This window comes from Neopsephotus bourkii, unplaced genomic scaffold (genome assembly GCF_033783945.1).
Source record: "Neopsephotus bourkii isolate Nb327-2 ecotype Australia unplaced genomic scaffold, CSIRO-AGI_Nbou_v1 NB_891, whole genome shotgun sequence".
Lineage (NCBI taxonomy): Eukaryota > Metazoa > Chordata > Aves > Psittaciformes > Psittacidae > Neopsephotus > Neopsephotus bourkii.
Genome location: NW_026901385.1, coordinates 254,391 through 382,353, shown reverse-complemented (window position 1 = coordinate 382,353; position 127,963 = coordinate 254,391). Strand labels below are relative to the sequence as shown.

Sequence of the window (127,963 nt, the reverse complement as noted above, 5' to 3'; positions counted from 1 at the left end):
AGCAGCCAGACGTCTCTGGGAGGTATAAAAGGGAAATTGTGATTCTTGGTCTGGCAGAGGTAAACCACAATGATGACAATTTCATGCTGTTTGATCAGGGAAGGTGTGGCTGCAGTGAATAAGCAGTAGTCACTATTCCCCCAATAAAAACACTAAGGCAGGTGAAGCAGAGTATTCCTTGGCCCAAAGAAGAGTGGTTGAAGGGTGGAGCTCGTTGCTGGAGCACGTTGAGACCAAGCATTAGATGGATTCAAAAGATGACTGGACAAATCTGTAGAAAAAGAATCTCAACACAAAAATACCTCTTCCAGGTTGCCTGGGTCACGGATGCCTGGGGGCATGGGGTGATTAACAGCATCCCTACAGCACTTCTTTCAAACACTGCATTCTTGGGACTGACACATTTTCAATCTTTTGAAAGCCCAAACACTCTGTCAGTCATCAGTGGTTTTCCATCCTTCACTCTTTCTGACTTCTGTGGAGCCAGAGGGCTTCTCATGCCAGGGGAAATCACTTGCTCCCTCTTCCCAGTTCCTTGTGTGACACAAGCTGCAGCGTGTCATCAGTGCCTCAAACAACAGTAATGGCACTAAAAGGGAGGCTGTGTTGGTGGGCCCTCATGCTTGGATGTGGAAGATCTTTAGAAGCATCTTTGCCTCAAAGCTTCTTTTATGATTCAGAGGACCTTATGCTCAGAGGGGACTGCTGGTGTAAGGAGGGGTCCCTTCTTTCCTTCTTATGCTATGGTCTGGTTTCTGTTGAGACTGTCGCCCCTCTGTACTGGGGCAGCCAGTCACTCCTGGCTGCTTTGGTGTCTTAACTGTGAGTCCAAATGGACTGGTGAGAGCAGTCTCAAGGATGAAAATGCAGGAAAGGGGCCTGGGGCAAGCTTCTAAATTGGGCAAAGAGGTCTAGGTGCAATGGAGCGATTCAGGGCTGGTCTGAGTACATGCAGTGAAATCCCAGAGACGCCCCAGAGCAGGCAATGAGTGTTGGGGCTTCAGGACATGGTATTAAGTGTAATTGTGAGTGCTGGCCCAGCTCTGAAGCAGAATTTGTTCTTTATGTCCTGGGGGCAACTTGGATTCAATGACAAAAGCATTCTGTTGCTCAGGCTACCTAGATGGCATAAGTGCAAATCTACTTGCTATGGGCAGTGATTCACTTCCCTCTGCAGAGCAGCCCAGGAAAGGGGGTGAAGGGGCTGTCTGGAGCAGAAGGGATCCCTGGCTGTGTAGTCCTGCCCCCCCGCAGGTCCTTGTGAGATGTAGAAGACAAGGAAGGGTCATGGTGTTTGGTGTACTTGTGCTTCTTACTTGGGCATTACAAGGGTGATCACCACATTCTTCTATATGGTGGCCATGTAGACTCAAAGAAAGATACTGCAGCACAAGCAATTCAAAAGAACAGTCCAGTTAAAATATTTTCTTTTGCCAAAATACGTTTGGCAAAATCACTCTCAAGTGCTTGGAAGTAAGGAGGGCTGATGGTCTGCTGCTTCTGCCGCCTGCAACAGACTATAGGCATTGTAAGGCTCTTGAGTTGGAAATTCATAGTTTCCCTCCATTCTCCAGGTAGATACGATGCTGCACCAAAAGAGTCATAGCTCTGGTCTCCCTGCCATGTCTGCCATTGTTATCTACAATGACACTGTGCTTCAGCTCAACCCTGAATTATCATATGCTTGTGGCTTACTGAGCTGTTTATTTTGGATTTTTTTAATTATTTTTAATTTGATCTGAGAAGATTTTTAATTGGAATAGCTGAAAAGTGAAGAAAATTGGTCTAACGAAAAATGGGGTTTGGGAAGAGGAGCTACTGGACACATGAAGAGCCGTCCACTTACACATTTCCCAGTGGAGTCAAAGCCATATTGACTATTACTTTTTAGATTAAGATAGAATCGAGCACTTGGCCTGTGGTAAAAAAACCCTAAAAACAAATATAGAGGAAGTGTTTACTTCCTTTAAAGATCTATTTTCAGTGCATTAGAACTGTTCTGTATAAGAAACATGTGGGGTGCACACTTACTGTCAAATGTTGTCCTCAGGCTATACAATTTAGGAAATTTTCCCCTGCTGTGGTTACCTGTTTTCCCCCCTCTGTATATCATGATATCATTTGGTTTGGAAGGGGCCTTAAATTAAAGGCCATGTAGTTCCAAGCCCCTGCCACTGGCAGGAGAACCCATCGCTGGGTGGGCGTTAATCAGCAACCTTTCAGTGAACAGCCAAATGGGATGACTGATTGCGTGATGGAGACTCCCCCAAAAATCCTATTGCCAGTCATCATGATCTGTGGTTGGAACTACCCCAGTATCTGATCCTCTGACTTAATTCAAGCTTCTTAACTTGCATTTTAGCCGTTCCCTTTTGAATTAGCAAAGGTGTAGCATGTAAAGCCACAGGCAGTACGTCAGTTGGGTGATCTCCTCTCAAATCATGGGTTTTTAGTGCTTAATTTCCAGAAATGTTTGTTCCTTAATAGAATTAATAGATCTTTCCCACCATTATGTTGTACAAGATGTGGGAGGAAGGAAAAGTCCCGTCCCTTGATGATCCATTGGAACGCTATGCCCAGAGCTTTGTTATTAAGAACCCTCTGGGAAGGCTCAAGGAATCGGAACAGAGACACACAGCAGATGGGATGGTTTTCTTGGAATAAGGCTCAGTGCCACTTAAGCCATCGCTGTTACCTGGCGCAGAATGGCCAGCCAGCTCTCAGGTGAGACAACACTGCTGCTTGCTTGCCCTCTGCCCACCACTGAACCACTTGGGAGAGTCCACAGAGAGAACAGACCATGTCCCAGGGATAAAAAGGGTTCCTGTTGAGGCCATTTCACCTTTGCACGTCCCAGAGGTCAGACAAGACCCTTGGAAGCAGGCTGTCAGCAGCTTCATCAAGTGTTCAAAGGAAACTCTTGTCCAGGCTGCCTGGCAGGAAAGGGGCCAAGCTGCACAGTGGGATGGGGAGCTGTTTTTCCTGTGCAAGGTGAATCTCTGTTTCTTTCAACACAGCAGCATGGCTGGAAATCAGGCTCCAATTGCATAGGGAGATTTTGTACCCTAGTCCAGAGTGTTTTCATTTTTCTGGGATATAGAGTTGATGGTCAAAGTGGCACCATCCATCTTTGCTTTGAACAGATGCACAGGTGAACGTCATATGCTCAAGTATTTCATCTGGGCTATAGAAACAGCAATAAACTCTATGCAAGTTCTTTCTGCAGTCATGTATGACCATGCCCAGAGGTGTGCAGGCAGATATGTTGCACTATGATTCATTTCCTGTAGAGGAGCCTTTACTCTCTGTGGCATGCCTGACACAACATTGCTTTCCAGGCTTTGAACTCACAAGATGTAGTATTGGATTGCAAGATACTCAAGCGGTCTAACCCTGGTCTTTTTGAGAGAGGGCTGTGTGCCAGTTTGGGGCAGTTCTTCTTGCTTTGGAACAAAAAAAGTGATTGCTTACCCATCTTCTACATTGAAAAACTCCCAAGAATCATTAGGATTTATACCCCATGGCACTGTCTAGTCAGGACGCCGCACCACTGGAATGTCCATCTGTCTGATGGAGAGGATGTTTTACTGTTCCATCAGTATTGCAGACACTGACAGGTCTTTCCTTTGCTAGTGAATGTCCTGGGTTTAGCAGTAGCGGTCATTTTTTCTCTTTCTTGGTAGCGGGTGCAGGGCTGTGTTCTGACTTTTGGGCTGGGAACACCCTCCCCCTCAAACCTGGACACTGGCACTGTTTGGTGCTCTTGTTCATTCTCATTAACAGCAAGAGAGGTGTTCAGTGTGGCAGACTGAGAGCAACTTGCTGGAAAACAGCCTATAACTTACTGATGAAGGGATGTAACCTGAAAGTAGGACGTGTGGGTCAGGACTGGGGGGGGTTTGAACCAGGAATCTTGTGCAGCAGACAAGCACTTCAGCTGTGAAGCTGTTAGGGTGATATCCATGCCCTTCATGTTTGCCTTCTAAAGCCCCCTTTGTTTTGTTGGCTGTGTCATGTCTGAGGCCCCCCTACACCTCCATGGCTGGGTGCATTTACACGATGTTGCTTGGTGGATGACCAGGCAGCCTGGTGCCTGCAATATACCTCAACGTCACATTTCAGCAGGTGTCAGTCCTGAGCTGGAGCCGCTCTGGTTTGCTCTCAATCAGTGCAATGCACTTTGTGCCAGTGTTGCTGCCTGGAAGCCCTGTTCCTGATGTATACAGTGCCACTTCACATGCTGTTAGGTGCAGGAGCTTTCTCTGAACTGTGAGGCACTGTGGTTCACTCAGTCCCAGTTTCTGGCATCTCCCACCCACAGGCTTGTAAAACGGGATTGTTGGGACTTCATTTTGAGGAATTCAGTCCTGCAGTCGGAGTTCTGACCCAAAAACTGACACTGTCATTCTATCACCCAAGATCTTCCTGCCCAACAGCCCAGCCCTTTACAACCTTCTTTGCTCCCAGCTGCCACATTATAACTGACTTTTCACTTTGCTTCACCTGGAGGGATGTATGATATGAAATCAAGCCATAACACATTACTCGATGCATAGCATGAGGGCGTAAATTTAGAGGCAGCATGAAAAGCCTCGGTTGTAAATCCATCAGGTTTTGACCTTTTGTGTTGTACCTCAACAGCTCCCTGATTTTTCTCCCTGCTTAAACAAAATGACAGCAAAATGACAGCTTGCAAGGACTGTTATTTGCCATTGTTGGGACTCTTCTGCCATCTCCTGGGAGAGAGGTGCAAACACCCTCAAGAGGATGCCTTGATGAACCCCAAATTACAGAAGGGGCTCTGAACGTTCACTTCTGCCCTTTTCTTCAAAACCAGCCACCACCACCAAAGAAACAGGCAAAGTGCTCCTCAGTCTTTATTCACAGGGGTTCTAACACTGAAATGATCTGTTTGTGATTTTTGGGCTCAAAAAAAGTCTTAGACTATTAATGGTTAAGCTATGGTTGTAGTCAGACTTTTCATCCGTCCATGAATCATAGAATCATAGAATAGTTAGGGCTGGAAAGGACCTTAAGATCATCCAGTTCCAATCCCCCTGCTGTGGGCAGGGACACCTCACACTAAACCATCTCACCCAAGGCTCTGTCCAACCTGGCCTTGAGCACTGCCAGGGATGGAGCATTCACAACCTCGTTGTTAAACCCATTCCAGTGCCTCACCACTCTTACAGTAAAGAATTTCCTCCTTATCTCCAACCTGAACTTCCCCTGTTTCAGTCTGAACCCATCACCCCTTGTCCTGTCACTACAGTCCCTGATGAAGAGCCCCTCTCCAGCATCGTTGGAGCCCCCTTCAGACACTGGAAGCTGCTCTGAGGTCTCCACACAGCTTCCCTTTTCCAGGCTGAACAGCCCCAGTGTTCTCAGCCTGGCTCCATACAGGAGCTGCTCCAGCCCCTGAGCATCCCCGTGGCCTCCTCTGGACTTGCTCCAACAGCTCCATGTCCTTTATGTATTGAGGACACCAGAACTGTGCCCAATATTCCAAGTGGGGTCTCATGAGAGCAGAGCAGAGGGGCAGGACCAGTCCAAATACGGCACCCAAGCAGCAAGACAAGCAAAATATGCTGGAAATATTGAAAGTGGTGTATTTTCCTCTTTAACCCCAACCCTGTGATGTCAGCATGCCCATGATTGCACAGAATGACTACTATGATATTTTTAAGAAAATTCATTAATTTCTTCCAAATCATTTAAACCAGCCTGGACAGAAATACCACCAATTCTCGGGGTTTCCACCTCCTAGTTCTTAGCCTGGTCTGCTCTCATGAAAAGGAAGGTTTAAAACAATATTAAAAGACCCTAAGTCGAGTGCCTCTTCCTCTTGTTCTTGCTCAAGCAACCCTGACAGGCAGTTCCATACTTCATTGCTGAGGTGGACATCTGCACTTGTAACTCACAGTCTGTCCACCTGTGTTTTTGCAATGGAATGTGAGCATAAAGGCTTTTGTAGATCAAAATCTTAGGAACCTAGGAACAAAGGATAAGATTTGGAGAATCTTCAAACATTTTTTTTGTACATCAGTTACAAAATGGAACCTTCCTGACAAAAGATGCAAAATCCCTGTCCAGCTCAGAATAAGCAGAGGTGAAGCCATTAAAACCCAATGGAAAAGAAGCCTCTTCCTCTCCTTCCTGTCCCTGTATGGGAGCCCTTACTGAAATCTTTTCTTGCCTCTGCCTTTCTGGCCAATCTGTCAGTGTGCAAACCCCACCTGCAGAAGTCATGAACCTTGTTTGCTGGACCTGGATTATCTCTGTGGTACGCAAGAAGACTTTCCTGCAGGGTGAGATGCTCAGGACAGATGCTCTCCTTCCCACCCTCTGCTTTGGGCAAGGAAAGGTGATAAAAAGATGCCCGATCCAGCAAGCTAGAGGCAGGCCCTGCTAAACCAGTGCATTCCTCAGAGACACCACTGTCACTTACTTGGCTAGCTGTTCATTCACTGACACCTTTGCTGCTTTCAAGGCAGGCTGGCTTAAAGCAGAAGCAATCAATGGGCCAGGATCAGCAGAAGGTGACTGCCCTCCTTCCACCTTTGCATTTGAATGAGAAAAGACAGTTGTGCACTGCTGGGCAGTGTGACCTGCCAGCAGTTCACCTTGTGTGCAACACCCAAACTGCTCCATCTTCCAGCCAGAGTAGCATGAGAAGATGGGCAGCAGAGCGGCTGATCCACTATGAATGTGCTGCTGATCAGCTGCAGGGTGGCGAGTGCATGAGAGACACATCCTAATTCTCTCTGCAGTCCCTATCTAAAAATGTGATGATCATGGCAGGACAGTGCTTGCACCCTGAGGAACAGAGAGATTTTGGGGTACATGTTTCTGTGTTTGTAAAATACATAGAAGAGTGAATGCGCACAGGAGACAGCAAGGCTGATAGAAACTGAACTTGTTTAAGCTGAAGAGCCAGGATCAGAGATAGCCCAGGCTGTGAGTCTGTGAATTCAGGGGTTACTACAGCAAAGAAACCTCCCAAAAGAAAATTCCATCCCACCCAGTTCACAAACTCTAGCCAGTCTCATAGGCAAACAGAGATGCCAGTGTTCCTGAGATAGCAGGGACACTGACAGAGACCAAATGAACAGGATATTCCAAGCACAGGACTTCAGTGTTAATTTTTAACAGTTGTAAAGTGTATTTGCTTTATTAATTTGACTGGTGAATACATTGTCCATCTGTACTTGCATATCAGTCTGGAGCGACTGCGATCTGTGTGTGCACGGATTGCATCACATAGATATAAACATGCTTGGTCATGAGGTATCATTCCACAGAGATGGTTTCAGTCATGTGCAGGTTGCAATTTGAGTTCATTGCCTTGAGATTTTACAGCCCTGGTCAATGCACACCTTCCGAGCAGAGGCTACTTGTGGCCACCCCAATAGTACTTTCAATGATTTTCTTGAAGAGTCATGGAATTTAACATTTAACCCCCTTCCCATTAGACGTTGGAAGAGATGATTCCCACCTTCCTCTGTTTCCTTTGACTTTGTGCTATAAAATACCTGATGTGTGGAGAGGGAGTTAATTCACTGATTCACAGGCAATAAAGCAGCCCAGAGCTAATAGATAATAAAGCTAACAATACAATAAAGCTACAAATACAATAAAGCTAACCCCAGCAAGCCCAGAGCTCCTGAAAGTCTTCTGGAGCCCAGGATGTGAGCAGCAGGGCTGCAGGAGCACTGATGCCTCCAAAGTGATCTCTCTACATTGGCCCAGCATTCAGTATTGCATTGGCTACTCCAAGATCCTCAGGAAGGAATTCTCTGTAGCTAATTTGTCAAGGACTGTCAGGGATAATCTGTCCTGTAGAATGAGACATTATTCAATATGTGAAGCATTTGGGAAATAGTTCAAATAGAAATTTGGGAAAATGGGAACTAGATCCCCCAAAGCTCAAAGCACCGTCTGCAGCTGGAGGGAATGCTTTGAATGAGGTCACAGCACACCATTCTGGCTTGGCTGCAACACTGTCTGCGGTAGTGTTGTTAAAAATGGGCTAGAATGGCATTTCAGGGGTCATTTGTCATTCTTTTTTGTTGTGAGAGAAAATCTTTAACCTGGGCCCAGATAAGCAGTGTTTTTAATTGTTTATTAATGAATAAACACACTTTGGTGTCTTTTAACATGCTTGGTGTGAGGGTAAAACCAATAGAAGATTAATGTATCTCCCCACTCACAAAGGCATACCTGATAAGGAAACACTGCCAGGCTCAGGCAGGGACTCCCCTGCCTTGCTGCTGGGCCCTTCCCCATGCCCAGGGAGGGCACAGGGACCATCCTCAGAGGTCTTCCCCTGCAGTCCCAGACCAGCCAGGGTCTGCTGGACCCTTCCAGAAGGCAGCTACAGATGCAGCAGCACATGTGGAGGACACCTTTCATCCCAGAGCAGGAGGGACCACGTTTCCAGCTGAGCCTGCAAGCTTTCCACAGTGTGCCGTTTAGGGAATTTTTGGGCAAGGGGGATTGTTTCTATAGAATCATAGAATAGTCAGGGTTGGAAAGGACCTTAAGATCATCCAGTTCCAACTCCGCTGCCATGGGCAGGGACGCCTCACACTAAACCATGGCACCCAAGGCTCTGTCCAACCTGGCCTTGAACACTGCCAGGGATGGAGCAATCACAGCTTCCTTGGGCAGCCCATTCCAGTGCCTGAGCACCCTTACGGTAAAGAACTTCTTCCTCATATCCAATTTAAACTTCCCCTGTTTCAGTCTGAACCCATCACCCCTTGTCCTATCCCTACAGTCCCTGATGAAGAGTCCATCCCCAGCATCCCTGCACCCCCTTCAGACACTGGAAGCTGCTCTGAGGTCTCCATGCAGCTTCTCTTCTCCAGGCTGAACAGCCCCAACTTTCTCAGCCTATCTTCATACAGGAGCTGCTCCAGTCCCTCATCATCCTCGTGGCCTCCTCTGGACTTGTTCCAGCAGGTCTATGTCTTTTTTATGTCAAGGACACCAGAAGTGCACACAATACCCCAGGTGAGGTCTCCCAAGAGCAGAGTAGAGGGGCAGGATCCCCTCCTTCGACCTGCTGGTCACGCTCCTTTTATATTTACATCTCCAGAAGGACTTTTCTTGTGTGGTTTTCATTTTAAACCCACTCATCTTCAAAATGTCTTCATGATAGAACTGGTGAAAATACACACAGAAAGGTCAACTTCTCCAGTGGCACAGAGATTATGATACTCGTTTATTCATGCAAGGCTTTACTTCAGATCTAATGAAGTCTGGTTTTCATCTTCACGTTTGTCTGTTTAAACATGGTTCTTCCTGTGTGTGTGCAAGGAAGGACTGTGTTTCAGACTCTTGCAATGCAACAGTATACGACAAGCATATACACTGGTAGTGTTACAGTTGTTTGTGATTCCTGGATCTTAGTCTAGTAAATCCATACATCAGGTTACATGTACATTGCATACATTGAAAGCTTACCTTTGACGTGTGCACTAACAAAAATCCACAGAGGTGCCCATTGGCTTCACCAGCCAGCAAATAAAAGGTTATTTAGTCACAGTATTAAAATCAGTTGCAACGGTCTGCACCCCTGTACTATGAACCCTCACGAAAAGCTTCACCCTGTGAAGCAGAAGAAAATAATAGAAATTTTAATATTTATACATTAGAAAGGATGTGGAATGAGTCAAAGTAATGCAGAATATGTCAGACGGTCACAGGGCAGTATTTAGCACCACCGAGATACAGCTGATGAGGGGTTTTATACAGCACAAAACTAAGAAATAGCAATAATGACCGCAGGGTAAAATTATGTTTCATTTTTATTTAGCAAGATGTTACACTCTCAGCAAATGAATGCATCTGCTGCATGTAAGTGTAACCTGACAGTATGGAATGGCATCTCACACCAGCCACTGTAATAGATTCTAAAGAGACCATTGCCATGTTCTGCATAATCAGCCCGCTGAGACTCTTTAGAGAAGAGTCTCCTGGGAATGATAACGATGTCACAGAAGTAAAAACAGTGAGATGATGATAACTGTTTAACAATACTTTATCATGTGAATAAAGCTGAGCTATGCCACAAGAACCGAAAGTTCTGGCCTATGTCAGAGAACATGCTGCAAAGGGGACAGTATCATCCAGCTTACCAATAACACAAGTGTCCCCATGAAAAGAAGGGCTGGATGGAACGGGACCTTCTTCACAGGCAGCGTCAGAAGAGTTGCATTAATATTATTGTTAGTACTCACCATGCTCATGTGATTGTAGAGTGACATTGGAAGGGTTTGTATATGGTGGTGAAACACGGCACTGTGGTTGGGACTTGGTAACTGCTTTAGTTCCCCAGCATGCTCAGCAGAAAAGTCACAGGTGACTGAAAGATCTCAGCCATCTCTTTTTGGACTCTTGGTTGAGAGTTAGCAAATGGAGCTTGCTCAGCTAGAAATAAAACAAATGAATCCTAGTAAAGCTGCTGCAGTCTATGTGGCCCCTGACAGCCCTGCTGTAACACGTCATCTCTTTGCAGAAAAGACAGCCTGGCACACCAGGAGCGTCACCCACATTGATTGTGAGCTAACTTCAGTATACAGCTAATCAGCCTGATGGATCTTTTCATATTAATACAGTTTTCTTTCAAAACAAAGGAGAAAAAGACGATGTGTTGAACCTGCCAGCATGGTCCAATTCAAAGAACATCTCTGACACATCTCCTGCTTTCACAAAGGAGGATTGTGAAAACTCAGCCACATCTTGGATTGAAACAGAAGCTTTTCCTAAGATATTTAGACAAGGGATATTTCTTGGACACAAGTATTCTCTAACATGGACAGAGCACTTTGAGGCCCCAAGCCCATCACATACCTTTGCTCCTGAGGCTTCCTCACTGTCTTGTTTGCGCTAACAAGAGTCATAGCCTGATTCAAGATGGTTTTAGTAATAAGTAGCTTTTTGTTAGGAAATGGCACGAAATTATCAAAAAGAAACTACATATTTCCTTCAAGCTAGCCTTGGGCTCGCTTGTCTCACAGAAACCTTTCCTAGAGATGGAATTTTGCTCAGCTGGTGAATCGCGGTGTTATACAATAACCCTGAAAACCCAGCCTGAAGAAAAAGAGCTTTTCTTCTCCCAGTTAATGTCAGCGTCTCCTCTAATTCACATGAGAATTCTAGTCACTTTTAGGATTTAATTTAATTCTGTATTTTGTGACCAAAAGCCTGTTTGGCCGCACCTGAAACCTCGGCATTCCTTCTGCCTCTTCAGGCAGACATTCTGTTACTGATGCTTTTATTACAGATCAGATCTTTCCTTCTGTTTCCCTTCGTAATCCTGGAGAATTTCTTGTTATTGTTGTTCTGGCTTCTTTCCTGGTGAAGCTAAACCTCGGGTTAGGCTGACCAAGCTGAAAAGATGTCATTCCAGTGGCTGCAGGTCACATGGTCCGTATCCATGCTGGTAAATCCATACTTGTTTCCGAGCCTCTGGTCTTGCAGTCCCTCTTTCCCTCCCAGTCCTGCATAGAGATAGGGCCCAGAGAGTACATTATCATTCCTTATGCCTCAACTTCAGGAGGGAACCCAAATACCTGAGCTGGGAAGCCACCAGGATCCTTACCTGGACAAGCAGGGTCCAACCCAAGCTGTGCTGCCAAGCACATCCTTTCCTTATCCGATGGTAATCTTTTGTTACATCCTGTATCTGCAACCACCGATACTGGATCAGATTCTTTACCATAGGCTGCACTTCTCTTCTTGCACAGTTCATGCAGTTGGTTTTACTTACCCAGATGAGTTTGCTGAATGGTTTTGGCTCTATGTTCAAGGTATTTAGGGGGTGATTTTTTGCTTTCTCCTCACCTTGTACCAATTATTTTGAAGTAAAGGCTCCTCTACCGCTCTATGTTTGCATTAAGGCAGTCACTCTGTGGATTACGATTTCCCTCTCAGCAGTGCACCCAGGCAGTTGCATGTGCCTTCCCTGTGAGATCAACCATAAGCGCAGCTACAACTAAAGGAGTTTCTTGGCTGCAAATCAGTTGTCAAAATATTAAATTTGACTTTTGGGAAGGACTGTTGTTTAATCCCAGCCATGTTCATCAGTGTGGTTGCAATAGCAGATGATGGGCAGGAGTTGCTCTCCTTGAGCAGTTGGTCAGAGAAAGGTAATTCTAGCAGTTGAATGCACGCAAGTGGCACATGATGGAGCCACTGTTTGAATGCAGGACTGATGCTAAGAAGCGTGGATACAACAAAAACAGTCGGGTCCATTCTATTTAATGAACTGAATTAAGCCTCCATTTCCTACCCCTTTAGTGCCCACTGAAATCTAAGCAGGTTCACCCATTATTATTAGAAGTGGACATAGGTTCATGTGACTAGAGAAAAATATATCTCCAGTGTGCCAGACTGATGAAACAGAAATAAAACCCACATTAATTTAATTGTGTCTCCTGCAGAAACCAAGTGCCTCAGTTGCATAAGGAAAAGCATGTTTACAGGTGAATGTTCCATTCTCTCGCCTTTCTTTGTCAGTTACTAAAGCATATTTTCAAAGTCGGGTTTACAAGATCAGTTTCTTGGAAGATGGCTCATCCTTGGCTCTCATGGGTTTAGTTTATTCTCTGCAAAACTTCATTTTTGTTTTAATTCATGCTTATATCACTTACGGACCTAAAGCTTTTGTTTTCCTTTCAGTGTAATCATATAGATATACATATAGACACACACATATTTATCTCAGAGAATACCCTTGTAACTTCACTCGAACAAGGATAACTGCGCTTATGGCCAGAAAATCCTGCCCTTGGACCCTGGACAGTGGAGGGTGAGCTTATTTTATGATCTGCTTTTGTTATTTCATTCTGTTATCAGTCCCCATGCAATAACAAGGTAATGATTGCAGCAGGTGTCTCAGCTGATAGAAATACGGGTTTGTGAGTATCATGGGAACTGGTCTGCATTTCATTCACTGGCAGCTTCTCCACCGCTGGTGATTCTGCACTGCCGTTCATAAACACAAACCAATTCTTTTGCAGCAGAGGGAGCGGATTGCCAAAGAGATACCAGTACAATAAAATAACATCTTCATTTTCAAACCAAACCTTTCCCGCACGATCCTTCCAAACAGTGCCAGCACGATGCAGTCATCTGGGGAAAGATGGCGGTAAACAGGAGGTTGAAAAGCAGTGTGGAAGTCAGGATGGTTTTGATCAAGACATTTGGAATGCCAACCGATAGGCAAAGAAAAGAACAGGGCAAACGCAGTGTTGGTCCTGTAATAATTATTATAACAGAATGTGAGTTTTGCTCAAGAGCCCTCCCTGGACTGATCTTCCATGTGCGTTTTCATTCCTTTTTTAAACTCCCGTAAATACTTGCCACTGGTTGCTGCATGTGACAAGGAGGTCCACAGCTTGGCTTTCTGGGCTGAGAGCGCACGCTGCCGGCTCATGTTCAGTTTCTCATCAACCAGCACCCCCACGTCCTTCTCTGCAGGGCCGCTCTGAATCACTTTTCCACCCAGCCTGTAGCTGTGCCAGGGATTGCCCTAACCCAGGTGTAGGACCTTGCACTTGGCTTTGTTGAACGTCATAAACTTCACCGTCCATCTCTCAAGCATGTCAAGGCTCCTCTGGATCCCATCCCTTCCCTCCTGTGTACCAACCGAACCACAGAGGCTGGTGGAAGCAGAAAAGATGCTGATCTGGTCAAATGCTATCTGTCTCACCATAACTGGACTGAAAGCAGCAAAACCCGACCTGCATCACCAGTTCAAGTGTCTGGTAGTGAAAATATCCCAGACAGAGGTGCACACTGAATTTGAATTCCAGATGCCTGAAAAAACAAGATAAACCCCTAGAAAGATCTAAGCCTATATAGATTTCACTATTGTTTATCAGAACCCATGCCAGTCACACAAAATATTTAATGTAAATACTCTGCATGCAATTAGTTTTATAGCTCTTTTATTGCTTATAAACCGAATTACGTCATTACTGGTACTTTCTTTGACCGTTATTGTAGTTAAAATATTACTCAAAGACAATCACACCTTTGTGTGTTTAGTGTTTCCTGAGAACCTTTGCTGCATCCTTGCATTTCTGTGATAAGTAGGAATGAGAGCATAACCAGAGATGAGACCAACACCATCTAAACTGCTTGCACACAGTTTGCATTTTTCCTAGCGTGTTTCAATGTCATAAGCATAATGGCATTGAAATTTTATTTCCTCAGCAAAACTTCATTTTAAGTCAGTAAAAACTCTTCTTTAGTGACGCGGGCAGCAAAGCGTGATTTATGGTTAAATCATGGGTCCTTCTGATTCACCAACCTTCATCATGATAATGACTAAACTCTGCCAACTCTTCCCCCGGCAGCACTGACAGACAGGGAATCTTGTTAGGCTTTAAGGAGTTTAGCACCATGGGGAAGATGCCAGTGACCCTGGCAGACTGGGAGACAGACAGCATGAAGCAGCATGGAAATCTCATACAGATTCTTTGTAGGATCTGTTCACAGCACTCCTACAAGATTTCTTGCCTTATTCTGCCCTTTGCTGTCTCGATACCTGTTGTGCGTGCTCTTACTACATACAGCAATATAGGAATATGGCACATGTATTCCTCAAGGCTAGGGAGGCACAAAGAACATTAACTTAATCACAAGCATTACAGCCACAAACTTAACTACAGTCATTATTTTAAGACCACAGCTTCAAGATCACATCTGTCTTTCACTCATGGGCTCGTGGTATGAGGAATTACTAGGGAAGTATTTACTCAGAAAAGCTTCCATGTTTCCCAGGGGCCAGCACCAATGGGCAATGTTATACTGGACCCCTTTACCATCCCTTTAGTAGTTTCTTGCAGATTTTCACCATTTGCAGTACATGTTGCCCATGACACAAAACCCCTCTATCAAATCCTTCCACATAAAATGAGCAAAGAATAAAATACAAGCATGGACAGTTAGAATATTTCTCACACTGATTGATTGTTCTACTCTCGTCTGAGTTTACGTATGAGGAAGTCTTTTTATGACTGCTTTATTGCTGCTTGCTCATCATAGGAATTTACTTGATGTGTTTATCTAGCAACAGTTTCATAGCTTTGCTTGCATCTTCCTGGAAAAATACTATGATACAGTGAAAAGAAGTAGAGCGGAGTGACAGTGAAGGAGGGAAGTATTCCTTTGTCTCTGTTCACAAATATGAAGGACTTTTAGCTCAAGGCACAGCCTGCAGTCCAAATTTCCAACGGTTAAAATGGCAGGTTAGCCAGGGAAAAGTTTTTGGCTGAAGAAGCAAGAGTGGCTGCTTTTCTTTGGCAATGTGCATTCAGAGTAGGTATCAGCTTGTTCTGATTTCAGCCGGTGTGGACTTACTTTTCTTCCTAGGAGCTGGCATAGTGCTGTATTTTGGCTTTAGTCTGAGAATAATGTTAATAATACGCTGATGTGTCAGTTGTTGGTCAGTAGCAATTACCCTGATCTAGGACTTTTCAGCCTCTCGTGCTCTGCCAGTGAGGAGGAGCACAAGAAGCTGGGAGGATGCAGAGACAGGAGACCTGGCCCAAACCAGCCAAAGGGGTATTTCATACCACAGCACGGCACCCTGGGACAGAAACCGGGGGGAGCTTATGTTGAACAACAGATTAGGGTGATCTTCTGGAATACTTGCTCAGCACTCGTTACTTTTGCCAGGTTTCAGGCCAAGCAGTCCTGCTGAAATCCAGTCTGTTACGCTGATCTACAAAGTTCCCAGCCAGGGCTCTCAGCCATCTTTAAGCTTCCACCTAGGTAGGGATATGCAGTACTTCTCATGCCCAGACTCTTCTACCACAAAGGTTGTTAATGAGTGTCTCCTATGGCTCAGGACACAGAGTGGAGCTGTCTAGGGAAGCAGGATGTTTGCACAGGTACCTGCTCACTGGGTATTGGCAGTGCTTTGTACACATACATCAGCAAACAGCCAAAGTTTGCTTGCCCTCAAACTCACTGAGGTGAGGCCATGGGAGGAAAAATAGGCTAAAAAACTTGCTAATCTTACCTGAGGATGCCAGAGGAAACCTTCTTGCATTCTACAGCTGAAAAGTGGTAACAAGAAATAGGACAAGAAGAAATGAGCAGGGGAGGTTTAAATTGCATACTTCTTCACCAAGTGTTGTCAAACGCTTCAACAGGCTGCCCAGGGAAGTGGTGGAGTCACCATCCCTGGAGGTGTTTCAAAGACATATAGATGGGGCACTTGGGGACGTGGTTTAGTGGTGGACTTGGCAGTGCTGGTTTAATGGTTGGACTGCATGATTTTAAAGGTCTTTTCTAATCTAAATAATTCTATGATTTAGGATGGTTCTAGCCTCAAAAGGTCCTCACTTGGAGTATTGTGTGCAGTTCTGGTGTCCTCAACATAAAAAGGACATAGATCTGTTGGAACAAGTCCAGAGGAGGGCCACGAGAATGATCAGGGGACTGGAGCACCTCCCATATGAAGATAGAGAAAGTTGGGGCTGTTCAGCCTGGAGAAGAGAAAGATGCATGGAGACCTCATAGCAGCCTTCCAGTATCTGAAGGGGCCTATAGGGATGCTGAGGACGGACTCTTCATTAGGGGCTGCAGTGATAGGACAAGGGGTGATGGGTTAAAACTTAAACAGGGGAAGTTTAGATTGGATATAAGGAGGAAATTCTTTCCTGTTAGGGTTCTGAGGCACTGGAATGGGTTGCCCAGGGAGGTTGTGAATGCTCCATCCCTGGCAGTGTTCAAGGCCAGGTGGACGAGGCCTTGGGTGATATGGTTTAGAGCGAGGTGTCCCTGTCCATGGCAGGGGGGGGTTGGAACCTGATGATCTTAAGGTCCTTTCCAACCCTAACTGTTCTATGATTCTAATTAGGTGAAATAAATGAGTTGAGCCAGCAGCTTACTTCTTCTGGGCAAAAGGTTGTGACTAGCTGAAGACTTTGTCTTCTTTCTTGTCAACAAAGGCAATGAAAACCAGAGGATATTTCTTTCAGACCTACCTTGGTTTTCCTTCACTCACTCTCTCATGTGTGTGTTTAGTATACGGGCCAAGAAGGAGATGCTGATGAGTGCAGGGTCACGGAGGAGACAGCAGCTGTGTGGAGGAACACTTAACACTTGCCATGGGGGTTACTTCTTAGGGCATGGGGGTTACTTCTTAGGGCAAAGAAATCTTTTCCTAAAGCAAGAAAATCCTACTAGTCAATACACAACTCTATGGGCCAGTACGTGAGTTAGTACACAGTACTAATACTTGTACAGAGTCTTAGCAGTTCTGCAATTCAGCTTAGGGTTTCTGCACAAGCATGAAGCCTGCAGGATAGTTCTCAGATTGTGTGCAGGTGACAGTGGGTCAGCAGAGGAGCCGGTAACCCGGCCTGAGGAAGCATTTGCTCTGCTCCGAGCACGCCATGCCCACAGCTCCGGTTCCAGAGACTGCTGCCGAGCACCATTCTCAAAGTCTGCTTTCTCCAGTGGGCTTTTTACAGCCTACAACAAACATGAACTCCACTCCTGCCAAGTGTTTCCTGGCTTTCTTGGTTTGTTTATTTGATTGTGTGCACCCCTTCCCCTCCCCAGAGACATAACACTCATTCTGTATAATCCCCAATTGCTAAAATATCACATTGCTTTTCTGACAAATGAGACAGGAATTAATACACCTAAGATTGTTTTCAAACATCAGTTCCGGATACAGGCATCTAGCTGCTGAGAGAAGGGCTTAGCTTGATAGCACTGACAGTCTTCGCAGAAGCTGGTTGCTAAGTTCAAGGCAACATTTATATACGAGAGACAACAATTAAACAGATACAGTTTTTAATTGGAAATAATTTAAAAGCTATGATGTAGTTTTATATTACTATAACCCATACAAGGACCACAAATTGTTTTAAGTTCAGGACAATATTGACAACCTATCTTTTGTTCCAGTGAAGACCCACTTATCTTATTAGCTCTTTTCTAGAAGAGCAAGTAGGCAAGCACACTGTCCCTCACCCTAACGTAAAACACCACAAACCCCAGGACAAACATAATAAAAATACCACACAAATTATTACCAGCTTTATTTCATATTCAGCATATAAACACGGGAAGATTCCAGCAGAGCAGTCTGGAATTGCTGCCTGCTAAACAGAGCTGAGTGAACTTGACTGTCTGCCAAAAGAAGGGGCTTCCATGCTGCTATGTAGAAAGTGTTCCTGTCCTCCTGTACATCCATTTCCTAGATTTCCAACAATTGTAACAAGGAACAGACTGGGAACTTTCTGGCTATGGAAATGTTGCTAAACACCAATAACTTGTCCCCACATTACTTGCTTTCTTAGAAACATACACAATTGCAGCCCTACAGGTAGTGAGATAGTTATCCAACACACTTGACAGCATTGGCTGGAAAAGGTATCTTGATGCTGCTGGGTGTTATGTGTAGGGATGGCCAAATCACAGGCAGATTTAGCTATTAAAAGGCTGCAGGACACCACTCAGTTTCAGCCATCATGCGCCAATTCAGACAGAAGAGTGGAAAATGAAACTGTGCTAGGACATTTTTGTTCCAGTGTGACACAAGGCGCGCCGAACCGAAACCTCTCAGATGAGATTTACAGGCTCCTTGTTACCAGAACTGCACTGCTGGTGCCACTTGGTCTAACTACTTCAGGACTGCCATTGCTATGTCTACATGAGCTAGTAGCTCCAGTCTGACTGTAGTGGAGATGGAGACCAAATACTGATTTGTGTAAGTCCGTGATTTGCAGTAGGAATGCACAAACTTCCCAGCTTGACACATGCTCTTTGAACGGTTTCATCTTTGCTCAGAAGCAACCAGCGCAGGCAGCATTGGCGCAGATTTCACATAAATCAGGATCTTGGACAGCCAGGTCTGTTAGAGAGAAAAGAGGGGGTTTCAGTGAAATGGCAAGAGACTTTCTTGGTGAGCAGAGCCACACAGCACGGCATTTGAAGACTCTTCTCTGTAGGCTTAAACTATAGGTTTAACTAGCAAGAGTGTGCATAGCTTTAAAGTAAAATAGTAAAATATAGCAAACTGTTCTGACTTGCTGACATGCAGGGAGTAAGCAATGTCCCGCTTACGGGGGAAGGAACATCACAGGACTGAAAACAGCTAAGGAGGCAGTAAATAAGACCAAGGATGCTAACCTTCAAGACAGCAGAGACTGGAACAGAAGAAAGAATAAACCACTTTCTAACTAACTCAGCACTAGGGCCTTTCAGCACTAGGATCATTCAGTAAATACAGTGAGGTAGACAAACAGCAACCTCCAGAGACTCCCACTCAGCAAGAAAGCCCATGCGTAATTTGGATGCAAATATTATAAGTAACTTCTGGGACTCTCATGAATATGTAAATAGTTTCATAGAAAGCCTGTAAATATGCATGAGTATACTAAATACATAGCCACTGCTGGCAAGCAGTGCGGGCGCTCACCTTTGCAAAACTGTGTGCGCACCCAGTGCTGCAATAAAGAATGCCTGCTTTCTAAAACTCCACATCAAGTCTTAGGGAGTTTCTTTGACCGCCTTTTGCAGTAACTTTTCCATCAGTGTTTTATGAGTTTTAATTTTCTAGGAAGTTGTTACTGGTTGAAGTAAAATCAGTTCTTGCAAAAACCTGGCCTGAAGAATGAGCTCAAACCTGAATTCCTTGGGAAAACAATGGGAATGTGGAGGCAAGAATAATTGGGAGGGTGATTGGGATGTACATGACAGACGTTGCCAAAGAGTGATCCACCTCATTTGGATGTCACACCTCTTTTAGGCTACCTGGAAAAACACCTTCTACACTGATTAGAGAGAGCAATGAGACCCATTCGGAACTTGCAGTTTGCTAGAACTGAGTGATACAACCCTGATTTTCCTGTAAGCCAGAGGATAGAGCAGGCTCTCTCACTTGAGTCGTGCAAGTTAGCATGCAGCCACCTGGAGGAAGCTTTTGCCTGGTTACAGCAGCCTGATCTGTGCAGGCTACAGCTCAGCTCAGCACATCAGGAACTGTACTGCAGGGTGCTCACAGCCAGTGTTGGCCATCAGCCGTAGGAGGGATAGAAAGGCAGCACGGACTCTCTCCTCTGCTTCAGAAGTGACAGGGCAAGAATCAGGTTTCCTTCCCTGCTGCTACTCGAATGTTTAAAGTTGAAATCGTGACAAAAATGGCAGCTATGCAATATGAGGTACGTACTCAGCCTCTCAAAAATCATGGATGCGTCTTCTCTTTTGCACACAGACTGGAATTCCTCAGGGAGATCTTTTTCATCACATGGAGAGTAGCTAGCCATTGAAAGCACAAAGCGAGGGTTAATGTGTCTGTTCTCATCCATAAGCCCCTTCAGCTTCTTCACAGACTCAAGGGAGAATTTCAAGTCTCCATCCTATGTAGACAGAACCAGAAAAAAAAAGGCATCAGGAAGTCAGCCTTAGGCAAATCTAGACCATTTCAACAATGAGCTCTCCCGAAAACTAGCCTATAGGAAGACGACAGTGTTGAAACCAAGTCTGTATAAAATCAGTGTTAACTGAAAGCAAAATAATCAGCTCTTCAAGGCAAAGACCTTTCAGAGCAGCAGTGAGATCTGGCTGGCCAGTCAGGATCTGCATTACGTGGATGGTGGCAGACTTAGTGCGTTTCTTGCTCCCAAGAGAGACACCTTAAAACCTGGGATTGAAAGATACAGGCTGGTAATCTTCAGCTAGAAAAGATGGCTTGGCAATACATGGTAGAGACTTATGAATTCATGAGCTGAATGGAGGTAAATGGGAGTTTAATTTGTTCACTCTTTCTTCTAATACACCAGTGGAGAAATTCAAGCATTGGCTGGCATGTGGCAAGATCTCACCAAGCAAAAAGAGCTATTCCTTCCTATTGCACATTGTTAAGAGCTGAAATCACCCACCCCAAGGTACTGTGTCAAGTTTTCTTCGATTTAAAACCGCCCACATGATTAATGGAACACAAATTATTGGCAACATAAATATGACACTTCTGACTCAAAGCTCATACCAAAAGCTTCAGGAGGCTGGGACAGTATTCTGGGAAGTATTACTCCATGTTTTATATTGCTAGACCCTCTGCATCTCTTAATGATCATTCCCTCAGTTTCAAGGGGATCTCACTGCTGAGGTTACAAACTTAAACTGCAGGTGTTGCAACTGTGAAGCTTGGTGCTTAAAGTCTGTGTATTCCCGCAGGTGCCCCAGTTTGGCCCAGAAGAGAAATAAGCATTTTCAAATTTACCTTTAGCATGTGTTTTAAGCTGGTTTCATGAACAAGCAGTCAGTAGTCAGTAGGATGATAAGTAACACCTACTCATTCAAAGAAATAAAGTGAAATGGCTTTGATACAGCCTGAGGCCAAATATGGCCACTTGTTTCAGGCTCACGAGCCCAGTGTTGAACAGTGTGAGATTGATGGGCGTGGGTTTACTCAGGTTAATTTATGGGTCATGGTTGCCGACAAAATATTAGCTTTTTCTGTATAAATACAGTTCTAGATTCAGCCATTCGTCACAGACCTCGAAAGCATAAAACCGAGAACTATAAAAGGATGGATTTGCACAGGTTCACTTTCAGAGAAACCAGAAAGTAGAAATGAACCCTGAGACACGTATGTCCTGGTGACAAAAACATCCAACAAGTGAACAACAAAACCACTAAAACAATCCACCTCCTCAGGCAACAAAGATGCTGGGGAGGGACTCTTCATTAGGGACTGTAGGGATAGGACAAGGGGCAATGGGTTCAAACTGAAACAGGGGAAGTTTAGATTGGATATAAGGAGGAAATTCTTTCCTCTTAGGGTGGTGAGGCACTGGAATGGGTTGCCCAGGGAGGTTGTGAATGCTCCATCCCTGACAGCGTACAAGGCCAGGTTGGATGAGGCCTTGAGTGACATGGGTCAGAGTGAGGTGTCCGTGCCCACGGCAGGGGGATTGGAACTTGATGATCTTAAGGTCCTTTCCAACCCTAACTATTCTATGATTCTATGATTCAAGAAAGCTCAACAGGAGCAGCATCTTCCCTCCAAGGTGAACATGCACCCTGTGTTGCTGAACTAAGAGACTTTATCACAGAAATAGCACAGCCCAGAACAATCCACCTCTCTAGCTTTTACTTCATACCTAGTAAACCATCTTCCTCCGATTTCCACCATATCAATTCAAGATCTATGATGGAACATGTCAAGATAGTGAATCCCAGTCTTCAAAATCATTATATGAAGTCAAATGAAATTCTGCTTTGCAAAACATTTGGTTAGATGCACAGGAGCATAAGCCAACCTTGTTCACTAATTACTACTTGTCAGACCTTCTGCGACCACGATTAGTCTAAGTGAAAGGACACACACGCAGTGTACACTGCATACATCTGTGGGAAAAAATACAGATTTAATGATTAAGGAGACAAAAATCCAAACTACAAAGCGGATCTAAAACTACAGAGCTGCATTTTCTACACTTTTACCCAACAGCTATTATCATTTGGTTATTTTTTATGCTTCCAGTGGAAAACCAATTTTTTTCATTAAGTAGGAAGCTCTCTGTTCCCCCAGAAACACTCTAATGTTACACAGTCATTTGGAAGAAAGTAATAGCTTAAACCTACTATTTCTGGATATCTCTGTCATCCAAAGGAGAAAAACCTGGTATTTCAAGGCACAAAAGTAGGACTTTATACCAGGAAACCTACTGCACACATGCAGAGTCAATAACTGCTTAAGACATATTAATTCTTTGGGTACTCTGAGGAAGTTATTTTACATTTCAATCCAAGACACTCCCAGGTACAGACAAGAGTACTGACTTGCTTGACTGCCTCCAAGTTACACAAAAGTGCTGTGTATCTTGGAAAGTTTTATATAGCCTTCTCTAATACCTCACCTGCCTATTAGTAGTTCATTGGGTTCAGCTAAGCAGTTCTTTCACCTATTCGAATGATATTTGTGTAGGCTTCATCTCATAAGCTGATCATTTTCATAAAGAACTTCCTGCCTACAAGCAGGCAAGACAAGACAATTTCTTTTGTCACATCTTGTTTACACCATTCTGTAAAGCTAGAGCTGTTCCCAGTCTAGCAGCTTCACAACACACGGGTTATGTTCAAGAGAAACACAGTGCCTCAGTCTGCAAGGGATTTCAAAGCAGGGATAAGGCTGGTGAAGTTAAACTGCACCATGTTAGTAATGCCCAAAGCACTTCATAGAAAGAAAAACAGAACTACAGCCAGATTAAGTTGGATATCAAGCCAGAGCAAAGCAAAACTTCAGGGTTATTACTTAAGATTGCTGCTGCAACCGCAACACCTCCCATGGTATCAGCACTTCATTGAACCTGCAACAGCAACAAACTAAAGAGCAGAAAACTCACCTGAACGTAGACTGCCTGAGAGCTGTGCACCAGTGAAAGGACTGCAAGGACTGTAAAGGAAAGAAAGCCTTTCATAGTGCTTGCAAAGTACAGCCTTTCCGAATCTGAATGTACCGTAATAGATATTTGAATATCTTTGCTCTTTGCCTTCTTTTTCTGTCTCTCAGACTACCTCCTTTCTTCAAGCACTCTCACAGCCTCGTAGTCAGAGCTCTGTGTTTCCAGTGCAAAGCTGAAGCTTTATAAAGAATTCACATAGCAATTCCTGGGTAATCCATTAAACCAAACTCTTTATTGACATATGATAAACCCTCAGCAGACTATCAGTTATCTACTCCTGAGCAGAGCAGGACATTCACACCCAAGCAGATCCGGGGGTTCTGACTCTCTCCCTCTTTGAGACACTGGCCATGACACAGGCAAGCCAAAGGTGCCAGCCTACACTAAGAAAAACCACAGAGCTTGATCTAATGCAGCACCTGAAACTCAGTCTTTCTCTGAGGGATGCGCTCAGGTTTCTGAGCACGGGCTGCAGAGCTGTGGAAAAGAGAAATTCTGCAGGAGATCAAAACCCCCAGAAGCCTTGCACTGCTCGCTGGCCAGTCAGTGCCCTCTTGTGGGGATTCCAGGCACTAAGAAAGTAGCAATGGCCAAGGAAGATAAACACAGGTTGTGCCTGCGTATGACCAGCTCTAAAATGTCACCTTGCTTGTGCTTTTTGCTACAACACATTAAAATGGCCATATTAAAAGGCCCAGGGACTGTCCTTAAGGAGGCTGCAATGAATTGCGTTACCCCTCTCTGGGGAGCTCTCTCAGTCTCCCCAGAGCCCAGCTTCAACAGTGAAAACTTCCAATCCCTGCTCCCATGCCTGAGGTTCCAGGACACAAACCTGGTGCCGGGCATCACCTGCAAATGGCGAGCTCTGGAATGGTGCCACCAACACGGCAATCCACCCTGGAACTGATCACCTAAAACTGCATCTGTGTATTGCCCTCTGCTGAGAGCTTTCGGCTCTGCTGGAGAACTGCTCTCAGAGGGCAAACATCCAGCCCCTGCTCCCACACCTGCAGCTGCCAAAGACAGAAAGCTGTTGCTGTGCGCAGCCTGCACCTAGCAAGCCCAGGAACAATCCCACCAACACAGCAGTGCACCCTTGATTAGCCACCCAAAACTGCATCTGCATTCTGCATCTGTGTCTTTTCACTTGCACTGATGAAGGTCCCCTCCTAGGGACCCGTGTGGGGATCCTGGAAGAGCTCCGGTACCAAGGCCTTGACCTGGATGTTGCAGATGGTGACGTCTGAAATGGACGCAGCTGCCCAAGAGCTGGTTCCTGCTCAAGACTGTGAGAGACAGCAAAGGGCGATTCTGACAAACTGTAGCTGGTAAAGGAGACACATTTTTGTCCTTGTGGCTGTTCAGCTGCAGGAGGCAGGAAAACCAAAGGATGCAGCAGTTCTGTGACCTTCATGTTTGGCACCTGAGGCCAACGCGCTCCGTGAGGACAACAGGGAGGTCAAGAGAACCTGCACGGCCCCACAAGTAAGCAGTGACAGAGCCGGCATAAAGCCCTCTGCTTTTCTAAGGGACTAAAACCAGGAACCTCAGGGTGCAGGGGTTTTCCTGGCAGCCAGCTGGGTTTGGGACCCCCAGGGTGCTTTGGGAGTGCAGGGAGGGGGTTTGGGGGGCAGAGGTGGTTGGAGCGGGTCCCATGAGGGGTTCTGGGGGTCCCAGCAGAGGTTTTGGGGGGTTTGGCGTTCTGGGGCTTTCAGGGTGCAGGGGTAGAGCAGGACGCTTGCTGGGGCTGAGGCTCTGGGGAGGGGAAGGGGCTCCAGGTGCAGGTGGTTTGAGGTGCCAGGGGGTTTCGAGGTGCAGCCCCCAGCAGGGGCCATGGGACAGCAGAGCAGAGCTCAGTTGAAAGGGGCCTACAGCAATCCTGCAGTGCAACTGCCTGACCAATTCAGTGCTGGCCAGAAGTTCAAGCACGGTCTCGAGGGCATAGTCCTTACTGGCATTGTCCATACGGCTCCCCAGCACTCCCAGGCCTGGCACACCAGGGAGCTTGTGCCAATGTCTGAACCCCCTCTTCCTAACCCCAAGTGTGAGCCTGCCCTGGCTCCCAGGGAGATCAGCACCGCCCTCCCCATGTCCCCTCTCCAGGAAGCTGCAGAGAGCTCTGTCCTGCAGCCTCCCCCCTGCTCCCCAGGGAGCCCCTCCTCGCCTGGCCCTGCTTCCCTCGGGACCCCGTCCTGCTCGACGCCCCTTTGGCTCTTCCCCCCTGGAGGCCATCGCTGCTCTGTCCCTCTCCCCCTCCTCCCCCCGACCCACCTGCTGCTGCCCCTCAGCCTCTCCGGCTCGCTCCTGCCCTGCTCCTCCGGTCTCGAGGGCATAGTCCTTACTGGCATTGTCCATACGGCTCCCCAGCACTCCCAGGCCTGGCACACCAGGAAGCTTGTGCCAGTGTTTGAACCCCCTCTTCCTAACCCCAAGTGTGAGCCTGCCCTGGCTCCCAGGGAGATCAGCACCGCCCTCCCCATGTCCCCTCTCCAGGAAGCTGCAGAGAGCTCTGTCCTGCAGCCTCCCCCCTGCTCCCCAGGGAGCCCCTCCTCGCCTGGCCCTGCTTCCCTCGGGACCCCGTCCTGCTCGACGCCCCTTTGGCTCTTCCCCCCTGGAGGCCATCGCTGCTCTGTCCCTCTCCCCCTCCGACCCCCGCTGCTGCTCCTCAGCCTCTCCGGCTCGCTCCTGCCCTGCTCCTCCCCTCTCCCGCCCTTGCCCACCCCCTCTTCCTGCTCCCTGTGCCCAGGGGCCGCTGTCCCAGCAGGGCCTGGCAGCAGGAGGAGCGCCCCGGGGCCCGCTGGCAGCTGCAGAGCCAGGGCAGGGGCTGCCGGCGGCCATGGTGGTGCTGGGGCTGCGGCCCAGCTCAGGGGAGGGCCGGGGCCAGCGCTGAGGCGAGCGAGCCCCTGCGGAGATGGAGACAGCCCCGCTGTGGGCACAGGCACCGGGCACCCCGACTGCCAGAGCCCCCCGAGCTGCCCCGGCCCGGCCTGCGCCCTGCAGCTGGGCCTGGGCCTGGGCCTGCCCAGGAGGAAGGGGCAGAGCCCAGAGAGGCAGAGGAAGAAGGGCCTGGGCTGAAGAGTTTCCCCGGCAGGACGGAGAGCGGGAGCTGTGGTGAGTGCCGGGCGCTTGGGGCCAGGTCCCCCTCTTCTGCCTCTCAGTGCCCCCAGGATCCCCCCTCCCTTTGCCCTTGCTGGCATTGCTCGCTCCATCTCTGCCCTGCAGCCCAGGGCCCTTTGTGCCTTCCACCTCTCTGTCCTGCTGCCCAGCCCTGGCTTTCTGCCCTCCCTCTGGATCTTGCTCCCATCTCTTATTTTGGCCTCTCTTCCCCTTTGTCCCGCCTCCTGTCTCACCACTTCAAAGCCCTTCCTTTTTTCCAAGGACATTTGAGGATAGGCTCTGGGAAATGGCAGAAAGAACCCTGCTCTTTTGTCCTTGTCTTGTGATGTTCTGTGAACTTTGCAAGCCAGGGGAAGAGTGCTTGGAAGAGCCTCTTGTTGGAGAGTAACGTGTTCCTATAGTGTGCCTGTCTTCACCTTATGGTGCAGGTTTCCTGCATGAAGCAGGATTTTGCTGACCTCTGAGCTTGCCTTGGCTTGGTAAATGTCACAGTTGTTGTCTTCACAGGGAGTGAAGCTGGAGCAAAACCAGCGGGAAATGCCACTTTCTTCCCGGATTGCTGCGTGATAAAGTCAGAGCAAGTAAAGGCACTTGCAGGTGGCTTTTCTGTGCAGTCTTTGTGAGGAGCTCTGGGTAGGGATTGATTTGCGTGCAGCAAGGCATCAGTGAGGAAAGAAAAGCAGGGCCTGTCTGAAGAGCTGGTTCAGCACAGGCAGGGTTTGAGCCTTTGCGCTGGAAGAGGTCTGTGCCACAGCTCCTAAGCACAGCAGATGAGCTGTCTGTAAGGAGAGTTGCCTTCGAAGTGAGGCTAGATTTGTTAAACTGGCTCCTCTGTTGCAGCTCTTTTGGCAGTATTGACATTATGTCCCAGCTGCGTGGCAGCGTGTTCACGCGGGACATCGAGGTCTTTTCAGGGGTACTGCTGGAGTGCAGGTGGTGAGACTGGGTGTAATAATGTTAATAACTAGATATTAATAACTTGAAAGCTAAGAGCACCTCCGGTATGAAGACGGGTTGAGAACACTGGGGCTGTGCAGCCTGGAGAAGGGAAGCTGTGTGGAGACCTCAGAGCAGGCGTCCCCACCCATGGAAGGGGGTTGGAACTGAATGATCTTAAGGTCCTTTCCAACCCAGACCATTTTGTGATTCTGTGATGTGTTTGAGAAGTAATTCCCCATGTATTTAGGTGTGTAGAGCTGGTGATTCCTCTGGCTGCGGAATTCCTGCTATTTCATCCCATCATTTGGAAGGAATGAAAAGAAAGCTTGGAGCTTGGAGGAAGGAGACCTCCTTTCCTTCTTGCCTATGGGGATGCCCAGAGCTGGTGCCAAGATTTGATCAGATGTTGCCCTCCATCCATCCCCTGCCCTGGCTGGTCGGACAGCAGCACCCTATGGTGTAGAAGGTAAGGGACATCAGTCTCAAGAGGTGCTCTCTTCTACCTGTGGTCACTTTCTGTCCCACAGCTTCTCTGTGCCCCTTCCTGAAAGCTCATTCCCAGTCTTGTTTGAGAACAGCTGCTCTACCATGGCCCTTTAGCACAAGCGGTGTTTAGGTACAGGAGGTCCGGATGGGTCTTGGCCTGCCATGACATGAACTTTTTACAGGTCTCTACGTAGCTTGGAACAAAGGGGACATGAATTCACTGACATCCATGTTAACTGACATGCATCCCATGTTCGTTGACATCCACCTCACAACTGATCCTGTGGTGATGGCAGAGCAGAGCCGCACACAGCAGCATCGCCACATCAGCAGCCAACCCAAAGGCTGGTGAGGCCACAGAGTCCCAAGTGAGGGCTTGGCGGAAAGGCCGGATTGCGCAAGGGAGCCAGTGAAGGTCAGGGACGAGAGGGAAAGGTGTAGGGAGAGGCAGAGCAGTTGAGGAGCAGGGGAGGAGGGAAACACAAGCAGAGCCAGGACGCGGTGCAAGAAGGGGGCTTTAGCCCAGGAGCCAAGCAGAGGAAGATGGTCCTAGGCAGGCAGAGCCTGCTGCTCTGGCGGATGAGCCAATCAGGGCTGAGCAGAGGGTCGCCAGCCAATCAGGGCGCGTTGAGGCAACTGGATGCGGTTTCCAAGGCAACGGGCCCCATTCTGACAGCAAACTCACTGGGTGCAAAGGGAGGCTGCAGCTGTGCCACAGTGGCATTAAGGGATCGCAGGCTCTTTGGGTTGGGTCCTGGTGCAGGCCCCATTCACAACAGCATGGTGGCCCCAGAGAGCAGCACTGGCAGCAGCGAGGCCTGGGAAGATGTGTGCCTCAAATATCGCTCATTGCTGAAGCAGCTGACGCGCAACAGCAAGCAGCACATCAACATCCTGACCATCCTGGCTGCGGAGAACATGCGCTTCACTAAGGGCATTGTGTCCCTGATCAAGGCACAGATCACCAAGGTTTTTATATGCCAGTGACTCCTACTTGTACCCGTACTGCTGGAGGGACCAGCTGGGGCAGCAGGCATGGGTGGCCTTAGGGCTAGAAGGAAGGGCGTCAGAGAGATGGAGTGCTGAGGAGCACAGGAGACAGGCAGCACGAGGTGCAGGGGTTACAGGAGGAATGTAGAAGGGACAAGGAGAGACAGCAAAGTGGGCAGGGGACTCCCAGGGTGGCAAGAGCCCTCCCTCCCTGCTTGTACTAGAAGAGGGTTTGGGACTCATCCCACCAAAAGCTCTGGGAGAGCAGCATGTCTCGCAATTGGAGCCCCATATCAGTTTCTTCTCATTACTCCAGGCTCCTGCAACCCTAAAACTGCCGCTCCTCTACCTGATGGATTCCATTATCAAGAATGTGGGAGGATACTATCTGCCTGCATTTGCTAAAAACCTACCTTTCATATTTCCTCGCGTGTTTGAACAGGTATGCACACTTTCAGATGAGTTCTGTAATCTCAGCAGCATTTGTTCCTGGGAGGACATACATGCTTTCCATTTGGGGTTTTCTTGTTCTGCTGCCCTGTCTTTAATGTTTTGCTCTTAATGGGAGGCGATGGGCATAAACTGAAAGGCAGGAAGGTCCACCTGAACTTGGGGAAGAGCTCATTTACTAAGAGGGCGACTGAGCACTGGGATGCAATGCCCAGAGCAGTTTTGTGACTCTTTCCCCGTTGCCTTCCAATATTTTTGTTACTTTTTCCCCCCCACATAAATTGGGCAAGTAAATGAGACTTTCGATAGGGAAATAGTTGAAAGAACGTTTTCAGAGAATGGTAATGTGCAATAAAATCTTCAGATAGCCTTGAAACAACAATTCCACATTCGAGCTTCTGTTCCTCAGTGCATGGGTATAGATGTATGACCTGCACTGCTTACAAATTCTGTAGAGCAAATTCAAGGTGTTAAAATGGCAAACTGTTCATGGAGTTAGAAAATAGATGAAATCTTTAGTTCAACAGAAAAGGTCAAGAAATTGTTTTGTATTAACTTAACAAGCTGTGCAATTGTTTGATTGGTTTAGGTCGATGCAGATACTAAGAAATGTTTATTTAAACTGCGCTCCACATGGAACGGTATTTTTCCTGTGAAGAAACTACTTGTACTGGATAGCAGAGTGAGCACATTAGATCCGGCTTGGCCAATTAAACCCCTGCCTGCAAACCTGGATTTATCCAGCATCATTGCGAAACGCAAGTTCCCAAAGAGATCAGTAAGTTTGTGTGCCTGCTGCATGCACCGATGGTGATACGTGTAGTTGTCATAGTTTGTCTGCTGATGTCTGACGATTTAGCGTGTTAATAAAGAAGTATGTGAGCTCTGTACACGGGCAAGAGGATTTCCTGAGCTGAGACTATTGGATAGGTTGGGGTTTTAGATTTCAAAACCCTCTTCCAGATTGTGGAACAATTACAAAGTTCTTGGGGTTTTTGCTTTTCACTTCTGTCCAAAATGCTGCCTGCCCATGATCCTTGTCTTCCATCTCTTCTTGTTGCTCACCGCAAGCCAGGCTAATTCAGTTATATTTGGTCTTATAGAAGAAGGAAGCCCAATTGTTGGAAGTAAGATCAGTTTCCTCATTAGCTCAGGCTGGTTTGATGCCACCATCAGAAGACAGTGGTTAAGCTGCATTGTCTTACATTCTTAAGTGAGAGCCTCCCTATGTTTGATAGTGAATTATACCAAAATAAAGCACCTCTAAAGTGCAGAAATATCAAAGTTAGATCAGATGCTGGGCACCTTAGTTGCCCTGAACCTGTGGAATATGTAGGAAAACTAATGCTGTCATGAGAACATGTGCCTGGGTGATGTATTTTGCAGTACTGACTTTGATTTACTGATTTTGCAGGAACGGGAAAGCACAACAGAATCTGGAATAAGCAGGCAAGATCGAGGACTGAAAAGGCGTCTTCAGGGGAAGTCAGAGGATAGAGAGGAGGAGGTGAAAGAAAAGAGAAATAAGGGAAGTATGGAGAAAAAAGAAGAGGAACATGAGACTTGTGAACACAGACCAGCAGGCAACGGAAATGAAGTAATTGACGGTGCTCTTCAGAAACAAGGCACGGCTACAGAGGATGCCAGAGGAAAATCAACCACGTTGTTCATGACACAACTGTTCAGATAAACTGAGGTGTTCTTTCTTTTGTTGTTTTGCTTGCTTCTGCTTTCTTCCAGTTTACTTCTTTCTGAAAAAAATAATAAACTGAATTGTTAGAATTCTGTAAACTGAAATACTGAAATGAAACAATGGAAAGCTGAAATGAAGAAAACCCTAAAAGAATGAATGAAAATAATGAAAGGAAACAGAATGAAAGGAAAAGCTGAAATAACATGGTGAAATAATGAAAATAAATAGTAAAATGAAAAAAGCCAGGGAAGGAGGGAGGGAAGTAGGCATGCAGGAAAGGAAGAATGGATGGAAGGAAGAGAGGAAGGAGGGAAGGTAGGAAGAAAGAAAAACGAAGGGAGGGAAGGAAGAAAGAAATAATAGAGAAAGAAAAAGGAATGAATGAATGCCTGAATGAGAGTAATACTAATTAAATGCAATATAATTAATTTAAATACAGGAATGAAATGAAATAATAAAATCATACAATAATTTGGGTTGGAAAGGACCTTAAAGCTCATTGAGTTCCAAACCCGTACCATGGGCAGCACCACCTTTAAAAGACCAGGTTGCTGCAAGCCCCATCCAACCTGGACTTTGAACACTGCCAGGGATGGGGCAGGCACAGCTCCTCTGGGCACCCTGTGCCAGGCCCTCACCACCCTCTACCTCCTGTAACAATTTGTTGCTAATGAAGTGAAATTGAACTAAATGAAATGAAATGAAGTTCTGTCTATGAACTCACATGAAATCCCGTTTCAACCTGTAACCTTGGTGAGTCTTCAGAATGCTTGTGGAGCAGAAAAAGCATCCGATGTCCAGGCAAACAACAGGCTCATGGTTATGTGACTCATGGTCAGTGCAGGGAATAGAGTGGCATGGCATAGCACAGCACAGCATAGCACAGCATAGCACGGCATAGCACAGCATAGCACAGCATAGCACAGCATTAGGGTTTCAAGGCGTGGTCTGGAGTGCAGGGGGAATGTTGGGAGGCTCTGGGGAGATTTTGGGGTGCGTGAGGCTTTTGGGGTGCAGGGGTTTTCCTGGCAGCCAGCTGGGTTTGGGACCCCCAGGGTGCTTTGGGCATGCAGGGAGGGGGTTTTGGGGGCACAGGCGGTTGGAGCGGGTCCCATGAGGTGTTCTGGGGGTTCCAGCAGAGGTTTTGGGGGGTTTGGCGTTCTGGGGCTTTCAGGGTGCAGGGGTAGAGCAGGAAGCTCGCTGGGGCTGAGGCTCTGGGGAGGGGAAGGGGCTCGAGGTGCAGGTGGTTGAGGTGCTTTTCCTGTCCTTTGAGAAATAGATATATAACACATCAAAACACCCAGGGACCTGTATTCTTGAGATGCAGGTGAAGAGCAGTGATGCTACAGTGACATCAGGTTCTGCTCTGAGTGCTGGGTACTTCAGCCTCAAGGCCGAGTGGGCATAGACATGATGCATCTGTTGGTTTTCACCACTTCCCTGTCACCTTCTTTAAAATGGATCCATTCTGATCCTCCTTTGGGGTGGGAGCAGGACAGAGCTCCAAATCTTGCTTGTCTTTAAGACCCCAGGAAAGAAGCCAAGGCTCTGGGGGAAACTGCACAGTATTACTTGGGGTAGAGAGGAACTGAAGTTCAAGCAGAAACTGCCCCTCGCAGACCTGATGGCTGTTTGCACATCTTCCCCTCAGGCGAGAAATGATGCCGCTGCTGTCCCTGCTCTTCTCTGCCCTCTTCATCCTCTTTGGCACTGTTATTGTTCAGGCTTTCAGGTGAGTGCACACCAAAAGGCCTTTGAGGATTTTAGAGTCCAGGCACGAGCAGCTCAGTCTGATCTGGTGCCTTAAACACACTCAAGATCATCTTCCTCTGCAGCGATTCCAGCGACACAAGGGACAGTCCTCCCTCAGAGAAAGAAGAAACCGCAGCAAAGACTGAGAAGAACGACGCGAACTTCGGCAAAGAGAGCAACAGGTTCCCCCCCTAACTTCTTCCCAACTGTTTTCTGCCCATGCTAGCGAGGACAGGGGTGCTCAAACTCACTTGTTAAGCAATTCCCACCACGTTTGCCCAGACGACATCCGTAGGGTAAGGGTAAAGGTCTGCCTGACTCGTTGAGGATCCAAGTCTGGATCTGCTGCCCTGCTTGAACTGGCCTTATCTACAGGGTTTATGGGGCAGCTCAGCACGAGGGGTGGGTTCATGGTTTCTCTGTCCTTGGTTCCCCGTGCTCCCTCATTCCCCTTTCACTCAGTGACTGTTTCTTTGCAGCAGGATTCCCAAAAAGGGCTTTGTGGAGGTGACGGAGCTGACGGACATCAACTACAACAGTAACTTGGTTCGCCTCAGGCCGGGTCACATGAATGTGGTCTTGATCCTGTCCAACTCAACCAAAACTGCCCTCCTTCAGAAATTTGCCCTGGAGGTCTACACGTTCACAGGGTAGGCTGGGGCCCTTGCCCAGGTTTCTGGTACTGTTTTAACACCTTGCATAAGGCCGCTCTGGTGCCATGGCAGGAGTGGTGTCAGCTCACCTGCCAGGAGGGAGCTGGGTGGTGACTGTGCTCATGAGTGGCCTCAAGCCGAGGAAAACCAGGTGGCCTTTCCAGCCTGTACTGGGCAAAGGTGACCGGACAGGTCTGGCACTGCCACCACCTTGGGCATACCCATGTTTCAATGACTGGAGAGCATGAGAGTGCCACACAGCAGGCAATTGTCAGGTGTGCAGAGCCAGGGTGGAAACGGAGCTGCAGCACCACAGCCCTGCACCTGCCCTTGGTGACAGAAGCTGTCCCTGTTACCTGTCCAGCAGGAATGTGGCCTGGCTCAGGGGGTGTGCTAATCCCTCTGCTCTGAGGGACTGGGGTGGGTCAGAGCCCGGCCCTCCCTTCCCCTCTGTGCCGCCTGTGGGTGTTACCACATGTGGTGGTGACAGCCATGTAATCAGTGTGTGTTTCTTCAGCATCCTTGACCAGTTACCTGTCTCTTCCAGAACTGCCTTTCACAGTTTATGAAGTTACCACTGTCCTTTTCTTTCCTTTTTGCCCCACATACCTCTTTCTTTTTTGTTTGTTGGTGGTGTTTTTTTAACATAAAGAGCACAACACATTGCATTATTGACTTCTCATTGGGATGAATGGCATATTGAAAGGCATTTTGAATGATTCCTGGAAAACAGAGTTTTCAGCATATCTTTTTTTCAGTAAACTTTCCTGTTTCCCAACAGTCTTTTTCATGTGACTGATGGTTGTCATTTTTCTTACCTTTCTGCTTTCTCTGCTGTCTCATATATGATTATATAAACACCCCCCTACATGGATCTTGAGGCAAGTTTTGATTAGGGAATAAGGAGCTTTTGAGGATGAAGAATGTCCTAGCCTCAGGGGCTAGGAAGAAGGGCATTGGGGAGATGGAGTGCTGAGGAGCACAGGAGACAGGCAGCACAAGGTGCAGGGGTTACAGGAGGAGGAATGTAGAAGGGACAAGGAGAGACAGCAAAGTGGGCAGGGGACTCCCAGGGGGGCAAGAGCCCTCCCTCCCTGCTTGTACTAGAAGAGGGTTTGGGACTCATCCCACCAAAAGCTCTGGGAGAGCAGCATGTCTCACGATTGAAGCCCCATATCAGTTTCTTCTCCTTGCTCCAGGCTCCTGGAATCCTGAAACTGCCGCTCCTCTACCTGATGGATTCCATTATCAAGAACGTGGGAGGAGATTTTGGGCCTGCAAGTGCTAGAAACCTAACTTTAATATTCCCCTGCGTGTTTGAACAGGTATGCACACTTCCAGATATGTTCTGTAATCTCAGCAGCATTTGCTCCTGGTAGGACATACATGCTTTCCATTTGGGGTTTTCTTGTTCTGCTGCCCTGTCTTTAATGTTTTGCTCTTAACGAGAGGTGATGGGCATTAACTGAAAGTCAGGAAGGTCCACCTGAACTTGGGGAAGAGCTCATTTACTAAGAGGGCGACTGAGCACTGGGATGGAATGCCCAGAGCAGTTGCTGTGCCTCCTTCCCCGTTGCCTTCCAATGGTTTTGTTACTGTATTTTTTTGCCCACATAAATTGGGCAAGGAAAATGAGACTTTTGCTAGGGAAATAGCTGACAGAAAGTTTTCAGAGAATTAAATCTGAGCAATAAAACCTTCAAAAAGCCTTGACACAGCAACTCCACATTTGAGCTTCTGTTCCTCAGTGCATGGGTATAGATGTATGACCTGCACTGCTTACAAGTGCTCTAGAGCAAGGTGTTAAAATGGCAAACTGTTCCTAGAGACAGGAAATAGATAAAATCTTTAGTTCGACAGAAAACATCAAGAAGTTTTTTTCTATTCCCTTAACAAGCCCTACAATTGTCTGATTGTTTTAGGTGGATGCAAAGACTAAGAAGAGTTTATTTCAGTTATGCTCTACATGGAACGGTCTTCTTCCAGCAAAGAAACTACTAGTACTTGACATCAAAGTGAACGTGTTAGATCCAGCTTGGCCAATTAAACCCCTCCCAGCAAACCTGGCTTTCTCCAGTATCCTTGCAAAACGCAAGTTCCCAAAGAAATCAGTAAGTTTGTGTGCCTGCTGTGCGACCAGATGCTGATACGTGTAGATGTCATTGCCTGTCTGCTGCTGTCTGACAATTTAGCGCGTTAATAACAAAGTATGTGACCTCTGTACACGGGCAAGAGGATTTCCTGAGCTGAGACTATTGGATAGGTTGGGTTTTAGGTTTCAAAACTCTCTTCCAGATTGTGGAACAATGACAAAGTTCTTGGGGTTCTGTTTTTGACTTCTCTCCAAAATGCTGCCTGCCCATGATCCTCGTCTTCCATCTCTTCTTGTCGCTCACCGCAAGCCAGGCAACCTCAAATATATTTGCTCTTAGAGAAGAAGGAAGCCCAATTGTTGGAAGTAAAATCAGTTTCCTCATTAGCTCAGGCTGGTTTGATGCCACCATCAGCAGATGGGGGTTAAGCTGCATTGTCTTACATTCTTAAGTGAGAGTCCCCCTATGTTGATAGCTAATTATTAAAAAAAAAGGACCTCTGAAGTGTAGAAATATGAAAATTAGATCAGATTCTTGGCAGCTCAGTTGGCTTGAGCATGTGGAATATGTAGAAAAACTGATGCTCTCATGTAGGTAGTTAGGGTCTGGCGGTCGGAAGATGTCGCGCTGTACGGAAAGATAAGACCCCCCTCCGAGTCGCCAATAGGGCCTAGCCTAGGTCGTAAGCAGAGGGACGTGACGTTGTAAACCCAGGCTATATAACACCGTGTTACTCGCCAATAAACGCCATTTGCCATCCACCACATTGGTGTCCGTGAGCTGATGGCCCGAGCAGCCTGGGATTGCTCGCCATGCTGTTCCTGAACCAGGTCGCCACGCCAATGAAGGCAACACTGTCATGAGAACATGTGCCTAGGTGATGCATTTTGCAATACTGACTTTGAATTACTCATTTTGCAGCAATGTGAAAGCACAACAGAATCTGGAATAAGAATGATGAATACAGAGAACTCAGAAAATCTATGTGTAAAAGAAGGGAGTCTAAGTCCAAGTCCAAAGTGGTCACCATGTACACAAGAGAGGAGCGCACGGAAAAGGAGATGTGGGAGTTTATCTAAGAGTTCATCACCTCCTAAAATAAGGAAGGTATGTCAGCCCTAAGCAGCCTCCTGTTGAAGAAGGCTTATGCAGTCCTTTGTGGACCTTTCAACACCAGACTGGCATGGCTCACTCTGGGAAGGACTTTCCCATGTATAAAATCATTGAGAAACTTACACATGAATTTCAAGGAAAAACAAGCACAAATGAGGGCTCCTCCACAAGAGATACTGCTCCAGTCTCCACTGGGCAGCTTCAAAGACAGAGTGGGAGGGCTGAACTTACACTCCCTCCTAGAGTAATGAATTCAAACCTGGGTTTACAAGGACTAAGTGGAGCATCCTATGACCGGGCCAACAACCACGTGGAGGGCAGGGACAACCACGGTAACAGGACTGTATGGATTAGATGGCCTGGCACATCAGAGCCACAGAAGTATAAGGCTCTAGTAGACACCCCAGTAGTGCACCCTAATCCCATCCAGGGTCACAATCTATTTGTATTTCTGCAGTGACAGCAGCATCCCAACTCAAATAAGCCTGGCTGGGAAGGAGTGCCAAAAGCATCCCTCTGTGACTGGCCCAGAGGCATTTCAAGCACCAAAAAGCACCAGACAGGGTACCTCTGCCCTTTTGGCATAGCTGCTTTAGAGACACAGGAAATGAAGCAGCTCTCTGCCTTGCCTGCTCTCTCTGCTGGGCGGTTGCTGAAGCTCAGACAACAACAAGTGTCAATCACAACCAAAACAGTGCTAAGGAGAGTTCAGTAGCACTCGCTCACCCTTCCATGGCAGCCATACACCCAGCACTGCGCCGATACCTCGTGGCACCCATCTCTGCTGCTCTGCAGTTGAGCATCTGAACCTGACTCCCTTTTGATCACCAACCACATCAAGGAAGCAGGAACTTTGATGCAACTGGACAAGGGCAGCCATGATGGCATCGCTGTCAGCTTCACCATCCAGGAGTCCACCACCACACACCATCCATCTTTCCTGCAAGGAAACACTCATGACAGGTGGAGCCCCAAGTCCCGGACTGAAGGAATCCTACCAGCTGGGGTCCCAAAAGGCACTGACATGTTAGCAATGCCCAAAGCACTTCATAGAAAGAAAAACAGAACTACAGCCAGATTAAGCTGGATATCAAGCTAGAGCAAAGCAAAACTTCAGGATTATTACTTAAGATTGCTGCTGCAATTCACACAGCAATTCCTGGGTAATCCATTAAACCAAACTCTTTATTGACATATGATAAACCCTCAGCAGACTATCAGTTATCTACTCCTGAGCAGGGCAGGACATTCACACCCAAGCAGATCCAGGGGTTCTGACTCTCTCCCTCTTTGAGACACTGGCCATGACACAGGCAAGCAAAAGGTGCCAGCCTACACTAAGAAAAACCACAGAGCTTGATCTAATGCAGCACCTGAAACTCAGTCTTTCTCTGAGGGATGCGCTCAGGTTTCTGAGCACGGGCTGCAGAGCTGTGGAAAAGAGAAATTCTGCAGGAGATCAAAACCCCCAGAACCCTTGCACTGCTCGCTGGCCAGTCAGTGCCCTCTTGTGGGGATTCCAGGTACTAAGAAAGTAGCAATGGCCAAGATAAACACAGGTTGTGCCTGCGTATGACCAGCTCTAAAATGTCACCTTCCTTGTGCTTTTTGCTACAACACATTAAAATGGCCATATTAAAAGGCCCAGGGACTGTCCTTAAGGAGGCTGCAATGAATTGCGTTACCCCTCTCTGGGGAGCTCTCTCAGTCTCCCCAGAGCCCAGCTTCAACACTGAAAACTTCCAATCCCTGCTCCCATGCCTGAGGTTCCAGGACACAAACCTGGTGCCGGGCATCACCTGCAAATGGCGAGCTCTGGAATGGTGCCACCGACACGGCAATCCACCCTGGAACTGATCACCTAAAACTCCATCTGTGTATTGCCCTCTGCTGAGAGCTTTCGGCTCTGCTGGAGAACTGCTCTCAGAGGGCAAACATCCAGCCCCTGGTCCCACACCTGCAGCTGCCAAAGACAGAAAGCTGTTGCTGTGCGCAGCCTGCACCTAGCAAGCCCAAGAACAATCCCACCAACACGGCAATGCACCCTTGATTAGCCACCCAAAACTCTTCTGGGCTCACAAGGCTCTGTTCCGAGGCATCTCCCTCCCAATCCTGGTCCTGAGGATTGAACCCAGTTGGTGTCCCTGCGGCTCCGCGTTTTCCTCTTTCTTCGGTGCCACGCGCTTTCATTCCTTCAGTTTCAATATGAAAAATAGGGGTGGTCCCTGTTCGGGTGCCATTTGTAGCAGAAAATCTATGGGCCCAGTCAGAGATCAGTATGACCAGACAAAAGCCGTTTAGTACAAAGCCTTAACCCCCTATATACTATTTCTTACATGCACTTACAGTGATTTGGCATATTATGATTGCATACATGTCTTGGAGGCCCCCAGTGACTAACATATCAGTGGTTAAGCACAGGTGTGAGAACTTGACCTCAAAAGCTTGCCAACAGTCCACAGTTCTCCTTAACTCAGTGAATTACAGCTTCTTCTTATCTTGCTTCTTTAGGCTTCCTCAGGCCTCTCACGGCCTTGCTGTATCTTTCAGGATTTATGTACCAGTTATCACTTCTCCTGTGAGAACACTGTCTCCACATCTCCTCCTTTTTGTTTTATGTATGTTTTTGGATGACCCTACTTGAGCAGGGGATTTGGGCTAGATCATATTTCCAACATATGCCAACTCCTTGCTGCGGAGCCTGCCCCTTTTTTCTGCTGTATGGCTCTCTGGTAACAGGGAGGCCATCCTTCACATCAAGGTCTGGCATGGCATGTGTCCCCACCGCTCCACGCCTGCTGGGTTGCAGCCAGCAGTGGAGCTAAAGGTTCTTGGTGGCAAACACAGAGGCCAACCCAGTCTTGCCCTTGATTGTGGTAGCAGGCATTTGGTCAGCCTCAGTCCTTGCACCTTGTTGTCAATGCAGTTTCACCTGCTTCATCCAATACCAAGCTGTTATTATGGCAAGGCACTCACACAGATTTACATTAGCAGAGTAACTATTGCAGGGTGCAGCAGCATGTTGAAGATGCTGATGCCAGCAAGGGACTAGCCAAAGAAATTTCTTACCAGTGGAATTCTCTCACCCTCTTAATTTGTTCCATTACCTGCTTTATAACACTACCATTGTATTAGAATATTTCTATCTTTTGCTCTAGCATTTTCTAGCAGCTACTACAAATTTGCATACTCTGACATTTCTTTTGCAAGTGACAAATCTATACAATACAAGGTGTAGTTTCTTATTAGCATTTGACTAGTAAATACAGGTGGTTTCATACACAAAACAACAGCCTCTAACAATAGCTACTTTACAAGCACACGTATTCAAGCTGTTACTTTTCAGTTGCCCCCAAATGATGTTTTGAAATCATTGGTTTTTCTCTTCCTCTATCTCATTCTGCTTGGGGTATTCACGGTCAGCTCCTGTAGCTGAAGCATCTCGGCTTCCTCCATTCGTCCGTCCAGATCATGGCAAGGCCTGACAAACTTAGCAGGCAGTCGCCATGCACCTGTAGGCAGGAGGACACAAATACACCCCTCCTGCAGGTTACCAGTTCTTCAGAAGCAGACAGGTTAAACGGGGAGTTTGCTGCATCAGTGCCCCATTTTTTTATTATTTTTTTTTCCCGAAGTCTCTCACCCTGCTTTGCACGGGTACAAACGCCGGCCTGCTCGGCAGCAGCTACAGCTGCCTGCCCGCTTCAGCAGCAACAGTAAATACCTGCCGGCAACCGCACTTTTGCATTAACCCTTTCTTGCCCGAAATGTTAAACTGCTACCCGTTAAAAACCTTTACATGAACCCAACAACAAAAAATACACAGAACACCGTCTGCCCTCAACACACACACACACACACACACACACACACACACACACACACACACACGTATGGGATCCCACAAGCACACTCCACACAACTACAATATTTGAAGCACAAAATCCCAACAATCATTACTTCCACTACACAATCCCACGTACAGAACGTGGCACAAGGACCCTGTGGAGACTAACAAGAAACCAGCTCCGAGAAGCACCATCGCAGTGCGAGGTGGCAGGCTCAACCTTAGCAGGCGTCCCCGCAGAGGCTCTGCCTCCCCCACATCGCATGAGGCTTGGGCTTTTATACTGACCAAAACGCACACTCATTCCGACACAGGTGGCCAGCCTATGTTGGAAGAAGTAGCCAGCAGTATTTATAAAGGTCTCCAAAGGTCGATAGAAACCTGGACATACTTATTTTTACCAGCTTCTAGTACATGAGTATCACAGAGAGAATGTATTAAATGAGTTGTATATGGGGTCATAAGTCCACAGTCCATCACAGTCTGCCCGATACTCCTGATAAGAGCATACGAGAGACCTTCCCACTGTGGGTCTTGATGCAGAACATACACCACCAGGAAAGCACACAATACGTCTGCATCCCCCACTGGTCTCACTTCTCCCTTTACAGCTGTGCATTTAACATGAGGACCTGTTAGCAGTGTAGGGGAGAGGGACCTGGGGGTCCTAGTGGACGACAGGGTGACCATGAGCCGACACTGTGCCCTTGTGGCCAAGAAGGCCAATGGCATCCTGGGGTGTATTAGAAGGGGGGTGGTTAGTAGGTCGAGAGAGGTCCTCCTTCCCCTCTACTCAGCCCTGGTGAGACCCCATCTGGAATACTGTGTCCAGTTCTGGGCCCCTCAGTTTAAAAAGGACAGGGACCTGCTGGAGAGAGTCCAGCGCAGGGCAACTAAGATGATTAAGGGAGTGGAGCATCTCCCTTATGAGGAAAGACTGAGGGAGCTGGGTCTCTATAGTTTGGAGAAGAGGAGATTGAGGGGTGACCTTATTAGTGTATATAAATATATAAAGGGGGAGTGTCACGAGGATGGAGCCAGGCTCTTCTCAGTGGCAAACAGTGATAGGACAAGGGGCAATGGGTACAAACTGGAACACAAGAGGTTCCACTTAAACTTGAGAAGAAACTCCTTCTCAGTGAGGGTGACAGAACACTGGAACAGGCTGCCCAGGGAGGTTGTGGAGTCTCCTTCTCCTGAGACATTCAAAACCCGCCTGGACACGTTCCTGTGTAACCTTATCTAGGTGTTCCTGCTCCGGCAGGGGGATTGGAGTAGATGATCTTTTGAGGTCCCTTCCAATCTCTAACATACTCTGATACTGTGATCTGGGGGACATAAATCAGGCTCCTTTTCCAGATGAATAGGCTGCAGGTCAAAAGGACCATCCAGGTCAGCATCAGAACCTTAGGAGCAGCGCACAGGCTCGTTCTCGGGGTCAATAGGGCCTGAGTCAAAGGGATCATCTTCATCTCTGTCCTCAGTCTTCGCAGCCGCAGTGGCAACCGGCGAAGGTTGGGGGGGGGGGGGGGGGTGGTGTTTTTGGTGTTTTTTTTTACTTTAACGTAAAAAAGGTTGCTCCCTTCACTTTAAGAAGGACTGAAAACATCCATAAAATGGATGTCCTATGCTCAAATTTCAATTCATTCAATCACTGACAAGGGGGGTGTCCTGGGGCAGTGCTGACTCTTTCCAGTGTTTCGCCCATTGAGCTAGCACCCACCGCAAACCAGAATCTGTAATTACACACATATTACCTTGACCAGTTAGTTTTACTTCCGCAGGGCCTTTCCAAATGCCAGTTTACAAATCCTTGTACTGGACCAGAATACCCAGAGTTTTAGTCATATAACCTGAACCTAACACCTGACCATGTATTATAGCAGGGGGGTCATTAAAATCTCCTGTCAATCGCAAAAAATTCATAACATATACAGCTTTCTGTATCCTTGCTATCGGTGTAAGTCCTTCTTCCCCTGTTTTTGTTTTTCCAACAGCTGTTTCAAAGTTTGATGTGTTCGTCCGATAACAGCTTGTCCTGTAGGAGAATGAGGAATACCAGTGATATGAGAAATACCCCAAGTATTCAAAAATCTAGAAAGTATAGCTAGATGCATTGTCTGTTTTTAGCTGTAAAGGTACTGCCGTAGCTGCAAAACAACCACGTAGATGTATGATTACACGGCACACAGTCTCACCAGCCAGGGGAGTGGCCCAGACAAAGTGAGGAAAAGTGTCAATAGTAACATGGACATATTTCAGTCTCCTGAAAAAGGGTACATGAATCACATCCATTTGCCAAAGCGATTTTGCTTGCATCTGTAAAGACAGTTAATCCTACAACAGGTTTACTAGGATAAAAAGGTGACATCTTCAAACTGATTATTCTTTAGCATTGTAAACATATTATGAGGTGGAAAATGTATATTAAGAGGACCAACAAAACCTATCAGAGCAAACTGAACAGCAGAGCTAGATTCTTGTGCCCAGTCTAACCATACCCTGGTAAGTGGCAAACAAATTTGTGATGGATCACAGCCCATAATTTACTGACAACGTGAACAACCACATAATCAAAAGAGCAAATACTTCTAACCGAGTAGTTACAGTTTTACATAAGAAAATCCATTCTAAAAGACTAAATGGATAATACTGTTGACAATAAACAGAATAACCTGGATTCCATTGAGCAGCATAAGAGGTGGTGATTTTTGTTATGATGTCATCTAAGGCCTCATTCTGAGCTTTTAATAGAACTTTTTATTTTTTTTTGACTGACCCTTTAAAAGGGGCATGAGATCATCAGATCATCATTTCTGATTCCACACAAAGGGCAGAGCTATTGAATACCACCCATCAATTTCTGTACATCAGACAAGGCTTTTATCTGTGTGGTAATTTTAACTTTTTGGGGCCTGATTTCAGTTCCGGAAATGACCCACCCCAGATATTCCCAAGGGCTTCACGCTGCACCTTGTCTGGTGCAATTACCAGTCCTGCTTTCGCTAATTCTGATTGTAGCAGGCAGAGCAGATGGTCCTTGTTGAAATCTTTGCCTGGCATTAGGATATCATCCATATAGTGATAGATAACACATTTTTGCAGTTTTTGTCGGATGGGTTGCAATGCCCAGGCAACATACAGTTGACAAATAGGAGGAGAATTTTTCATACCTTGAGGTAAAACAACCCATTCATATCTCTTAGCAGCTCTCCTTTGTTCATTGCTGGCACAGAGAAAGCAAATTTTTCACAATCGCTTGGGTGTAAAGGAATTGTGAAAAAACAGTCTTTTAAATCACTTACTATTAAATCCCAGCCCTGAGGTATCATTAAAGGGCTAGGCAAGCCAGGTTGCAAAGCAATGACATTCAACTGTCTTGTGTCCAAATTTGTCACACCTAATACATTTATCTGCAAAACCACTAACACTACCCTGGGGGAGGGGGGGCGGGCTGCTGAAGTAATTTTCTTTACAGTACACTCTTTCTTGTTAAAATGTCGCGTCCGTCCACAATTATAACATCTCATACCTTTAGCACCCCCACAATTGCCCTAACCTGATGGTAGAAGGCGTTTAACAGCAGCAGAAAAGGCAGTACCCATGTATCCAACCTTTTCCTCTGCTGTGCTCACTTTAAACCACATCTGAAGATGGGGAGTAAGCAACAATTGAGCTATCATACGGATATCATATGGTGCTAAGATATATGCAGAAAAAATATGTGCAGTAATTGCCTGAGTATATGATGATTTTAACCCGTAGGATGTTACCGGTTGATGGACCTCCTTTACTGCCTTTAAATCCAACACCTCCCACTCCTTTTCCCCCTGTGGAGTGTTAAACACCGGGAATGCCGAGGGACCCATAGCCGACAATTTCCCCATAACAATTGCATCTTTGATCATCCCACACCAACGTTTAGACGGGTTATTACTGTAATCCCCTACCCCTGCCCAACACCCCCCTCCCACTCCCCTTTCTTTACTACTGGATTGTAGGAGGGTGGGGCAGAGGGTTCGGAGGTTTCTTTTGTCTCCAATACTTTAATTTCTTCAGCAGCTGTGGCAGTTGACCATCACTGAGGCTGGTTCGCATCTGCCGATGAGCCGAACTGGCTGAACCGTCTGAGTCTGAGTCGGGATCAGGAAGGGGAGGGTACAAGTCCGGTTCTGACGGAGACTCTGGGTCTGGTTCCAATTCCAATTCGGGGTCTTCTTCCTCTAGGTCGAAGGTGACCGCGATTGCACTTACTACTTGTACTTTCGGATGCGAGCGCTGTTTCACTTTATCTTCCCCCTTATACCGAGGAGGCTTCTGCGGTGCCATGCCGGGCACAACAGGGAGGGCAAATACCATAGATGTAGCACTCTACCTCTGACTGACTTTGTGAACGAGCAGCGGCCAGGAAAACAGATGCCACTGCTGCCTGTTCCGATTTCATTGCCTTTAAAGTCTCAATTATCAATCTCCATAACGTAGAATACCTCAGGGCTTCCTTTGTCCCTTTACTAATCTCATCCCACAATGCCAGGCCTACACATTCCCATTCAGAAACCTCAAAGGTAGCTTGCGCTGTGGGGCCCACTTTAACAGCCTCTGTGAGGCGGCACTATCATGTTGCAGTCCTCTCTTAGAGAGAATTATGTGGAGGAGCTCCATCACTGCCTGGTCCTCTTTGGAAGGCGAGTGCCCCATCTCCTCCCCGGCCGCTCACCTGATCAGGGCGAGATCCCACAGTTCCTCCACTGTTTGCAGACCTCTGACTTCCACAGCGACGGGGCAGCGCTGACTTTCGACCGGCTCTCAGCCCCCTCTTCTTTTGATCAGACCTTCATACTTGATGCCACAAGTTACCGATCTGAGGGTCCCTGCTCGGGCGCCATTTGTCGACGCGGGAGTCACAGACAACGCAGGATGAAGAAGAGGCTGGAGGCCTCCAGGGTTGACTCCAAGGCCTATACCTACTGCTTGGCCTTGACAATCGGGACAAGATTGCACAATGCCCCGGGCATCTGTTAGGGACAGTCCAAACTGTCGAACTAACATCTTTGCTCATTGATGGAAGAAGGCATGGGATGCTCGAGCTTGTTGAAAGATATTTACAGAGGGTCCTGCCCATGCTGGGGCAACTAATTTATCCACTTTGTTATTGCCTTCACTAAGGCTTCCTGGAAGGCCTGAATGACTGTGAATATGCATAATAAAATATGTACATTTATGAGTATTCACAAGACATAATAAGGTTTTTAACAAGATCCACAACCTGTGATTAGTGACTTCTTGTAAAATTGCCCTTTCTATACGTTGAACAATGCTTACAACATATAAAGAATCACAGAGAATGTTAAGAGGGGGGTCAGGCCATCGCTGAAATACTGCAATAACAGCACTTAGCTCTAGTGTTTGTAGGGAATCAGAAAAATGACCAAGTATCTTCTGCTCTTTCCAACCATCGTCTGTTTGCCAAACATATCCAGCTGCGGCGAAGGCAGTACCCATGTATCCAACCTTTTCCTCTGCTGTGCCCAAGTTAAACCATATCTGAAGGTGGGGAGTAAGCAACAATTGAGCTATCATACGGATATCATATGGTGCTAGGATATATGCAGAGAAAATATGTGCGATAATTGCCTGACTATATGATGATTTTAACCCGTAGGATGTTACTGGTTGATGCACCTCCTTTACTACCTTTAAATCCAACACCTCCCACTCCTTTCCCCCCTGTGGAGTGTTAAACACCGGGAATGCTGAGGGACCCATAGCCGAAAATTCCCCCATAACAATTGCATCTTTGATCATCCCACGCCAACGTTTAGCAGGGTTATTACCGTAATCCCCTACCCCTGCCCAACACCCCCCTCCCACTCCCCTTTCTTTACTACTGGATTGTAGGAGGGTGGCGCAGAGGGTTCGGAGGTTTCCTTTATCTCCAATTCTTTAATTTCTTCAGCAGCTGTCACAGTTGACCATCACTGAGGCTGGTTTGCATCTGCTGATGAGCCAAACTGGCTGAACTGTCTGAGCCGGGATCAGGAAGGGGAGGGTACAAGTCCGGTTCTGCCGGAGACTCTGGGTCTGGTTCCAATTCTGATTCAGGGTCTCCTTCCTCTGGGTCGGAGGTGACCACGTTTGCACTCTCTGCCTGTACTTTTGGGTGTAAGCACCATTTCACTTTATCTTCCCCCTTATGCCGAGGAGGCTTCTGTGATGCCGTGCCAGGCACAGTGGTGGGGGACAAATACCATAGAGGTAGCACTCTTCTCTACCTCTGCGCCCACTCCTTCACCCAGGCTCCTGACCTGCTGCAGCACTGGGTGCACATCAGGAGGAGCACGGGCTGCACGGAGACACCGATGCTGGGGGCTGCCGACCCCTTATGGGGGGCGCTGGACTCCCCCTTGCAGGACACAACAGAAGCAGGGCAGGGGCTCCGCAGACCTCCCTCCCTTCCACCACTGAGCCCCGCTGGCACTGCAGAGGAGAGCTCTCTGCACAGCTCTGCCCACAGCTCCGAGGACTCTGCAGAGCCTCAAGGGGACAGAGCTGCCCAGAGTCCCCGGGAGGAGCCCCTGGCAGCTCCCATGGAGCATCGCCCGCTGAGCCCCCGCTGCCAGCCCAGGGTGCTTCTCACCCACCTGCAACTGCCGAGTGCCCAGGCCCCGGCTGCCCCCCAGCGACACCCAACCTGCAGTGGGTCACTGCTGCGGGAGGCAAGGCACAGGCAGCCCAGGCTGCTTTTAAGGCCAGTGCCGGTGCCCAATCTCCAGCGTCACGGCGGCCCCCCAGCACCTCCCACCACACAAACACACTCTGCCGCAGGAGGCACTGGACATGAAGGCCAAGGGGCTTCCAGAGCGATTGACGGCGCCGAGTCCCCAAGCCCAGGCTGCCCCCAGCACCAACCACCACACAAACCCGCACTGGGGCAGGAGGCACTGAACAGGCAGCCCAGGGAGTTCTAAGCCCACTGCAGCTGCCCCTGGGCCTTCTCTCCTGCCAGGGGGTGCCCACAATGAAGCTCATTCCCAGTCTTGTTTGCAAGCAGATGCTCTACCATGGCCACGTGAACCCCCGTGTTAGGGGATCGCAGGCTCTTGGTCTGTGGGTTGGGTCCTGGTGCAGGCCCCATTCACAGCAGCATGGTGGTCCCAGAGAGCAGCACTGGCAGCAGCGAGGCCTGGGAAGATGTGTGCCTCAAATACCGCTCATTGCTGAAGCAGCTGACGCACAACAGCAAGCAGCACATCAACGTCCTCACCATCCTGGCTGAGGAGAACATGCGCTTCACTAAGGGCATTGTGTCCCTGATCGAGGCACAGATCACCAAGGTTTTTATATGCCACTGACTCCTACTTGTACCCGTACTGCTGGAGGGACCAGCTGGGGCAGCAGGCATGGGAGGCCTCAGGGCCTAGGAAGAAGGGCACAGGGGCGATGGAGTGCTGAGGAGCACAGGAGACAGGCAGCACGAGGTGCAGGGGTTAGAGGAGGAGGAATGTAGAAGGGACAAGGAGAGACAGCAAAGTGGGCAGGGGACTCCCAGGGGGGCAAGAGCCCTCCCTCCCTGCTTGTACTAGAAGAGGGTTTGGGACTCATCCCACCAAAAGCTCTGGGAGAGCAGCATGTCTCACGATTGAAGCCCCATATCAGTTTCTTCTCATTACTCCAGGCTCCTGCAACCCTAAAACTGCCCTTCCTGTACCTGATAGATTCCATCCTCAAGAATGTGGGAGGAAATTACGTGCCTGCATTTGCTAGGAACTTAATTTTCATATTCCCCAGAGTGTTTGAACAGGTATGCACACTTTCAGATAAATTCTGTAATCTCAGCAGCATTTGCTCCTGGTAGGACATACATGCTTTCCATTTGGGGCTTTCTTGTTCTGCTGCAATACCTTTAATGTTTTGCTCTTAATGGGAGGCAATGGGCATAAACTGAAAGGCAGGAAGGTCCACCTGAACTTGGGGAAGAAATCATTTAGTGAGAGGGTGACTGAGCACTGGGATGGGATGCCCAGAGCAGTTGCTGTGCCTCTTTCCCTGTTGCCTTCCAATAGTTTTGTTACTGTATTTTTTTTGCCCACAGAAATTGGGCAAGGAAAATGATAAACCCTCAGCAGACTATCAGTTATCTACTCCTGAGCAGAGCAGGACATTCACACCCAAGCAGATCCGGGGGTTCTGACTCTCTCCCTCTTTGAGACACTGGCCATGACACAGGCAAGCAAAAGGTGCCCCCTACACTAAGAAAAACCACAGAGCTTGATCTAATGCAGCACCTGAAACTCAGTCTTTCTATGAGGGATGCGCTCAGGTTTCTGAGCACGGGCTGCAGGGCTGTGGAAAAGAGAAATTCTGCAGGAGATCAAAACCCCCAGAAGCCTTGCACTGCTCGCTGGCCAGTCAGTGCCCTCTTGTAGGGATTCCAGGTACTAAGAAAGTAGCAATGGCCAAGGGAGATAAACACAGGTTGTGCCTGCGTGTGACCAGCTCTAAAATGTCACCTTGCTTGTGCTTTTTGCTACAACACATTAAAATGGCCATATTAAAAGGCCCAGGGACTGTCCTTAAGGAGGCTGCAATGAATTGCGTTACCCCTCTCTGGGGAGCTCTCTCAGTCTCCCCAGAGCCCAGCTTCAACAGTGAAAACTTCCAATCCCTGCTCCCATGCCTGAGGTTCCAGGACACAAACCTGGTGCCGGGCATCACTTGCAAATGGCGAGCTCTGGAATGGTGCCACCAACACGGCAATCCACCCTGGAACTGATCACCTAAAACTGCATCTGTGTATTGCCCTCTGCTGAGAGCTTTCGGCTCTGCTGGAGAACTGCTCTCAGAGGGCAAACATCCAGCCCCTGCTCCCACACCTGCAGCTGCCAAAGACAGAAAGCTGTTGCTGTGCGCAGCCTGCACCTAGCAAGCCCAGGAGCAATCCCACCAACACAGCAATGCACCCTTGATCAGCCACCCAAAACTGCATCTGCATCCTGCATCTGTGTCTTTTCACTTGCACTGATGAAGGTCCCCTCCTAGGGACCCGTGTGGGGATCCTGGAAGAGCTCCGGTACCAAGGCCTTGACCTGGATGTTGCAGATGGTGACGTCTGAAATGGACGCAGCTGCCCAAGAGCTGGTTCCTGCTCAAGACTGTGAGAGACAGCAAAGGGCGATTCTGACAAACTGCAGTTGGTAAAGGAGACACATTTTTGTCCTTGTGGCTGTTCAGCTGCAGGAGGCAGGAAAACCAAAGGATGCAGCAGTTCTGTGACCTTCATGTTTGGCACCTGAGGCCAACGCGCTCCGTGAGGACAACAGGGAGGTCAAGAGAACCTGCACGGCCCCACAAGTAAGCAGTGACAGAGCCGGCATAAAGCCCTCTGCTTTTCTAAGGGACTAAAACCAGGACCCTCAGGGTGCAGGGGTTTTCCTGGCAGCCAGCTGGGTTTGGGACCCCCAGGGTGCTTTGGGCGTGCAGGGAGAGGGTTTGGGGGGCAGAGGTGGTTGGAGTGGGTCCCATGAGGGGTTCTGGGGGTCCCAACAGAGGTTTTGGGGGGTTTGGCATTCTGGGGCTTTCAGGGTGCAGGGGTAGAGCAGGAAGCTTGCTGGGGCTGAGGCTCTGGGGAGGGGAAGGGGCTCCAGGTGCAGGTGGTTTGAGGTGCCAGGGGGTTTCGAGGTGCAGCCCCCAGCAGGGGCCATGGGACAGCAGAGCAGAGCTCAGTTGAAAGGGGCCTACAGCAATCCTGCAGTGCAACTGCCTGACCAATTCAGCGCTGGCCAGAAGTTCAAGCACGGTCTCGAGGGCATAGTCCTTACTGGCATTGTCCATACGGCTCCCCAGCACTCCCAGGCCTGGCACACCAGGGAGCTTGTGCCAATGTCTGAACCCCCTCTTCCTAACCCCAACTGTGAGCCTGCCCTGGCTCCCAGGGAGATCAGCACCGCCCTCCCCATGTCCCCTCTCCAGGAAGCTGCAGAGAGCTCTGTCCTGCAGCCTCCCCCCTGCTCCCCAGGGACCCCTCCTCGCCTGGCCCTGCTTCCCTCGGGACCCCGTCCTGCTCGACGCCCCTTTGGCTCTTCCCCCCTGGAGGCCATCGCTGCTCTGTCCCTCTCCCCCTCCGACCCCCGCTGCTGCTCCTCAGCCTCTCCGGCTCGCTCCTGCCCTGCTCCTCCCCTCTCCCGCCCTTGCCCACCCCCTCTTCCTGCTCCCTGTGCCCAGGGGCCGCTGTCCCAGCAGGGCCTGGCAGCAGGAGGAGCGCCCCGGGGCCCGCTGGCAGCTGCAGCGCCAGGGCAGGGGCTGCCGGCGGCCATGGTGGTGCTGGGGCTGCGGCCCAGCTCAGGGGAGGGCCGGGGCCAGCACTGAGGCGAGCGAGCCCCTGCGGAGATGGAGACAGCCCCGCTGTGGGCACAGGCACCGGGCACCCCGACTGCCAGAGCCCCCCGAGCTGCCCCGGCCCGGCCTGCGCCCTGCAGCTGGGCCTGGGCCTGGGCCTGCCCAGGAGGAAGGGGCAGAGCCCAGAGAGGCAGAGGAAGAAGGGCCTGGGCTGAAGAGTTTCCCCGGCAGGACGGAGAGCGGGAGCTGTGGTGAGTGCCGGGCGCTTGGGGCCAGGTCCCCCTCTTCTGCCTCTCAGTGCCCCCAGGATCCCCCCTCCCTTTGCCCTTGCTGGCATTGCTCGCTCCATCTCTGCCCTGCAGCCCAGGGCCCTTTGTGCCTTCCACCTCTCTGTCCTGCTGCCCAGCCCTGGCTTTCTGCCCTCCCTCTGGATCTTGCTCCCATCTCTTATTTTGGCCTCTCTTCCCCTTTGTCCCGCCTCCTGTCTCACCACTTCAAAGCCCTTCCTTTTTCCAAGGACATTTGAGGATGGGCTCTGGGAAATGGCAGAAAGAACCCTGCTCTTTTGTCCTTGTCTGGTGATGTTCTGTGAACTTTGGCAAGCCAGGGGAAGAGTGCTTGGAAGAGCCTCTTGTTGGAGAGTAACGTGTTCCTATAGTGTGCCTGTCTTCACCTTCTGGTGCAGGTTTCCCGCATGAAGCAGGATTTTGCTGACCTCTGAGCTTGCCTTGGCTTGGTAAATGTCACAGTTGTTGTCTTCACAGGGAGTGAAGCTGGAGCAAAACCAGCGGGAAATGCCACTTCCTTCCCGGATTGCTGCGTGATAAAGTCAGAGCAAGTAAAGGCACTTGCAGGTGGCTTTTCTGTGCAGTCTTTGTGAGGAGCTCTGGGTAGGGATTGATTTGCGTGCAGCAAGGCATCAGTGAGGAAAGAAAAGCAGGGCCTGTCTGAAGAGCTGGTTCAGCACAGGCAGGGTTTGAGCCTTTGCGCTGGAAGAGGTCTGTGCCACAGCTCCTAAGCACAGCAGATGAGCTGTCTGTAAGGAAAGTTGCCTTCGAAGTAAGGCTAGATTTGTTAAATTGGCTCCTCTGTTGCAGCTCTTTTGGCAGTATTGACATTATGTCCCAGCTGCGTGGCAGCGTGTTCACGCGGGACATCGAGGTCTTTTCAGGGGTACTGCTGGAGTGCAGGTGGTGAGACTGGGTGTAGTAATGTTAATAACTAGATATTAATAACTTGAAAGCTAAGAGCACCTCCGGTATGAAGACGGGTTGAGAACACTGGGGCTGTGCAGCCTGGAGAAGGGAAGCTGTGTGGAGACCTCAGAGCAGGCATCCCCACTCATGGAAGGGGGTTAGAACTGAATGATCTTAAGGTCCTTTCCAACCCAGACCATTCTGTGATTCTGTGATGTGTTTGAGAAGTAATTCCCCATGTATTTAGGTGTGTAGAGCTGGTGATTCCTCTGGCTGCGGAATTCCTGCTATTTCATCCCATCATTTGGAAGGAATGAAAAGAAAGCTTGGAGCTTGGAGGAAGGAGACCTCCTTTCCTTCTTGCCTATGGGGATGCCCAGAGCTGGTGCCAAGATTTGATCAGATGTTGCCCTCCATCCATCCCCTTCCCTGGCTGGTCGGACAGCAGCACCCTATGGTGTAGAAGGTAAGGGACATCAGTCTCAAGAGGTGCTCTCTTCTACCTGTGGTCACTTTCTGTCCCACAGCTTCTGTGTGCCCCTTCCTGAAAGCTCCTTCCCAGTCTTGTTTGAGAACAGCTGCTCTACCATGGCCCTTTAGCACAGGCGGTGTTTAGGTACAGGAGGTCTGGATGGGTCTTGGCCTGCCATGACATGAACTTTTTACAGGTCTCTACGTAGCTTGGAACAAAGGGGACATGAATTCACTGACATCCATGTTAACTGACATGCATCCCATGTTCGTTGACATCCACCTCACAACTGATCCTGTGGTGATGGCAGAGCAGAGCCGCACACAGCAGCATCGCCACATCAGCAGCCAACCCAAAGGCTGGTGAGGCCACAGAGTCCCAAGTGAGGGCTTGGCGGAAAGGCCGGATTGCGCAAGGGAGCCAGTGAAGGTCAGGGGCGAGAGGGAAAGGTGTAGGGAGAGGCAGAGCAGTTGAGGAGCAGGGGAGGAGGGAAACACAAGCAGAGCCAGGACGCGGTGCAAGAAGGGGGCTTTAGCCCAGGAGCAAGCAGAGGAAGATGGGCCTAGGCAGGCAGAGCCTGCTGCTCTGGCGGATGAGCCAATCAGGGCTGAGCAGAGGGTCGCCAGCCAATCAGGGCGCGGTGAGGGAACTGGATGCGGTTTCCAAGGCAACGGGCCCCATTCTGACAGCAAACTCACTGGGTGCAAAGGGAGGCTGCAGCTGTGCCACAGCGGCATTAAGGGATCGCAGGCTGTTTGGGTTGGGTCCTGGTGCAGGCCCCATTCACAGCAGCATGGTGGCCCCAGAGAGCAGCACTGGCAGCAGCGAGGCCTGGGAAGATGTGTGCCTCGAATACCGCTCATTGCTGAAGCAGCTGACGCACAACAGCAAGCAGCACATCAACATCCTGACCATCCTGGCTGCGGAGAACATGCGCTTCACTAAGGGCATTGTGTCCCTGATCGAGGCACAGATCACCAAGGTTTTTATATGCCACTGATTCCTACTTGTACCCGTACTGCTGGAGGGACCAGCTGGGGCAGCAGGCATGGGTGGCCTTAGGGCTAGAAGGAAGGGCGTCAGAGAGATGGAGTGCGCAGGATGTAGCTGACCATGGGATGAGTGCTGAGGAGCACAGGAGACAGGCAGCACGAGGTGCAGGGGTTAGAGGAGGAGGAATGTAGAAGGGACAAGGAGAGACAGCAAAGTGGGCAGGGGACTCCCAGGGGGGCAAGAGCCCTCCCTCCCTGCTTGTACTAGAAGAGGGTTTGGGACTCATCCCACCAAAAGCTCTGGGAGAGCAGCATGTCTCGCGATTGAATCCCATATCAGTTTCTTCTCATTACTCCAGGCTCCTGCAACCCTAAAACTGCCGCTCCTCTACCTGATGGATTCCATCATCAAGAATGTGGGAGAATACTATCTGCCTGCATTTGCTAAAAACCTACCTTTCATATTTCCTCGTGTGTTTGAACAGGTATGCACACTTTCAGATGAGTTCTGTAATCTCAGCAGCATTTGCTCCTGGTAGGACATACATGCTTTCCATTTGGGGTTTTCTTGCTCTGCTGCCCTGTCTTTAATGTTTTGCTCTTAATGGGAGGCGATGGGCATAAACAGAAAGGCAGGAAGGTCCACCTGAACTTGGGGAAGAGCTCATTTACTAAGAGGGCGACTGAGCACTGGGATGCAATGCCCAGAGCAGTTTTGTGCCTCTTTCCCCGTTGCCTTCCAATATTTTTGTTACTTTTTTTTCCCCCACAGAAATTGGGCAAGTAAATGAGACTTTTGATAGGGAAATAGTTGAAAGAACGTTTTCAGAGAATGGTAATGTGCAATAAAATCTTCAGATAGCCTTGAAACAACAATTCCGCATTCGAGCTTCTGTTCCTCAGTGCATGGGTATAGATGTATGACCTGCACTGCTTACAAATTCTGTAGAGCAAATTCAAGGTGTTAAAATGGCAAACTGTTCATGGAGTTAGAAAATAGATGAAATCTTTAGTTCAACAGAAAAGGTGAAGAAATTGTTTTGTATTAACTTAACAAGCTGTGCAATTGTTTGATTGGTTTAGGTCGATGCAGATACTAAGAAATGTTTATTTAAACTACGCTCCACATGGAACGGTATTTTTCCTGTGAAGAAATTACTTGTACTGGACAGCAGAGTGAGCACATTAGATCCGGCTTGGCCAATTAAACCCCTGCCTGCAAACCTGGATTTATCCAGCATCATTGCGAAACGCAAGTTCCCAAAGAGATCAGTAAGTTTGTGTGCCTGCTGCATGCACCGATGGTGATACGTGTAGTTGTCATTGTTTGTCTGCTGCTGTCTGACGATTTAGCGCGTTAATAATGAAGTATGTGAGCTCTGTACACGGGCAAGAGGATTTCCTGAGCTGAGACTATTGGATAGGTTGGGGTTTTAGGTTTCAAAACCCTCTTCCAGATTGTGGAACAATTACAAAGTTCTTGGGGTTTTTGCTTTTCACTTCTGTCCAAAATGCTGCCTGCCCATGATCCTTGTCTTCTATCTCGTCGCTCACAGCAAGCCAGGCTAATTCAGTTATATTTGGTCTTACAGAAGAAGGAAGCCCAATTGTTGGAAGTAAGATCAGTTTCCTCATTAGCTCAGGCTGGTTTGATGCTACCATCAGAAGACAGTGGTTAAGCTGCATTGTCTTACATTCTTAAGTGAGAGCCTCCCTATGTTTGATAGTGAATTATACCAAAATAAAGCACCTCTAAAGTGCAGAAATATCAAAGTTAGATCAGATGCTGGGCACCTTAGTTGCCCTGAACCTGTGGAATATGTAGGAAAACTAATGCTGTCATGAGAACATGTGCCTGGGTGATGTATTTTGCAGTACTGACTTTGATTTACTGATTTTGCAGGAACGGGAATGCACAACAGAATCTGGAATAAGCAGGCAAGATCGAGGACTGAAAAGGCGTCTTCAGGGGAAGTCAGAGGATAGAGAGGAGGAGGTGAAAGAAAAGAGAAATAAGGGAAGTATGGAGAAAAAAGAAGAGGAACATGAGACTTGTGAACACAGACCAGCAGGCAACGGAAATGAAGTAATTGACGGTGCTCTTCAGAAACAAGGCACGGCTACAGAGGATGCCAGAGGAAAATCAACCACGTTGTTCATGACACAACTGTTCAGATAAACTGAGGTGTTCTTTCTTTTGTTGTTTTGCTTGCTTCTGCTTTCTTCCAGTTTACTTCTTTCTGAAAAAAAAATAAACTGAATTGTTAGAATTCAGTAAACTGAAATGAAACAATGGAAAACTGAAATGAAGAAAACCCTAAAAGAATGAATGAAAATAATGAAAGGAAACAGAATGAAAGGAAAAGCTGAAATAACATGGTGAAATAATGAAAATAAATAGTAAAATGAAAAAAGCGAGGGAAGGAGGGAGGGAAGTAGGCATGCAGGAAAGGAAGAATGGATGGAAGGAAGGGAGGAAGGAAGGAAGGGAGGAAGAAAGAAAAACGAAGGGAAGGAAGAAAGAAATAATAGAGAAAGAAAAAGGAATGAATGAATGCCTGAGTGAGAGTAATACTAATTAAATGCAATATAATTAATTTAAATACAGGAATGAAATGAAATAATAATATCATACAATAATTTGGGTTGGAAAGGACCTTAAAGCTCATTGAGTTCCAACCCCGTACCATGGGCAGGACCACCTTTAAAAGACCTGGTTGCTGCAAGCCCCATCCAACCTGGACTTTGAACACTGCCAGGGATGGGGCAGGCACAGCTCCTCTGGGCACCCTGTGCCAGGCCCTCACCACCCTCTTCCTCCTGTAACAATTTGTTGCTAATGAAGTGAAATTGAACTAAATGAAATGAAATGAAGTTCTGTCTATGAACTCACATGAAATCCCGTTTCAACCTGTAACCTTGGTGAGTCTTCAGAATGCTTGTGGAGCAGAAAAAATGTCTGACGTTCAGGCAAACAACAGGCTCATGGTTATGTGACTCATGGTCAGTGCAGGGAATAGAGTGGCATGGCATAGCACAGCACAGCATAGCACAGCATAGCACGGCATAGCACAGCATAGCACAGCATAGCACAGCATTAGGGTTTCAAGGCATGGTCTGGAGTGCAGGGGGAATGTTGGGAGGCTCTGGGGAGATTTTGGGGTGCGTGAGGCTTTTTGGGTGCAGGGGTTTTCCTGGCAGCCAGCTGGGTTTGGGACCCCCAGGGTGCTTTGGGCAAAGAGAGCAACAGGTTCCCCCCCTAACTTCTTCCCAACTGTTTTCTGCCCATGCTAGCGAGGACAGGGGTGCTCAAACTCACTTGTTAAGCAATTCCCACCACGTTTGCCCAGACGACATCCGTAGGGTAAGGGTAAAGGTCTGCCTGACTCGTTGAGGATCCAAGTCTGGATCTGCTGCCCTGCTTGAACTGGCCTTATCTACAGGGTTTATGGGGCAGCTCAGCACGAGGGGTGGGTTCATGGTTTCTCTGTCCTTGGTTCCCCGTGCTCCCTCATTCCCCTTTCACTCAGTGACCGTTTCTTTGCAGCAGGATTCCCAAAAAGGGCTTTGTGGAGGTGACGGAGCTGACGGACATCAACTACAACAGTAACTTGGTTCGCCTCAGGCCGGGTCACATGAATGTGGTCTTGATCCTGTCCAACTCAACCAAAACTGCCCTCCTTCAGAAGTTTGCCCTGGAGGTCTACACGTTCACAGGGTAGGCTGGGGCCCTTGCCCAGGTTTCTGGTACTGTTTTAACACCTTGCATAAGGCCGCTCTGGTGCCATGGCAGGAGTGGTGTCAGCTCACCTGCCAGGAGGGAGCTGGGTGGTGACTGTGCTCATGAGTGGCCTCAAGCAGAGGAAAACCAGGTGGCCTTTCCAGCCTGTACTGGGCAAAGGTGAGCGGACAGGTCTGGCACTGCCACCACCTTTAGCACACCCATGTTTCAATGACTGGAGAGCATGAGAGTGCCACACAGCAGGGAATTGTCAGGTGTGCGGAGCCAGGGTGGAAACGGAGCTGCAGCACCACAGCCCTGCACCTGCCCTTGGTGACAGAAGCTGTCCCTGTTACCTGTCCAGCAGGAATGTGGCCTGGCTCAGGGGGTGTGCTAATCCCTCTGCTCTGAGGGACTGGGGTGGGTCAGAGCCCAGCCCTCCCTTCCCCTCTGTGCTGCCTGTAGGTGTTACCACATGTGGTGGTGACATCCATGTAATCAGTGTGTGTTTCTTCAGCATCCTTGACCAGTCACCTGTCTCTTCCAGAACTGCCTTTCACAGTTTATGAAGTTACCACTGTCCTTTTCTTTCCTTTTTCCCCACATACCTCTTTCTTTTTTGTTTGTTGTTTTTTTTTTTACCATAAAGAGCACAACACATTGCATTATTGACTTCTCATTGGGATGAATGGCATACTGAAAGGCATTTTGAATGATTCCTGGGAAACAGAGTTTTCAGCATATCTTTTTTTCAGTAAACTTTCCTGTTTCCCAACAGCCTTTTCAATGTGACTGATGGTTGTCATTTTTCTTACCTTTCTGCTTTCTCTGCTGTCTCATATATGATCATATAAACACCCCCCTACATGGATCTTGAGGCACGTTTTTATTAGGGAATAAGGAGCGTTTGAGGATGAAGAATGTCTTACAGTAATGTCTATAAAAAGCTGAATTTGCTTATCACAGTCTACAAATATGTATTAATATTAATGAATGTGTAATTGAAATCAGCAAGTTCCCTTGGAAAGGTAAATTATTCCATTTGGATTTTGGTTTTAAAGTACATCTTTTTTTCTTAACGTGCACTTCCAATGTGTGATTCTTGCCCATTCTTGCCGTGTCCCTGCTGGGGCTGCTGCTGCCGGGGCAGCCGTGCCGGGGGTGCTGTCCCCACGCTGTTGTGTTGTGCATGCACCCTGCAGGACTCGGGCGGTCACCCCGGGGGGGTCACAGGGACTCGGTGCCTGTTGCCATTGCTGCTGGAGGGGTCCGTGTGTGCAGTGCTGCAGGATGGGAGCCTCCCGTGGTGTGCAGCCCCCCGAGGGCTGGGTCTCTGTCCTGAAGCTGTGTGCGAAGGCGGCTGCTGGCTCTTGAGGCTGTTCCGTGTTTTCCTGTCGTGCTTGGCCCAGGAGGGCGAGTGTTGTAGCCACACGTGGTTGGGGGAGCTCCCGTGTTGGCTGTACCGACGTGTCTGTCCCGCGGTGTCACCCCGGGGGTGTACGGGGGGTGTTTGTGTGGTTTGTGTGGTTTGGGTTTTTATTCGGATCCCAAATAAATATTATATTTCTTAAGCTGGGTGCCTGTGTGGGGCTGAGGTGCAGCCGTGCTCTGGTTGTGTCCATGCTGGTGGCAGGAGCCACATGGGGAGCAGGCACCCCATCACCGCTGCAGGTGGTGGTGAAGCAGGATGACCCATGGAGGTGCTGGGACAGCAGCATAGGAAGCAGCGGGGGCCTGATCCACATAGGGTGTTACTGAAGGTCTTCAGCATCCCTGTGCTATGGGGCTGCCCCCACGGCACCTGTGGGGTATTGGGTGGCCTTGGCCATGTGGAGCATGAGATAAAGAGACCCTACTCCTGTGGTGCATGGGGGGGCAGGTTTGGGGGCTGCACCCTGGAAGCTGGGGGCAGTTGGGCTGCCTGCAAGCACAGGGAGCAGTGCGGCTGGGGGGCTGCCCGCAAGCTGCCCCCCGGAGGGACCCTGTGTGTCCCCAGGTGTCCCTGCTCTGCCACGTTGGCTGGGCAGCTGTGGCTGTTCCCAGGGGCTGATAAGAGGGAGCAATGGGGGTGAGGAGCTGCCCCCCAGCGTGGGACACTCACCAGATGTTGGCCAGGGGAGGGTCAACACCAAGGTCCTGGGGTGCTATAAGAGGGGTGAGCGGCCCCTGCAAGCACTCTGGACTGCTGCAGCCATGCTGGGTGCTCTGTGCCTCGCTGTGGTGCTGGGCTACGGTGGGTCTGGGGCGCAGGAGGGGATGGGGTGAGGGGCCTGGGACCCCGGCAGCCGCTGTGGCCCTGGGCAGGGGGTGCAGGCGGCCGCTGAGGTCCCTTTGCCGGTGTCACCCAGCCTATGGATGCGGGCAGGCGGCCGTGGCATCGCTGCATCGCCCCCGCGTGGTGGGTGGTGAAGATGCTGTGCCCCACAGCTGGCCATGGCAGGTAAGGGGGGGTGCAGGGGTGGGGATAGGGGTGGGGACTGGGACATCCCCACACTGATGCTGTGCCTCTGCTGTCACAGATTTCACTGCAGTACATCCAGAATGGGAAGTGGTACCACACATGCGGCGGGACCCTGATTGAAACCAACTGGGTGCTGACAGCTGCCCACTGCATCAGGTGGGTGCTGGGTGTAAGAGAGGGGTCCATGCAGGGGGGTCAAGATGTCTATGGAGACTGACACCTCTGTTTCTGCCCCTGGAAGCTCCACCCTGACGTACCGCGTGGTGCTGGGCAAGCAGGTCCTGTCGGATGAGGAAGAGCTGGGCTCGGTGGCTGTGGGAGTGGAGAAGATCATCGTGCACAAGAACTGGAACTCCTTCCTCATCATGTATGGGATGGGATGGGATGGGTCAGGGATGGATGGAGGGGGTATTATGGCTGGGTTCCGCTTCCCTACGAGCCTGATCTTCCTGTCCCCACGCTTGGCTCTCCCCATAGCAATGACATCGCCCTGATCAAGCTGGCAGAGGAGGTGCAGGAGAGTGAGACCATCCAGGTGGCCTGCCTGCCGCCCGCCGGGCAGATACTGGAGAACAACTACCCCTGCTATGTGACCGGCTGGGGCCGGCTCTGGAGTAAGTGGGGTCCGTGGGGAGGAGTCAGCGGGGTCCAGCGGGGGTGCAGGGTGTGATGTGTGCCTCTTGTGGCAGCGAATGGGCCCCTGGCTGACGTCCTGCAGCAGGCACTGCTGCCCGTGGTGGACTATGAGACCTGCTCTCAGTGGAGTTGGTGGGGCATCCACGTGCTCCCCAGCATGATATGTGCTGGCGGCGATGGTGTCATCTCCAGCTGCAACGTGAGTGATGGGCAAGGGTGGCAAGGGTGGGCGCTGGGCTGGTCTGTGCTCCCGAGGAACAAGGGCTGTGGAGCCCATGGGAAGCACTGGGAGGTGAGGGGCTGGAGGGGAGCGTCCGGACGGGCGAGTCCTGAGCGGTGTCCATGGGGCCAGGGGGACTCCGGAGGCCCCCTGAACTGCCCGTTCGAGGGGCGCTGGGAGGTGGCCGGAATCGTCAGCTTTGGCTCGGGGCTGGGCTGCAACACGCTGAGGAAGCCGACGGTGTTCACCCGCGTGTCCGCCTACATCGACTGGATCCACGAGGTGGGTGCCGCGGGCTCTGCCCCCACCGAGGGGCTGCCCCTGCCCAGCGCCGGGGCTCACTGCCATGGCCCCTCTGTCTTGTCCTTGCAGACAATGAGCAGCAACTGAAGATGCGGCGCGAGGGGCAGCGCGTCTCGAGCGTGATAAAGGCACAAGAGCTGAGCTGGTCTCGCTTGGTCTGGTTATTGAGCAGGGGGCAGCGGGGGGCAGGCACCTGCGGCTGTGGCTGGGGATGCTGGGGTCTGCAGGGTCCCCACGTTGCTCAGGGAGGGCACTGGGGCAGGCTCCGGCTGCAGCTGTGGGGAGCAGGGGTGGGATCCATGCCCTTAGCACCAAGGGGCTCAAGGCTTTGCTGGTGGTTTGGGGGAGAGGGGCTGGGGTCTGGCTGGGGGCCTGTGAGGGAGCCAGCTGGCCCATGGGGAGCACTGAGGGATGTGGCAGCTCCAAAGTGCTTTAGGGGCCTCAGCTGTCCTTGGCAGTGGATCAGGCTGCCCAAAGAGGGGGTGAATGCCCCATCCCTGGCAGTGCTCAAGGCCAGGTTGGACACAGGGGCTTGGAGCAAGCTGCTCCAGTGGAAGGGGTCCCTGCCCGTGGCAGGGGTTGGAGCTGGAGGAGCTTTAAGGTCCCTTCACCCCAACCCGTTCTCTCCTTCTCTGGTTCTGTGTCTCAGAGGACTTTGCTGGCCCTGGGCTACTTGAGGACAGGTAAATTGCAATGGGGGTCTCAAGGGTTGGTCCTTGGGGGCTGCCTGGTCCAGGGAGGGGGGTTGCAGGACCTGCACCATGACCCAGAGCTGAGTGTCTCAGTGTGGGTCTCCTCCCACAGCATCTGGAGGAACAAGGTGGGTGCTGGGTCTGGCAGTGTGGGGCTTGCACCCCGGCTGGGGGGTCCCCAGGAGGAGCCAGGGCTGCCATGGGAGGGATGTGGGGGGTTGCAGTGGAAGGAGGCACCGTGGCAGTGGGAGCAGGGGTGCACAGGCTGCGGATGGTGCTGTACCATGAGCCCCCGAGCAGGGCTGCCCACCGGCACTGCGGTGCTGCCATCACCTTGTCATGGGTGCTGGGCCCAGTGAGAAGCTTCGTGCCAGAGGATGGAGGATGGTGGTGCCTGGAGCTCAGCGGGGGACGTGATGGATGGTCCCCAGCTCAGGAGTGATGCTGCCACCAGCCTGAGCAACACCAGCACCAGCCTGGGGAGCGATGCCATCGCCTGCACTGGGCCTGCAGTGGGGCCCAGGAGCAGTGGTGCGAGCCCCGAGGCTGTGGGAGCCACTTGCCTGGGCTGTGGCTGGCTTGGGGCAGGGTTGTGGGTCCGTCTGGGGACTGAGGGACACCTGACAGCGTGGCCAGAGGTTTAGTGGGTGAAGAGATGCATGGGGAGGGCAGCAGCTGGGGGTGCTGCTGGGTGCTGTGGCAGAGGGATTGTACACATCACCCCTTGGGTATTAAAGACCTGCCCAGAGGATGTGTGGAGATGGACCATGTACTGCAGGGGGGCTCTTGGGGGTGGGAAGAAGAGGCTGGGGAGCAGGACCCCACCATGCGGGAGGCACTGCCTGGTGCTGCAGTCACATCGAGACGTGCTCTCATGTCACGTCTGTGTGTCCACCTGGGCACCCTGTCCCCTCCTCAGAGGTGGTGTGGTGAGTGTGGGAGCCCTGGGCACCACTGCAGCACTGGGGCTGGTACCCAGCGGGTCAGTGGTGGTGGGGAGGGAGCAGGACCGTGCCTGGCACTGGCACCCTCTGAGATGGGTCCCACCCCAGTGAAGTTGTCCCCTCCTGCAGGAGGTGGTGGAGAGTCACAGTCCCTGCATGGGACTCGGCTCAGCCACGGCTCGCAGTGAGACCCCACAGGGGTGGGTGGCCACGAGGCTGCTGTGTGACCTGAGCGAGGCCAGCAGGGAGCCTTTGGGGTGTGTGGATCCCTGGGTGGCTGTGCGAGCACCCAGCACACCCGAGGGACAAGTGGGGTGTGCTGGGCTGTACTGTGTCAGGGGGACACGAAGCACCACGCTGTGGCTGCTGGCACTGCCCATGTGTCTGTGATGCTGACAGAAGGCAGCCCCTGTAAACCACATTGGGTGAGGAGTGGCCCAAGTTGCTATTGATACCCACAGGTGATTCCCAAAGCCTCCCTCGCTCCCCCAGCAGCACGGAGGCACAGGGGCACAGCACAAGCTGCCTTTGCTGTTCCGAAGCAGACCAGGGCTGTGAAATGCCCCATGCAACTGGGGGGCACCCATCAGCTCTCCATCCTGTCCCGGCTCTGCACAGTGACACTTCCCTTCCCCACATACCCCATGGCAGCTGCATCTCCCCAGGGCAGCTCCTCAGTCCCTGAGGACGCCTCTCCCTAATATCCCACATCCATCCCGGGTTTCTAATCCAAAACTATCACCACAGCAGCTCCCCAGGGCAAGCGCTCGACCTCAGCTCTGGGATTCAGAGGGATCCTCATCAGGCTCCTCTCTAAGTTCGCATTATTGCAGATTGCCTCAAGGGGACACTCGCTGCCTTCTCGCATGGCCACGTCTCGGCTGAGAAAGTTGGGGCTCTTCAGCCTGGAGAAGAGAAGCTGCGTGGAGACCTCAGAGCAGCTTCCAGTGTCTGAAGGGGGCCTATAGGGATGCAGGGATGGACTCTTCATTAGGGACTGTAGTGATAGGACAAGGGGTGATGGTTAAAACTGAAACAGGGGAAGTTTATATTGGATATAAGGAGGAAATTCTTTCCTGTGAGGGTGCTGAGGCACTGGAATGGGTTGCCCAGGGAGGTTGTGAATGCTCCATCCCTGGCAGTGTTCAAGGCCAGGTTGGACGAGGCCTTGGGTGATATGGTTTAGAGCGAGGTGTCCCTGCCCATGGAAGGGGGGGTTGGAACTGGATGATCTTGAGGTCCTTTCCAACCCAAACAATTCTATGATTCTATGAAACGCTCCCAGTAGCAGCAGGAAGATGAAGATTTACATGGATGAGGCTTTTCTTGCTCTTCTTGCAGAGAAGCCTTTGGGAGATGTTGAACTGGCACTCACAGCACGGAACAGACGAGGAAACACAAAGGATTTTCTTGCCTTTTCCATTGTGTTTTACTGGAAATCTCAATTACAAAACTCATTCCATGCCACTGAAGTGCCAGGCTTTGATCCCATCAGTTGGTTTTCCAGGCAGAGAAGGCCGCAAGTGTGGCAGTCACCAAACAAAATACCCTGAGGCTGAGCACAGGCGCATCGCAGCGAGCTGGAGGTGCTCTCCTCTGCGAGCACAGAGGCGCTGGGCCAGCGCGTGCCCTGGCAAAGGGGCTTCCTGCTCCATCCGTACCATTCCCCATCGGCACGGCGCAGCCTCCATCCCCTCCCTCTTTCACAGCACTCACGGGTGACATTCCTCAAGACAAACATCTCGACAGACAGAGATGGCACCAGGAGCATGGCTGCAGGGTCCTGGAGGGAGCAGGTTTCCTCTGGCTGCGGGGAAGCAGCTCTGGAGCTTGGCAGCATCCTCGGAGCATCATTTGCACTTGAAGAAGAGTTTTTTACGGAGGAAGTTGAAGCAGCCTGGGATCTGCTTGTACTTCCCCTTGGCAGAGACAGCGTCGGCCACCTGAGAACAGGAGGAGAGTGGATGAGGAGCAGGCAGGACAGGGAACTCAGGGATGCGCGGAGAACTCACAGCAGCTTCCAGTGTCTGAAGGGGGCTACAAGGATGCTGGAGAGGGACTCTTCATCAGGGACTGGAGCAACAGGACAAGGGGTGATGGGTACATATGTACCATCGTGTCTTAGGAGTACCACAGAGTGCAGGTGAGCACCATAGACATCTCCAGGCACAAGAGAACCACCAGGACTTCCCCAAGGGCACGATCTGCCTGGACACAGGGCAGCAAGCTTATAACAGTGACCCAAGTCCCACGAGCTTGGACTTTGACACTCACCCGCAGTAACATGTTCAGCAGGTCTTCCGAAGGGGCGTATTGCTCCAGCACGCTGTCCAGGGTTTCCACATACCATGAGCCACTCGACACCTCCCTCCAGGAGACAAAACCTGCAGAGGAAGAATGAGAACATCACTGCCAAAGACAGTTTTATGTTCTCGTCTCACTAAGTTCCTGCCATCTCCAATTGCCCCAAACCTCCCCCAACTTGGGCTACAAATCTCCAACACTTCGGCCAATTCCTCTGGGGATCTCACCTGGAAAAGTTGAGTAGGAGACCAAGATGTCACTGGGAGTGGGCAAACTGGCTACGGCGTCTGGCTCGTCCATGATATCTGATGGGGCCTGGAAAGGAGTCGCATCCGACTCCACAGAACCTCTGGGAGCTTCCTCTCCAGGTGAATTGAAATCCACTACAAAGCCTCGATCTCTTTGCTCTGCAAAAGGCAGGAACAAGTCAGTTCCCAATGTGCATATTACTCAATTGCTCAATGGTGAGACTGGAGGCCACAAGAATGATCAGGGGCTGGAGCAGCTCCTAAATGGAGCCAGGCTGAGAACATTGGGGCTGTTCAGCCTGAAGAAGAGAAGCTGCTTGGAGACCTCAGGGCAGCTTCCAGTGTCTCAAGTGGGACCCAAGGGTGCTGGAGAGGGACTACCAGAGCCAAAACAAATGCACTGCCAAAGCCAAAACAAAGATTCACCTCCACCACAGGCCTGGATGAAGAAGAGTTTGGGTTTTCCTCTCAGACTCGGGCAATTGGACCCATTGAAATAGTTCACAATCTTTTCTATTGGAATTGGTTTTCCATCTGTTCCATAAACGCCTCCGGGGAACTGAACATGGCTCGTCTGCAAGAGGAAAATCCAGGAGCTAGGAATGCAGAAGGGGAGGCCAGCTCTGAGGGAACCCATTTCTGATGGGTGCTCTGCAGCCTGAAGTTCCCAGAACAGAGCTTGATTCCTCACATTTGCTCCTTGTCAGGGTGAGGGGACAACCCAGCATTGTCTGAAACATGCTAACACCCATCATCCTATTGCTCAACTCCTATCCCACCTCTTCCAGCAATGGGGTTTTTCATCCTCTGGGACAACAGGCACTTAACATCCACCATTTTTCTAACAGTGACTCTCCCCTCCTCATTCTGCGAGGCCTCGCACTTGAGATAAACAGGCTTTACTGTTGATAGCATCTTCCCCATCAGAGCTGGAGACACAGGAAGGACTGAATGGGCACAGTACGAGGGGCAGCTCTGCCTCCCTTCACTCCGGGGCTGCCATTCAGCTAGAAATTATACAGCCCAACTTCCAAAAGGGAGAATTGGCAAGGTTGGATCAGACTGTGCTGGAGAAGCAGCACACAGCAAGAAGCAGTTCAGTTTGTATCCTCAACCCAGATACAAAATGTAACTCTTCCAATGTGCAGAGGCAGGGGAGCAGAAAACCTTGGGAATGATCCTGTTCCCATGCAGGCAGCCTGACTAATGGGCAAAGGGAGAGATGGGAGGGACCCACCTGACAGCCATGGGAAAGGATGACCACAATGCAGCAGTCCAGGGTGCTGTGGTCCTGCCGTGCCAGCTTCTGCAGCTCTGAAACCATGTCCTGCATGGGAAACATCACAGTAACAGTTGTTCAAACCACACCACAGATTGCTGCTGGGCATTGCTCTTACCACAGACTGGTTTGGCTTGGAAGGGACCGTAAAGCTCACCTTCCACTTAGGGACCCCTTCCACTGGAGCAGCTCGCTCCAAGCCCCTGTGTCCAACCTGGCCTTGAGCACTGCCAGGGATGGGGCAGCCACAGCTTCTCTGGGCACCCTGTGCCAGCGCCTCAGCACCCTCACAGGGAAGAGCTTCTGCCTAAGAGCTCAGCTCAGTCTCCCCTCTGGCAGGGTAAAGCCATTCCCCTTGGCCTGTCCCTACAGGCCCTTGCTTTCAGCATGCTGCCAACATGGGCACATTTCCCATCACACACACTTCCTTGAGCTCAATGCAGCGGTCTCACCTGAGCTTCCAGATCCCTCTGAGTCAGGACATCAAAGCTCAAGGCCCTGAAGCGCTTTTCCAGCTTCTCACAGTCCACGTTGGAGCCGTGGCGAGTGGACAGACCCGAGCCTGTGGTGAAGTTGATGTTGTTGAGGATCAGGCAGCGCCCACACGGATCTGCTCTCAGCTGGTAAACCTGCCAGGCACACACTGCAGTTAAACACCCTCTCATTCGAGTGCCTGCTGGCTATTCCTGCAGGATGCAGTGCCAAGGAGGAACAGGAGTCCTTAAAGCAGCTCAGTTCACAGCTTTTTCATCTCTCCAAGCCTAAGTACGGATAAGAGGCTCCGTCCTCCAGGCACACGTTGTTATCAGCAGCAGGGAATGCAAAACCACCCACCAAGTAGGGTGGAAATTTGTGGAAAGCAGCTGCTTCTTCACCCAGAGTCTCCAATGGCAAGCTGAAGCCTCTAGAGGGTGTTTTTTAGGCATTATCATCAAATGTGACCACAACAGCCCATGTGAGGAGCTGAGAATGGGGTAGAAAAATCTCCCCCAGACTCATCTTTACCATCAACAGCAGCACCAGAGGAATCTCATGAGGGCTACCCTCAGCCCTGTGATTCCAAAGTCTACACAGAATCCATGACAGGGTCATCAGGTTGGATGCTCCAGATCCCTGAGCATCCTTGTGACCCTGAGCAATGGCTCAGAAGACACAGAGCAAGAACCAGCTATCCCAGGGTTATTTCCTGGCAGCCACTCACAAGGCCCAAAGCCTTTGCTTAATAGTGAATGTTTTCAGCCCAACCAAATACTGACCAGATCGCGGTTCCACTTGTCAACAGCCAAACCTACAACACACAACAGAGACACAGGGCTTAGCTCTCCCACACTCCACAGCCAGGTGTTGTCCACCTTGCTCCCAATATCCGTGTCATTCCCTCCCTGTCGGCCCTGACACATTGGTGATGTGTACATCCAGAACAGCCTGGGCCATGGCTTACCCCGGACTGGCACAGGAGGTACCCGCGGTCTTTCACTCTCTGCTTGCACTGGGATGGACAAATGTTCTGGAAGGTTCACATCTGTAAAGACAGAGATCAGGCAGATCTCACTTCTCCCGCTTTTGACTTCATGCTACAAGTAAGCAACCCACGGTGCCCAAAAGGACCCTGCTGTGATGCTGCAAGGTCACATCACATCCGTTTTCCCTTTGCAGGGTTTCACAGACTCAAGTTTCTTCTCACAACTACACAAGCTGGATCCCCACGCAGATACAGAGGAGCACAAGGTGGTGAGGACATGGCAAAATCCATTCTCACCAAGGTACTGGGGAAATCCTGTGCAAAACCACGGACAAGGGTGCTCCTAACGCCAGCACACAGCCCAAGCTCTGCAGTCACCTCTACAAGCCCTGCTCCAGGATAACGGAGCTGGCACCAGGTCGAGGTGATCCTCCCTCTCTACTCAACCCTCATGAGGCCACATCTGGAGTCCTGAGTCCAGCTCTGGGCTCCTGAGTACAAGAAAGACAAGGAGATGCTGGAGAGGGTCCAGCCGAGGCCACAGGGATGCTCAGGGCTCTGGAGCACCTCTCTCATGAGGAGAGATTGCAGGAGCTGGGCCTGCTTAGTGCAGACAAGAGCAGCCTGAGAGGGGATCTCATCACTGCACATCAATAGCTCAAAGGTGGGTGCCAGCAGGATGGTGCCAGACTCTTTCCAGTGGTGCTCAGCGACAGGATGAGGAGCAATGGCCATAAACTAAACCACAGCAAGTTCCACCTCAACATGAGCAAGAACATCTTTCCATTGAGGGTGGCAGAGCCCTGGCACAGGCTGCCCAGGGGGGCTGTGGAGTCTCCCTCTCTGCCACCCCACATGTTGCTGTTTGCCCAGAAACCAGTCAGACCCTCGAGTCTTACTTTTAGGATGTTCTTCTCCCCGTAACTCCAGCTCGACAGGCCTCAGGTCTACCAGCTGGGGTGGTGCCGATGGGCCCCCACACTCCTCAGTCAGCATGTCAGCGAGGTCGCCCTGCCCCGTGTCCCGCAGGATGGAGAGGAATACAGGGAAAGCCCGCTTCCCTCGAGTCTCCAGGTCAATGACCAGCTGCCGGGCTTGCTCTCCTCGGCTGCCAGCGCTCTGCAGAGGAGGAAAACCCAGGATTACCGACTGGCACCGAGCCGAGGTGTGCTGCTGGGCCAGCCTTCCCCACTGATCTCCATGGAGAGGAAACCTCCACACAGGGTGAATGAGACCGAGCCCCAGTGGACACAGGCACAGATCTCGCCAGCAACCACCCAAACCCCAGCCCTGGACCCCTCCGACCACAATCCCTGGCTGCCTGCCCCATAGAGCCCACCATAGGGAGGGCAAGCGGGGAGGGAGCCCCCGCAGGACAGGGCACTGACAGCCCCAGGCCTGTCCCCAGTAACTGAGAGGGGACACGGGGGCCCCTTACCCCTGTCACCAGGCTGGCAGGGACACCCAAGGGGAAAGGAAGAAGAGTCAAGACCCGGGGTAGGTGTCACAGCTCCGACCTTTAGAGCCCATGGTAGGGAGGGACAAGAGCAGCTCCCCCGGCCTGGCCCCAGCATGGCGGAATCGCGGCCCTACCCGGGGCCTGGCCCTAGAGACAAAGGCACCCGGGGCGCACACGCGGTGCCCCCCTCACCTGCACGTCCTCCACCATGGGCCGGGTGAAGAGGCCGCGCTCCTGCAGCGGGCCCCAGAGCGGGGCCACCCGCAGGGCCGCCACCAACCGCGCTCGGCCGCGCCGCAGGGCCCGGCGCTGCGCCTCCTCCATGGCCGCTCCCCGCCCGCTGCAACCGGAACCGCCGCCGTCTCCATGGTGACGGCGGGGCGGGCGCGCCGGAAGCGGCGGCGCAGGCTGAGGGCGGCCCGTCCGGTGCCCGGTGTCCGCGTCCCCCCGCCGCAGCCATGGAGCTGGGCCGGGCGGGCCTGGCCTGGGCCGCCGCGCTGCTGCTGGCGGTGCTGGGGGCGCAGGCCGCGGCGGGGGACTTCGACCCGTACCGAGTGCTCGGGGTCGGCCGCAGCTCCAGCCAGGCCGACATCAAGAAGGCCTACAAGCGGCTCGCCCGGGAGTGGTACGTGCCGGCGGGCGGACGCACGGAGGGGCCAGGCCGGGCCGCGGCCTCTCGGTTGGCAGGGTCAGGCCGCTGCGCTCCGGGCGGTGTCTGCGGGGTGGTGGTGGCCGCCGCGCCCCCAGGTCCGAGGCTTGAGCCCAGCGCCGCGCTCCCCTCAGACGCGTTTCAGCCGTGCTGAAGCGAGCAGGGGCAGTGGCAGCGCGATCCGGGTGTGAAACCCTGGCTGCGGGGAGAACGCTCCCCGCCTGAGCAGGGAGCCTGTAATACACCAGGGGGTGAGTCTCGCTGGGCAAGGGCGAGGGCAAGCCCCTGCATGCAAAGGGAGCTGTGTCACAGGGATGAGGGTCAACAAGGGCAGTGCCGGGTCCTGCACTCGGGTCACAACAACCCCCTGCAGTGCTCCAGGCCTGGGGAAGGGTGGCTGGGAACTGCTCATGGGAAAGGAGCTGGGGTGCTGGATGATGGAGCTGAACATGAGCAGCTTGTGCCCAGGCAGCCAGGAAGCCCCCAGCATCCTGGCCTGGATCAGAACCAGTGCGGCAGCAGGGCCAGGGCAGGGATTGTGCCCCTGCACTGGGCACTGGTGAGGCTGCACCTCGAATCCTGTGTTCAGCTCTGGGGCCTTCACTGCAAGAGAGACCTTGAGGGGCTGGAGCGGGGCCAGAGCAGGGCAATGGAGCTGGTGCAGGGCCTGGAGCCCAAGTGTGATGGGGAACGGCTGAGGGACCTGGGGGGTTCAGTCTGGAGAAGAGAAGGCTCAGGTGGGACCTGATGGCTGCCTCCAACTGCCTGACAGGAGGATGGAGCCAGGAGGGGCTGGGCTCTGCTCCCAAGGAACAAGGGATGGGACAAGAGGAACCGGCCTCAAGCTGCACCAGGGCAGGGTTAGATGGAGCTGAGGAACAATTCCTGCCCCAGAGGGTGCTCAGGCATTGGAACAGGCTGCCCAGGGCAGGGCTGCAGGCACCGGCCCTGCAAGTGTTCACACAGCGTGGAGACGAGGCCTCAGTGCCATGGGTTAGTGGTGGCCTTGGCAGGGCTGGGGTAAGGGTGGGACTGGGTGAACTGAAAGGGCTTTTCCAACCTGGTTGGTTCCATGATTCTGAGGACCGTAGCAGGAGGTGTTTTCCAGGAGGAACACAACAGACAGGTGGGGCAGCAGCAGTGGGACACATGCACTCTCCCTCATCACAGGGAGGGATCAGATAGAGGGGCAGTTTCGCAGCACGTTTCCCAGCGCTGGGTTTCGGGATGGGATTTGGGCAGGGAGAGCATGTGTCAGGTATAAAACCCCATCTCCGTCTCAGGGGATGCTGCTGCATGGAGGCTGGTGCCCCCAGGGCACCACTGACCCCTTTTTGCTCTGGTTCTGCCTCATAGGCACCCTGACAAAAACAAGGACCCAGGAGCAGAGGACAGATTCATCCAGATCAGCAAAGCTTACGAGGTAACACGCGCTTGTCCCTAAACACCCACTGTCATTAGAAGTGAAGTGACCTGCTTTTCCTGGGTATGTCTGCATGCGAAAGACACTCAGCCCTCTGGAGCTGGCTGCTACTGACAGCATCCTCTGCTGTCTCAACAGAGAGCCACTGGACATCACCAGTGTGGCCTCATTTGCAAATAGTTTACTCGAGGTGTGCCCTGTTCTTGCTCAGACACCTCAAACGAGGGCAGAGCAGGTATTCATTGAGCACGAGCAGCTGGGCAGCTGCGCTGTCCATGTCACACATTCATCTAAGCATTTGGGAATGGTGTAAGCAACTTGAATCACTGCAGGGCTTTAGTCACTTCAGATTATCCTTTGCATAAGTAGCTATTTACACACTGCTCTGGCACAGTGACTCAGTATGTCCATGGTAAGTGGTGGAGCCCATGGTAATCAAAGCAAAGCCTGGTCTCCTAGCTGAAGAATGCAGTTTCTCTGTAGGAAGCTTTGCTTATTGCTACAGGATGCATTGAGATGTCATTCTTGAGAAAACCCTCCACGGTCAAGCAGATGTCAGCAAAAGCTGCTCTAGAAAGGCTGGAGCTCAGGCAGTGTCACATTCAGGAGCAGCAGAGCATTTTTGGTTCAGAGGCTCCTTTTCTTCAGGCTTTTACCCTTGTTTATCACAGCAAGCCCAGAGGCAATGCAGTAACTCCCCTTTTCCAGCACATTTATCCTTCTGACACATGGCAGAGGCTGCACCTTCGCTCATAGCCCGTCCTTCCACAGCTGCAATTAGTTACTAAGGGGTTGTTGTTGAGGTGCTTCCCCTCACGCTTTCAGCCAAGCATTCTTGTATCATTTACTTCTCAGATCCTTTCCAACGAGGAGAAGAGGGCAAACTTTGATCGCTATGGAGATGCTGGGGAAAGCCAGGGCTACTCTCAGCACCAGCATCGCCAGTTCCACCGCTTCCATGAAGGATTCTATTTCGACGAGTCCTTCTTCCACTTCCCTTTCAACTCGGAGAGGCACGACACCTCTGACGAGAAATATCTGCTCCACTTTTCCCACTACATCAATGAAATTGTGCCGGATAGCTTCAAGAAACCTTACCTCATTAAAATCACCTCGGACTGGTGCTTCAGCTGCATTCACATCGAGCCCGTGTGGAAGGAAGTTGCTCAGGAATTGGAGGCACTGGGTAAGGATGAGGCTGTTGTCCCTCGCCCAGCAAGGCTGTGGCTGTCGTGTTTGGCTTTGGAGGACTGAGTTTAACCTTTAGATTTCTTTGGGGATTTATCCTAATGGTTTTACAAATGTTAATAATCATAGACCCACAGAATAGTTTGGATAGGAAGGGATCTTAAAGTTCATCCAGTTCCAACCCCTGCCACGGGCAGGGACCCCTTCCACTGGAGCAGCTTGCTCCAAGCCCCTGTGTCCAACCTGGCCTTGAGCACTGCCAGGGATGGGGCAGCCACAGCTTCTCTGGGCACCCTGTGCCAGCGCCTCAGCACCCTCACAGGGAAGAGCTTCTGCCTTATCTCCAACCTGAACTTCCCCTATTTCAATTTGAACCCCTCACCCCTTGTCCTATTGCTCCAGTCCCTGATGAAGAGTCCCTCCCCAGCATCCTTGCACCCCCTTCAGACACTGGAAGCTGCTCTGAGGTCTCCACGCAGCTTCTCTTCTCCAGGCTGAACAGCCCCAGTGTTCCCAGCCTGTCTCTATACAGGAGCTGCTCCAGCCCCTGATCATCCTCGTGGCCTCCTCTGGACTTGCTCCAGCAGCTCCATGTCCTTCTTACGTTGAGGACACCAGAACTGCACACAGTGCTATAAGTGCGGACTCCCCAGAGGAGAGCAGAGGGGCAGGATCACCTCCCTTGACCTGCTGGTCACGCTGCTGGGTTTGCAGCCCAGGACACAGTTGGTTTCTGGTCTGCAAGCGCACACTGCCAGCTAATAATGAGGCTACAGGCTAGAAATGAGGAGAAAACTAGGCCCATAGATCACAAGGGCAAGGTGCTGTTTATCCTGACCCTACAGCAGGTGCCTTAATCCACCATTGACAACCATAAATGACGGCGTGGCCAAGGCTAACCATGCCACCATGAGCTTAGGCCACCATTGTAAGCGCTGTATTGCTCTTTGTCCTACACTTGCATGGCTTGGAAAAACTCAACTCCCTGCACAATATGCCCCCAACGTCAGGGCTGCTACCACCCAGTGACGTTCTGAGACTATTGAACACATCTGGGTGCTTAAGGAGGTATTTTGTCCTTGTCCCTCCACCCAGCTTCCTTGTTTTCCCCATAGCTGTTGCTTGCAAGCGCTTCCAGACAAGCACAAACTCAACAGGCAGCAGGAGACAAAGGCAGGGTTGTTCCCCTTTACTAAGATGTTTTGCTTTTAATGTAGCTTGTGAAATACCAGAGGACAGAGCAAAAGAGGACAGTGTGTCCTCTCTTCTCCCAAGGAATAGGTGACAGGACAAGAGGAAATGGCCTCAAGCTGCACCAGGGCAGGTTTAGATGGAGCTGAGGAATGCATCAAAAGGCGCATGACCAGCAGGCCGAAGGAGGTGATCCTGCCCATCTACTCTGCTCTCGTGAGACCTCACTTGGAGTATTGTGTGCAGTTCTGGTGTCCTAAGCATAAAAAGGACATGGATCTGTTGGAACAAGTCCAGAGGAGGCCACGAGGATGATCAGGGGACTGGAGCACCTCCCATATGAAGATAGGCAGAGAAAGTTGGGGCTGTTCAGCATGGAGAAGAGAAGGCTGCGTGGAGACCTCATAGCAGCCTTCCAGTATCTGAACGGGGCCTATAGGGATGCTGGGGAGGGACTCTTCATTAGGGACTGTAGTGATAGGACAAGGGGTAATGGGTTAAAACTGAAACAGGGGAAGTTTAGATTGGATATAAGGAGGAAATTCTTTCCTGTAAGGGTGGTGAGGCACTGGAATGGGTTGCCCAGGGAGGTTGTGAATGCTCCATCCCTGGCAGTGTTCAAGGCCAGGTTGGATGAGGCCTTGGGTGATATGGTTTAGGGCGAGGTGTCCCTGCCCGTGGCAGGGGGGTTGGAACCTGATGATCTTAAGGTCTTTTCCAACCCAAACTGTTCTATGATTCTAATTCCTTCCCCAGAGGGTGCTCAGGCATTGGAACAGGCTGCCCAGGGCAGGGCTGCAGGCACTGTCCCTGCAAGTGTTCACACAGAGTGGAGGTGAGGCCCTCAGTGCCATGGGTTAGTGGTGGCCTTGGCAGGACTGGGGTGAGGATTGGACTGGATGAGCTGAAAGGGCTTTTCCAACCTGGTTGATTCCATGATTCTAAAGCTGTGAATTTTAAATGCATGAATTTGAATGCATCAGTTTGAACTTTCAAGGGTTGTGAGAGGAGAGCAGAGATTACCAAGGGATGGTCCCATGAGTAACTCCCAGGGCAAGGGCACAGCTCTTCAGCCCTTGTTTCCTACCGGGTGTTGGGGCGACTTTCACATGAAGCCGTTCTCCTTTGCAGGAGCAGGGATCGGGGTCGTTCATGCTGGGTACGAGAGGCGCCTCGCCCATCACCTGGGTGCACACAGCACCCCCTCCCTGCTGGGGCTCATCAACGGGAAAATCACCTTCTTCCACAGTGCTGTGGTTCGGGAAAACCTGCGGCAGTTTGTGGAGAACCTCCTGCCTGGGAATCTTGTGGAAAAGGTGTGCTCCAGCATGGGTGGGGTGTGCTGCTTCTGTGAGCGTGCATTCAGCTCTCCTTTGCTGTTGCTTTGGCTAATCTGGTCCGTTCAGCCCCTGAGCTGATCTACATCACAGCTATGAGAACATCCAGCCAGGGCCAGGGAAAGGAGGCATTCCAAGAGCTGTGATTACAGATACAGACCCTGGAACTGTCAGAAGCAACTGTGTGATGTGGCCCTGTCACACTTCTCATGGCAAAAGGGCTGATCCCATTACTACACAGTTATGCCAGCAACGTGGCATGCCTGCTGTTCCCCCAGCTGTTGTGCCCTATGGCTGCCAGAGCCATAGGGAAATTAGGAATCCACAGTCATGCCCTGCCTGCCTACTGAATTTCACTTCCCTTCTTTCTCAGGCTTACATCCAGCCAGCTCAGGTCTCACCCACCTCCACTTTCAGCATGCTGTGGCTCTGATCCAGGTGTTTGAGTTTAGCCCCATCTTCTTAATGTTCCCTCCCACAGCCATCACCAACAGCAGCAGCCTGCTCCTCTCCTTGCAGGCCCCTCAACAAGCTGTGGTCTCCCTTTTCTCTCCTTCCTTTAGGTCAGAGAGGTACCATGGTTGAAACAGAGCGGGTTTGATCGAGCTCACAGGTCACTGCTGACTCTTGGCTTCCACCTAAATATAAAGCCCGTGGCCCCAGCAAACAGAATGACAGTGGTCTAGAAATGGTATTGACAGAGGTGCAGTGACAAAGAGGGTCAGCAGGGGGTCAGGACTGATGGTTTTAATTAATTTCCTGTATCAGGAAGCACAGATGAGACATAGCTGTTGGAAAGAGAGACCCACAGTTTGCTTTCTGCAACACCCAGCTTTTGGGGCTCAGTTCTGGGACAGCTCATCGCAGAGCACTGTGTGTGTCCGATGGCTCAGAGCTCAAACTAACATTCCAATTCTATTCCAAGATCACAGATAAGAACTACATCCACTTTCTGTCCAACTGGAAGAAAGAAAACAAGCCCCACGTCCTTCTGTTTGACCACATGCCAGTTGTGCCATTATTGTACAAGGTAATGGAGTTTCTATTGCTGTGTTGTTGACTTGCTCATAAACCCAGCTCTTCCAGAAGAAAATGCAATCTCACTGTGAGCAGAGGCAGACTGATGCCTCCAAACCCTGCAGAGTGGTTCTAGCAGAGATGATTTGTGTCACTTGAGTACAGCACAGCTGGATGACTGCCTTCATTTGGAGTTTGTTCCTCTGTCCTGCCACAGACGTACCTTTAGTGGATGCCAAATGGGGGTGGTTTTTGGAGGCAGTGGCAGTAGAGGTGTGTACAAACCTCTGCTGGAAGTGAAACATCTCTTGTGGCACGTCTGATTTGGGTGACTGGAAAGCCTGTTTTCTTTTAAACAGTGAGGGATGTTCTTGATGCAAAATCACTGTGGGCTCATGAGGGAGAAAATGCCTTTTGCTCTCTCACACAACCACACACCAGTGCTTTCTTCCCTCCCAGCTGACTGCCTTTGCCTACCGAGATTACTTTTCCTTTGGTTATGTGTATGTGGGACTCCGAGGCACTGAAGAGTTGTCCAGTCAGTACAACATCAACGTCTACACCCCCACCATGATGATCTTCAAGGAGCACATCGACAAGCCCGCTGATGTTGTACAGGTATTGCACAGAGCCCTCTCCAGGAGCTGCTGTGAATCAGAGCTGAGGGTTTCTGACTGAGCAGGCACTGAGAGGTTTGGCAGTGGGGCATTTCAGAGGGAACAGCATTCGTTCTCAGTGTGAATTCATCCTTTGGCAGAGGCAGAGAGCAACCATTAGGAGGGAGGAAGCCCAGCAGGCATCAGCTGTGGTGTCTGCCCGTGTGAGGAGGGTGGCCGCAGGTCGCTTCTCAGTCTCAGGGCCCTGAAATGTCTCAGGGGGTGGCATTTCAGTGAGGATTGTAGTGGCTGGCAGCTTTCCCCAGGCTTAGACAGGAATATCACAAGTGCCCTCCTCATCCTGCTTATTTCTAACTCTGCTTTCTCTCTCCTCACCAGGCAAAAGATATGAAGAAGCAGCTCATTGATGACTTCCTTTCACAGAATAAGTTCCTCATGGTGGCCAGGCTCACCAGCCAGAGGCTGTTCCAGGAGCTGTGTCCTGTGAAGAAGTCTCACCGTCAGCGAAAGTAAGGCTGTGTGGGTGTCACATGTCCCCTGTTTTGTTCCCTGAAGCTCTGGGGCTGCTCCTAAAGCCTCCAGCATCCACACTGTTCTATGGGGTCCTGGCTTATCGGGATCATTCCAGGTAGCAGAAAGGGGACAGTTGTTTCCCCTCACATCCAGAATGATTCCTAATCCTCCATCTCCTTGTGTTGTCTAGGCACTGTGTGGTCCTGCTTACTGGAGAAGGAGAGAAGTTTGCTGAGGCTTATGAAGCGTTTTTGACTTTTGCTGTGGCCAACACAAAAGACACACTGAAGTTTGTGCACATCTACAATGATCGGCAGCCGGAATTTGCAGACAGTTTCTTGATGGATGAGGAGAAGTATCGGGGAAAATCAGCTGTGAGGGTTTCCTCTTGGATTTTTTTTTTCCCTTCATCTGTCATAGAACCGCAGAATGGTTTGGGTTGGGAAGGATCTTAAGATCCAAGCCCCTGTGTCCAACCTGGCCTTGAGCACTGGCAGGGATGGGGCAGCCACAGCTTCTCTGGGCACCCTGTGCCAGCGCCTCAGCACCCTCACAGGGAAGAGCTTCTGCCTTATCTCCAACCTGAACTTCCCCTGTTTCAGTTTGAACCCATCACCCCTTGTCCTATCTCTGCAGTCCCTGATGAACAGTCCCTCTCCAGCATCCTTGTAGCCCCCTTCAGACAGTGTTTTCAGCCTGTGTTCATACAGGAGGTGCTCCAGGCCCTGATCATCCTCGTAGCCTCCTCTGGAGTTGCTGCAACAGTTCTATGTCATGTCACTTTATGTAGGATGCTGTACCTTGATCTGACACCTAATTCTGGGCAGCAATTTGAAGCGTAACATCTGTCTAGATAAAAGTCCCTTTCCTCTGACACCTCTGGTGTTATTGCCTCATCCAGGTGGTCATTTTGGAGAGACGCAATAACGCAGGGAAGGTGGCCTATAAAACCCTGGAGGAGGCCTGGCAAGGCAGCAAAGAGGACAACTTCATCCTCCTGGATCTTCTGGACCAGCTGAGGACAGACCCCAACCTCCTCTCCTCAGAGACTGTCCTGGCAGACTTGAATGATGAGCTGGCTCCCGTAAGTGCACGGCCTTTCCAGATGCCTAACAACCGTGTTGCCCTTTTCCATGGTCCCCTGATGGTCAATCACTGACTTCATTTAAACTTCAATATACCAAAGCAAGACCCTTACAGGTTTTCCTGCTCCTGGAAGGAAGGAAGCCCATGGGGTGTCACAATTGTCCCATGATCCTAGATCAATTTCAGCCCAGGGTTCTGTTTCAGGAGCATGACTCCTGTCGGGGCTCTGGAGAGTGAGTTTGTCATTTGCTTTTTCCTTTATCCTTCTTAAACAGATGTTCCTTATCCGATGGCTCTACTCCACACTGGACTATCTCTCAGACTGCTGGGATAGTTTGTTCCACAGTAACTGGTATGGACTGGGTGTTAACTCTGAACAGGGAGTGGGATTGTGGTTATCTGGTTCAGCTGCATAGGAGAAGCAGGTTCTTAGTAACGGAAAGAGGAAACACATCAAAACACCCAGGGACCTGTATTCTTGAGATGCAGGTGAAGAGCAGTGATGCTACAGTGACATCAGGTTCTGCTCTGAGTGCTGGGTACTTCAGCCTCAAGGCCGAGTGGGCATAGACATGATGCATCTGTTGGTTTTCACCACTTCCCTGTCACCTTCTTTAAAATGGATCCATTCTGATCCTCCTTTGGGGTGGGAGCAGGACAGAGCTCCAAATCTTGCTTGTCTTTAAGACCCCAGGAAAGAAGCCAAGGCTCTGGGGGAAACTGCACAGTATTACTTGGGGTAGGGAGGAACTGAAGTTCAAGCAGAAACTGCCCCTCGCAGACCTGATGGCTGTTTGCACATCTTCCCCTCAGGCGAGAAATGATGCCGCTGCTGTCCCTGCTCTTCTCTGCGCTCTTCATCCTCTTTGGCACTGTTATTGTTCAGGCTTTCAGGTGAGTGCACACCAAAAGGCCCTCAGGGATCTTAGAGTCCAGGCATGAGCAGCTCAGTCTGATCTGGTGCCTTAAACACACTCAAGATCATCTTCCTCTGCAGCGATTCCAGCGACACAAGGGACAGTCCTCCCTCAGAGAAAGAAGAAACCGCAGCAAAGACTGAGAAGAACGACGCGAACTTCGGCAAAGAGAGCAACAGGTTCCCCCCCTAACTTCTTCCCAACTGTTTTCTGCCCATGCTAGCGAGGACAGGGGTGCTCAAACTCACTTGTTAAGCAATTCCCACCACGTTTGCCCAGACGACATCCGTAGGGTAAGGGTAAAGGTCTGCCTGACTCGTTGAGGATCCAAGTCTGGATCTGCTGCCCTGCTTGAACTGGCCTTATCTACAGGGTTTATGGGGCAGCTCAGCACGAGGGGTGGGTTCATGGTTTCTCTGTCCTTGGTTCCCCGTGCTCCCTCATTCCCCTTTCACTCAGGGACCGTTTCTTTGCAGCAGGATTCCCAAGAAGGGCTTTGTGGAGGTGACGGAGCTGACGGACATCAACTACAACAGTAACTTGGTTCGCCTCAGGCCGGGTCACATGAATGTGGTCTTGATCCTGTCCAACTCAACCAAAACTGCCCTCCTTCAGAAGTTTGCCCTGGAGGTCTACACGTTCACAGGGTAGGCTGGGGCCCTTGCCCAGGTTTCTGGTACTGTTTTAACACCTTGCATAAGGCCGCTCTGGTGCCATGGCAGGAGTGGTGTCAGCTCACCTGCCAGGAGGGAGCTGGGTGGTGACTGTGCTCATGAGTGGCCTCAAGCAGAGGAAAACCAGGTGGCCTTTCCAGCCTGCACTGGGCAAAGGTGAGAGGACAGGTCTGGCACTGCCACCACCTTGGGCATACCCATGTTTCAATGACTGGAGAGCATGAGAGTGCCACACAGCAGGCAGTTGTCAGGTGTGCGGAGCCAGGGTGGAAACGGAGCTGCAGCACCACAGCCCTGCACCTGCCCTTGGTGACAGAAGCTGTCCCTGTTACCTGTCCAGCAGGAATGTGGCCTGGCTCAGGGGGTGTGCTAATCCCTCTGCTCTGAGGGACTGGGGTGTTTCCAGAGATGGGCACTGGAGCTGGTGCAGGGCCTGGAGCCCAAGTGTGATGGGGAACGGCTGAGGGACCTGGGGGGTTCAGTCTGGAGAGGAGAAGGCTCAGGGGGGACCTGATGGCTGCCTCCAACTGCCTGACAGGAGGATGGAGCCAGGAGGGGCTGGGCTCTGCTCCCAAGGAACAAGGGATGGGACAAGAGGAACCGGCCTCAAGCTGCACCAGGGCAGGGTTAGATGGAGCTGAGGAACAATTCCTGCCCCAGAGGGTGCTCAGGCATTGGAACAGGCTGCCCAGGGCAGGGCTGCAGGCACCGGCCCTGCAAGGGTTCACACAGCATGGAGCCAAGGCCCTCAGTGCCATGGGTTAGTGGTGGTCTTGGCAGTGCTTGGACTTAATCTTGACGGTCTTTTCCAATCCCATTGATTCTATGATTCTCCTCTGCATTTCCCGCAGGAGCAGCTCTCTTCACTTCTCCTTCCTCAGCCTGGACAAGCACCGGGAGTGGTTGGAATACCTGCTAGAGTTCGCCCAGGACGCGGCCCCCATTCCAAACCAGTACGACAAGCATTTCCTGGAGCGCGACTACACGGGCTACGTCCTGGCTCTCAACGGCCACAAGAAATACTTCTGCCTTTTCAAGCCTCACAGATCAGGGGATGAGGGGGGATCACCTGAGGATTACAGTTCCTCGCTCCACGCAGAAGCCAGAGGGAAATCCTCCTGCAGCCCAGGATCTAGATCCATTAAAACCAAATTACACAAATTGTCCTTTTGGATGGAACGCCTCCTCGAGGGTTCCTTACAGAGGTTCTATATCCCCTCATGGCCGGCACTAGACTGAGGGATCTTGAAGAGCTTCTAACAGACTTTTTATGAAGACAACAAGGGACAGCTCTCTCCAGTGATCCACAACCAAGTGTGATGAATGGACCTTAGGGTTTAGATGAACTCCTCCTGGGGCCACCGACTAGAACATACCTCCCCACATCCAGAGCCCAGGAGCGCAGCCAAGTGCACTGAACCTCTCTCCACTGAGTTGGCGTGCATTTGGACACCATCCTACTGAAGAGCCAAGAAGTCCATTTATCCCTTTCTTGTCCCAGATTACCCCAGATCCACCTCTCATTTTACCTCGGATGAATTAAAACCTGCAAAGGCTTCTTGGCCGCAGCGATTCAGGCGGGACCGAACGCGGCTGGTGACACGGGCCAGGCTGTGGCTCTCTCTCCCCTTCCCCGTGTGCTTAGCCTGTGGTGCATGGTGTAACACTGGCAAGACCCTGCAGACCCTCCTGGGCCCTGCCCTTCTAAAAGGCCTCCTCCCACCAGGCAGTCCTACTTCCTCAGCTTTCCCTGTGGTAAGTGATGTAGAGTACGGTCGGGAGCATCTCCCTCGTAGCAAACCTTTAGCTGGGACTCATCTGTGGTGTGTGGTGCAGGCTAGTAGGTGATCTGCATGTTTTCATGCTCCTCCTTGTGTCATAGTTCTGCGTGCTGCTTCACCAGCCAAACGCAACCCGGGGAGGGAAGGAAGGGGTTTTGCACGGCCATACAGACTGTCCAAGTGTTGAGCCATTTAAATGTCCCACTGATTTTTTCAATGCCTTTCTGCTTCTGTCGACTTTAGATGATGTATCCTAGAGCCATAACTTTACCTGCATCTTCAGATCGTAGGCATGAGCTGCTATGAGCCAGTAGATGTGTAAAAGAAACTCTCCTTAGCTGCCAGGGAGTTGGGCCGGGCTCCTTCCAAACACCCCTGTGTCTGTAGCACAACCTGACCCGTCTTTGTGTCAAGGAACCTGCTCCTTTGACAGCTGTATTCTTGAAACACTGCCCCAAGGTGCTGTGTCATCAGACTGTCATGTATGTGTGACGCTGCTTTTGGTTTACGTGTGGGTTTAAGACTCTTGCTTTCAGCCTCTCACCTCTTTCTTTCTTGCCACAAGCCTTTGTTCTTTACACCCCTGCTGCTGCCTTGCCTTCTTCCTAGGTTTGCATGAGGGGGTTGGTGTCTTCTGGAAGTCACAGGGCTGTGTGAAGCCAGAGCAGCCGAAAACACAGGGTTTGAGTTATGCTTTGCTCCGACAGCAGGAAAGGGCAGCCCTTGGTAAGGCAGAGGGAAGGTGAGCAGCAGGCTTGGGGCGACAGCGTCTGCTCCTCCCAGCAGCATCCTTTTTCTTTGCATCTGGGACTGAAATTCATGGTTCTGTGATTCCATAAAATCCCATGGGGTTTCCTCTTCCTTTCTAATGCTCCAGGGCAGACGCTGTCCCCAGGCAGCGCCTCCTCCAGCTACCCCACATGCTACCAGGTTGCTATGGGGCACAGAACTGCTAAAGCAAAGGGATCTGAGTGGGGTGGCCTTTGCCAAAGGGCTCCAAACCTGACGGTCGAGCCCTTGGTTCAGCACTGGTGTTAATTAAAAGCTCACTCAGCCCTCACTGCCTTAGTGACCATCTTGAGCAGCCCATTAGTAGGAATATCTCTACCAGTCTCCGAGCTAGCTGCCAGTCCCATATGAAATCTGGGAATGCTCAAGTCATGTTACTGCCAACACAACGTAGTTGCTCACCCTGGGAGGAGACTGATGTGCTTCAACCACCACAGGTATCTCAAACCCCATGTATGATGTACTTCCAAATAAAGGCTGCGATGCTACCAACTGACCCTACGTGAGGTTACTTAATCTGAGCTCAGCAGACTTGGCAGCTTGTGAAAGAGGCACTAAAGTAGAGGGAAGGAAGGACAGAAGGAAGATGAGGGCTTCTCCCTGCTCAAGACTTCCAATGGTGAAGTAGAGCAGGAAGGAGAACAGAACACTGGCTTGATGCTGATAGACTTCACTTGCATCCAGACAGAGCAGTCGTGCTTTTCCTGCAGCTTGCTGTGCTGGGAATAGGTTTTAGGCAAGTGGAAGGCTCTGCACAACTTCTGAAAGCTTTGCAGAGAGCAAACCCCCCCTCTCTGGGTCTCAGCTGGTCAGAAAGCAGGAGAATCCCCTTGACACATTAAAAGAAGTGCCTAGTGCTACAGCAAGGGAGCTCAGCCCTGCCCCAAGCCAGAAGAGAAGGCCACAGAGCCTTCAAAATAACCTTCATGTCCTTACACCTGCTGGAATCCTTTTTGGTCTCATTTGCTTTTGAGCACAGGTTACCCCCTTTTAGGCTGGGTTTGGTTGAAGGGGTGCTTGCAGCAGCCTGCCCTTGCTGGGTGGGAGCACAGCTCCTGGGTAGCTGTAACTCTGCCCTTTGTGGCTTGTAACTGGGTCCAACAAACCCAGTTCATGTCACTGGTTTATGGGCAAAACCTCCTTTCATGGCCTGAAGCAAACTCCAACCTGTTGTAAACCCCTCGTGGAGTCAGTGTGGAGTGCTGGGTGCTTGCTTTGTGGTAGCAGAGCATGGTCAGAGGCTGCTCACACAGAGCTCTGTCCACGAGTATCATAACACATCACCCATGGGAAGCACTTGGTGGTGGTTTGTAACCCAAAGAGTGAGGAATTCAGTCCGAGAGCACTGTCAGAGTGAGGCCTGGGCACTCACACACTGCCCAGGGCTCCGAGGCTGTCACACAGCTCCTCCTGTACCCAGCGTGCAGGGCACCAGCTCTGCCTCCCCTCTGCCCTGCACCCCCAGCCTGGTTTGCTAAAGGCAGCCTGAGGAGTAGGACTGAACCCAGGTACATATATTTTGCACTTTTGATACTGGGGAGGGGGGAAGGTGGGAATTAACTTATTTGGCAAACTTGTCTTTTTTATTTTGTGGTTTTGGGGGGTTTTGGTTGGTTTTTGTATCTGTGACCAGGCACCGGCGCCGTTGCAGTTTAAGACGATGACAGATTCACAACCAAAATAAACTATTTTAATGTGTGATGAGGTGGCTCTTGTGTTTCCATGGACAAACAGATCCCAGGAACGGTTCCTCGTTATTCCCAGCAGGAAATGCAGTCAGAGATTCCCTTGTCTCCAGAATGAGCCCAAAGCTGCCCTCCTGCCCTCCCTTCCTTTACATTCATCCTCCCACTGCTGCATCTTAGTGGGAGGAACCTTTTACCAGTGATGCTCATGTCAGGAGCCCCCTGAGCCAGGTGAGTAATTCCAGCTGTGAAAGCAGAGGCTTTCCCTTGGCTTTCCCTTTCCCAGGCAAACAAAAGCTCCGGACCCCACTTGAACTGTTCAATCCCATCTGCTCCCTTCTCAGCTTCAGATTTCCCTTTTCTTGTAGTAAATGCTGTTTATTTCTTACTGCAAAGCTTGGCTGCAACTGCAAAGCCTCCCTCAGCTGAGCAAACCCGGCCCCTGGGGCAGGCGGGAGCTGCCCTCACATGGTCTTCACCCCAGGGAGAACGCAGAGCATCTCAAAGAGCAGGTTTGCCCCCAGCAGGGCTGTGTTACCTGAAACAGTCAAGAATGGGGGGAAAACCCCAAACCACGGTGGTCAGTGCCTTTGCCAAGCACACTTCTCACTCTCCACTGTCTTTAGACTCACCAGAGACGTCGTACATGGGTGCAACCTCGACAAGGTCACATCCCACTATGTTCAGGCCTTTGCAGCCACGAATGATCTCCAAAGCCTAGGAAAGAAAATGGGTTTGGGATCAAGAAACACATCAGAGGTAGTGGAATGGTCTGGGCTCTGCTTTTCCCACGTGCAGGGGGAAACCCAAAGTGTAGAGGTCAAACTGCATCAGTTCATAGCATCCCAGCCTGGTTTGTGTTGGAAAGGACCATAAAGCTCTCCCAGTCTCGACCCCTGCCATGGGCAGAGACCCCTTCCACTGGAGCAGCTTGCTCCAAGCCCCTGTGTCCAACCTGGCTTTGAGCACTGCCAGGGATGGGGCAGCCACAGCTTCTGTGGGCACCCTGTGCCAGCGCCTCACCATGTGAGGCGTAGATGTAAGGTTCTTCCTTAGGTCTAAGCTGAACTTCCCATTCAAGTTTCAGTGTTCCCTGTTCCAAACCCCCGTTCAGCGTTTCCTTTCCTCATCCCTGCTACGAAACGCTCCCTGCTCTCCCTTAATGCTTCCCTTGCAGCACAACCTCCTGTAACAGGAGCAAAACCATCCCCGTCCCTGGGAAAAGACACTGCCTCCCCTCACCTGCGCCGGTGTCAGCCCGGCCACCTCCGGTGTCCCGGTGCCCGGTGCGTACGCGGGGTCCAGCCCATCGATGTCGAAGCTGATGTACACCGGGTGGTCCCGCAGCTGCTGCCGCACCTCCGCCATCAGCGGCACCAGGGACCTCATCCAGCACTCCTCAGCCGGGACCACCCTGAACCCCTGCACAGGGACACACAGGCAGAGCGGAGCATCCCCTGCCCCGGTGGGAACCCCTCGTTCCCTGCTCCGCTCATGGCTCAAGGCACTGGGAGTGCTCATCCCAAGGCACAGAAAAGACATTTCTCTTCCTGCTGAAGCCAAGGGGGTGTTACTGACATGGGAATATCAACAGTGGGGAAAGGAAGAAGCCCTTCACTGAGCTTACCTGGTCCCGAGAGTACTTGTAAGGATGGGGATCATAGGAGGAGCCCCGCATGCCGATCTGGACCACGCGCCCACAGTCCAACAGCCCTTCCTCCACGCAGCGCCGGAATGGGGTCCCATGGTAGATCTTCTCCCCCAGGGCTCTGTCTGCGGTGTCGGTGTGAGCATCCACGTGCACCAGCCCCACAGGGCCATGCCTGGTCGAGACAGGGCGGCCACGTTATTCCCCATCACAGCAAAGCAGGAACCTGCCCAAAGCTCCTTCCCAGATCCTTCTCCTACATCTCCAGATCAGAAACATACCTCTCTGCCACGGCCTGCAGGATGGGGTACGTTATGGTGTGATCCCCACCTGCAACAGGACAAGAGAAGAGCGTGTAACACTGCAGGGGGTGCTCAGTACTCAGTCGCATCACTCAAGTGATGTTTTTCCCTCCTTGCTTTTATCCTGCACTTGTTTATATACCCCAGAGCTTAACTCCCAAAGGAAAATAAGGCTACCAGGTACAGGCTGCTTCCTCCCTCCTCTTCCCTCCTTGGGAGGACCAGAGATGCAGGAGTGCCAGCAGGACAGCTTATAAACTGGTGTTTGATTGGCCTCTGGGGACTCCATCATAGATGGTTTGTCCCTCATCACTGGCCACACTCACTTCATCCAGCGATGCCAAGCTGTGACAGGCAGAACTTGAACACTGGCCCAATCCATGCCCTGTGCAGAGCAGGACGATGCTGGGCGCTCACTCAAGCTCGAGGCTTTCCAGAAGGCCACAAACTGCTCTTTGGGTCCTGCTCAACAAAAAGCCCATTGCTGATTGTGTTCAGAGCTGAGCTTTGGGCTGTGCTTGCAGGGGAGCACTGAAACAGGCTCTTGGCCGAGCCAGCCTCGGGTTTGACACAAGGGGCAACACTGATGGCAGTAATCTGGCAGAGAGGCCAGCCTGGAGACCTCAGAGCAGCTTCCAGTGTCTGAAGGGGGCTGCAAGGATGCTGGAGAGGGACTCCTCATCAGGGACTGGAGCGACAGGACAAGGGGTGATGGGTTCAAACCGAAACAGGGGAAGTTCAGGTTGGAGATAAGGCAGAAGCTCTTCCCTGTGAGGGTGCTGAGGCGCTGGCACAGGGTGCCCAGAGAAGCTGTGGCTGCCCCATCCCTGGCAGTGTTCAAGGCCAGGTTGGACACAGGGGCTTGGAGCAAGCTGCTCCAGTGGAAGGGGTCCCTGCCCGTGGCAGGGGCTGGAGCTGGAGGAGCTTTAAGGTCCCTTCCAATACAAACCAGATCGGGGTTCTATGGAACTTCCCCCCAGCTCAGCAGTGCGGGGCACGTCCATCACCCACCTCCTGCTGTGTTCACGCTGAGTGAAGGGGGGAGCTGGGGTGAGCAGGGACATGGGGGGACGCGGGTCCTTACCCATGGTGAGGGGCACGCAGCCGGAGCCCACGATGTCCTGGAAGGCGCCGCGGATGAGGCGGCAGCTCTGGGGCAGGCTGTAGGGGTTCACGTTCACGTCCCCGATGTCAGCCACGCGCAGGGAATCGAACGGGGCAGCCCCGGTGCTGCCGTTGAACCTCCGCAGCAGCAACGACTCGGCCCGGATCTGCCTCGGGCCGAACCTGGGGACGCACCACGGGTGGGAAGCGGTGCCGGGCACAGTTCCCGAAGCCAGGAATGGCGCCCGCCCCGTCCCCATCACCGCTGACCCTTACCTGGCTCCGGGGCGGTTGGACGTGCCCGTGTCCAGCGGGACGCCCACGAAGGCCGCATCCAGCCCCGCCGCTGAGCCCCGCACGGGCAGTTTCATCATGGAGCAGATCCCCACGGGCCGCGCCACGGCCTCAGCGCTGGGGGGCACATGGAAGCCAGAGCCCCATCGGGCCGGGTGCCGGGGCAGCCCCATGGGCACAGAGGGGGAGCAGCCAGAGGAGGCCACTGCAGGGGTCAGGGACAGCTTGGGAGCGCAGAGCCCCACTGCCCGCAGCAGGAGCCTCATCCTGCCCCACGGAGCCTGGGCTGCGGCAGCACACACAGCTCCAGACACTGCCCCTGTGCCTCCGCTGCTCCCCAGGGACCAAAGGGCACGGATCTGAGCGGCAGGGGCGGCGCTGCGGGACAAGGGTTTGGGGACAGAGATGCCGTGAGGCGAGTTCCAGGGTCTGGAGTTACCCAGCACAGAGCAAACCCCGCTTGGGCTGATCCCGACGTGCTTGAAACCAGGCAGCTCTGGCTCCTGGTGCTGCTCCCTGCTCGGGTAGTGACTGGGGCAGTGAGAGAAAGGGCAAGGAGATGGACGATGCTCCCAGCAGAAAGCCTGCTCCACGCAGTGGGTTTGGATATGGAATGTGTGTGTTTTCAGCGGGGCACATCGGAGCCGTGTCCTGCTGATCCAGCCCCCTCTCAGATCACGGAACAGCAGGAAGAGAGGTGGGAGCAGGGAGCCACCAGGAAAGCACCAGCGTTCACCCACCAAAGAGCTCCAGTGAGTGCTCAGGACCAGGCCCCACAGTGAGACACGGGTCAGGTCTGTTCCAACACCTTCCTCTTCCACAAGTTTTTTCCCCAAAGAGCTCATTTTCCCTGATTCCCCAGGCTCTTTGCTGAGGCTCCATCCCAGGCTCCATGAACGGGGCTACTCCAGGCCCAGGGGCTGCTGAACGAGGCGCTGGTTCACTGTGTGAGATGCTGATGGCACGTTCATTACTGCAGGGAGATGGGGGCTACCGGCACTGACACACGATGTCATTGACCTGGGAACTGCAGGAGCAGGGAGAGAAATGGGCACATTCAGGAGGCAAAGTCCAGTCCTTTCCGGGAGGCTCCACTTGGGGGATGGCAGAACACGGTCCACAGGCAGCACCACAGAGCTGGATGAGCTTTAAAGGCAGCCCCAAACCACGGCTATGCTGTCCCAGTGCATCTGCAGCCTAAAGCCCAGACCCACCACAGAGACACACGAGGCTGAGGGACCCCATGCAGCAGAGGAGCATAAACCAGTTTATTGTGCAGCAATAACTCCCTGCCCATGTTCCTCTGAACACCATTCTAGACATGAAAATGAACGATGGCTTCATAAACGTGACTGTTGTTGTTCAAACCTTGATGTGTCCTCCCCAACCAAAGGGTATTACAGCATTGAAAAACAGGTCAGTAAAACAGAAGAGCATTAAACTGTGTTCTTTAAGCAGGCACCACTGCTCAGCCCCATTCTAATGCAGTGTTATCCCTACCTTGACAGCCTGACCAGGCAAGACACAAACCTCAGAGGGGTTTGAGCTCAATGTGCTCCACATACAGCTCCTGGGGTGTTTCATGGTGTGTTCTCATCTGCAGCCAGCACTCCTGACACTTGTTACCAGACAGCACCTCACTAGGAGGCTTTGGCTGGCACTCCACAGTGGCTGCAGAGGAACAGCACCCTCAGGGCACCACTGGATTCCCTAAGGACAGAGAGCTCGCACATCCCTTTCCCAGCCTGGCTTTCTCCATGTACTGTTCCAAACTGGGATGCTCCAGTGGGAAGAGCAGTTAGACAGTGCCTCCTCCCCACACACCCTCCTCTTCATCCAACACACAACTCAGAACTCCCAAATGTGATCAACCCCAACCACGAACCTCAGGACACCTGCAAGGTCTGCACAGCCTCACACCAAGGCAGTAATGAAGCAGAGACATTTCCTCTAGCAGGAGAGAAAAGCAGTGTGTGCTAATGCTGGAGAGAAACTCAACCTCTTCCACACGGGCCTGCAGGTTTGTTCCCTAAGTGCTGCAGGATCCCAGGCAGACAGAAAAGACAGGCTCCCATGTGCCCATAGAGAACCGTTTATCATGGGCTTGTGCTGTGCTCAGAGCGGCTCCTCCAGGCCAGCAGCAGGAATGCGGCTGCCCAGAGCTCTTCGTACTCGAGGTTTGCCAGAAAGCACATCTTCATCTTGGGTTCCACCAGGCTCTCCCCCACCAGCCCCTCCGTGAGCAGGGCGCCTGCAGACTGGCACAGGAGCCAGGTGACCATCTGGTCGGGTTCCAGGGCCTGGCTCGCCAGGATGCTTCCACCCCAGAGGCTCAAGTGAAGCACGTTGGCAGCAACCCTGGCAGAGAGTCTCTGCGAAAGGAGGGAGAGGGAGGATGAGCTGCTCCTGCTGCGCTTCCATGTAGCACCCACGCTGCCCAATGAGCCCCAGGCCTCCTCTAAGGCATCAGCCTTGCAAACTGAAAAGCTCCTTGTGTCCATTAATACTGGGCAGCTGCATGGACACCCCCCAACCAGTGCCCTAACACAAAAAATCCACTGAAATCCCAGCCTGGTTTGGGTTGAAGGGACCTTAAAGCTCCTCCAGCTCCAACCCCTGCCACGGGCAGGGACCCCTTCCACTGGAGCAGCTTGCTCCAAGCCCCTGTGTCCAACCTGGCCTTGAGCACTGCCAGGGATGGGGCAGCCACAGCTTCTCTGGGCACCCTGTGCCAGCGCCTCAGCACCCTCACAGGGAAGAGCTTCTGCCTAAGAGCTCAGCTCAGTCTCCCCTCGGGCAGGTTCAAGCCATTCCCCTTGGCCTGTCCCTGAACCTACTCAGGGATATCTCTGACGTGCAGTGGCACAGCAGCAAAGACTTTTTGCTTGTCTTTCTTGTTATCCAGACTGCAATGACATCTGGATTACAGCCCCCTGAATCTGTAGCCCTCCATGGTGATCTACAGTCAGATGACAGAGATCTTCAAGACATCTTCTTACCTTGTTGGGATCCCTCCGAAGCAGCATCTTTATCACTTGCTTCACCTCGAGGGGCACATGGTCGGGCAGGCTGGGGAGCTGATCTTCATGGTAGCTTCTGCTTTCCAGAGCCGAGGCCCCATGGCCGTAGAAAGGATTGGCCAGGCCAAGGATTTCATAGGCGATGGCTCCAACAGCCCAAGCATCAGATTTGCTGTAGTTGATCACTGTGCCTGGACCAGGCGAGGCTGTGATCACCTGCCACAGAGATGGGGGTGTTCAGACAAACAGCTCTAGCATGGGCTCTGTGCTAACACTGATCTCCAAGGCTTGAGTCAGCATTCCCACTGTAATAAACTGAGAGAGGCTGAACCCAAAGCTGCTTCATCTAAATCTCTGGTCTAAATATTCCTTTAGGCATGCCCATAGCCTTTGACATTACTCAGACTACTGGGACACTGGGAGGAATCTGGCCACTGCACCCAGGCTTTAGTCATCGCTCCTGACCAGCATTCCCAAGGACTGTTTCACACTGGGATTGGCGACAGGCAGATGAACTGCACCAGCCCTTAAGCAAGACCAGGTCAAGCAGACAGTTAAGGGTGTGCTCGCTTCTCTTAGGGTTACTATCAGAGAATAAAGAGAACAATAAATAATTTCACAGCCCCCTGAACTTCACCCAGAAACTACTGCTGCAACACAAGGGGTTTATCTGCAGAAACTTCTTCAACAGCTACATAGGAAAGGCCCTGAGAGAAAAACAAACAGCAAACTTTTTGTGGGACAGCTCAGTTCTGCTTCTAACAGGGACTGGTTACGTTTCACCCTTTACAGCTCAAGGTGTTGGTTCCACAGCTGCTCAGCACGGGTCTGAAGAGGACCTCCTTCATTAATGCAGGGATGTTTAGCAAGCATAACTCAAGACACAGATCTCCTGCACAGCCTGAGGAGATGCTGCTCGCCGTGGGTGACATCAGTTATGCAGTAACCAGCATCAGGTTATTCTCGCATGACCAAGTTACGTCAATAAGGAGGAACAGGTAGAAAATCGATCTGACAGCAGAGGCTTTCATGGGAACACACCAGAGAGCAGTGGTGTGTACACACAGGGGAAGGCTCAGGGACAAATCCCAGCAAAGCAATGTGCATGTGTCCCCTCTGCCTCTTTCAGACTTAATCCCACCCTTTTTCAAGTTCCAGTCACAGCCTGCACCAGAGGCTGGAGCTTTCCATCCTGACAGCAGGACAAGCAGCAACACGAACCACTGCTACCAGGGGGATGTACCTCGGGTGCCATAAGACAGCCATTGCCGCCCCGATCCACGTAAGAGCTGGTGAAAGGCAGTCTCAAGCCGATGTTTTCATCTGCCAAACAGCAACCAAAGTCTGTGATCACCAGCCAGGGGCAGCCAGCTGCAAATGACACAGGGGAGCAGAGTCAGCATCTGTTTTGGGAGGACATGGTGGTACCTGATACAGGCAGGGACACCTTTAAAGACCAGGTTGCTGCAAGGCCCATCCAACCTGGCCTTGAACACTGCCAGGGATGGGGCAGCCACAGCTTCTCTGGGCACCCTGTGCCAGCGCCTCAGCACCCTCACAGGGAGGAGCTTCTGCCTTATCTTCAGCCTGAACCTCCCCTCTTTCAGTTTGAACCCTCTCCAGCTGCTTTTGACTTCAACACTGTTGGTCCCTTTCCCTTCCAACCCATGTCCCGTCATCCCATAACCTCACCATGAGGTGAGATTTGAAGATTTGCCCTGTGTGATTCAGCTAGGGAGATGAGAGCCAAGAGCCTGAGCAAAGGCATCTCCAGCATCACAAATGCAGTGTTACTCTACACCCATCTGCTGGTTCACTGTGTTGTGAAGTGGATCACCTCAGCAATATGCTGCATCTCTCCACCTGACTATAGCACAACGTTCCTTTCAAGCCTGTTTTAACGATCCAAAACCTGAGGCACAGACATTCATCTATCAATGAGGTCCCCAGTGCTGCAGTGACAGCAAGCAGTAAGCTAAAAACCAAACCTCAGACTCTTCAAAGGGTTTGATGCTTGCTCTTCCCCCAAACCTGGGTAGAACCTCCCTGAACACCTTCACAAATACAGCAGTTCTCTGCCTGACTCCATCAGCATTTGATGACATACCAGAATCAAATTCAACCAGGATGTTGTCAGACTTCAGGTCTCTGTGTGCTATTCCATGGCGAACAAGATGGTCCACACCTTCCAAGAGCTGTAAGATCATCATCGTGGAGAGACGAACATCTGGGCTGTTCTCCCCCAGATACTGGCGCAGAGTGCAGGGATAACTAGTGAGAACAAGGAAAAGCTTGGAATTAGCATCCTGGAAGCTTATGGCTTGTAGTTCAACCTCAGTGCTGACTGGCTGCGAATACAGCACTTACATGGGCCAAATTCCTGCTGACCTCCACAATGCCTTCCCACCTCCCAGCATCACCCTGACACCACATCCCTGTCACAGAATCATAGAACAGTTAGGGTTGGAAAGCAGCTTCAGATCATTCACTTCCAACGCCCTGTCTGCTGTTCTTAAACCCTCTGTTTTGCACCAACACCCACCACTGAGCTCAGCACTGAGCTCAAGAGCCATGAATAAAAGCAGCTCTTGAACAGGGACTCGGGTACACAGCAGTCACTCTTGCAGGTATTTATGTAGTGGTGTTCTCTTTTACATGAAAGAGGAGGCAGATTAATAATGAGCAAAATGCATCAGGAGAAAGAACACAGAATAGAGAGAGGACAGAGTGCTTCTCCAGACACAGGCAGAACAAAAGAGTGGGAAACAGAAAGTGCTTTTAGGTCATGCCACTGCAATACCCATTCAAAACCAAAACCCAACAGAGAAAGCCAAGCCACAGAGCACTCATAAATCTCATCAATGATTCTGCTCTGTCTCTAGCGGTGTGTTCAGACCAGGGGTGAAATTCAGCCTCAGAAGGACAGACAAATGGGGACAGGCTGCACATTTCTCACTTTAATTTGGGGTAATTATTAAAAAGAACAGCTTGTTTTCATTGTTGAGCAGGAGTTCACATCTCAAGGACTTGGCACAGGTCACAGGAGGTGTTTCCAAGAGCACACTCTGCTTTCTGGCAGCAGCCCAGAGCAACCTTTTGCAAGGACCCATGCAGCAGCAGCAGAACACAGAGTCTCACAAAAAGCCTGAGTCACATTAACAAGCTGCTCTGTACCTACTTCTTCATCACCAGGAAGAGCGTGCGGCTGTGACCAATCCCTCTGGGATTCAGGCTTAATGGAAGAACATCAGGATAGTCTGCAAAGGCTCCAGGCAGCAAAGGGACAGAGGAGGTGAATGCTCGGATCACCTGGATTATATTGGGATGAGGTTGCAACTTCTTCCTTCCAAGGATGGGTTTCCTGTGCAGAAGTGCAGATACCATCAGTCTCCCAGTCAGCTCTGATTTATCAGACACAGCTCTGCTGTTTCTGCAATTACTTTTCATTAACAAGTCCATCCTCCCCATCAAAGAGTTCCAAAGCAGTGTGCAAACATGTTTATTCTGCACCGAAATCCTTCTTAGAGAGTGCATGAGGGCTGCCCAGTGCAGATTACAGGACTGCACATTAAGCACATACTCAGAGGTTCACATCCTGGAAACCATTCAGTTAGAAAGAACAGGGACAGGAACCTCCCTGCCCTCATGGCCTGCTCCTAACTGGTTTCCCACGCTGATGCAAAGCAGATCTACCACAGCAGTGGGCAGGTGGCACCACTGGTGGCTGTTAGTAGGGCTCTGCCATAACTGGATTTCCCTATATACAAAGGCCAAATGGGAAACGGTGGTGCTTTACCAGTGCTGCACACAAAGCTTTGCTGAAAACCCTTACCATGCAGCCTTCATTTTACTCAAACCCTAGCAGCCCTTCCATGCTGCTAATAAAGGCAGAGCTGCTTCCTGATTCAAAAAGAACTACAACAACAGCTTCAGAGAAGAAAAATAAGCACAATTACTTTAGTAGATATCAAATAAAGGTCAACTTTACATTGGGCATTATCAATTCAGACTCTATTCTATGGCACAGGCAGGAAGCACCCACTACAATGAAAGGTGGATTACCTATCTGTGTCTGCAAAACAGACCCCTCTCCCCTCTCATCCCCTGAATGTCAAATAGCCCTTTGGCTGCTCTGTGGCATTCTCAGCTAGCGCCGTGCCACCCGTGTTGGCAGCTGAGATGGATCTGAAATGTAAATGGGACAATCTGGACTGAGGACTCCACTGTTTCACACTGAACACAAAGAGGCATTTTTGAACAAGCAGACAGCTAACCCAGGGTTGTTTAAAAGCTTCTGTGCAGTTTTCCACCTTCATGCTGTCTGCTCGCTCTCATCCAGGTGAAAGAGAGAGAACAGACTCATTCCCCACCTTCTTTCTTACCACCTTTCCTGCACTACAAGTTTCAGCCTTCCTGCCCAGCACACATTTTACAAGCAAACCACTTGGTAAAGTAATACAGTCGATTGTTTGATGTTTAATATGCACTTTGCATATGGAGAAACTGAGGCACAGGGCATGGTAGTGCCTGGCCTCAGTCACCCATCAGACCACTGGCAGGTCCCCAGTCAGTCCCCAGTTATTGGCACACCCAGCCAACACCCTCCTGGACTACATCACCCAAGCCACTGCAGTTTAACTGTAAGTACTCCCCACACACCGTGCCACAGTCTGCTCCTCAGAGTAAAGAGGGCTGTGATAAATCACTATCTGAACAGCAGAACTGCTGTGTGTGGTTTCCTAACTCTGCTGGAGACAGGCACACCAGAGGAAAAGCCCCGAGGCAGTCCCATTCCTGAGTGATGTTTGAGGGGCTGTCAAGATTGAAAAAGCCCTTTAAGATCATCAGCCCAACCATAATCCCAAGGCTTTGGTTTTATCTACTTTCAGGAGCTATTCTAGGAACCTCAGGCCATCTTAACACCCCAGATGTGCTGCAAAATGACCTAGCATGTCACCACCTGCCTCTTCCATAGCGACTGTACCTGCGGCCAGGGATGGCTCCGTACTCTCCGGCTAAGGCAACCCCTGTGGCTGGAACAAGCTCTCGGCCCATAGCATCAAGGATGGCTTCGCTGGAGGAACCAGCCTGTAACAGCAATTACACACCACACTGGTTTAAGCTCTAAAACCACCCAGCCTCAACAGAAACAGAAAGCAGACAATCCTGATGCTGGTGCTGTATCTGCAGTTACATGAGACTGAAGGGACTTCCTGCTCTACTTCGAAATCAGGGAAGGCAACTAACTGCTTAAAGCATTGACCAAGGGATGTGGCAAGGCCTTACTTGCATGAAGAAGTCCAGCTGTCTCTTCAAATGCGCCCTTGGCTGTTAGCTGTATGCTAACACTCACTTTCAGCTTCAAAACCTGACTGAAAAGCCCACAGCTAAATGCCAGGAGCCCAAGGGACTGCAAACAGTGGTGTTTTGGAAGAATCTCTTAGAATTGTCACATCAAGTGCTATGAAACCTCTCCCATGGGAAAAGCCACATGGAGCTTGTGAAATGGGGAACAGCCACACTGAGGAGCCACGCGAGCTGGGAAACGTGAGCCCAGATCTCATCCACCCACTTCATGGCCAAGGGAGCCAGCATGCAGGTTACTGCCCCATGCCCTGACCTCAGCTTCACTCAGCTGCACGTGGCAGAAGAAAAGCCTCTCTCTGCTCTGACAATGACAAGGACACGGATTCCTGAAGCAGTGGCAGCAGTGGCTTTCCCATCTTACCCCTTGCCATTACAGCCAGCTCCAGCAAAGCTTTCTCCCAAACCCATCACCTCCATAACCAACAACTCCACCAGCGGCAGCTCTCAGTGCCGATCCCAGAGGAATGATGAATGCTTCATTACCTTGCTCTGGGATTGCTCACCACAATGGACGTCTCTAGTGTCACTTATCAACAGCTTTGTTTTGACATGCTCATCGTGCACTACATAATGAGCACTTTCAACACTTCAGTGTTAAACATTCCAGACTTCCCCAGTGACAGACAAGACCGATTCCTTACCGAAATGTTCCACATCATTTTGATAGCTAATGGAAAAGCCTCCTTCGGTTGCTGTTTCACTACGGGCTCCTCTTCTGCTGCCTGTGAAGCTGAGCCATGCCCTGCAGGGTGCCTGCTCTCCACACAGCCCTCACCACGGCGGGAGAAAGGCATAGCTGCTTCATACACCGCGGCACTGCAGCCCTTCCCGATGGGTTGGCCGATGAGATACTCCTCCAGCTTGAAGCCCTGCCAGCGGAAGCAGCTCAGGGCATCTTTCTGTGGCTTGTTCTTCCCAACAAACACGGTCTGAAAGGAGGGAGACATGATAAAAACCCCACTTGGTTATTCAAGGACTGCCAGGGAAGGAGAACTGTCCTGCTGGTGAAGCAGCATCTTGGACCCTGTTGGGTTGGACCAACCTGGAAAGCTGCTATCAGGCTCTAATCATGAGCTCCAAATCACTGTAACCAGAGAGAAAGTAATGAGCAACCATGGTTTTTTTTGTCTGAAACAAATAACCCCTAAACCAGTCTTTACCAAAGGTGCCCTTTCCGAGGGTGCTGAGGATGCACAGGAAAAGGAGGAATGGGGAGGAGAATTCATCTGCTAATCTAGAATATAAATATCTTTGGTAGAGGCAAGTCTAACTACATCATGGAATCATGGAATGGGTTGGGTTGGAAGGGACCTTAAAGCTCCTCCAGCTCCAACCCCTGCCACGGGCAGGGACCCCTTCCACTGGAGCAGCTTGCTCCAAGCCCCTGTGTCCAACCTGGCCTTGAGCACTGCCAGGGATGGGATGGGCACAAGAAGATGGGAGGGAACAAAGCAGAGGAGAGCACAGAGCAGTCACAGCCCTGTGGGGCTGGTGGTGCCAGAGCTGTCACCAGCAGGGGCTGGCTGAGGAATGGGCCCCAGGAGGGGCAGTGGAAGGGGAAGACAGCAAAGGGCAGGGGAGGGAAAGCACCCAGGGAACCCGAGGGAGAGGCAGATCCTCAGCAGGAACGGGCTGGTCCCTGGCCAGCAGCGAGCGCTGGCTCCCAGCACCAAAGCTCTATTTTTACCCATGGAATCTGCTCAGCACCATCCGTCCTGGTGCCCTGCCAGCACTGCCGGCCAAGGCAAGAGGGGACAAACCTGAGGGATCAGCACCGGGCTCTGGGACACAAGACATCCATCACCAGGGACAGGAGCCCCTCCTCTGTGGGGGACAGGGAGCAAGGGGGTCCCCACAGCGAGGATCCTCCAGTACCACCTTTAGGGCTGCTGACAAGGTTTCCCAGGTACCCTCTTTTATGGGGTGTCTGTGGGACCCCTCACAGCACTGACCCCCATTGCCCTCCATGAGGGGTGTCTGTAGGACCACCCACAGCCCTGACCCCCATTGCCCTCCATGAGGGGTGTCTGTGGGGCTCCCCACAGCCCTGACCCCCATTGCCCTCCATGAGGGGTGTCTGTGGGACCCCCCACAGCCCTGCCCCCCATTGCCCTCCATGAGGGGTGTCTGTGGGACCCCCCACAGCCCTGACCCCCATTGCCCTCCATGAGGGGTGTCTGTGGGACCCCTCACAGCCCTGACCCCCATTGCCCTCCATGAGGGGTGTCTGTGGGACCCCCCACAGCCCTGACCCCCATTGCCCTCCATGAGGGGTGTCTGTGGGACCCCCCACAGCCCTGACCCCCATTGCCCTCCATGAGGGGTGTCTGTGGGACCCGCACAGCCCTGACCCCCATTGCCCTCCATGAGGGGTGTCTGTGGGCCCCACAGCCCTGCCCCCATTGCCCTCCATGAGGGGTGTCTGTGGGGCTCCCCACAGCCCTGCCCCCATTGCCCTCCATGAGGGGTGTCTGTGGGACCCCCCACAGCCCTGACCCCCATTGCCCTCCATGAGGGGTGTCTGTGGGACCCGTCACAGCCCTGACCCCCATTGCCCTCCATGAGGGGTGTCTGTGGGGCTCCCCACAGCACTGCCCCCCATTGCCCTCCATGAGGGGTGTCTGTGGGACCCCCCACAGCCCTGACCCCCATTGCCCTCCATGAGGGGTGTCTGTGGGACCCGTCACAGCCCTGCCCCCCATTGCCCTCCATGAGGGGTGTCTGTGGGGCTCCCCACAGCCCTGACCCCCATTGCCCTCCATGAGGGGTGTCTGTGGGGCTCCCCACAGCACTGCCCCCCATTGCCCTCCATGAGGGGTGTCTGTGGGACCCCCCACAGCCCTGCCCCCCATTGCCCTCCATGAGGGGTGTCTGTGGGGCTCCCCACAGCACTGACCCCCATTGCCCTCCATGAGGGGTGTCTGTGGGACCCCCCACAGCCCTGACCCCCATTGCCCTCCATTGGGGTGTCTGTGGGGCTCCCCACAGCCCTGACCCCCACTGGGCCCCGCTCAGTGCCGCCCCGCCGGGCAGCCCCGCTCCCGCACCTGGATGTGCCTGCAGGCCGCCTCCGCCCGCCGCTGCTCCTCCAGACGCGGCTCCACCAGCCCCAGCGCCATGGCCAGCGCCAGGCAGGCCCCGCCGCGGCCCCGCAGCGCCGAGGCCGCCAGCCCGCGGGCCGGGCCGGGCAGCAGCAGGCGGCGGGCGGCGGGGAGCCAGGAGAGCCACGGCCGCCATGGGGAAGGGGACGGGGAAGGGAAAGGGGAAGGAACGGAGCGGGGCTCGGGGCGCGGGTCCGGGCGCGGGGCGCAGCGCAGGCGGCAGCGGGGGAGCAGCCGCAGGGCCCGGGCGACCAGAAGGCGAACCGCCATGGCTGCGGCGGGGAGAGACGGGGAGGGGCGGGGCCAGGGGCGGGGCGAGGGGCGGAATGGAGCTGGGCGTAGAGCAGGGCATGGAGCAGGATGGAGCAGGATGGAGCGGGGCATGGAGCAGGGAATGGAGCAGGATGGAGCAGGGAATGGAGCAGGATGGAGCAGGGAATGGAGCAGAATGGAGCAGGATGGAGCAGGGAATGGAGCAGGATGGAGCAGGGAATGGAGCAGGATGGAGCAGGGAATGGAGCAGAATGGAGCAGGATGGAGCAGGATGGAGCAGGGAATGGAGCAGGATGGAGCAGGGAATGGAGCAGGATGGAGCAGGATGGAGCGGGAATGGAGCAGGATGGAGCAGGGAATGGAGCAGGGAATGGAGCAGGGAATGGAGCAGGGCATGGAGCAGGGTGGAGCAGGGCATGGAGCAGGATATGGAGCAGGATGGAGCAGGGAATGGAGCAGGATGGAGCAGGGCATGGAGTGGGATGGAGCGGGATATGGAGCAGGGAATGGAGCAGGGCATGGAGTGGGATGGATGGGGCATGGAACTGGATGGAGCAGGGCATGGAGGGGGGCATGAAGCAGGGCACGGAGCAGGACGGAGCAGGGCATGGAGTGGCATGGAGCAAGGCATGGAGCAGGATGGATGGGGCATGGAGCAGAATGGAGCAGGGCATGGAGCAGGATGGAGCGGGGAATGGAGCAGGGAATGGAGCAGGGAATGGAGCAGGATGGAGCAGGGCATGGAGCAGAATGGAGGGGGCATGGAGCAGAAAGGATGAGGCATGGAGCAGGATGGAGCAGGGAATGGAGCAGGATGGAGCGGGGCATGGAGCAGAATGGAGGGGGCATGGAGCAGGATATGGAGCAGGGCATGGAGCAGGATGGAGCAGGGCATGGAGCAGGATGGAGCAGGGCATGGAGCAGGATGGAGCAGGATGGAGCAGGGCATGGAGCAGGATGGAGCAGGGCATGGAGCAGGTTGGATGGGGCATGGAGCAGGATGGAGCAGGGCATGGAGCAGGATGGATGAGGCATGGAGCAGGTTGGATGGGGCATGGAGCAGAATGGATGAGGCATGGAGCAGGATGGAGCAGGATAGAGCAGGATGGAGCAAGGCATGGAGAGGGGCACAGAGCAGGGCACCACCTTGCACTGTCCTGGGCACAGCCTGGGCCCAGCAGAGCGTGGAGCCAAGCGCAGCCAAGGCACTGCCCGGTGCATCCAGGGCAAGCTGGGTGTGCCTTGTGCTTGGCACAGCCGGTGCTCGGCAGGGCAAGGAGCACAGCACTGCCCCAGGCACAGCTTGTGCACAGCAGGGGCACAGCCCGGTGCATGGGACACCACGGAGCAGAGCCCTGCCCTGGGCAGAGCCCGGTGCAAGGCCGGGCACACAGAATCACAGGGGTTTGGGTTGGAAGGGAGCTTAAAGCTCACCCAGCTCCAACCCCTGCCACAGGCAGGGACCCCTTCCACTGGAGCAGCTTGCTCCAAGCCCCTGTGTCCAACCTGGCCTTGAGCACTGCCAGGGATGGGGCAGCCACAGCTTCTCTGGGCACCCTGTGCCAGCGCCTCAGCACCCTCATCTCCCAGGTCAGAGCTGGGCATGGCCCATGCAGGGGAGGGCAGGAGGGCCTTGGCTGTGTGGGCAGCATTGCCCTGGCCGCACTGGGCCATGGAGTGTCCTGGCCATGTCCTACCTGCGGCACCAGCACCCTCCTGCTCTGCTCAGGCACCCGTTTCCCCTGCCCTGTGCTTCACCATTGGCTGCAACCACAGGAGGTAAACCATGACTGTCTTTATTTCACTTGGGCATAGGCAGCGTGCTGGGTGGGAGCTGTAACACATTCATTTGTCACTGTGCATGATTCAATTAATAGTACAATCAGAAAGCAGCATTATTGTGGAGATTTAAAACCCTCCCAAAGCCCTCAACACCTCCTTTCCTTCTTCATTCCCACAAACTGAATAAAGGCAAAGAAAACAAGCTGGAGAGAAGCGAGCAAAGGACACGCTCGGTGTGATAACCACTTCCAGCATGGCACCTAATCTGAACTGGCTTATTAATAACTGCCAGGGTGGATGGAGCTTTTCCTTTTTGCTTTCCCTTCTCCTTTGGAGCTGAAATATCCAGCATTTTCCCACTACAATGACTTTGCACAGTTTAGGAGTGGTTTCTGTACCAACAAGCCCAAGCCTGAGCTGTGCATCAAACCCTCTGTCTGTGAGCTACCCCCTCGCCTGCAGCAGTACCTGCACACTTTCCTTTCCTAATAACAGGGCATTTCTACAGTTTGATTTCACTTGTTCAGTGCTGAATCAGGTGATCACGAGAGGAATGGTGAATTTAACACTATAAATGTATTTCCCATCACATTGTCCCAGAAAGCTGCTTACACACCAGGCAACTGGGGGAAAACCATGCTCCCCTGCTGCCAAAGAGCCACGGCTGCTGCAGCCATGCTGCTCACACCTTCTTCAGGTCCTCAGGGCCGAAGGAGAGCGGCAGCAGCTCCTCCAGCCTCTTGACGATGTAGCTGCCGTCTGCTTTGGTCAGGTAGACGTCCCAGTCTGTGCCGAACTGGAGGGGTAGAGAGGGGAGAAGTGCCTATGCAAAACCTCCATTTCTTCTTCTAATTACCCAGACAACCATAGAATCATAGAATGGGTTGGAAGGGACCTTAAAGCTCATCCAGTACCACCCCCTGCCATGGGCAGGAACACCTTCCACTAGAGCAGCTTGCTCTAGAGAGCCCTTTGTGGCCACCTCCACAGGGAGCATCTCCCTCTATTGCATGTGGTTTGGGTCAGCTTTTCAGCATCACCTCCCGCAGGGGGTATTTTGGGCTCACAGTGTGTGGGTCTGCCCCCTCAGGGTGAGCCCTGATGCCTTCAGACCTGCGGAATCTGGTCTTCACTCTGAGCCCTGCCACCCATTAAATATTAACCATCCCAAAATGGGCTGCAGGGGCCGGGGTGTCCGCGGGGAGCAGTGAGGTGAGAGTGGGATGGGCTCCCCTTGGAGCTTGGCTTTTGCAGGAAACCCCTCATTTTCAGGCTTGCCCAAGTCATGGCAACAGCTCCAGAGACAGCCTCTGCACGTGGATCTCCCAGCAGCAATAAACCCCCTGGGAAGGGTGAGTTAATGGATTACCCTGGGCACCCGCTCCCAAGGGACAGGGAGGAAAACCCTTTTCCCATAGGAATGTGCAGTTTCAGGAGCCTGGGGCTGGGGACAGGGGGTTGCAACCCCCATGTTTGCACCTCAGGGGGGTTTAGGGGGAGATTCCTGGTGTCAGGGGATGAGACACGGGACCCCCGCGTGCGCTGTCACCTCTCTCATCACTTGTCTGCAGGCACCACAGGGTACGATGAAGGTGTCCCCCATGTCACTGCCAAAGGAGAATGGCACAGAGCTCAGTCTTATGATCACAGGTAGGGGAGGAACACCTGCAGAAGACCTTCCTGCTACAGCACATTTGCCCTCATTTCCTCCAAAATAACCATGCAGAAACCTATATTCCCCCAGCAGAACACTGGGGCCGCTGCAGCAGAAGCTGCCCCTTGGGTCCATGGAAGGTTTTCCCGCTCCCCCCCCCCATTCCCCTCCCTCGCTGTGCCCTTACCTGGCAATGGCCATGGCCCTGAAGCTGGTGTGCCCCTCGGAGATGGCTTTCTGGATGGCAGTGCGCTCAGCACACACCCCGAGGCTGCAGCAGGCGTTCTCCACGTTGCACCCTGTGGGGAAGCCCCCAGCACCCACTCAGCCACCCCAAAACGCTCCAAGTGAGCTATTTATTAGTGAATGTGCAAAAAACCCCCCACCATTTTTAGTGTGCAACACCCCATCCTGGGCTGTTCCCAACACATTCCCCTCTTTTCCCATGCACTGCAATCTTTGGCTCACTCTGGGATGGCGACTGCCAAAGAGGCGACTCGGGGAGGTGCAGCACGTCCCAGCAACCCCTCTACACCCCATGCACGGCCAAAGGGACCCCAAAACACAAGGAGGGGGATCACAAGCCTCAGCTTACCGGAGAAGATCTCCCCGCTGGCTGTGAGAAGCGCGGCGCCCACCGGGAACCGGCTGTAGGGGCAGTAGGCGCAGTTCTTGGCCTCCCGGCTGCGGCGCAGCAGGAGCTGGAGGCGCTCTGTCGGGGGAGCAGCAGGGGCTGGGTGCTTCCTGTCACCCTCCATTCCTGCCCCTGCCTGCCCTGCCCGCTGACGCCGTGGTTAAATATTTCCTCGCCTGGAAAATAGGTTGGGCAGCACTGCCGGGATAACGCCCCGCAGGGAACCATGGGGAGCATCCCTAGGGACAGCCCTGACCCCCCCGAGCATCACGCTCAGGGTGTCCCCTGTCCCCGCCCCATCTGCTGCCTCATGCTTTCCACTTTGTCCCGTTTGTACCTCCTCCTTTCTCCATCCCAGAGGAGCGTTTTCCCACTGCTGCTGCCTCAATGCGTTGTTTTCCTTTCATTCCCAGTTGAAAACTGGTTGTGCTGCTTCACAGTGAAAATGTCATTAAATCACCCCTGAGGGAGAAGAAACAACAGGTCCTGATCGGTGAGATCAAAAGAAATACATTAATTTGATTGAAACCAGAAGGAATTATATATACATATATATACACACCACATATTCCCACTTCTTTTAACTACCACTGCCAGGCAGCAGGGAAAGCTGGCTGAAGGTAGAGCTGACAAAACCCATTTTGGGATACCCTCAACCCCAGTTCTGCTGGTGCTTCGATGGGAATCAGCCCCCATGGGTTAAAGCACTCCCAGGATGCTGGGCTGATCAGCAAATTGCTCTTTAATTAAAGATATCTCTTCCTCTCCCTTGCTGGAGGAGCTTCTTGCCCCATTTTCTGGCTGCACAAATGGGTATTCCAGCCCTCACTGATTCATTACTGCGGGTTTTGTTCAGTTTGCTGGATCTGGGGAGGATTTTGACCTTCCCTGCCGGTTTTGGGAGCAAATCTTGGTGCTGGGTTGCTACTGACAAGCCACGACAGGCTGGAACATGAAACTGAACTGGCAGCAGTCTCCGGTGTGGTACAAATGCCTTGAGCTGAGAATAGAGTGTGGGACAGTGAGAGGACACAGGAACCCCAAGAAACCAAATCCGGGACACTGAGATCAGTATTGTCCCATGAGATGATGGTACAACCCACCTTCTGCACACTGTTCACCCTGAAACCTAATGACAACAGTTAGCTACTTGCAAGGTTAGGCAACAGGCAGCTAGAAGAGGATTTGGCAGCCCTGAATCAGCACAGAGCTTTAGTTTCAGCTTTCCAAGTGCAAATCCTGGTTGTTTTCCCAACTGAAATGGGCCACAGATGCTCTTGTGCCCCATCATGTGGTGTGATGCCCCAAAAACCGGGGAGGGAAAGAAAACCTAGCCTAAACTGGACTAAACCTGTTGTTTTACCCCTTTCTCCTCCCCATGTGTCAATCCCAAGGGTTCTTTGTGTGTCTCCAAGCCCAGGGGTCCCCCTGCTGCATCCACAAGAAGCCCCATAGGTGGAAAACAGTGTTTGAGCTAAGAGCTGAGCCCTGAACAGCCCCAGGCTCCACAGTAGGGTTAAAATCTCACAGGTACCACCACACAGCTCCCCCAAAATCCCCCCTAGGCTGTGCTGTGGGGCAACATTTCATGTTCTCCAGAGAAAAACTGTCCCAAGGCCTCAAATGGAGTGAAAAGCAACAAGTGAAAAGCCAAGAGCTCGGTCCAAGAGGAGCAGCGAGGAGGTCTCGCTGGCTTGGGTATAATGGGGGTAAAAAATGAGGTTTCTGGAGGAAAAAACGCCAGCAAACCTTCAGGATCTGCAAACCCCTTGTGCAATGCTCAGGTCTGGGGAGAACCCCCCCCTTTCCTCGTACCAGGGCCAGAAGCTGACATCCAACTCTCCCCAACATCACCCCCTGCATCCTGCCCTGATCTCCCCCTGGAGCTGGCGCTGGGGTCCGGCTGCTGCATGGGTGCCGGGAGGATTGCGGTTATTTCCCAGCATCTCCTTACCCGAGCACGGAGCGGGCGCGCGTCCGGCGGCGCGCACTGGGAGGAGGGGGACGTTTGCCGACGTTTCCCGGCGTTTCCCCGCATCCTCGGGGCCGGGGCGACGCGGGGAGGTGGAGCAGCCCTCGGAGAGCTGCATCCCCGCAGCCGCCGATCCCAGCAGCAGGCGCAGGAAGCAGCATCTCCGCATCCTCCGCTGAGCAGACGGCACCGGGATAACGGCATCCACATCCCACGGCGCTGGGGTAGGGGCTTCACACACACACACCCACCCCCCTGGGTGGGGGGGTGCTGGGAGAACCCCCCAGAAAACAGATTTGGGGTGCGGGGGGGTTGCGGGGGGACCCTCTCTGCTTGCAAGCGGGTCGGTGGGGGCTGCTGCGGCCGGGATTAGAGGAGCGTGGAGAGCCCCTCGGCACAGCGGAGATGCTGCCCTGGCGCCGGAGCAAGTTTGTGCTGGTGGAGAACGAACGTAAGTGCAAGAGCAAGAGCCTGGGGCCGGGGCTGAGCTACGCTGCGCTGCTGGCCGGGTTCCTGCGCTCCTGCCCGGACCTCCTGCCCGAATGCCCGCTGGAGCGACTGGGCAGCGTCTTCCGTGGCAAGCGGCAGAAAGTGGAGCTGAACAAAGAGGACCCGACGTACACGGTGAGGTACCTGGGCAACGCCGTCACCCTGCACGCCAAGGGCGAGGGCTGCACGGAGGAGGCGGTGGGCAAGATCTGGGCGAAGAGCGACGCGGGAGCCGGCGGGGTGAAGATGAAGCTGACATTGGGACCTCAAGGCATCCGCATGAGCCCGTGCGAGAAGGGGGCCCGGCGGCCAGGCCACGCGTACCTCCTGCACCGCATCACCTACTGCGCCGCCGACCGCCGGCACCCCAAGGTGTTCGCTTGGGTCTACAGGCACCAAGTGAAGAACAAGGCGGTGGTGCTGCGGTGCCACGCAGTCCTCGTGTCCAAGGCCGACAAGGCACGCGCCATGGCCCTGCTCCTCTACCAGACCTCCTCGTCCGCCTTCAACGAGTTCAAGCGGCTCAAGAGGCAGAACGACTTCCGCCACGTCCAGCAGCAGCTCCTGGGCGATGCCATCGTGCCCTTGGTGCCCCTGCGCCGGTTGCTCAACGCCAAGTGTCCCTACCGCCCGCCGGCCGAGCGCACCCGCTGCGCCCCGCGCCTCAGCTCCATCCTGGAGGAGGAGGAGGATGAGGCCTTCGGCAGCGGGGCACCGCGGGGGGACGGCGCTGAGCGTGCGGCCGTGCTGCGCCTGGCCAGGGAGATGCGGGGCTGCAGCCTCCATGGCGTGCTGAGCCACCCGCACCCCATGGCGGGGACCGGCTGAACCTGGACCCCCTCTGGGGATGGATGCGGACAAGACAGCGGCTTCATTCGCAAGGCAGAGCCCTTTGGGGGGGGTGTGTGTGTGATGCACCCCCGCATTCCCACACACAAACCTGCTCTCGTGCCTCCTCCACAGCGGCCATAATAAACCAGCGTGTGTTTTCTGCGGTGTAGCAGCGCCTGTGTGTCACCTGCACCACGGGAGAGGAAGAGTTAAGCTCAGCACCGAGGAAAATGGGGGGTTAAACCGAATTTACCCCTCCAAAGGCGAGCCAAAGCAGGCTGGGGGCACCCAGCGCTCTCTGCACCCTCCCTGCAGCACCGAGGCTGGCAGAGCTCTCGCCGTAGCCATGGCAACTTGCTGTTATATATATGTATCTATAGATCTATACAGAGCTGGGGGTGGCACAAGGCTGCGAGGGGGTTTCGGCCCCTTTTACCCCCACTGCAGAGGGGGGTTTGCCCACAGCCCCCACCTCCCACCCCAAAAGCAGCACCAGGGCCTGAAAATCAGCTCATTTACCCCAAATCCCTGCTTTTTCCTCCTGTTTTGCTGCTTTTCCAGAATAAGCAATAGCAAAGGGAATGGGAGATGGGGGGGAGCAGGGTCTCTGTGTGTGTGTGTGTCCCCAGCACAGGGCTGACAAGGATCCTGCATGGGCTGTGCAAGACGGAGCCTTTGAAATGGGTCTGGGGGCTGCTTCCCTATAGATCCCATGCCCAGCCATGGCTCCAACATGGGGGGGACTTTGGGGCTATGGTGGGGGCCTGCTGCCCCACACCACGGTGCTCCGCAAGGTGCTATGGGGCTGGTGTTTGGACCCATCGGGGGGTGGAGGAGGCTTTGGCCTGACACCCCCCAGGATTTGCAGGGGTGGGATTTGGGGTCGCCCCCCCAGGCTCTTTGGGATGAAGGGGGGCAGGACACGCTGGGGTTCTCCCCCAGCGCCATGGCGGGGTGTTAGGATTTGGGCCCCGTACCAAGATCCTGATGGGATCCAGAGCTTGTGGGGCTGGAGCTTATGGAGCTTGTTCCCCCCTCCAACACTCGGGGGGGATCTGTCCTGCTCCCCCCATGAGCTGGATTTACCCTCCATAGGGGGGCCGGGATACGGGCAGACCCCTCCAGGCCCCATGGGGCTGTGGGGCTGGGTTTGGGTGGCCAAAACAAGGCCCTTTTCGGAGGGGTCTTTGCGACTCCATCCCCAGCTGAGCCCCCCCGCCCGCCGTGGAGGACCCACCGTCTCTATGGTGGCGGAGTCAGGGGCCAGAGCGCCGCTGAGTGCGTCATCACTCGCGGCCGGTTGCCGCGGTAACAGCAGCGGCCATGGAGGGCGGCGGGCGGCCCTCGCTGGCGCAGGCCGCGCTGCTGGCTGCCAGCACCGCGCTCACCGCCCTCGTCTGCTCCGTGTACCGGCACAGGGCCCGCGTCGCCCGCGGCCTCGAGGTGGGTAACGGGGGTCCCAGGGGGAGCGCATGGGCCCGGGCAGGAGCCGCGGCCTGGTCCCGTCGCCGGAGCCGCGGCCTGGTCCCGGAGCCGCGGCCTGGTCCCGTCGCCGAAGCCGCGGCCTGGTCCTACCGCCTGAGCTGCGGGCTCCGTTTCCCACCCCGCAGGGCGCCAGGAGGGTCCGGCTGGACGGGGACCTACGGGCGGTGCTGTTGGAAGCGCCGGGGCGCTGCGTGCCCTACGCGGTCATCGAAGGTAGGGGCAGGGCCTGCGGCATGCAGCTACACAGGTTATATATGTGTGTATATATATATATGTGTGTGTGTATGTATATACCTATACGGGGAGGGGGGTTAGGGGCACATCCTCTCCTTTTCTCTCCCGCTAGTGGAAGGTGTCCCTGCCCATGGCAGGGGCTTGGAGCTGCATGAGCTTTGAGGCCCTTTCCAGCCCAGGCTGTATTCACCCTGTCAGGTGGGCACTGGCTCTGAACTGCACATTCCACAGGCTCCTGGCTCTTGTGCCCCCATGGTGTTGAGATCCTGCCCGTACCCGTGTGCGGCTGGGGAGCAGCTCACACACACGTTGTGTTTCTCTTTCAGGGGTGGTGCAGTCCGTGAAGGAGACCCTGAGCAGCCAGTTTGTGGAGAACTGCAAGGGCGTCGTGCAGCGGCTGACGCTGCAAGAGCACAAGATGGTGTGGAACCGAACGACACACCTCTGGTATGTGCCCAGGGCACACAAACCTCCAGCTCTCACAGCAGCCAAAGTGCCCCAGAGGGCCTGACACACCGAAATACCATCACACATGGGCAGACTGATGGAGGTGCTTCAGACCTGAACCCACAGCAGCCCTAAGTACTACGTGACCATTCCCAGGCACTGCCATAGTTTCTAACATAGAATCATAGAATCCCAGCCTGGTTTGTGTTGAAAGGGACCTTAGAGTTCGTCCAGTTCCAACCCCTGCCATGGGCAGGGACCCCTTCCACTGGAGCAGCTTGCTCCAAGCCCCTGTGTCCAACCTGGCCTTGAGCACTGCCAGGGATGGGGCAGCCACAGCCTCTCTGGGCACCCTGTGCCAGCGCCTCAGCACCCTCACAGGGAAGAGCTTCTGCCTTATCTCCAACCTGACCTTCCCCTGTTTCAGTTTGAACCCATCACCCCTTGTCCTGTCACTCCAGTCCCTGATGAAGAGTCCCTCCCCATCATCCTCGCAACCCCCTTCAGACACTGGAAGCTGCTCTGAGGTCTCCACGCAGCTCCTCTTCTCCAGGCTGAACAGCCCCAATGTTCTCAGCCTGACTTCATACGGGAGGTGCTCCAGCCCCTGATGATCATCATCATGTCTGTTAATCCCCAAAACAGGCCTTTGGGGACACCCTAGCCCTCACCTTTGCTTCATCCCCTTCTCCAGGAATGACTATGAGAAGATCATCCACCAGAGAACCAACACAACTCCCTTTGACCTGGTCCCTGCAGAGGAAGGCGCCGCCAGCATCACCGTGAGGGTGATGAAGCCTCTGGATGCAGCCGAGCTCAGCCTGGAGACGGTGTATGAGAAATTCCACCCCTCTGTCCAGTCCTTCACGGATGTCATTGGCCACTACATCAGCGGGGAGCGCCCCAAGGGCATCCAGGAGACGGAGCAGATGCTGAAGGTGGGCACGGCGCTGACCGGGGTGGGCGAGCTGGTCCTGGATAACGCCACCATCAAGCTGCAGCCCCCGAAGCAGGGCATGCCCTACTACCTGAGCGCCATGGACTTCGACTCCTTGCTCCACAGGCACGAATCCAGCGTCCGGTTCTGGAAAATCCTGACTGTGGTTTTTGGCTTTGCTACATGTGCCATCCTCTTTGTCATCCTGCGGAAGCAGTACCAGCACCACCGCGAGCGGCAGCACCTCAGGCAGATGCAGGATGAGTTCCGGCAGGCCCAGGAGCGCCTCATGAGGGAAATGAACGTGGAGGGGGGAGAGACACTCAAAAACGCCTGTGTCATCTGCTTGAGCAACACCAAATCCTGCGTGTTCCTGGAGTGTGGGCACGTGTGCTCCTGCAGTGAGTGCTACCGGGCGCTGCCTGAGCCCCGGCGGTGCCCCATCTGCCGGCAGGGCATCGCCAGGGTGGTTCCTCTCTACAACAGTTAAAGTCAGTGCCTGCAGGGGGGAGCGTTTCTCCTCTCACAAAGGGGTGTCCTCACCTCACTGCTTGGGTCTAGGGAAGGGGAGGGAGCTTGAATGAGCGGGTGCTTCAACTTGGGGGCCAGAGCTGGGGCTTAAAGGTGATGTGCAGCTGATGGGGGTTCACATCGTGCTCCAGAGGTGAGTCCTCACAACGGGCTTGGTGCTTGGCTGGGAGACACAGTGAAGCTCTTCTGTTAGGAGTTGGACTCCAAGGGTTTGCTTCATAAACCTGCAGGCCGTTACATGGATTATAAAACATAGTGGGGGGAAATAAAGCATATTGAGGATTCTCAGAGGCTGCAGAATTCCAGCCACACTGGCACCCAGGGAGTGGGTTTGTGTGTGAACACAAGTGATTCTGCCATCATCTGCAATGTGGGTTTGGGACTGTATTGCACCAGGACACGAGAATGGGGCGGAAACACACTGTGGCTTGAGCTGGGATAGCCAAATAGGGCGTAAAGTAATAAAATGGGCTCAAAAGCGTGTTTGTCTCAGATTGTTACAGGGGTGAGGCTGTGCTGATGAGCCCTGGAGCAGGGGAGGTCACCCCAAGCTGTGATCAAGGTTGGGGTTGGGATCCTGTTCCCCCCCCACCGAATCTGACCCCACTGGCCCCTCATTTGCAGCACTGAATCCACAAAAGGAGAACTCCCAAATCCCTCATTTTCCCACAGATCACATGCAGTGCCAGCACCCACCAGGGTTAACAAACCCAATGTGCCACTCCAGTTCGTGCTTGCTGTGGGGGCACTGAGGTTTAGATTAAGCACCAAGTGGGCAGCCCCTGTTTTAGGGGCCTGGAGTAGGAACATCCAAAACCCCCAGGATCTGGGGGAAGAGCACATGGAACATCAGCTGTAGATGGCGGTGGCTGCCTGCCTGCACACTGCCTGCGTGCCAGAAACCCAGAATCCCAGTGGGAAAAGCCAGGATCCAGATGGCCGAGCCCTCCCTCTTCTCCCTGTGGTTCCTGGGGACCAAGCACCCCAAACGGCCTCATCCCCTCCTCAGGAGCAGCGTGAGGGACCCATGGACATGCACCCCTTGGCGGAGCGGGGCAGGATGCGGCCTCTGCGCCTTGCTGGGGGATCAGAGCTGTCACTGTCACACAGAGCCTAAAAATACCCTTGTGGGGGGGCTGTGCTTTCCCCATCCCCTTCTCCTCCTGTTTCCATCTTTCCCCCGTGATAGCTCGGGCGGAGACGCAACCTTATGTAAGGAGCTGAGAGCTCGGGGGTGTGCGGGAGCGGGGCTCCTGGAGCTGAGGGCTTGGGAAACGCAGGGTTTGGATACGGGAGCAGCACATCCCAGCCCCTGGCCATGGGACCCCCCATCCTGACCGGGTCCTGCTCAGCTTCAGTCCGAGCCGCTTGCAAGTCCTATATTGAAAGCACAGCCCAGTCTTTGTTATATTGTGGTGTCCCTGCCTGGTGCAGGCTGCTGGAACTGGATGATCTTACGGCCCTTTCGAGCCCATGGATTCCGGAGTAATCCACAAGCAGAGCTGTTATAACCCAGCCTGTGGAAATGGGCTTTTTGCTGCCTTCCACACTGTGCCCACAGCTCAGCTTTGCAGAGGATGCACCACGGATGCCAGAACCCTCCCCCCCGCCCCCCCCATATATCTAGGGGCTGTATAGAACTATAACCCTGGTCTTCCCCAGACTGGCCCTTTGCTGGGCAATGACCACAATGAGCTGCTCTGCTGTGGCAGCACTGCTAGGAAAAAGTCCATTGGAAAGTTCTCAGCCACCCCAAAGCCCTTTGGCAATCCCCCAGGAGCAGCTTGTGCAGGGCCACGTCCTGGGGACCCACAGCCCTGACTGACTCTGTGCATTGCAGCCCCCCCCCGGAGTGCCAGAGGCCCCACAATGGCTCATTTCTGGTGGGCAGATGTGGGGCTGAGCCCACACTCCCTGGGGACAGGTGCTGAGTTCCCCAGACGGAGCTGTGGGGCAGCTTCTGGCTCCTCAGGGATGCTGTAGGGCAGCTCAAGGCTCCACAAGGACACTGTGGGGCAGCTCCGGGCTCCTTGGGCATGATCTGGGGCAGCTCCGGGCTCCCTAGGGATGCTCTAGAGCAGCTCCGGGCTCCCTAGGGATGCTGTGGGGCAGCTCTGGGCTCCCTAGGGATGCTCTAGGGCAGCTCCGGGCTCCTTGGCCATGCTCTGGGGCAGCTCCGGGCTCCCTGGGGATGCTGTGGGGCAACTCCGGACTCCATAGGGATGCTCTGGGGCAGCTCCGGGCTCCCTGGGGATGCTCTAGGGCAGCTCCGGGCTCCTTGGCCATGCTCTGGGGCAGCTCCGGGCTCCCGGGACTCTGCGGGACGCTCCGATGGGGCAGCCCCGGGGGATCCCCGGGGGGTCGCCCACCGAGGGCGGTGCCGGGGCCGGTCCCGGGGGCCGAACCTCTCCCGCCCCGTCCCGCCCGGTCCCGCCCCCCGCTCCTCTATCGCTGCCGCCGCCGGAGCCGCCGCCGCAGCCGCGGAGCCGCCAGCAGCGCCGGGCCCGGCCGGGATGTGACGGGGCGGCCGCCCCGCGCCCCGCTGCGCCGCTGCCCCGGGCCCGCGGGCCCCGCGCCCCGGGAGGCTGTCGGGGGGCGGCGGCGGCGGCGGCCCCCCCCCCGCCGCTCCTATGTCGGAGGGGCCGCCCTACGGCGAGGGGCAGCTGGCGGGGGACGCGGCCGTGGGGCAGCTGCCGTTCCCCGTTCGGCTCCGCGGCCCCGACGGGCTCCTCGCCGGCGGGCAGGGCAAGCGGCCCCCCAAGCTGGGGCAGATCGGCCGCAGCAAGAGAGGTGGGTGCGGCGGGGACGGGCGGCGGCGGGCACGGGGGATGGAGCGTCCCCGGGGATGGGGAGCACCCCGCGGGGTACCGGGCATCGCGTCCTCGGGACCTGCCAGGGATGCAGGGGAGCGGGGAGCATCCCTGGGGATGGTACCGTGTGCGCCGGGTGCCTATGGGGTGCGGGGCACCGCGTCCCAGGGACCTTCCGCAGGAATACAGGACACCGGGGACTGTCCCCAGGGACAGGCACGATGCAGCGGGGTCGCTGCGAGGTGTCAGGCACAGTGCCCCAGGGATCTTCCCCGGGGTGTCGGGCATCAAGGACCTTCCTAAGGACATGGAAGAGTGTCCCGGGCTGTAGGGCAGCAGGGGTCTTCCCAGGGGACAGAGCATCGTGTCCCGGGGACAATCCCCAGGGCATAGGGGTAAAGGGACCTTTCTCAGGGACAAGCCACCATGCCCTGGGGACCATCCCCGGGGTGTAGGAAGGGCACCAGGCACTGTGCTGGGTACCGGGTACCCTCCCTGGGGACAGGACAGCACACCAGGTACCCCCCCAAAACATCAGGCTTTGTGCTGGCTCTGCCACCCATCACACCAGGGATATGGAACCGACCCCCCAAAACCCACCCCAGGGTGCCCACCACCGCGGGGTGACCTTGGGCTTGGGGAGCAGAGCATTCACCACGGTTACGCTGGGGTTTTCTTCTGCTTTCTAGTGGTTATTGAAGACGATCGAATCGATGATGTGCTACAGAACCTCTCGGAAAAAGCCCCTCCTGATGTTTAAATCCTCCCCGGGGACACCCTGGGAGCGGGGGGCGGGGGGTTCGGTTTACGATGGCACAGGTTATGGGCAGAAAATAACCACCACCAACCCCCCCGGCAAGACCGCAGCGCCCGTATGCTGAGCGAGCACTCGGAGAGCCGTCCCCGTCGCACAGCAGCGCAGCCTCTGCCCTCCAGGAGCCCTGCCCAGCCACGGCCACCAAACTACGGATAAAGCACTGGAAAACGAGAGAATCGCGGAAAATACCCCCCCCCCCCCCAATCCCGTATCCCAGTATCCCAACCTGCGGCACAAGGGATGAACGGAGGCAGCGACACCGCGGCTCGCAATCACTCGCGATTCCTCCTCTGGGTCTGATGAACCCTGCGCCAAGCGAGATCGGGGCGGGGGGGGGAAAAGGGAAAAAGGGGGGGGGGTAAAAGATGGAAGGGGCAGAAGGGTCTCCCCCCTTTCCAGGGGCATTCCCAGCGGGCACCTTGTTTACATTATTTAACCTTGCAAAAATGAATCCGTGCACTTGGATGTACCACGCTCCCCCTTTCCTTCCGAGGTTGGTTTGTTTTTTATGTTGATGTCTTTGGATGTTGGAAAACTATATAAAATATATAAATATCTCTTTCATTTTAGTCACGTTTTAAGGTTCTCGAGGGGGAAACCCCCAAACTTTTATAAAGGAAGGGCCTAGAGGAAGAAGCGCTGGCTATTTTTTAAAGCTTGTATTTCTTGGTTGCTGTGAGCAAAGGGACAGATTTTATATGTACAGGGGGGTGGGGGGGTGCTCGGCTTTTCTAACGACCCTGCAGTCTGTAGTGTGGTGACTTGTTTGGTTTGGGGTTTATTTTCCTTCTGTTGTGGCCGTTTCTTTAATAGACTGTATTCAAATGATAATCTAGATAAACTAACCTGATGTAATCACAAGAGTGCCAAACACTTGGAGATGCCGGAGGGCAGCGATTCCCTCCCCGGGTCGAGCAGCACTCGGGGTTTTCTGCTCTTTCGAGGGCTTGGGCGAATCTCTCGTGGGGTTTTTCTTTGACTTCTCTTTTCTAATCTTTCTTTTGAACTATTTTGCATGATGTGCATTTAAAAAAGAGGTAAAAAAACAACAAAAAAAAAAAAAGCGCCTCTTGGCGAGGGCTTGTTCCTTGTTTCTGTTTGCGGCTGAGTGACCGACCTCCGGGCAAGGTTTTCTTTCCTCCTTCTCTGAGATATTGTGTATGTTGCACTTCACTCCACAGGGCTATTTCTGCGATGTCCAAATAAAGAGGAAAATGAAACAAAAATGGTAAAAATACATATATATATATAATATTAATAATAATAATAATCCCTGTGGCTCTGCCGTGATTTCCCACCCAGCGCCGCGGGCCCCCGACACCCAAATAACACAGCAAATAATGAAGGAAAGCTCCAGCTCGGGCCCCTCGGGATCAGGGTCATGCTGTGCCCCTAATAATTAGTTATAATTAATATTTACCTATGGGATTCTTTAGTTTGTTTGATGAGGGAATGCCTCGGGGGCTCAGATTCAGGGGGAAATTCAATACGAGGTCCCAAAAGGGGATGCTGGGGACGCAGGAAGGCATCGTCCCCTTCACTACTGAGAAAGCTGTGGGAGATGGGGATTTTCATCCCAGGATTGCCTGTCTGTCCCCCTCCCTTCTCACCAAAACCCAAATCCCAGCTGGTCCCATTCGAACACCACTCGTAGTCACTGCCTGGGCTCATAAGAGCTGTTATGGCTCTGCCTGTGCGACCTGCATGAGCAAACTTGTGCACTAAGGGGGTGAAAACACAACCATGTCGGGGGAAATGGGTCCTGGGTATGGGGGTTATCCAAAGGAAATAACTATATATAGATATAAAACTACAATAATATATTATGAATCCCTAATTGTTTTCATTCCCCCCCCTCAGTGGGTTCAGTGCGGCTTGGACTCAGTGGCCACCACCAACCCTTTGGCTCCAGGGATTGTGACCCAATGCCCCTGCAAAGCATGAGTTAGGCCATGGAGGGATATTTCCCCCTCCCCAAATCTGATGGGTTTTGCTCCAGACAGCATCCAAGTGCAAACCCAGGGCTTTGGGAAGAGGAAACGAAGCCCATGGAGGACCAGAGCATCCTGCATCTGCAGAGGCCAGCTCGTAAGACACAACCATGGGCTGGATGCAGGCATTGGTTAATTAAATTTACCAAAAAGGCTCTATTTTGCATGAAAACCTCATCTCTGGGTCTATCAGACCCAATTGCACAGTCACCATGCATCAAACACACCTCTGAGCACTGAAACCCACATGCTCCAGGGACGGGGTCCATGCATGGCCACAGGGAGCCCCAAAAAGCCACCTTGACACCCAGGAGCAGCCAAGGCTTAACCAGAGAAAGCCTGAGGGGGAAGGGAGGGTGAAAGAAGAGGAGATTCCGGTGCGTTATAAACTGCTCTTTTATATGCATCTTTCATGCATGACACATAAATAATGGAGCAGGAGAGCCCGGTGTGCAGCGAGCTCACGTACAGGGAGGATGCGGGATGGAGGGATGAGGAAAGCGGGGTGCAGGATGGGGTGTGAGGGGGAAGATGTTCCCAAGAGCTGAGCTGGGGATCCCCCAGCTGTGCATCCCTGGGAGATGATATTTTGAAGGAGGATTTAAGGATTAAGCTGGCCACGGGGCAGGAGTTTATTACATACATTATTTAACAGATGGCCCAACGCTGCCTGCGGTCTCCCCGGTGACCTTGGCTGGGAGATGCCGGGACCAGGCTCTGGTTACAGGGATCAGAGGAAAAGAATCCCCCCTGGGGAGCCGGCACCAGCAGCTCCAGCATCAAATCCCTATGGAAACAGCCAAAAAAACCCACCCAGCCCCGGCCCATATGGGCTGCTTGTTTTGGCAGTGGTGGGAAGCAAATAAAAAGGAGTAAAAATAAAACCCCAAAAGCCACAATGGAAGAGGGGCTTGCAGGGTTATTCACCAAGAGGAACTTGGCACCTATGGCAGGAGCAGGATGCCAAGGGACAAGCGAGGTGCAGAGGGCCAGGTGGCACTCAGAGCACTTGCAAACTCCCATTGCCTTACCCAAACATGCCCTTTAATCCCATTTCTGCAGGGATTCTGGCACTGGAGGAAGGTGATGAAGCACTTGCTGCCCCTCACACCCAAGAATGGGGGGGGGGGTGGTATTTTAACCCATCTCTAAAGCTACTGATTTCTATAGGCTTGAAGCCCTCACATCAGTTGCAGCATCAGCCCTTTGCATCGCATGAACTCCCAAGGGGTGATGCCAGTGATGGGGGGCTCAGGGCAATCAATGGATGCTCATTTTGGGTCATTTCCCACCTCTCCAGAGCAGTTTGCAATAACCCACAAGCACAAACCCACCCCAAAGGTCGAAGGCAGGGGGTTGCAATGGGCAACCCCCCCCCCCCCCAAGCTCTTCCCCCCCAAAAGGATGCCCATGGAGCAACTGCCCAAAATAAATAGTCTCTTTTCTGTTTCCTTCTTTCCCACCAGAACTAGGGCATGTTAAACTAGGCCAGCACTCCCCTGCAAAGGGATTTATTTGTTGTGGGGGGAGCCAGGAGGGACGGCGTGGGACGGGGAGCAGCGTGCCGAGGGCAGGGATGCTCCATCCCGCTCCCAAATGCTGTGGGTTTGGGGAATAAAATGGGGACAGTTTTCCCCACTCTTTTCCTTATGGGAAAATCACAGTTGCTCACAATAGGGCAGGTTTAGTGACCTTTGGTGGGGGGAACACAAAACTGGTCGGTTTAATGGTATCAAACCCTTTTTGGTCCTTCAAGACCGTTTTCAACCACATGGGGCTCATGTTTTATACCAGCAGAAAACCTGCTTTAGCAAAAAGGGAATGGATAAAACATGAAGGGAATTCTGCCCTGCAGAAAACCTCTGGTTTTCCTCCCACATTTTAACACAAGAGTGAGGAAAAAACCAATCCCATGCTCCAAATCTCTGCACCCTGCTTGGCCCAGGGGGATTTGGGATGCAGCGCCCTCCTACTGGGTGCTCCTCCATCAAATGGGGCCCTTTTTTTGCTTAAATCCCCTGTACCTTTGGGTATTGACCTAGGAAAGGGACTTCTGATGGTGTGGACCCAAACTGCTGCTTGTTTGGGGGGCTTGAGGGGCTGCAGGTCCCTCGTCCCCAGGCTCTTTGTCCCACAGCCACTAGAGGCCACTGAGGCTCTGTGATCCCGCCTGTTATCCCTGTGGGATATTCGGACACCGACATTAGCACCCAAAGGGCTAAAACTGGGGGGGTGGGAGAGGAAATAACGATCAGAGGCAACAAAACTGGGGGGAAACAGGGTACAAAAGAGCTCATTCCCAAGCTCCACTGGTCCCCCGGGGGCACCCCACACAGCACCCCATGGGAGATGGGGAAAGCACCTTTCTCACACCAAATCTGGTCCAGCCACTCGGTTGCCCAGGCCTGTGATAAGCACTAACAGGATTCCCAGGCATCTCCAACAAGCAAAACAACTTCAGAGGATGGGAAATGCTTCCCTATGCCCAGCTTCCCTCCTGGACCACACATGGGCTCACATGGACTAAATGGAGGGGTCAGGAAACCACTTCCAGGGTGCAGAATGCCTCACATTTCTCACTTTTGGAATATCCTGAAGCTAATCCCAAACCCTTCCCTCTGGGAGGCGGGAAGCACAGCTCCTGCCTCTCCAAGCTCCTTCTTTCTGCCTGGAGTTAAGATTCCAAGGGTGTTCTAAACAGCTGCTCCCACTAATGAGAATGAAGCAGAGCATCAGACGGCTCCATCCCTACATTGCTCACGGTGTCAAACTGTTGCATTACAAGAACAAGTGGGAGACACCTCACCCAAACCAGGAGGGAAGTTGCACTCGGAGCTAAATGCAGCAGCAGCACAAATCAAACCCAAACCTCAGCAAAGCACCAGCCCCTGCAGCGCTGCCGGTGCCCCCCAGTGAAACAGGAAAGGTCTGGGGGGGGGATGCTTGCACAGCTTCTCATCTGTGCAACCCAGGAGCGTTCTCACGCCATCAGTGGGTAAAGGAGCATCGCTGCTGCCTTATGGGGGCCACGCCAGTTCCCAGCCTTATAGAACCACAGGATGGTTTGGGTTGGAAGGGACCTTAAAGCTCTTCCAGCTCCAACCCCTGCCACAGGCAGGGACCCCTTCCACTGGAGCAGCTTGCTCCAAGCCCCTGTGTCCAACCTGGCCTTGAGCACTGCCAGGGATGGGGCAGCCACAGCTTCTCTGGGCACCCTGTGCCAGCGCCTCAGCACCCTCACAGGGAAGAGCTTCTGCCTTATCTCCAACCTGAACTTCCCCTGTTTCAGTCTGAACCCATCACCCTTGTCCTATCCCTACAGTCCCTGATGAAGAGCCCATGATGCAGCATGAGGGATTCGAAGGAACCGGTGGAATTAGGGCTCCCTCCATGCTGAGGCCAGGCTGTTATTAATGACATACATCTGCAGAGACAGCACCTGCACGGGTCCTTTGCTTCGCCCACCTCATCCCCCCCCGCAGCACCCGGCTCTGCTCCAAACCCGCGCGAATGTGAACGCAAACGAGCACGAGCACGAACACGAACACACAGGGGGATTGGACTGGATGATCTTTTGAGGTCCCTTCCCATCTCTAACACACTGTGATGCAAACACGCTCCGTGACTCAGAGGCACACGAAGGGGCTCAGCCCGCGGCGGCCCCCGACCGCCCGCAGGGATAGGGTCAGGGATAGGGTCAGGGATAGGGTCAGGGATGGGGTCAGGGGCGGCAGCACCTTGGGAAGCACTGGGAGCGCTTGAAGGGGCTCTTTGAAAGGGGCATTGCTGGAGGGGGCTCCTCACACACACACACACACACACATACATACACACAGACGCACATATACACACACACACATATACATGCACACACATACACACACACACATATACAGATACACACACACATACATACATACAGACGCACATATACATACACACACATACAGATATACATACACACATATACATACGCACACACATACAGATATACACACATATATATACACACACATATACACACACATACATATATACACACATACATATACACACACACATATATACACACACATACACATATACACACACAGACATATATATATACACACACACATATACACACGCACACATATACACACATATATAGGGGGATTGGACTAGATGATCTTTTGAGGTCCCTTCCAATCTCTAACATACTGTGATACTGTGATACTGTGATATATATATATATACACACACACATATACACACACACATATATATACACACACATATACACACACACATATACACACACACATATATATACACATACACATATACACACACACATATACACACACACATATATATACACATACACATATACACACACACATATATATATACATATACACACACACGTATACACACACATATACACACACAGACATATATATACACACACACATATACACACGCACACATATACACACATATATAGGGGGATTGGACTAGATGATCTTTTGAGGTCCCTTCCAATCTCTAACATACTGTGATACTGTGATACTGTGATATATATATATACACACACACATATACACACACACATATACACACACACATATACACACACACATATATATACACACACATATACACACACACATATATATATACACATATACACACACAAGTATACACACACATATACACACACAGACATATACACACACATATATACACACACCTATATATACACACACACACAGAGATATACACACACATACATACATATATACACACACATGCAGATACACACACACATATACACACACACAGAGATATACACACATACAGATATACACACACATACAGATACACAAACACATATACACACACACACATAGAGGATGTTGTTGCTGATGCCACTGCATGCAGGCACTTTGGATTTGCCACCTAGCTCCAATTGATTAGCATTCCCTCAGCTTAGCATCAGTTTAAACCTGAAGCACCAGCTAATTCCCTGGGTCAAGGCCAGAGGAAGCAGATACAGAGCTGAGACCCTGCCCAGGGTGTGAAGCACCCACACTGTGATGAGTGGAGCTGGGGGAAGCTCAGCTCCCAGCTGGGTGTGATCCTGTCCCAGCCCTGCCCAAGCCCCAGCATCCCAAGCAGGATGGAAACCAGCAACAGACACGTCTTGGTTTGGAGCTGCTGCCTTTGGAAAGCTGCTCTGGGTTTACCTTCACCTGCCCTGGACAAGTCCAATGGCAGAAAACCCTTATAGCAAAGGTGCCACACTCTTGGTTGAGTGACGTGCGAGATCCAGCATGGTGCAAAGCTGAGCTGTGCGCTGGGTGTAACCACCCACAGGGCTTAACCTCCCAGCAGGGTTAATGCCCAGGTTAATGCACCATCCCCATAACGCAGGTTAAGGAAAAGCAGAAGCTAATCACCCTGTGCAGGGAGCGGGATGAGTCCCCAGCAGCATCCTCAGCATCCTCAATTGGTTTCCATAGCAACAGGTTCGGTCCCAAATTGACTGAGGGTGCTGGGAAGGCAGGGGCGAGCTCAAAGGACACCCAGCACAGCAAAACAAGGGGGATAGTAACAGAATCTCACTTTGCACCTTGGTGCAATGGAAGAGGGTATGAGGGGAGGCTGAGGCCGGGCTGATGAGGCTGTGACCCCCCAGGCCAGCCCCATTAGGGATCCTGGGGAGCTGTGTCCATCCCTTAGCCCCTGCAAGTGAACACACTCAGCACAGATCCCCATCTCCCCTTTGGGGTGTATGGGCCCGTGTCTGGTGTATCCCAGTTTAACCCGTGTCCCAGGAGCAAACAGCTACAAGACCCCAGAGCACCCATGTTACAGCCCTGAGCACCAGGAATGAATGCAGGGAGGGTACAGGCAGGAGGGAGAGCCCAGGTGGGTGCATGGATGCTCCTGTGCACACAGATGCTGCAGACCCCCGCAGCCACCCACCCCTGTGGCCGAGCCCAACGCCTGCAGCACTGTTACACAAGGCTCCTGGCGCTTGCATAAGCCACACGCAGCATGTGCAGCCCCAGGAAGAGAGGAGAAACGAGCAGGGATCACATCCAAAGCTGTGCTGTGGGGTGGGACCCATGGCCTGAGCCTGTCTCCTGCTGGGGACATGGTGCTGCTGGAGCTATCCCTATCGTGGTGGGGTGACCCCCGGCTGCAGGACTGACCCCATCCCTCCAATGTCCTTGATGGAGAGACCCAGAAGAGGGGAAACTTGACCACAGAAGAAAGGTGGCCAAAACCCCAAAGCCAGCAGCAGCTCACACCGACCCTGCAACATCCAGCACTCGCCTGTATCCACTTAACAGCCCTGGGATGGGTTGGGATGGGATGGGTTGGGATGGGATGGGTTGGGATGGGATGGTGCAAGGGCTGGAGCAGCTCTGCTCTGGAGCCAGGCTGAGAGAGCTGGGCTGGGGCAGCCTGGAGAAGAGAAGGCTCCTGAAGGGGAGACCTTAGAGCAGCTCCAGTGCCTAAAGGGGCTGCAGGAAACCTGGAGAGGGGCTTGGGACAAGGGCCTGTAGGGACAGGCCAAGGGGAATGGCTTGAACCTGCCCGAGGGGAGACTGAGCTGAGCTCTTAGGCAGAAGCTCTTCCCTGTGAGGGTGCTGAGGCGCTGGCACAGGGTGCCCAGAGAAGCTGTGGCTGCCCCATCCCTGGCAGTGCTCAAGGCCAGGTTGGACACAGGGGCTTGGAGCAAGCTGCTCCAGTGGAAGGGGTCCCTGCCTGTGGCAGGGGTTGGAGCTGGAGGAGCTTTAAGGTCCCTTTCAACCCAAACCAGGCTGGGATGAGTGGGGGTATCCTCAGGGGAATACCATTTTTTGAAGGCTTTGAACCAAGGATCCACTTTGCAGGGCTTGGGCAGGCTGGCACCAGCACCATTTGCTCGCTCTGTGGAGGAGCAAATATCAGCCTTCAGCTCCAGTCCTCACTCCAGAAGGAACCAGGTCCATTAGACAAGCACCACATCAGCAAACAGGGATGCATTTGGCCACCCCCAAAATCCATTGCTTCTACCCTTCATAGTGCTTTGGCATTGACTCCTTTCCCTGCCTTGCGCCAGCACATAGCAAGAGAGGGCTGCAAGCACCCACAGCCCCAAGCAGAGCACCTTCTCCAAGGGTTTGCACCCCACAGCCAGCTCATCCCACCTTCCAGGGTGGTTTTACCCCGACACCTTCCCACCCCAAACCCGCCTCACCTCACCGTGCTGCTCACATCCCTCTCTTTGCTGCCTTGTGCACAGGAAGGGTTAACAACAGCAAAGCAGGGCAGGAGGGGAGGCTCACAGACCTCTCACTCTTGAGCATCTCCAGTGTGTGTTCAGGAGGCTCCATGATTTCAGCAAGGAAAGCAGCCTCCTGCGGGGCTGCACATGGAGGGGACAAGCACTCACAGGACTGCATCTCATCCCAGCACAAACTGCACCAGCAAAGGTGACTTTAGAGGTGCTTGGGCAGGGATGCCAGCCCCTCACAGCACCAGGGAACCAGCTCCCATACTGTCCTCATGTAGGCTGGGGAATGGCACCACAGGGACAGTGGAGCGCTGGGACAAGGGCAACCACCACTCACTGGCAGGGTCAGGCTCCCCAGAGCCTTACACATGCCCTATCCATCCTCTGAGGCCCTTCCAGCTCCTCTTGGGTCTTATGTTACCTTTAGGATAAATAAATCACAGCAACCCATTGCGGCTGTGCTGGGTGTGAAAAACAACCCCAAAAGGGTCCAAACCCAGCTTCTTAAAGAGTTCTCAGCCTCAAGGTGAACACTGGGCAGGCTGCTTGCACCTAAAGCACATCATTAGGGTGATGCCCAGCAAAGTGTATGTGTGGGGCTCCCCTAAAGCCCCACTGAAGCCTCTGTGTTGATGTCAGGAGGCGCAGGGTGGAGGTGGTGAAGGCAGCTATTTCTGCACCATGTCAGCACCCACTGACAGCAGCCGTGGCAAAGCTACAGGCGTATTTTTATCCCTGAAATCCATGTGTGTGTCTCTGTCTCCACGTTAGCGGGGTTGGAGGAGAGGAGCTCGCTGAGCTGGAGCTTGGGAGCTTGGGGTCAAAGCGAGCTGCAGCAATAGGAGCTCCTGGGGCTCCTCATTTCCCCTTCTCTCATAGGTAGCAACCTCTGGAGATCCTTTCTTTGCTTGGGCTCACCCTTTCCTCCCTCTGTGTCAGGGGCTCGGGGATAGAGAGGGGCCAGCACACCCGATTGTGTAACTTTTCTGCTCAGAAAGCTTCTTAAACAGCCACATATTTCTATTGGATTTCCCTTGCCCTTCGCTGCTGATTACTGAAGTATTTATATATAAATAGAAGCTGTCTTTCCCATAAGCTGCTTGTTTCTTCCTAATTAACTCAGGCTGCTCTCATCAGGATGCTCAGCCCCTGGGGTTTGGGGGTGTCGGGACCCAGTGGCGCTCAATGAACCCAAATCTGCCCCATTTCAGCTGTTGGGCTGGTTCTGAGGACGTGAAACCCTCCCAGGACCAGAGGCTTGGAAAAGGAACCCCTTTTCCCAACTTGATGCGCTCAGGATCTGCCCAGCATCCCCCCCATCCACCCGCGTTCAGGGGAGCACAAACACGACTCCTTCACTGCACCTTCCCCTGTCCTCACAAAGCTTTCCCCTAATTTATGAGACGTCTCGATTTGCTAATTATTTTAATCATTATTACTCATCTTTCCCCTTCTTTTCCCCCCCTTTCAAAACCTGGTCCTGGGCCTGTCAATCACTTTAATAGCTGTTTACAACCTATCATCAAGTCTTGCATAACATCCACATGACTTCGCTCAGATGCCTCCGACACCCAAAAGCTGCCCCTGAGCTCTATTTCGGGAGCGATGAAGCCTACGGCACCAACCGGCTGCATCCCCCACTGATGTGCCTGGGCCCCGAGATGGGGAAAATCAAAGGGAAAACCATCACCAAAGCAAAACAATTCCATAGTTAAGATGAAACAACCCCCACACCGCTCCCTGGGCCACATCTTGGGGGTGAGAACTTGTCTGGGTGGCTGCTGACCCCCTCCCCAGCATCACACCTCACATCGACTTGGAGAGATGCGGAGCAAAAAGCATCCGGAGCACCCCTGGACCACTCTGAGGATGCTCATGGGGCGCTGCGGCTGCAGTGTGGCCTCTGCCCCTCTGCTCCCCTTGGCAGCAATGGGGGGAACGCACACACAAAGCACAGCAGAAGCTGCTGAAAAGCTCCTTTTCCATCAAAGTTCTCGCTGTCGGTGGCGGGCGGACGGGGGCCGAGCCGCAATCTGTGCTTGAGTGGTGCCGACACGTTGCCAGCCCTTTTCAGCAGGCGATGGCTGGGTTGTGGGGCGGAGGGGGGGGACACGACGGCTCTTTTTTAAGCTCTCCCATCCTCCCCCTCTTCTGCAGGTTTCATAACCCTTCAAAGCGAGGAAAAGCTCCTTCGGCTGCAGTCTAATGAACCCCTGCGGGTGCTTGGCAGCAGAACGGGGCTGGTGGCAGGGCACAGGGGTCTCTGCAAGGTCCCACCAACCAACATAACACCCCCAGCACCCGCACTGGGTGCAGTTCTGCATCAGGGCTGCCCCAATTTCATCGTTTCTCTCCCCAGACCCCCCCGGGTATCGATCTCGGGCTGATGCTGCCCAGGGCTGGGAAGCCTCCCCCTCCTCATGCAGACACTGTGTGCAAATATTTATGTACACAGAGTAAAGGGGCTCATTTATTAAGCTGTATCCAAACTAATTTCTCTTAATAGCGCACTTGCAGTCACCCCGGCAACAGCATCAGAGCTTCCTGCCTTAAGATGATGACTTAAGGGGGTGAAAATCCTGTTGGATGCAAAGGGGAATGCTGATGGGATCTTCTGGAGATGCTGTGGCTGGAGACATCCGTCCCCACTCCTGGGGAGACCTATTCTGTCCTGAGAGAAGGGGGCAGTTCCCAGGCTATCCTATGAGCTAGTTCTGCTCCCATTGCTGGTCTAATTAGCCAACCACAGGCTAACTAATGAATCAAGAGATGGAAACTGCTAGTCCTTCTGCTCTGGTCCAAAGGGGGCAAATTGGGCCATAACTACTTTTTCTTTTTAAATATATATGTATATATATACGTAGGTCACCAAAAGCAGGAGGGCTTCGGAGTGGGTCCTTGCTCACCAGCAGTGAAGTAAGGGGTGACAGAGCTCCTACCTCCTGCTTCGGGATGGAAAACACAATGGCTGCTTTATCAGAATCCCAGACTGGTTTGGGCTAAAGGGACCTTACACCCCATCCAGCTCCAACCCCTGCTACGGGCAGGGACCCCTTCCACTGGAGCAGCTTGCTCCAAGCCCCCTGTGTCCAACCTGGCCTTGAGCACTGCCAGGGATGGGGCAGCCACAGCTTCTCTGGGCACCCTGTGCCAGCGCCTCAGCACCCTCAGGTAAGGAAAATACTCTCGGAACCTGCAGGAAGTTTCTTCCTCTCTGAAATCCAGCCCTTAACTCATGCCCTAACTCAGGATGGGGGCTCTGGGGGAACCACGCAATGCTCCATCCAGCTGGGGTGCATCAGTGGAAGAGGGGGCCCCAGGAAACCCACCCCACAACGAAGGACTCACACTGGGCAGTGAAGCAGCTGTGATTTACTGGGACAGCAACAACACTTCTGAGCAACAACAGAGAACACGACCCTGGAGAGGGGACCCCGAGAGCAGGGCCCAGAGGGATGCTCACGGTCCTGGGTACCGCTTGCCCTCCACAGACAAACAGACACGAAACATAAAACTGTTGAAGCACCACGAGGCTGCTACATGCCAAGGGAGGGAGTGAAAGGCAACAGGTTTCTGACAGGCTCCATGGGCATTGCAGCCACGGTGTGCGATTCCCTCCATAGGCACTTGATCCGTGGAGCTGCCACTGGATGGATCCTGCGGGAAAGCCTGTCCTGGGGCCACCAGGCAGGGTGCAATGCTGCTGGGGCTGGGCACTGAGCTCCAGTTGGCACAGAGAGAGAACTGGGAGGTGAGGGCACCAGCTCCTTGTGTCCCAGGCAGCAGGTTTAAGGAGATTCCCTTCATGTCCCAGCATGGACCACCTGGAGCATCCTCCGATGCTGAGCCAGCCCCAGCAGTGGGCAGAGGCAGTGTGTACAGCACGGCTTGGGGCTGGAGAAACAAGAGCTCCAGTGAGAGCAGCATCAGGCTCCAAAAGGGGCTCACCCATTTCATCCCCTTTTCCTTCCCTGCAAGCCAAGGGGATGGAAGAAGGGCTGCGCCAATGCCAAGTGCTTGCTCCTAAATCCAGCACAAGGGATCTGTTGGCTCCACAGTGGGGTGGACGCTCACTCATCCCAATGGCTCCAGTTTAACAGAGAACTGGGCAGCTCCTGGGAGTCTTGTGGGAGAAGCAAGGGGTCAGAAACCAGCTCACAGTAACTGCAGGAGGGCTGAGATGCTCATGGCCTGGGGATTAACCCTGCTCATAGCGGGCAGGGAGCGGAGGAAAGGCAGAAAACAAGAGGTAAGTTTTGCTTGGGAGCTCAAACTCTCCTCATCTCCACCAGCTCTGCTCAGAACAAGCACACATTTGGTGCAAAGCACCTTCCTGCTCACGGTGCTTTGCTGGGGAGCGAGGGGATGCATTTCTTCCATGGGAAGGTTTCTCTAAGGAGGAGACAGCCTTCCCCATAGCCCCCCATTTCCTCAGTTTCCCAGTGCTCTGCAGCTGGTTTCCAGCTCTTCCACTTCCCCTTCTCACTGTCCCTCCTCAGCAGTGGGCCCCAAACCTTTTTGCCTGTGAACTGACTGCATTTCCTTTGAGGTTTCCAAGCTCCCAGGCAAAACCAGTCCAAATCCAACCAGAACTGGGGCCTTTCCCAGCAGAAACTTGAAGATACTCCAAAACCTGGAGCCTCTGTTTCCCTCTGGGAACACCACTGACTCATAACAAGTGAGCTTCTGGTTGAGAGCTGCCCACTCTCAGCTTCTGCTCCCTTCCTCCTCCTCCTTTTCCATCAGCTTCTGGATGCCCTCAGTCAACGATGGTGGATAACAAAGCTGCAGTTTGCATC

At 52.6% G+C, this 127,963-nt stretch overlaps 10 protein-coding genes and 1 long non-coding RNA gene across 16 annotated transcripts; 6 read left to right on the top strand and 5 right to left on the bottom strand.

Annotated features, from left to right (window-relative positions):
• Nucleotides 1–19,964: 19,964 nt before the first annotated feature.
• Nucleotides 19,965–21,168, bottom strand: LOC133214478 (uncharacterized). 2 transcript variants are annotated; one of them, XR_009726127.1, is made up of 3 exons: nucleotides 21,026–21,168; nucleotides 20,207–20,396; nucleotides 19,965–20,096 (listed from the first exon to the last, which is right to left on the bottom strand). It is a non-coding gene; the product is annotated as an uncharacterized LOC133214478 (long non-coding RNA). The 2 variants fall into 2 exon arrangements; XR_009726126.1 differs by having other exon boundaries at nucleotides 19,972–20,099.
• An 11,412-nt stretch (nucleotides 21,169–32,580) lies between these two features.
• LOC133214477 (dnaJ homolog subfamily C member 16-like) lies at nucleotides 32,581–33,971 on the top strand. Of its 2 annotated transcripts, none has more exons than XM_061357386.1 (3): nucleotides 32,581–32,854; nucleotides 32,958–33,056; nucleotides 33,354–33,971. In XM_061357386.1, exons 1-3 carry the CDS (start codon nucleotides 32,781–32,783, stop codon nucleotides 33,526–33,528), a joined length of 348 nt encoding a protein of 115 aa, XP_061213370.1. In that variant the 5' UTR covers nucleotides 32,581–32,780; the 3' UTR covers nucleotides 33,529–33,971. The 2 variants fall into 2 exon arrangements, with proteins under 2 accessions (XP_061213370.1, XP_061213371.1); XM_061357387.1 differs by having other exon boundaries at nucleotides 32,583–32,854; nucleotides 33,357–33,971.
• A 25,402-nt stretch (nucleotides 33,972–59,373) lies between these two features.
• LOC133214476 (chymotrypsin-C-like) lies at nucleotides 59,374–61,051 on the top strand. The gene is made up of 8 exons (XM_061357384.1): nucleotides 59,374–59,529; nucleotides 59,645–59,736; nucleotides 59,816–59,913; nucleotides 59,999–60,124; nucleotides 60,235–60,371; nucleotides 60,447–60,592; nucleotides 60,746–60,895; nucleotides 60,986–61,051. Exons 1-8 carry the CDS (start codon nucleotides 59,490–59,492, stop codon nucleotides 61,001–61,003), a joined length of 807 nt encoding a protein of 268 aa, XP_061213368.1. The 5' UTR covers nucleotides 59,374–59,489; the 3' UTR covers nucleotides 61,004–61,051.
• A 2,904-nt stretch (nucleotides 61,052–63,955) lies between these two features.
• LOC133214472 (caspase-9-like) lies at nucleotides 63,956–112,753 on the bottom strand. Its single transcript, XM_061357381.1, has 11 exons — nucleotides 112,738–112,753; nucleotides 69,497–69,634; nucleotides 68,745–68,964; nucleotides 67,825–67,905; nucleotides 67,640–67,671; nucleotides 66,836–67,012; nucleotides 66,342–66,431; nucleotides 65,531–65,678; nucleotides 65,084–65,263; nucleotides 64,827–64,936; nucleotides 63,956–64,495 (listed from the first exon to the last, which is right to left on the bottom strand). Exons 2-11 carry the CDS (start codon nucleotides 69,626–69,628, stop codon nucleotides 64,403–64,405), a joined length of 1,263 nt encoding a protein of 420 aa, XP_061213365.1. The 5' UTR covers nucleotides 69,629–69,634; nucleotides 112,738–112,753; the 3' UTR covers nucleotides 63,956–64,402.
• On the top strand, nucleotides 69,718–84,187 carry LOC133214471 (dnaJ homolog subfamily C member 16). Of its 2 annotated transcripts, none has more exons than XM_061357380.1 (14): nucleotides 69,718–69,929; nucleotides 71,310–71,376; nucleotides 72,232–72,562; nucleotides 74,887–75,071; nucleotides 76,018–76,122; nucleotides 76,569–76,727; nucleotides 77,105–77,235; nucleotides 77,430–77,613; nucleotides 78,141–78,323; nucleotides 78,601–78,677; nucleotides 79,139–79,219; nucleotides 79,323–79,421; nucleotides 79,722–79,889; nucleotides 80,768–84,187. In XM_061357380.1, the coding sequence occupies exons 1-14, from the start codon at nucleotides 69,763–69,765 to the stop codon at nucleotides 81,153–81,155; spliced, it is 2,325 nt and encodes a 774-aa protein (XP_061213364.1). In that variant the 5' UTR covers nucleotides 69,718–69,762; the 3' UTR covers nucleotides 81,156–84,187. The 2 variants fall into 2 exon arrangements, with proteins under 2 accessions (XP_061213364.1, XP_061213363.1); XM_061357379.1 differs by having other exon boundaries at nucleotides 79,719–79,889.
• Nucleotides 84,155–87,785, bottom strand: AGMAT (agmatinase). Its single transcript, XM_061357349.1, has 7 exons — nucleotides 87,502–87,785; nucleotides 87,206–87,408; nucleotides 86,101–86,149; nucleotides 85,799–85,994; nucleotides 85,414–85,593; nucleotides 84,804–84,888; nucleotides 84,155–84,709 (listed from the first exon to the last, which is right to left on the bottom strand). Exons 1-7 carry the CDS (start codon nucleotides 87,783–87,785, stop codon nucleotides 84,636–84,638), a joined length of 1,071 nt encoding a protein of 356 aa, XP_061213333.1. The 3' UTR covers nucleotides 84,155–84,635.
• Nucleotides 89,594–99,280, bottom strand: PINK1 (PTEN induced kinase 1). 2 transcript variants are annotated; one of them, XM_061357377.1, is made up of 8 exons: nucleotides 98,954–99,280; nucleotides 96,548–96,835; nucleotides 95,524–95,627; nucleotides 93,718–93,900; nucleotides 92,647–92,810; nucleotides 91,783–91,910; nucleotides 90,519–90,755; nucleotides 89,594–89,891 (listed from the first exon to the last, which is right to left on the bottom strand). In XM_061357377.1, the coding sequence occupies exons 1-8, from the start codon at nucleotides 99,275–99,277 to the stop codon at nucleotides 89,616–89,618; spliced, it is 1,704 nt and encodes a 567-aa protein (XP_061213361.1). In that variant the 5' UTR covers nucleotides 99,278–99,280; the 3' UTR covers nucleotides 89,594–89,615. The 2 variants fall into 2 exon arrangements, with proteins under 2 accessions (XP_061213361.1, XP_061213362.1); XM_061357378.1 differs by lacking the exon at nucleotides 98,954–99,280 and adding an exon at nucleotides 97,067–97,177.
• Nucleotides 101,061–106,767, bottom strand: CDA (cytidine deaminase). Its single transcript, XM_061357376.1, has 6 exons — nucleotides 106,752–106,767; nucleotides 103,913–104,472; nucleotides 103,312–103,812; nucleotides 102,904–103,015; nucleotides 102,612–102,669; nucleotides 101,061–101,858 (listed from the first exon to the last, which is right to left on the bottom strand). The coding sequence occupies exons 3-6, from the start codon at nucleotides 103,472–103,474 to the stop codon at nucleotides 101,745–101,747; spliced, it is 447 nt and encodes a 148-aa protein (XP_061213360.1). The 5' UTR covers nucleotides 103,475–103,812; nucleotides 103,913–104,472; nucleotides 106,752–106,767; the 3' UTR covers nucleotides 101,061–101,744.
• FAM43B (family with sequence similarity 43 member B) lies at nucleotides 105,249–106,811 on the top strand. Its single transcript, XM_061357375.1, has one exon. It carries the CDS (start codon nucleotides 105,728–105,730, stop codon nucleotides 106,637–106,639), a length of 912 nt encoding a protein of 303 aa, XP_061213359.1. The 5' UTR covers nucleotides 105,249–105,727; the 3' UTR covers nucleotides 106,640–106,811.
• On the top strand, nucleotides 107,872–110,240 carry MUL1 (mitochondrial E3 ubiquitin protein ligase 1). Of its 2 annotated transcripts, XM_061357372.1 has the most exons (4): nucleotides 107,925–108,085; nucleotides 108,253–108,340; nucleotides 108,688–108,808; nucleotides 109,503–110,240. In XM_061357372.1, the coding sequence occupies exons 1-4, from the start codon at nucleotides 107,966–107,968 to the stop codon at nucleotides 110,233–110,235; spliced, it is 1,062 nt and encodes a 353-aa protein (XP_061213356.1). In that variant the 5' UTR covers nucleotides 107,925–107,965; the 3' UTR covers nucleotides 110,236–110,240. The 2 variants fall into 2 exon arrangements, with proteins under 2 accessions (XP_061213358.1, XP_061213356.1); XM_061357374.1 differs by lacking the exon at nucleotides 108,253–108,340 and having other exon boundaries at nucleotides 107,872–108,085.
• An 81-nt stretch (nucleotides 112,754–112,834) lies between the features above and the next one.
• On the top strand, nucleotides 112,835–114,079 carry CAMK2N1 (calcium/calmodulin dependent protein kinase II inhibitor 1). Its single transcript, XM_061357382.1, has 2 exons — nucleotides 112,835–113,066; nucleotides 113,776–114,079. The coding sequence occupies exons 1-2, from the start codon at nucleotides 112,907–112,909 to the stop codon at nucleotides 113,844–113,846; spliced, it is 231 nt and encodes a 76-aa protein (XP_061213366.1). The 5' UTR covers nucleotides 112,835–112,906; the 3' UTR covers nucleotides 113,847–114,079.
• Nucleotides 114,080–127,963: the final 13,884 nt, after the last annotated feature.

Coding starts and splice junctions, on each gene's coding strand:
- MUL1 (XM_061357372.1), top strand. CDS start 107,966: ATGGAGGGCGGCGGGCGGCCCTCGCTGGCGCAGGCCGCGCTGCTGGCT. Junction 108,086..108,252: donor GCGTCGCCCGCGGCCTCGAG/GTGGGTAACGGG, acceptor CCCACCCCGCAG/GGCGCCAGGAGGGTCCGGCT. Junction 108,809..109,502: donor AACCGAACGACACACCTCTG/GTATGTGCCCAG, acceptor CCCCTTCTCCAG/GAATGACTATGAGAAGATCA.
- LOC133214477 (XM_061357386.1), top strand. CDS start 32,781: ATGATGCCGCTGCTGTCCCTGCTCTTCTCTGCCCTCTTCATCCTCTTT. Junction 32,855..32,957: donor GTTATTGTTCAGGCTTTCAG/GTGAGTGCACAC, acceptor CTTCCTCTGCAG/CGATTCCAGCGACACAAGGG. Junction 33,057..33,353: donor TTCGGCAAAGAGAGCAACAG/GTTCCCCCCCTA, acceptor GTTTCTTTGCAG/CAGGATTCCCAAAAAGGGCT.
- FAM43B (XM_061357375.1), top strand. CDS start 105,728: ATGCTGCCCTGGCGCCGGAGCAAGTTTGTGCTGGTGGAGAACGAACGT.
- LOC133214471 (XM_061357379.1), top strand. CDS start 69,763: ATGGAGCTGGGCCGGGCGGGCCTGGCCTGGGCCGCCGCGCTGCTGCTG. Junction 77,236..77,429: donor AAGTCTCACCGTCAGCGAAA/GTAAGGCTGTGT, acceptor TGTGTTGTCTAG/GCACTGTGTGGTCCTGCTTA. Junction 78,324..78,600: donor TGAATGATGAGCTGGCTCCC/GTAAGTGCACGG, acceptor CTTCTTAAACAG/ATGTTCCTTATCCGATGGCT.
- PINK1 (XM_061357377.1), bottom strand. CDS start 99,277: ATGGCGGTTCGCCTTCTGGTCGCCCGGGCCCTGCGGCTGCTCCCCCGC. Junction 92,811..93,717: donor CTCTTCCTGGTGATGAAGAA/GTAGGTACAGAG, acceptor TGTTCTCACTAG/TTATCCCTGCACTCTGCGCC. Junction 89,892..90,518: donor TTCGGAGGGATCCCAACAAG/GTAAGAAGATGT, acceptor CTCCTTTCGCAG/AGACTCTCTGCCAGGGTTGC.
- LOC133214472 (XM_061357381.1), bottom strand. CDS start 69,628: ATGGAGGAGGCGCAGCGCCGGGCCCTGCGGCGCGGCCGAGCGCGGTTG. Junction 67,013..67,639: donor ACAAGTGGAACCGCGATCTG/GTCAGTATTTGG, acceptor TGTGCCTGGCAG/GTTTACCAGCTGAGAGCAGA. Junction 64,937..65,083: donor CTCCTACTCAACTTTTCCAG/GTGAGATCCCCA, acceptor CTTCCTCTGCAG/GTTTTGTCTCCTGGAGGGAG.
- CAMK2N1 (XM_061357382.1), top strand. CDS start 112,907: ATGTCGGAGGGGCCGCCCTACGGCGAGGGGCAGCTGGCGGGGGACGCG. Junction 113,067..113,775: donor GATCGGCCGCAGCAAGAGAG/GTGGGTGCGGCG, acceptor TCTGCTTTCTAG/TGGTTATTGAAGACGATCGA.
- CDA (XM_061357376.1), bottom strand. CDS start 103,474: ATGGAGGGTGACAGGAAGCACCCAGCCCCTGCTGCTCCCCCGACAGAG. Junction 102,670..102,903: donor AGGGCCATGGCCATTGCCAG/GTAAGGGCACAG, acceptor CTCCTTTGGCAG/TGACATGGGGGACACCTTCA. Junction 101,859..102,611: donor GCAGACAAGTGATGAGAGAG/GTGACAGCGCAC, acceptor CTACCCCTCCAG/TTCGGCACAGACTGGGACGT.
- AGMAT (XM_061357349.1), bottom strand. CDS start 87,785: ATGAGGCTCCTGCTGCGGGCAGTGGGGCTCTGCGCTCCCAAGCTGTCC. Junction 86,150..87,205: donor CTGCGTGCCCCTCACCATGG/GTAAGGACCCGC, acceptor GTCCTGTTGCAG/GTGGGGATCACACCATAACG. Junction 85,594..85,798: donor ACAAGTACTCTCGGGACCAG/GTAAGCTCAGTG, acceptor GTCCCTGTGCAG/GGGTTCAGGGTGGTCCCGGC.
- LOC133214476 (XM_061357384.1), top strand. CDS start 59,490: ATGCTGGGTGCTCTGTGCCTCGCTGTGGTGCTGGGCTACG. Junction 60,125..60,234: donor TGGAACTCCTTCCTCATCAT/GTATGGGATGGG, acceptor CTCTCCCCATAG/CAATGACATCGCCCTGATCA. Junction 60,593..60,745: donor GTGTCATCTCCAGCTGCAAC/GTGAGTGATGGG, acceptor CCATGGGGCCAG/GGGGACTCCGGAGGCCCCCT.